The sequence below is a fragment of the Heptranchias perlo genome, chromosome 2, assembly GCF_035084215.1.
Source record: "Heptranchias perlo isolate sHepPer1 chromosome 2, sHepPer1.hap1, whole genome shotgun sequence".
In the NCBI taxonomy this organism is placed as follows: domain Eukaryota; kingdom Metazoa; phylum Chordata; class Chondrichthyes; order Hexanchiformes; family Hexanchidae; genus Heptranchias; species Heptranchias perlo.
The window spans coordinates 166,173,483-166,290,603 of record NC_090326.1 but is presented as its reverse complement, the minus strand read 5'-3'; the positions used below and the strand labels follow the sequence as shown (position 1 = coordinate 166,290,603).

The window sequence follows — 117,121 nt, the reverse complement described above, 5'->3', positions numbered from 1 at the left end:
AAGAAAGCTTATGACTGTCACAGAAAACTAAATACTGCAGAAAGCCTAGAGGAGTATAGAAAGTACAGGGATGACGTAAAAAAGGAAATAAGGAAAGCAAAGAGAGGGCATGAGAAAATATTAGCTGGTAAGATTAAAGAAAACCCAAAGATGTTTTATCAATGCATTAAGAACAAGAGGATAGCTAAGGAAAAGATGGGATCTATCAGGGATGATAAGGGTAACTTGTGTGTAGAAGCAGAGGATGTGGGTAGGGTTTTAAATGAATATTTTGTCTCCGTATTCACAAAGGAAAGGGATGATCCAGATGTAGTAGTTAAAGAGGAGAGGTGTGAAATATTGGATAAGGTAAACATAATGAGAGGAAGTACTAGAGGGACTGGAATCCTTGAAAGTTGATAAGTCACCAGGGCCAGATGGATTGTTTCCTAGGCTATTGAAGGAAGCCAGGGAGGAAATAACGGATGCTCTGAGGATCATTTTCCAATCCTCACTAGATACAGCGGAGGTACCGGAGGACTGGAAGACTGGAAACATAGTACCATTGTTTAACAAGGATATGAGGGAAAGGCCGAACAATTATAGGCCAGTCAATCTCACCTCGGTGGTGGGCAAACTATTAGAATCAATACTGAGAGATAGGATAAACTGTCACTTGGACAGGCATGGTTTAATCAGGGATAGTCAGCATGGATTTGTTCAGGGAAGGTCATACCTTACAAATCTGATTGAATTCTTTGAGGAAGTTACAAAGAGGATTGATGAGGGTAGTGCAGTGGATGTTGTCTCCATGGATTTTAGTAAGGCATTTGACAAGGTCCCACATGGCAGACTGGTCAGAAAGGTAAAAGCCCATGGGATACAGGGAAATGTGGCAAATTGGATCCAAAATTGGCTCAGTAACAGGAAACAAAGGGTAAAAGTCGATGGATGTCTTTGCGAATAGAAATCCGTTTCCAGTGGTGTGCCGCAGGGCTCAGTGCTGGGTCCCTTGCTGTTTGTGGTATATATTAATGATTTGGACTTGAATGTAGGGGGCATGATTGGCAAATTTGCAGACGACACAAAAATTGGCCATGTAGTTGATAGTGAAGAGGATAGCTGTAGACTCCAAGAAGATATCAATGGGTTGATGGAGTGGGCGGAAAAATGGCAAATGGAGTTCAACCCCGAGAAGTGTGAGGTAATGCACTTAGGGAGGGCAAACAGTAAAAGGGAATACGCAGTAAATGAGAATATATTGAGAGGGGTAGAGGAAGTGAGAGACCTTGGAGTGTATGTGCACAGGTCCCTGAAGGTGGCAGTACAGGTAGATAAGGTTGTGAAGAAGGCATATGGAATGCTCTCCGTTATTAGCCGAGGCATAGAATACAAAAGCAGGAATGTAATGATGGAAATGTATAAAACATTGGTAAGGCCACAGCTGGAGTATTGTGCGCAGTTCTGGTCACCACATTACAGGAAGGACGTAATTGCTCTGGAGAGAGTGCAGAGAAGATTTGCAAGAATGTTGCCAGGGCTTGAAAATTGCAGCTATGAGGAGAGATTAGATCGGCTGGGGTTGTTTTCCTTGAAGCAGAGGAGGCTGAGGGAAGACTTGATTGAGGTGCACAAAATTATGAGGGGCCCAGATAGAGTAGACAGGAAGTACCTGTTTCCCCTAGCGGAGAGTTCAAGAACTAGAGGAAATAGATTTAAGCTGATTGGCGGAAGGATTAGAGGGGACATGAGGAAAAACTTTTTTACCCAGAGGGCGGTGGGAGTATGGAATTCGCTGCCCGAATTGGTGGTAGAGGCAGGGACTCTCAACTCTTTTCAAAGTACCTGGACCTGCACCTAAAGTGCTGTAAGCTGCAGGGCTACGGACCAGGTGCTGGAAGGTGGGATTAGAATGGGCACCTGGTTGTTCTTCGAGCTGGCGTGGACTTGATGGGTGGAATGGACCCCTTCTGTGCTGTATCTTTTCTATGGTTCTATGAATCTTCATTGCACTGCCTGTAAGGCAAGTATATCCTCCCTTAGGTAAGGAGACCAAAACTGCACACAGTACTCCAGGTGTGGTCTCACCAAAGCCCTGTACAATTGCAGCAAGACTTCCTTACTCTTGTATTCCAACCCCCTTGCAATAAAGGCCAACATGCCATTTGCCCTCCTAATTGCTTCCTGTATCTGCATGTTAACTTTCTGTGTTTCTTGTACCAGGACACTCAAATTCCTCTGTAGTCCAACATTTAATAGTTTCTCACCATTTAAAAAATATTCTGTTTTTCTGTTCTTCCTGCCAAAGTGAATAATCTCACATTTCCCCACATTATACTCCAACTGCCACCTTCTTGCCCACTCACTTAATCTGTCTATATCCCTTTGCAGGCTCCTTGTGTCCTCCTCACAGCTTTCTTTCTTTCCCATCAGCAAACTTGAATACATTACACTCGGTCCCTTCATCTAAGTCATTAATATAGATTGTAAATAGCTGAGGCCCAAGCACTGATCCTTGCAGCACCCCACTAGTTACAGCCTACCAACCTGAAAATGACCTGTGTATTTCTACTGTCTGTTTTCTATCCATCAACCAATTCTCTACCCATGCTCATATATTGTCCCTCACCCCACGAGCCCTTATCTTGTGTAACAACCTTTTGTGTGGCACCTTAGCGAATGCCTTTTGTAAATCCAAATATACTACATCCACTGGTTCCCCTTTATCTACCTTGTTAGTTACATCCTTTGAAAACTCTAACAGATTTATCAAACATGATTTCCTTTTCATAAAACCATGTTGACTCTGCCTAATCATATTATGATTTTCTAGGTGCCCTGTTACTACTTCCTTAATAATAGATTCTAGAAATTTCCAGACCACTGATGTCAGGCTAACTGGCCTGTAGTTCCCTATTTTCTCTCCCTCCTTTTTTGAATAAGCGTGGTTACATTTGCTGCCTTCTAATCCAATGGGACCATTCTAGAATCTCGGGAATTTTAGAAGATCAAAACCAATGCATCCACTATCTCTGCAGCCACCTCTTTTAGAACCCTAGGATGTAGACCATCAGGTCCAGGGGATTTGTCGGCTTTTAGTCCCATTAATTTCTCCAGTACTTTTTCTTTACTAATATTAACTACTTTAAGTTCCTCACTCATTAGACCCTTGGTTCCCCACTACTTCTGATATGTTTTTTGTGTCTTTTACCGTGACGATAGATACAGAATATTTGTTTAACGCGCTGCCATTTGCTTATTCCCCATTATAATTTCTCCTGTCTCAGCCTCTAAAGGATCCACGTTTACTTTCGCTACTTTCTTCCTTATTACATACTTGTAGAAGCTCTTGCAATCTGTTTTTGTATTTCTTGCTAGTTTACTCTCATATTCTATTTTCTCCCTCTTCATCAATTTTTTTAGTCACCTTTTGCCGATTTCCTAAACTCTCCCAATCCTTCGGCTTATTACCCTTCTTGACAACATTATAGGCCTCTTCTTTTAATCTAATACTATCCTTAACTTCTTTAGCTAGCTATGGATGGATCACTTTTCCTTTGAGTTTTTATTTCTCAATACCTCATACCTATTACCCCTCATACCTATGTAATTGACTTTGTTTAAGTTTAAGACTCTAGTTTTGGAGTTACCTCACTCGAACTCAATATGAAATTCTATCTTATTATGATCACTCTTCCTCAGAGGATCCCTTACTATGAGACTACTAATTAACCCTGTCTCATTACACAAGGCAAGATCTAAAATGGCCTGTTCCCTGGTTGGTTCCATAATGTTTTATTCTAGGAAACTGTCTCGAATGCATTCCATGAACTCGTCCTCCAAACTACTTTTGGCAATTTGATTTGCTCAGTCTATATGAAGATTAAAGTTCCCCATGATTATTGTATTACCTTTGTTACAAGCTCCTCTTATTTCTTGATTAATACTCTGTCCAACACTATAACTACTGTTAGGGGGCCTATAATCTACTCCCACTAGTGTTTTTTGCCCCTTGTTATTTCTTATCTCCAGCCGCACTGATTCTACTTCCTGATCTTCCGAGCCAAGATCATTTCTCACTACTGTCATCCTTTATTGTCAGGGCTACCCACGCACGCGCCCCCCCACCCCCACCCCCCGCCCTCCCCCCAGCCTTTTCCATTTTGTCTGTCTTTTCGAAAAGTGCCGTGGAATATTTAGTTTCCAACCTTGGTCACCTTGCAACCATGTCTCAGTAATGGCTACCAGATCAAACCCATTTATCTCTATTTGAGCCATTAATTCACCTTTCTTGTTATAAATGCTTCGTGCATTGAGGTAAAGCACCTTTAATTTTAACTTTTTACTATTTTTTCTTGCTTTAACCTATTCACTGATGCACTATCACCGTTAAACTCTCTGTCCCTTTCTGACACACTCTGCTTATCTTTACCCAAATCGCTACACTGCTCTACAGCCTTGACTTTTCTCTTTAGATTTATAAATTGACCTTTACCTGAACTTTCCCCCCACTTTTTAGTTATTCGATTCGCCAAGACACTGGTCCCAGCCTGGTTGAAGTGAAAGGGTTTGATAGGGTAGACATAGAGAAGATGTTTCCACTTGTGGGAGAGACCAAAACTAGGGGCCATAAATATAAGATCTAATAAATCCAATTATTATACCCAGAGAGTGGCTGGAATGTGGAACTTGCTACCACAGGGAGTAGTTGAGGCGACTAGCATAGACGCATTTAAGGGGAAGCTGGATAAACACACGAGGAAGAAAGGAATAGAAGGATATGATGATGGGGTGAGATGAAGAAGGGAGGGAGAAGGCTCGTGTGGAGTATACACACCGGCATGGGCCTGTTGGGCCGAATGGCCTGTTTCTGTACTATGCATTCTATGTAATAATTCTAATAGTCATGCTCATGAATTTGTTTAGTGGACACTCTGCCTGAATGCCAAACGAACACAAAGTCACCTGTCTCTCTGTAACTTTGGCCAATTTGCTTGGTACTCTCCTCCCTGGCTGGCTAACTGTTTTGGAGGAGCTTGGGTGGGAGGGGGGAGGGGTGCGGGGGGTGCCGGCGTTAATTCTTCCAAGCCAAAAGGACAAGTTATAGATTGAGTCCGAAGGCCCAAGCCCTACAACTGGGTGCCCGGAGCTTCTAGAGAGCCCTACGCGGTGACCTCCCTGGGGTAGGAGCAAACACCTAGACTGTCCCTTGGTGCCCCCTTACAGCAATGTGGTAGAGATAGCTATGTGGAGAATCAAGGGCATGACTGTGTGTCACCCCGCCCCAAGCTCCACGGCATACCCCACTGGAGCACCAACGTACTCTCCCCAGATCCGCATTTAGTCCTTCTATTCCACAAATCTTGGTTTCTTTGTAACTCGGAGCTAGTAAGGGAGAACCTCCAGGTTGCAGAGAATGGCTAGAGTTTTAGTCCATTAAAAGCCACCAACCAGCAGATCCTGTAAATGACCTTGAATCAGACATTCAGGATTAGGAGAGAGGCAATTCTATCTTTGGCGATGAGCATGTAACACACTACAGCCATAAAATAAAATCAAATGCCGGGCCTAGCCTGCAAATTTCTGACATACACAGTAATCCTTCACGTTTACCAATGACATTAAATCCCTTTAATGACAGGAGCTACCTTTGATAAAAGCAATTGGTAAGCCCTTTCCCGATTGTTTACAAGCACGTGATTGAACCAATCACCATGGCCTCCATATTAACCACTCCTCCCCCCGACAGGCAAGAGAGGGTTGGGGTTAAAGTGTTAAATATGGCGAACATGACCGCAACACGCCGCGCACGCGCCCGCCGTCTTTTTTACGTCGGTGGATATCGGGACATCTGTGTGTCCCGCTCTGGAGAGGCGGAACACTTAATTAACATATTTAAATTGTGCTCCCACAGTGCAATTGTGAGCTCGATTTGAAATTGACTGCTGCATCGCAGGTTTCCCAGGGATCGGGAAACCCGACAGTGAAAGGGAGGCGGGAGCCACAAGGTAAGACGGGAAACGGAGCTAAAAACTGTTAATGAGGTCCTGCTCTTAACTTCGGCAGGACATCCGTGTCCCCGACATTGCCGGGTTCTTCCGCCTTTTTCGGCCTCACCCGCACCCTCCCCGTAAATATCGGGGCCCCTGTCTCTGTAGATGGCTGGTGTCACCATCCTTCACTCACTGTATCACTGGTGAACATGTGCGGCACAGCATTTATCAGTGCTGTACACAGTAGTATGCCCATGTGCTCTGCTAAGAGGGAACGGAATTGTATTTAAAAAGAAAAGCTATCTAGCTGTGGCTCAGTGGGTAACGCTCTCGTCTCTGAGTCAGAAGGTCGTAGGTTCATAGTCCCACTCCAGGGACTTGAGCACAAAATCCAGGCCGACACTCCCAGTGCAGTACTGAGGGAGTGCTGCACTGTCGGATGTGCCGTCTTTTTATGGGAGGTTAGGGAGGAAATTGCGGGTCCCCTAGCAGAGATATTTGAATCATCGACAGCTACAGGTGAGGTGCCTGAAGATTGGAGGGTAGCAAATGTTGTGCCTTTGTTTAAGAAGGGCGGCAGGGAAAAGCCTGGGAACTACAGACCGGTGAGCCTGACATCTGTAGTGGGTAAGTTGTTAGAGGGTATTCTGAGAGACAGGATCTACGGGCATTTGGAGAGGCAGGGACTGATTAGGAACAGTCAGCATGGTTTTGTGAGAGGAAAATCATGTCTCACGAATTTGATTGAGTTTTTTGAAGGGGTAACCAAGAAGATAGATGAGGGCTGTGCAGTAGACGTGGTCTACATGGACTTTAGCAAAGCCTTTGACAAGGTACCGCATGTTAGGTTGTTACATAAGGTTAAATCTCATGGGATCAAAGGTGAGGTAGCCAATTGGATACAAAATTGGCTTGAAGACAGAAGACAGAGGGTGGTTGTAGAGGGTTGTTTTTCAAACTGGAGGCCTGTGACCAGCAGTGTGCCTCAGGGATCGGTGCTGGGTCCGCTGTTATTTGTTATTTATATTAATGATTTGGATGAGAACTTAGGAGGCATGGTTAGTAAGTTTGCAGATGACAACTAGATTGGTGGCATTGTGGACAGTGAAGAAGGTTATCTCGGATTGCAACGGGACCTTGATAAATTGGGCCAGTGGGCCGATGAATGGCAGATGGAGTTTAATTTAGATAAATATGAGGTGATGCATTTTGGTAGATCGAATCGGGCCAGGACCTACTCCGTTAATGGTAGGGCGTTGGGGAGAGTTATAGAACAAAGAGATCTAGGAGAACAGGTTCATAGCTCCTTGAAAGTGGAGTCACAGGTGGATAGGGTGGTGAAGAAGGCATTCAGCATGCTTGGTTTCATTGGTCAGAACATTGAATACAGGAGTTGGGATGTCTTGTTGAAGTTGTACAAGACATTAGTAAGGCCACACTTGGAATACTGTGTACAGTTCTGGTCACCCTATTATAGAAAGGATATTATTAAACTAGAAAGAGCGCAGAAAAGATTTACTAGGATGCTACCGGGACTTGATGGTTTGACTTATAGGGAGAGGTTGGATAGACTGGGACTTTTTTCCCTGGAGAGTAGGAGGTTTTGGGGTGATCTTATAGAAGTCTATAAAATAATGAGGGGCATAGATAAGGTCGATAGTCAAAATCTTTTCCCAAAGGTAGGGGAGTCTATAACGAGGGGGCATAGATTTAAGGTGAGAGGGGAGAGATACAAAAGGGTCCAGAGGGGCAATTTTTTCACTCAAAGGGTGGTGAGTGTCTGGAACGAGCTGCCAGAGGCAGTAGTAGAGGCGGGTACAATTTTGTCTTTTAAAAAGCATTTGGACAGTTACATGGGTAAGATGGGTATAGAGGGATATGGGCCAAGTGCAGGCAATTGGGACTAGCTTAGTGGTATAAACTGGGCGACATGGACATGTTGGGCCGAAGGGCCTGTTTCCATGTTGTAACTTCTATGATTCAATGCGTTCGGACTAATTTTTAAAAACTTGTTTACTTCTCTGTTCGTAGATTCTTAATTTAAAAAAACTGAGTCTCTGTCTGTGAAGCCGGTCGTTTTAAAGTCTCCTCGGAGCCTCTCCTGTTTCCCCGCGTAACTTTGCTGGAAGATGAAGGTACGGCGGCGAAGGTACGGCGGCGAAGGTACGGCGAGGAAGGTACGGCGAGGAAGGTACGGCGAGGAAGGTACGGCGGCGAAGGTACGGCGGCGAAGGTACGGCGAGGAAGGTACGGCGGCGAAGGTACGGCGAGGAAGGTACGGCGAGGAAGGTACGGCGGCGAAGGTACGGCGAGGAAGGTACGGCGAGGAAGGTACGGCGAAGAAGGTACGGCGAGGAAGGTACGGCGGCGAAGGTACGGCGAGGAAGGTACGGCGAGGAAGGTACGGCGGCGAAGGTACGGCGAGGAAGGTACGGCGGCGAAGGTACGGCGAGGAAGGTACGGCGATGAAGGTACGGCGAGGAAGGTAAGGCGGCGAAGGTACGGCGGCGAAGGTACGGCGAGGAAGGTACGGCGGCGAAGGTACGGCGGCGAAGGTACGGCGAGGAAGGTACGGCGGCGAAGGTACGGCGAGGAAGGTACGGCGAGGAAGGTACGGCGGCGAAGGTACGGCGAGGAAGGTACGGCGAGGAAGGTACGGCGAAGAAGGTACGGCGAGGAAGGTACGGCGGCGAAGGTACGGCGAGGAAGGTACGGCGAGGAAGGTACGGCGGCGAAGGTACGGCGAGGAAGGTACGGCGGCGAAGGTACGGCGAGGAAGGTACGGCGATGAAGGTACGGCGAGGAAGGTAAGGCGGCGAAGGTACGGCGGCGAAGGTACGGCGAGGAAGGTACGGCGGCGAAGGTACGGCGGCGAAGGTACGGCGAGGAAGGTACGGCGGCGAAGGTACGGCGAGGAAGGTACGGCGAGGAAGGTACGGCGAAGAAGGTACGGCGAGGAAGGTACGGCGGCGAAGGTACGGCGAGGAAGGTACGGCGAGGAAGGTACGGCGGCGAAGGTACGGCGAGGAAGGTACGGCGGCGAAGGTACGGCGAGGAAGGTACGGCGATGAAGGTACGGCGAGGAAGGTAAGGCGGCGAAGGTACGGCGGCGAAGGTACGGCGAGGAAGGTACGGCGGCGAAGGTACGGCGGCGAAGGTACGGCGAGGAAGGTACGGCGGCGAAGGTACGGCGAGGAAGGTACGGCGAGGAAGGTACGGCGGCGAAGGTATGGCGAGGAAGGTACGGCGGCGAAGGTACGGCGATGAAGGTACGGCGATGAAGGTACGGCGGCGAAGGTACGGCGAAGGTACGGCGAGGAAGGTACGGCGGCGAAGGTACGGCGGCGAAGGTACGGCGGCGAAGGTACGGCGAGGAAGGTACGGCGATGAAGGTACGACGATGAAGGTACGGCGAGGAAGGTACGGCGGCGAAGGTACGGCGAGGAAGGTACGGCGAGGAAGGTACGGCGAGGAAGGTACGGCGAGGAAGGTACGGCGGCGAAGGTACGGCGAGGAAGGTACGGCGAGGAAGGTACGGCGGCGAAGGTACGGCGAGGAAGGTACGGCGAGGAAGGTACGGCGATGAAGGTACGGCGGCGAAGGTACGGCGGCGAAGGTACGGCGAGGAAGGTACGGCGGCGAAGGTACGGCGAGGAAGGTACGGCGAGGAAGGTACGGCGGCGAAGGTACGGCGAGGAAGGTACGGCGATGAAGGTACGACGATGAAGGTACGGCGAGGAAGGTACGGCGAGGAAGGTACGGCGAGGAAGGTACGGCGGCGAAGGTACGGCGGCGAAGGTACGGCGAGGAAGGTACGGCGGGGAAGGTACGGCGGGGAAGGTACGGCGGCGAAGGTACGGCGAGAAAGGTACGACGATGAAGGTACGGCGATGAAGGTACGGCGATGAAGGTACGGCGGCGAAGGTACGGCGAAGGTACGGCGAGGAAGGTACGGCGGCGAAGGTCCGGCGGCGAAGGTCCGGCGAGGAAGGTACGACGATGAAGGTACGACGATGAAGGTACGACGATGAAGGTACGGCGAGGAAGGTACGGCGAGGAAGGTACGGCGATGAAGGTACGGCGGCGAAGGTACGGCGGCGAAGGTACGGCGGCGAAGGTACGGCGAGGAAGGTACGGCGAGGAAGGTACGGCGGCGAAGGTACGGCGAGGAAGGTACGGCGATGAAGGTACGACGATGAAGGTACGGCGAGGAAGGTACGGCGAGGAAGGTACGGCGATGAAGGTACGGCGGCGAAGGTACGGCGAGGAAGGTACGGCGAGGAAGGTACGGCGGCGAAGGTACGGCGAGGAAGGTACGGCGATGAAGGTACGACGATGAAGGTACGGCGAGGAAGGTACGGCGATGAAGGTACGGCGGCGAAGGTACGGCGAAGGTACGGCGAGGAAGGTACGGCGGCGAAGGTACGGCGGCGAAGGTACGGCGAGGAAGGTACGGCGATGAAGGTACGGCGAGGAAGGTACGGCGATGAAGGTACGGCGGCGAAGGTACGGCGATGAAGGTACGGCGAGGAAGGTACGGCGGCGAAGGTACGGCGGCGAAGGTACGGCGAGGAAGGTACGGCGGCGAAGGTACGGCGAGGAAGGTACGGCGGCGAAGGTACGGCGGCGAAGGTACGGCGAGGAAGGTACGGCGAGGAAGGTACGGCGAGAAAGGTACGGCGTTGAAGGTACGGCGACGAAGGTACGGCGAGAAAGGTACGGCGTTGAAGGTACGGCGAGGAAGGTACGGCGAGGAAGGTACGGCGGCGAAGGTACGGCGACGAAGGTACGGCGAGGAAGGTACGGCGAAGAAGGTACGGCGAGGAAGGTACGGCGACGAAGGTACGGCGAGAAAGGTACGGCGTTGAAGGTACGGCGAGGAAGGTACGGCGAGGAAGTTACGGCGGCGAAGGTACGGCGAGGAAGGTACGGCGTTGAAGGTACGGCGAGGAAGGTACGGCGAGGAAGTTACGGCGGCGAAGGTACGGCGATGAAGGTACGGCGAGGAAGTTACGGCGGCGAAGGTACGGCGGCGAAGGTACGGCGGCGAAGGTACGGCGATGAAGGTACGGCGAGGAAGGTACGGCGGCGAAGGTACGGCGGCGAAGGTACGGCGAGGAAGGTACGACGAGGAAGGTACGGCGGCGAAGGTACGGCGAGGAAGGTACGGCGAGGAAGGTACGACGAGGAAGGTACGACGAGGAAGGTACGGCGAGGAAGGTACGACGAGGAAGGTACGACGAGGAAGGTACGGCGGCGAAGGTACGGCGAGGAAGGTACGGCGAGGAAGGTACGGCGGCGAAGGTACGGCGAGGAAGGTACGGCGGCGAAGGTACGGTGAGGAAGGTACGGCGGCGAAGGTACGGCGGCGAAGGTACGGCGAGGAAGGTACGGCGGCGAAGGTACGGCGAGGAAGGTACGGCGAGGAAGGTATGGCGGCGAAGGTACGGCGAGGAAGGTACGGCGAGGAAGGTACGGCGAGGAAGGTACGACGAGGAAGGTACGGCGAGGAAGGTACGGCGAGGAAGGTACGGCGGCGAAGGTACGGCGAGGAAGGTACGGCGAGGAAGGTACGACGAGGAAGGTACGACGAGGAAGGTACGGCGAGGAAGGTACGGCGAGGAAGGTACGACGAGGAAGGTACGGCGAGGAAGGTACGGCAAAGGTACAGTGGCAAAGGTACATTGAGGGTACGGTGGTGAAATTGTGCTGAAAGTACGGTGGTGAAGTTATGGCGAAGGTATGGGGGAGAAGCTATGGTGAGGGGACGGCACCAAGTCGACAGTGGCGAGGAGACGCTGACGAAGTTATGGCGAAGGTGTCATAAGAAGGGTGGGATGATTAGGGACCAAAAAGGAGATCTTCTTGTGGAGGCAGAGGCATGGCTGAGGCACTAAATGAATACTTTGCATCTTTCTTCGCTAGAGAAGAGGATGCTGCCGTTGTAGCAGTAAGGGAAGAGGTAGCAGCGATATTGGATAGGATAAAAATAGATGAACACTTAAAAGATTGGCAGTACTCAAAGTAGAAAAGTCATCAGGTCCGGATGGGATGTATCCTAGGTTACTGAGGGAAGTAAGAGTGGAAAATGCGGAGGCTCTGGCCACAATCTTCCAATCGTCCTTAGATTTGCGGATGGTGCCGCAGGACTGGAGAATTGCAAATGTTATACCCCTGTTCAAAAAAGGGGAGAGGGATAAACCCCGCAATTGTAGACCAGTCAGCCTAACATCGGTGGTGGGGAAACTTTTAGAGATAATAATCTGGGACAAAATTAATTGGCACTTGGAAAAGTCTCGGCTAATAAATGAAAGTCAGCACGGATTTGTTAAAGTTTGACTAACTTGATTGAGTTCTTTGATGAAGTAACGGAGTGGGTTGATGAGGGTAGTGAGGTTGATGTGTATATGGACTTTCAAAACGCATTTGATAAAGTACTACACAATAGACTTGTTAGCAAAATTAAAGCCCATGGGATTAAAGGGGCAGTGGCAGTGTGGAAATAAAATTGTCTAAGGGACAGAAAGCAGAGAGTAGTGGTGAATGGTGGTTTTTCAGACTGGAGGGAAGTATACAGTGATGTTCCCCAGGGGTCAGTATTGGGATCACTGCTCTTTTTTATATATATTAATGACCTGGACTTGGGTATAGAGGGTATAATTTCAAAGTTTGCAGATGACACAAAACTCGTAAATGTAGTAAACAATGTGGGGGATAGTAACAGATTTCAGGAGGACAGAGACAGACTGGTGAAATGGGCAAACACATGGCAGATGGAATTAAACGCAGAAAAGTGTGAAGGGATACATTTTGGTAGGAAGAATGAGTAGAGGCAATATAAACTAAATGGTACAATTTTAAAGTGGGTGCAGAAACAGAGAGACACGGAGGTATACATAAACAAATCTTTGAAGGTGGCAGGACAAGTTGAGAAGGTTGTTAAAAAAGCACACGGGATCCTGGGCTTTATTAATAGAGGCATAGAGTACAAAAGCAAGGAAGTTATGCTAAACCTTTATAAAACACTGGTTAGGCTTAAGCTGGAGTATTGTGTTCAATTCTAGGCATCACACTTTAGGAAGGATATAGAGAGGGTGCAGAAGAGATTTATTAGAATGGTACCAGGGATGAGGGACTTCAGAGAGACTGGAGAAGCTGGGGGTGTTCTCCTTAGTACAGAGAAGATTAAGAGGAGATTTGCTAGAATCATGAACGGTTTTGATAGAGTAAATAAGGAGAAACTGTTTCCAGTGGCAGAAGGGTTGGTAACCAGAGGACACAGATTTAAGGTAATTGGCAGATTCAATAGTAATTTTCAAAAGGGAATTGGATAAGTACTTGAATGGAAAAAATGTACAGGACTACGGGGAACGAGCAGGGGAATGGGACTAAGGTACGGCAAACATACGGTGGCGAAGGTATGGCGGTGAGGGTACGACAGGGAGGGTACGGCAGCGAGGTTGCAGCAACAAAGGAGCGGCGGTGAAAGTATGATGACGAAGTTACAGTGAAGGTACGGCAGCGAAGGGAAGGCAGTGAGCGTACTGCGGTGAATTTACGGTGAAGATATAGCCACGGGGGTACGGTGGCAAATGTATGGCAACGAAGGTACGGTGAAGGTACAACGGTGAAGGTACGGCGGCTAGGGTATGACAGTGGCACAGCAACGAGAACACGGTGGCAATGTTATGGCAATGAAATTACAGCAAATGCATGGCAGCAAAGGTACGGCAGAGAGGGTACAGTGTCAAAGCAGGAGCAGATGATAATTCCCAGCTGTTATTTAGGGTTATATGGGCAGCGACCACTGTTGTCAAATATGCACATGGGGATAACACACTACAGACACAATTAATATGAACTTAAATAGGATGGCTTAAAAATATAACAGCTTGGTTCAGTTGGTTGTATTCTTGCCTCTGAGTCAGAAGGTTATAGGTACAAGCTTCCCCCTCCCCACTCTTTGGGCTCATCTACCCCATTTAGACTCTTATTTTCCAAGCAGTATGTGACCTCCTTATTATTCCTACCAAAATATACCACCTCACACTTACCTATGTTGAAATTCATTTGCCAATTACACACTCATTCTGCATGTTTATTAATATCTTCCTGTATTTTGCTGCTGTCCGCAGTGTTAACTACACCCCCCAATTTGGTGTCGTCCACAAATTTTGAAATTGGGCTTCCGATTCCTGAGTCCAAATCGTTTATGTAAATGGTGAACAATAATGGTCCCAGCACCGATCCTTGTGGAAAACCACTTCCCACCTGTTGCCAGTCTGAGTAACTACCTTTAACCCCTTCTCTATATTTTCTGCTTTGTAGCCAGCTTGCCAACCATTCTGCTACCTGTCCCCTGACTGTACATGCTCTGACCTTAGTCATGAGTCTACTATGGGGTACCTTATCGAAGTCCTTTTGAAAATCCAAATATATTACATCTACTGCATTACCCTTGTCCACACTTTCTGTTACTTCTTCACAGAATTCAATAAGATTGGTCAAGCATAACCTTCCCTTTTGAAATCCGTGCTGACTATTCTTTTTAATATTTTCAGTTTCTAGATGTTTTTCTATTACATCTTTGAGTAAAGATTCCATTAACCTTCTTACCACCGACGTTAAGCTAATTGGTCTATCATTCCCTGGACTTGTTCAATCTCCCTTTTTAAATATATGAATAATATTAGCTGTCCGCCAGTCCTCTGGCACAATTCCATTTTCTAATCAATTTTTATATATATGTAATAGTGTCTCTGCTATCTCTTCCCTAACTTCTTTTAATCTATCTGGACCAGGGGTTTTATCCTCGTTAAGTTTGATTCGTTTATTAATTATCTCCCCCCTTTCTATCTTAAATGTCTTTATATCATTTTTGATCTCATCTTCTTTTGTCATGCCCATGTTAGTCTCCCTGATAAATACTGAGGCAAAGTAATTGTTTAATTTCTGTCATTTAGCTGTCATTGCCTGTAAGTTTATTGTGTGTATCCCTTAGTGGCCCTATCCCTATCCTGATTTTTCTTTTGTTATTTATGTGGATCTAGAATACTTTACTATTTCTTTTTACATTCCTTGATAATTTAATTTCATAGTTTCTCTTTGCCTTCCTAATGGTTTTTTGACTTCTTTCCTAACCTTTTTGAATTCCTTTTCGCATCCTCTCCTTTGTTCTAAGTATTTGGTGTCTGCCTTTTTCTTTAGTTTCAATGTTGCCTTTGTTTCTTTATTTATCCATGGTGTGTCATTACAGCCTAGTTTGTTCTTGCTTTTTAGTGGGATATATTTATCCTGGACTCTTGATCTATTTCCTCTGGTGGGGGGGGGGGGGGAGTCCAGAACAAGGGGGCATAACCTTAAAATTATAGCCAGGCTATTCGGGGGTGATGTCAGGAAGCATTTCTTCACACAAAGGGGAGTGGGAATCTGGAACTCTCTCACTCAAAAAAGCTGTTGAGGCTGGGGGTCAATTGAAAATGTCAATGCTGTGATTGATAGATTTTTGTTGAGAAGGATATGAAGGGATATGGAACCAAGATGGGTAGATGGAGTTAGGATGCATACGGAACACTGCACCACACGATACCCACCAGTACAGTCAACGGAGGTCTGCAAGTAACACAAAACCAAAACAAGAAAGACAGAATAAAAGCCCAATACTGCGGATGCTGGAAATCTAATATCAAAACAAAAAGTGCTGCAAATACTCAGCTGGTCAGGCAGCATCTGTGGAGAAAGAAACAGAGTTAACGTTTGAGGTTGATGACCTTTCATCAGAACTGCAAGAAGTAAAGATTTAACAATTTTTAAGCAAGTACAGAGCCAGGGAAAGGATGGTGGGGGGGGGGGGAAATCAAGGGGAGTGGAGTAAAGAATAAAAGGGAAGGTCTGTGATAGGATAGAGAGCAAGAGTGATTAAATGACAAAAAGGATGATGGTACGAGCCAAAGGGACAAGTAAAACAACAAAAGATGGGTCTAGAGGAGCTGTACATGGCAACAGCAAAACCATTACCAGCACCTGCTGTTCAAAAAAATGGGAGCAGTGGTTATGATCTGAAGTTATTGAAATTATTTCACCGCACCTTCGAAAGGACATATTGGCCTTGGAGGGAGTGCAGCGTAGGTTTACTAGAATGATACCCGGACTTCAAGGGTTAAGTTACGAGGAGAGATTACACAAATTGGGGTTGTATTTTCTAGAGTTTCGAAGGTTAAGGGGTGATCTGATCGAAGTTTATAAGATATTAAGGGGAACAGATAGGGTGGATGGAGAGAAACTATTTCCGCTGGTTGGGGATTCTAGGAGAAGGGGGTACAGTCTAAAAATTAGAGCCAGACCTTTCAGGAGTGAGATTAGAAAACATTTCTACACACAAAGGGTGGTAGAAGTTTGGAACTCTCTTCCGCAAACGGCAATTGATACTAGCTCAATTGCTAAATTTAAATGTGAGATAGATAGCTTTTTGGCAACCAAAGGTATTAAGGGATATGGGCCAAAGGCAGGTATATGGAGTTAGATCACAGGTCAGCCATGATCTTATCAAATGGCGGAGCAGGCACGAGTGGCTGAATGGCCTACTCCTGTTCCTATGTTCCTATGTTCATTGTTGAGCCCAGAAGGTTGTAAAGTGCCGAATCGAAAGATGAGGTGCTGTTCCTCGAGCTTCCATTGGACTTAATTGGAACAGTGTAGGAGGCCGAGGTCAGAGTGGGAGTGAGACGGAGAATTAACAATCAAGCAATCGGCAGGTCAGGGTCACACTTGCGGACTGAGTGGAGGTGTTCAGCAAAGCGATCACCCAATCTGTGTTTGGTCTCCTCAATGTAGAGGAGACCACATCGTGAGCAGCGAATACGGTATACTAAATTGAAAGAAGTGTAAGTAAAGAAGAGACAGAAACTGCAGGCAACCGTTACAAACATACAAACAGGAGGATAAGTGAAAATCGGCCAGGCCCATCAACACTTCCCCCTAACCATTCGGTGATGTGCAGCCTACCCCGGTCACTCACCAGGCTGACTCTTGGGGCAGGCGACAAAAAAAAATAACATGAAAAAGAACCCAGGGCTGACTTCAGGAAAGATATCTCCTTGATCACAAAGCAAGTTCCAATGGACCACGGTCACCCTGGACATATCGACACGGTAATCATATGTAACGCACACAGTCCCGAAATCAGTTTAAGATGTGTATTTTCTCAAAGTTTTCTGATGATGTAATTTTACAAACAGCAGCCTGGAAAATTACTGCGAGCAATGTACTCATAAAAAAAGACACTTAACACACCCTACAGCAGATCCCTCTCTCTGCTATTTCAACAAGCTCATTAAAAAAAAATGTAAAACCCAAACGGGTCATTTCCAATATCATAAAATCATGGAGTCACATGTGGGCCCGACCAGGTAGGGGATACATTAGTGAACCAGGTATGTTTTACAGCAATCTGGCAGCTTTTACAGTCATTCTTTTCGTGGTGCCTGCCCACAAGTTACCAGATTTTATCAATTCAGTTTGATAACTTGGCATGGTGAGATTTCAACACACGACCTCCCGGTTGCAAATCCAGTACCATAACCAACAGGCTACTGCAGGTGTTTACCACTTCACTTGAAATACTATGCAAAGGAAGTCTCCGTGAATATATTGATGATATCACTCCTTGTAGTGATCAGAGCAATCTTTTCCCCCTGGTAACCAGGCAGCCTGGCAATAACCACTTCATGTGGAACTCCCCCGCGGTGACATCATGAATGGTTCAGTATAGAGCATTCCTCACTCAGAATTCTGGAGCAGACCTTCACAGTAAGGGGGAATGCTATGTTCTACACAAAGCATTTGCGATCTGACTCCTACTAACCTGCATCTTACCTCAAAATACATAACAATGACAGTCTGACCTCAGTTAATCTCATAGGAGTTTGCTCACCTTGTTTATGTTAAGTTTTGGGTGACGATTCATTGATTTCAACGGGAAAACAAATTTTAGCGGGGACATGATCTGGGGCTGAAAGGGTTAAATTATGAGGACAGGTTGCATAGACTAGGCTTGTATTTTCTCGAGTATAGGAAATTAAGGGGTGTTTAAGATAATTAAAGAAGTTGATAGGGTAGATAGAGAGAAACTATTTCCTCTGGTGGGGGAATTCTGAACAAGTGGGTTCAACCTTAAAGTTATAGCCAGGCCGTTCAGGGGTGATGTTAGGAAGCACTTCTTCACACAAAGGGTAGTAGAAATCTGGAACTCTTACCCCAAAAAAGCTTTTGAGGCTGGGGGTTGATTGAAAATTTCAAAACTGTGATTGATAGATTTTTTTGGGTAAGGGTATTAAGGGTTACTGAACCAAGGTGGGTAGATGGAGTTAAGATGCAGGTCAGATACCATGATCTAATTGAATGGCAGAACAGGCTCAAGGGGCTGAATGGCCTTCTCCTGTTATTATGTTCTTACTATGTTTTTAAATTGGTGTAGATGTTAACAGGCTATCTGACAGCATGAATGGATAGAACTTTAGGCTGAGGTTTAAAACGAACAAGCCTCGAATGACACTAGGGATCAGAAGGAACTACTGTATCTAGAACAGACTCCCAGCAAAAGCAGCTGAGGAGGACCCACAATTCATAGACTGAATCGGGAAAGACTATTTCCTCTAGTTGGGGAGTCAGTGACGAGAGCTTTACAGACCAAGAAGGTCATACTTGGACTTTTCTGCAGGTCACTGCCTCAAACCCCCCACCCCTTACAGGCACCAGGAAGATATGTCAAGCACTGGGTGAAGACCCGGAGGCCACTTCCAGCCATAGAACAGCATTATCTGTATTAGTCATGACCACCACTACCTTGAATTTCATTGCAACTGGATCCTTCCAGGCAGCATCTGGCGACTTTTGCCACATTAGTCAAGCAGCATCTCGCCATTGTATAAAGAAGGTAACTGATGCTCTATTCAGGCAGGCCACTTTCCCAATGGGAGCAGAAAAATAAATTGAGAGCACTCTCCAATTGGACAAGGGTCCCACAGGTGCAAGAAGCAGTTGACAGAATACATGCGGCACTCAACGGCACATATGACAACTCCCTCAATCCCATGAACAAGGCTTTCACTGGATGAACGTGTAGCTAGTTACGGTGCCAATCCCTTATCATGCACGTGAATGCCCAATACCAGGAAGCTGTCATGACATTTTCATCATGTGACAATCCACCGCACCAGCACTGACAACTCAAGGCCATGTATCGGGGCAGCTGCATGGTGATCAGGGCTTCCCACCACAGCTGTGGCTTCAATTGAGAGAAGGGGACGACGGATATAATGAGGCTCATGCAACTACAAGAAGTGCGATAGAGCAGCCTGTTGGCAGTCTGACATCTTTTAGGGGTGTAGATAAATCCGGTGGAGCCCTGTAATGCAGCCCAGCATGAATTTCCAGAATCGCTGTAGCTTGCCGCTGTGTGCTACATAATATTGTGATGAGTAAAGGTGTGCTGCTTCCAGAAGCTGACGGGGATGATGGTGGGGGGGTGATGGTGGGTAGGAGGGGGGTACTCCTATCCCCACAGCATGAGGAAGGTGCACAGGAAGGAGAGGAGGTGGATGAGGAGAACCAGCAGGCAGCAATCAGAGAAAGGAGGGATACAGCATAGAGCAACATTTAGCCCAGTGCTTTCCATGAATAAATGTTGACGCAGCAAATAAAGTCACTTCACACCAATGTGTTGTCCACCACATGTTCTCACAAAGTTCCTCATGGCCTAAGATTTTTACCTATTTCCTTCATCCAACACCCAAAATGTCAAGTCATCACCAAAATGAACTCTGAAATCTATGTGATCCTGTCATGTTTAGTTGGCCGAACAACATTAACCCAAAGATGCCAAATGGTCCATTTGCCCCATCTACAACTTCTTAACACCATGTCTACCCTTTGTTCTTGTCTGCTACTTCAGGGTGCTCCCTGAGTGAGCACTAGGTGGCTGGGATGGTTCCCTTGAAGCCTTAGAGGCCTGAGATGACCCTTGTCTCAGTAAAGCAGCTGTCCCGTAGGGACCAGCTTCCGGCAACCTTTCTCTTGCAGTGTCTGAAGCTCCCTCGTGTGGGCACTGGGATCACAATCAGGCTGTACCGCACCCTGCAGCTGATTTGCACTCTCCCGATCAGCTTCCACTCCATGGTCCTGGTAAAGGACCAACAAAGACAGAAAAGCTGAGAGAGAGAGAGCTACACATGAGAGTAACAGAGAAACACAGAGGGAAAGGGGGAGAGTAAAAGTGGCAGAAAAATAACTGAGAGTGAGGATAGCACACAGGAAGATAGAGTAAAAGGTACCACTGGGAATGATTAACGCAGAGAGAAAGAGAGAGAATAACAGAAACACAGGGTAAGAGTGATATAATAAGAAACACTGACAGAAAGGGGGGAGAGTAACAGTTGCATAAGAAGAGCGAAAGAAAGAGAAGTCGAGATAAAGGGGGAGAATAACAGAGTCACAGGAAGATTTATAGAGCAAGAAAAAAAACACAGCAATGGAGGGGCTACAGTGCAGGTCCTCCAGGGGTGCACCAAACCTCTTGACATGACTCTGCATGATGGACAGTGAGCAACAATGGTGCTAAAGTCTCTCCCAATTCCAATATACTTTCCGTTCAGAAAGTCCAAGCACTCCATAAGCAGCACCAATGCAACCAGCTGGACCAGTGCCTCACAGGTGTCTACTGACTGCCCCTGCCGTGGACGCTCTCCTTGAGAGACAACTGGATAAGAAGCAAAGCTGGCAACGCCAGCTCAGTATAAATGACTCATACAGAACACCGCACCCCACGATACCCACCGGCAAAATCAACGGAGATCTGCAAGCAGAACAAATAAGAATAAAAGTACAATACCCCAGATGCTGGAAATCTGAAATAAAAACAGAAAATGCTGCAAATACTCAGCAGGTCAGTCAGCATCTGTGGAGAGAGAAAAATAGTTAATGTTTCAGGTTGATAACCTTTGGAAGAAGTTAAGATGTAACAGTTTATAAGCGAGTACAAAGCAGGGAAGGGGGGTGAGGAGGGGAGGAGAGGAAAGAAGAAAAGGGAAGGTCTGTGATAGGATAGAGAACAAGAGTGATTAAATGACAAAAAGGATGATGGTACGAGCCAAAGGGACAAGTAAAACAACAAAAGATGGGTCTAGAGGAGCTGTACATGGCAACAGCAGAACCATTACCACCACCTGCTGTCCGAAAAAATGGGAGCAGTGGTTATGATCTGAAGTTATTCGAATCAATGTTGAGTCCAGAAGGTTATAAAGTGCCTGATCGAAAGATGAGGTGCTGTTCCTCGAGCTTCCATTGAACTTAATTGGAACAGTATAGGAGGCCGAGGTCAGAGTGGGAGTGGGACGGAGAATTAACAATCAAGCAATCGGCAGGTCAGGGTCACACTTGCGGACTGAGCGGAGGTGTTCAGCAAAGCGATCACCCAATCTGTGTTTAGTCTCCCCATTGTAGAGGAGACCACATCGTGAGCAGCGAATACGGTATACTAAATTGAAAGAAGTGCAAGTAAAGAAAAGACAGAAACTGCAGGCAACCGTTACAAACATACGAACAGGAGGATAAGTAAAAATCGGCCAGGCCCATCAACACTTCCCCCTAACCATTCGGTGATGTGCAGCCTACCCCGGTCACTCACCAGGCTGACTCTTGGGACAGGCAACAAAAAAAAAACAGGAAAAAGAACCCAGAGCTGACTTCAGGAAAGATGTCTCCTTGATCACAAAGCAAGTTCCAATGGACCACGGTCACCCTGGACATATCGACACGGTAATCATATGTAACGCACACAGTCCCGAAATCAGTTTAAGATGTGTATTTTCTCAAAGTTTTCTGATGATGTAATTTTACAAACAGCAGCCTGGAAAATTACTGCGAGCAATGTACTCATAAAAAACTTTTCACATCGTTCACCTGACGAAGGAGGAAGCCTCCGAAAGCTTGTGAATTTAAAATAAAATTGCTGGACTATAACTTGGTGTTGTAAAATTGTTTACAACTCATAAAAAAAGACACTTAACACACCCTACAGCAGATCCCTCTCTCTGCTAAAAAAAAATTAAAACCCAAACGGGTCATTTCTAAGCTGATATCATAAAATCATAGAATCCCACAGCTGAGGAGAAGGCCATTCAGCTCATCATGCCTGTGACGGCTCTTTGAAAGAACTAAGCAATTAGCCTCACTCCCACTGCTCTTCCCCCATAGCCCTGCAAATTTTTCCTTTTTAAGCATTTATCCAATTCCCTTTTGAAAGTTACTATTGAATCTGCTCCCAGATTATTACAACTCGCTGTGTAAAAAAAAATTCTCATTTCCCCTCTGGCTTTTTTGCACATCCCAATAACAAGTAATATCATTATTATTATTTGTTCTTGGGATATGGGTAAACACTGGCAAGACTGCATTTATTGCCCATCTCTTATTGCCTTGAAGGCATTAAGAGTCAACCTAAGAGTGGAGGAATGCACTCACATGTAGGCCAGACCAGGTAAGGGTGACAAATGTAACCCCACCATTTAATAAAGGAGGGAGAGAAAAAAATAGGGAATTACAGACCAGTTAGCCTAACATCAGTAGTGGGGAAAATGCTAGAATCTATTATAAAAAATGTGATAACAGAACACCTGGAGGGCATTAACGGGATTGGACAAAGTCAGCATGGGTTTATGAAAGGGAAATCATGCTTAACAAATCTACTGGAGTTTTTTGAGGATGTAACTAGTAGAATAGATAGGGGAGAACCAGTGGATGTAGTATATTTGGATTTTCAAAAGGCATTCGATAAGGTGCCATACAAGAGGTTGTTATACACGAATAGGGCTCATGGGGTTGGGTGGTAATATATTAGCATGGATAGAGGATTGGTTAACGGATAGAAAACAGAGAGTAGGGATAAATGGGTCATTCTCAGATTGGCAGGCTGTAACTAGTGGGGTGCCACAAGAATCAATGCTTGGGCCTCAGCTATTTACAATCTATATCAATTACATAGATGAGGGGACCAAGTATAATGTATCCAAGTTTGCTGATGATACAAAGCTAGGTGAGAAAGTGAGCTGTGAGGAGGATGCAAAAAGGCTGCAAAGGGATATAGACAGGTTAAGTGAGTGGGAGAGAAGGTGGCAGAAGGAGTATAATGTGGGGAAATGTGAGTTTATTCACTTTGGTAGGAAAAATAGAAAAGCGAAATATTTTTTAAAAGATGAGAGACTAAGAAATGTTGGTGTTCAGAGGTTTTGGGTGTCCTTGTACACGAATCTCAGAAAGTTAACATGCAGGTACAGCAAGCAATTAGGAAGGCAAATGGTATGTTAGCCTTTCTGTCAGCTGTGGCTCAATGGTAGTACGCTCGCCTGTGAGTCAGAAGGTCCCACTCCAGACACTTGAGCTCATAAGGCTGGCTGACACTTCCAGTGCTACGCTGTTGGAGGTGCTGTCTTTCGGGTGAGATGTTAAACCGTGGCCCCGTCTGCCCCCTCAGGTGGATGTAAAAGATTCCATGGCACTATTCGAAGAAGAGCAGGGGCGTTCTCCCTGGTGTCATGGCCAATATTTATCCCTCAATCAACATCACTAAAACAAATTATCTGGTCATTAACTCATTACTGTTTGTGGGACCTTGCTGCACACAAATTGGCTGCCATGCTTCCCACATTACAACAGTGACTACACTTCAAAAAATACTTCGTTGATTATAAAGCACTTTGGGTTGTCCTGAGGTCGTGAAAGGTACTGTATAAATGCAAGCCTTTATTTTATTGCAAGGGTGTTGGAGTGTTAGAGTAAGGAAGTCTTGCTGCAGTTATATAGGGTTCTGGTGAGACCACACTGGAGTACTGAGTACAGTTTTGGTCTCCTTTCCTAATGAAGGATAGACTTTAAGGCAAGTATATCCTTCCTTAGGTAAGGAGACCAAAACTGTACACAGCACACCAGGTGTGGTTTCACCAGAACCCTATAGATTGAGGTGTTGCAGCAAAGGTTCACTGGATTGATTCCTAGGATGAGAGGATTGTCCTACGAGGATAGATTGAGTAGAATGGGCCTATATTCTCTGGAGTTTAGAGAATGAGAGGTGATCTCATAGAAACGTATAAAACCCTTAGAGGGCTTGACAGGGTAGATGCTGAGAGCTAGTTTCCCCTGGCTGGAGAGTCCAGAACTAGGGCCTATAGCCTCAAGATAAGTGGTCAGCCATTTGGTACCGAGATGAGGAAAACTTTCTTCACTCAGAGGGTTGTGAATTTTTGGAATTCTCTACCCCGGCAGGCTGTGGATGCTGAGTCATTGAGTGTATTCAAGACTGGGATCGATAGATTTTTGGACACTAAGGGAATCAAGGGATATGGGAATAGGGCGGAAAAGTGGAGTTGAGGTCGAAGATCAGTCTTGATCTGATTGGGATGATGTGGAGATGCCGGTGATGGACTGGGGTTGACAAATGTAAAGAATCTTAGAACACCATGTTATAGTCCAACAGTTTTATTAGAAAATCACAAGCTTATGATTTTCTAATAAAACTGTTGGACTATAACCTGGTGTTGTAAGATTCTTTACATTGATCTGATTGAATGGCAGAGCAGGCTCGAGGGGGCGAATGGCCTACTCCTGCTCCTATTTCTTATGTTTCTTATATTCACATTAGTGAACTAGCAAGAGCTGATGCACGGATCAGACCCCCAAAACACTGAATGTTGGCATTACGCTGTCAGAGAGCAAAGTGGAGTCAGCGTTATAATTTGTACAGCACTCAGACTGGTACTTTTATTTGATCTCAGGATGTGGTGACACTGGCAAGGCCGCATTTATTGCCCATCCCTAGTTGCCCTGAGAAAGAAAGAAAGAAAGAAACAACTTGCATTAATATAGCACCTTCCACGACCTCAGGGCGTTCCAAAGCCCTTTACAGCCAATGAAGTACTTTTGAAATGTAGTCACTGTTGTAATGTAGGGAAAGACGGCAGCCACAGTGCCCAGCAAGGTCCCACAAACAGCAATATGATAATGACCAGATAATCTGTTTTTTTAGTGATGCTGGTTGAGTGACAAGTATTGGCCAGGACACCAGAGAATCCCCCCTGCTCTTCTTCTAAATAGTGCCATGGGATCTTTTACGTCCACCTGAGAGGGCAGACAGGGCATCGGTTTAATGACTCATCCGAAAGACGGCACAGCACTCCCTCAGTACTGCACTGGACCGAGTGATGTCCCATTGTGTTGGGATGAATGTGATCCCTCATTGCCAGTGGCAAACCCACCTCAGGAGAGGGCCCTCAGGCCAAAACAGAGGCCTTGGGCTGATTTTCTATGCCTGTGTTGTACAGGAGACAGGGAAAGTCCCAGACTACCAAGGAGCTGGACTGTCAGCCTAGATTTTGTGCTCAAGTCTCTGGGGTGGGACTTGAAACCACAACCTTCTGACTCAGAGGCTAGTTCTCTTCAGAGGGGATTGTAGCATGAACTAAAGCCATCTGTAGGCCAGACCATATGAAATTGATGGGCAGGAAAAGGCTAGCTGGTCCATCAAGCTTGCCTCACTATAAGGGAAGTTATAAAATCCACCCCAGGTAAGAGGTAATGTCTTTGGAAGGCCATTAGTGGGCTTTTAGGTTTTCAACAACAATCCAACAGCTTCCATGGTCATTTCTCTCCTCGAGTCAGCCCACAATTTGCCAAATTTATTGAGTCAAAATGTTACAACTTGCCTCTGGGATTTGAACTCACATCCTTTGCATTATGAGTGGTATTAGTTGACAGCACCAATTTCTTTTTAAACTGTAGTGCCTGCAATTGTGTTAATTTAAATTCGATGACATCATAAACAATGTGATTTAGTCATTGGGTTTTCTCCTGTGTCATAAAGCTTTGAGGTTGACATCTGGTGACAGAGTTGTCCACCTTGGGACTTTCAATCAGGATTCGCAACTGAGTGGTGTGGCCAGAGGAGGAGGGGAAAATGGATTCCAAAGATGACCAAGATTTCAAAGAGAAGTTGGATGCAGAGCGAAGGAAGCTTGACAGGGAACGTGCGATGAGAAAAACATATGAGGCTATTGCTCAGCAAGAGGCTGAGCCGGCTGAGACATGTCCCAGTCTCGACACTCCTGTGGAAGGTTATTAGTACATAGCTTTTAAAAGATTGTTTTTTTTTTGGGGAGGTGGGGTATTGGCGCTTTGATTTGTCCTTCCTTTGATGCAGCCCAGTGGCGGTTCCGTGAGCCAGTGGAGGTTCAAACCCCGCCCCCCCCACCACTGTACCCTCAACGAGTCAACGTAGGCCAACTTGATTAAGTCCTAAACCTGACATCCTCCCATCAGGGGTCACTGGACACTGCCAAAGAGCATGGATTTTCTTGGTTTTATGTGTCTCAGCCTGGCACTATGCAGAAAATCCATCCCCTGACCCATTGGGGAACCTCACTGATTTGAACTTTTAATTAATTTAATGATAGTCTTTCTGAAGCTTCAAAGAAAAAAGAACTATATTAAAAAATAAGAACGGGACAATTGGCGGAAGGAACAGATACTTTTCTTCCAAGCCGTTGATTTTCAAATGCAATGTCAACATATTTGACTCATCCCAGTGATGAAGAACAAGAAAATGATGAAGCAATCGGGAGAGAGGTCCTCCAGTATCCTGGTTAACATTCCTCCCTCGGGTGACACAACTAACTGATCAATTGACTATTCACCTCAGGGCTGATTGTGGGCATTGGTGGCACAAAATGGCCACTGAGTTGACCGACACAATGACATCCTAAAGCACCTCAAAGTAACTCATTGCATGAAGTGTTTTGAGACATTGAAACATTTCAACACGATAGTGCACTATATTAATGCAACTGTTATTTATTATTATTTGTATCTACTTATTCATTTTCTTCTCTGCTGAATTTGTCACTTTCAACTGAGGTGGTTTGTGGGCCACACAAAAACACGGGGGGTGGGGGGTTGTTGGGTGGAGGGTGGGAATCAGACTCCTGATGGAAGTGTGGACAGGATAGGGTCACAATGCCCCACATGGTACAATAGACTAGAGGTATCAGGTAGCTGCTAGGGCCCATAGAATTGGTCTAAGGAGAGAAGGGGAAAAAAAAACAAAAAATTGATGACTAAACAAAGTTATATTGATTCCCTTTTTTAAATAATGTGTCAGAAAACTTTGATTGTACTCAAGGGTTATCCACCCGAGACTTTCAGACTTGAGTTGAAATTCCTAAGTTTTGTCCTGATTCCAGGCTTGGACGATGGGTCAATCCGATTGGTTCCTTAATTGTTGAACTTGGTAATGATTGTTTTACCACTGGCAGATCCCACGGGGCCTCTCTCCACTCTGACCCTCAACACAGGAAGAACTTGCATTTATATAGTGCCTTTCACGACCTCAGGACGTTCCAAAGTGCTTTACAGCCAATGAAGTAATTTTCAAATGTAATCACTGTTGTAATGTAGGAAATGCGGCACCAATGCGCACACAGCAAGATCCCACAAACAGCAATGCGATAGTGACCAGATAATCCGTTTTAATGATGTTGAATGAGGGGCAAAGATTGGCCAAGACACCAGGGATAACTCCCCTGCTCTTCTTCAAATAGTGTCCTGGAATCTTTTGCGTCCACCTGAGGGGGCAGACGGGGCCTCAGATTAACATCTCATCCGAAAGACGGCAACTCTGACAGTGCAGCACTCCCTCAGTACTGCACTGGTAGTGTCAGCCTGGATTGTGTGCTCAAATTTCTGGAGTGAGACCAATAAATCTGCTTCTACAGAAATCCCAATTAAAAAGGATGACTTCTACCCAGATGTTTTACTGGTGCAGAACGAATGGTGCTTCCTGCACTTGTTATCAACTGATTAAAGTTCTCTAGAATATATGAGTCAGTATACACTGGCATGTTTTTTAATTAGATTTACTGAAGTGACTAAACTGTCCATTGCTTTAAGTAATTTTACAACACCAAGTTATAGTCCAGCAATTTTATTTTAAATTCACAAGCTTTCGGAGGCTACCTCCTTCCTCAGGTGAACATCGTTCACCTGAGGAAGGAGGTAGCCTCCGAAAGCTTGTGAATTTAAAATAAAATTGCTGGACTACAACTTGGTGTTGTAAAATTGTTTACAATTGTCAACCCCAGTCCATCACCGGCATCTCCACATCATTGCTTTAAGGTCAGCCCTGGGTCAACAGCCCAATGCTACTTTAAATTGACTTAAAGTTCCCTGCTTAACAGGCAAAGAGAGATAGAATTGAAAAAGCAGGGAAGTTATGTTAAACTTGTACTGAACCTTGATTAGACCACACTTGGAGTACTGTGCACAGTTCTGGTCTCCATATTATAAAAAGAATATAGAGGCACTGGAGAAGGTGCAAAAAAGTATTACTAGGAGGATACCAGAACTGAGAGGTTATACCTATCCGGAAAGATTGAGCAGGCTGGGGCTCTTTTCTCGAGAAAAGAGAAGACTGAGGGGTGACCTGATAGAGGTCTTTAAGATTATGGAAGGGTTTGATAGGGTAGACGTGGAGAAGATGTTTCCACTTGTGGGGGAGTCCAGAACTAGGGGCCACAAATATAAGATAGTCACTAATAAATCCAATAGAGAATTCAGGAGAAACTTCTTTGACCAGAGAGTGGTAAGAATGTGGAACTTGCTACCACAAGGAGTAGTTGAGGCGACGAGCATAGATACATTTAAGGGGAAGCTGGATAAACACATGGGGGAGAAAGTAATCGAAGGATATGATAATAGGGTGAGATGAAGTTGGGAGGGAGGAGGCTCGTGTGGAGCATAAACACCGGCATAAGCCTGTTGGGCCGAACGGCCTGTTTCTGTGCTGTACATTCTATATAACTCTATGTTAACATTACTACAGTATGAAGAGAAATCAATAGCAGTAACATTCATAGACTTTAGGACAGTCTGATTAATTATTTCCATAACAACACTTCAAAAGTACATCATTAGCTGTAAAGCACTTTGAAAGACACCATATAAATGCAAGTCTTTGCTTTCTTTCACCGGAAAGATATGAAAACTGGCTATCTAAGGGTTAAGGGGAGGTTTGATAGAGGTGTTCAAAATCATGAACGGTTTTAATACAGTAAATAAGGAGAAACTGGTACCAGTGGCAGAAGGGTCGGTAACCAGAGGACACAGATTCAAGGTGATCGACAAAAGAGCCAGAGGCGACATGAGGAAACATTTTTTTATGCAGCGAGTTGTAATGATCTGGAATGCACTGCCTGAAAGGGCGGTGGAAGCAGATTCAATAGTAACTTGTAAAAGGGGAATTGGATAAATACTTGAAGGGAAAATTTTTTTTACAGGGCTATGGGGAAAGAGCAAGGGAATGGGACTAATTGGATAGCACTTTTGAAGAGCTGGCACAGGTACGATGGGCCGAATGGCCTCCTCTTGTGCTGTACTACTATGATACCATCTTAAAAGTAATGCTAATTTTGAGATTATAATGTATGATGGTCCTAGTTGAGAACCTTGGACTGGTGTCTCAAGATATTCATCACCCTGCAGTCCGTGTGGTGAAGGTTCTCCCATTGTGCTGGTAGGGAGTTCCTGGATTTTGACCCAGCGACGATGAAGGAACGGCGATATAGTTCCAAGTCAGGATGGTTTGTGACTTGGAGGGTAACTTGGTGGTGATGGTGTTCTGAGGCGTCTGCAGCCGTTGTCCTTCTAAATGAAGGAATTCATAGGTTTGGGAGAGGATGGGACTGCTCCTGCCTGAACATCCCTCTCTCTAGAGTCCCAGCGATGAGCCTTCTCTCACCTGTGGATCCCTCTCTCTAGAGTCCCAGCGATGAGTCTTCTCTCACCTGTGGATCCCTCTCCACAGAGTCCCAGCGATGAGTCTTCTCTCACCTGTGGATCCCTCTCCACAGAGTCCCAGCGATGAGCCTTCCCTCACTTGTGGATCCCTCTCTCTAGAGTCCCAGCGATGAGCCTTCCCTCACTTGTGGATCCCTCTCCCTAGAGTCCCAGCGATGAGCCTTCTCTCACCTGTGGATCCCTCTCCATGGAGTCCCAGCGATGAGCATTCTCTCACCTGTGGATCCCTCTCCATGGAGTCCCAGCGATGAGCCTTCCCTCACTTGTGGATCCCTCTCCCTAGAGTCCCAGCGATGAGCCTTCCCTCACTTGTGGATTCCTCTCTCTAGAGTCCCAGCGATGAGCCTTCTCTCACCTGTGGATCCCTCTCTCTAGAGTCCCAGCGATGAGCCTTCCCTCACTTGTGGATCCCTCTCCCTAGAGTCCCAGCGATGAGCCTTCTCTCACCTGTGGATCCCTCTCCCTAGAGTCCCAGCGATGAGCCTTCCCTCACTTGTGGATCCCTCTCCCTAGAGTCCCAGCGATGAGCCTTCTCTCACCTGTGGATCCCTCTCTCTAGAGTCCCAGCGATGAGCCTTCTCTCACCTGTGGATCCCTCTCCACGGAGCCCCAGCGATGAGTCTTCCCTCACTTGTGGATCCCTCTCCCTAGAGTCCCAGCGATGGGCCTTCTCTCACCTGTGGATCCCTCTCCATGGAGTCCCAGCGATGAGCCTTCTCACACCAGTGGATCCCTCTCCCTAGAGTCCCAGTGAGGAGCCTTCTCTCACCTGTGGATCCCTCTCCATGGAGTCCCAGCGATGAGCATTCTCTCACCTGTGGATCCCTCTCCATGAAGTCCCAGTGATGATCCTTCTCTCACCTGTGGATCCCTCTCCCTAGAGTCCCAGCGATGAGCCTTCTCTCACCTGTGGATCCCTCTCCACGGAGCCCCAGCGATGAGTCTTCCCTCACTTGTGGATCCCTCTCCCTAGAGTCCCAGCGATGAGCCTTCTCTCACCTGTGGATCCCTCTCCCTAGAGTCCCAGCGATGAGCCTTCCCTCACTTGTGGATCCCTCTCCCTAGAGTCCCAGCGATGATCCTTCTCACACCAGTGGATCCCTCTCCCTAGAGTCCCAGTGAGGAGCCTTCTCTCACCTGTGGATCCCTCTCCATGGAGTCCCAGCGATGAGCCTTCTCTCACCTGTGGATCCCTCTCCACGGAGCCCCAGCGATGAGCCTTCCCTCACTTGTGGATCCCTCTCCCTAGAGTCCCAGCGATGAGCCTTCTCTCACCTGTGGATCCCTCTCCACGGAGCCCCAGCGATGAGCCTTCCCTCACTTGTGGATCCCTCTCCCTAGAGTCCCAGCGATGAGCCTTCTCTCACCTGTGGATCCCTCTCCATGGAGTCCCAGCGATGAGCATTCTCTCACCTGTGGATCCCTCTCCATGAAGTCCCAGTGATGATCCTTCTCTCACCTGTGGATCCCTCTCCCTAGAGTCCCAGCGATGAGCCTTCTCTCACCTGTGGATCCCTCTCCATGGAGTCCCAGCGATGAGCCTTCTCACACCAGTGGATCCCTCTCCCCAGAGTCCCAGCGATGAGCCTTCCCTCACTTGTGGATCCCTCTCCCTAGAGTCCCAGCGATGAGCCTTCTCTCACCTGTGGATCCCTCTCCATGGAGTCCCAGCGATGAGCCTTCTCACACCAGTGGATCCCTCTCCCCAGAGTCCCAGTGAGGAGCCTTCTCTCACCTGTGGATCCCTCTCCATGGAGTCTCAGCGATGAGCATTCTCTCACCTGTGGATCCCTCTCCATGAAGTCCCAGTGATGATCCTTCTCTCACCTGTGGATCCCTTGCCATGGATTCCCAGATGAAGAATCCCTCTCCCAGTCATCATTATCAACCTGGGGCACTGTACAAAGCAGCGAGTTTTAAGAATTCAGTTCACAATCTGCAATAATAAACTTGTAAAATGTCATTGCCTGATGTGTTTGGATTTGTTTTTGTTTGCGAGGTTTAAACTAAATATTTCTGTCTTCTGTTTTATTTCCACAGAGGAGGTGCAAGTTCCAGCCTACAATCTACGTGGTAAGTACTTGAACAAGGAACAAGCTGAAGTCAATGACGGGAAATGTTATGGAAAAAAAAGGTTGGGGCTGAATTCTGGATCAGAAATGAGCTTACCGCTCCCCCTGTTAACATTGTCCTGGCACCATTTGAAAGGTGAGCTGTCACCATTAAACAAAAAAATGTCTGATAACCCAGATGTCTGCAGAGAGGAATCAAGCCTCCTTATTCGAACATACGGAAATGTCGGGCAGGAAAAGACCAGCTGGTCTACCCAGCCTGTCCACACAGCCATCCATGATGCCTTGTGTGTCACGATTAAGACACTCCCCACCCACACGGAGGCAAGTAATCTGAGAGAGGCGAAAAACGCCAGGTCCATTATTTTTTTTTATTCGTTCATGGGATGTGGGTGTCGCTGGTGAGGCCAGCATTTATTGCCCATCCCTAATTGCCCTCGAGAAGGTGGTGGTGAGCCGCCTCCTTGAACTGCTGCAGTCCGTGTGCTGTAGGTTCTCCCACAGTGCTGTTAGGAAGGGAGTTCCAGAATTTTGACCCTGCGACAATGAAGGAACAGCGATATATTTCCAAGTCGGGATGGTGTGTGACTTGGAGGGGAACATGCAGGCAGTGTTGTTCCCATGTGCCTGCTGCTCTTGTCCTTCTAGGTGGTAGAGGTCGCGAGTTTGAGAGGTGCTGTCGAAGAAGCCTTGGCGAGTTGCTGCAATACGTCTTGTGGGTGGTACACATTGCAGCCACAGTGCATCAGTGGTGAAGGGAGTGAATGTTTAAGGTGCTGGATGGGGTGCCAATCAAGCGGGCTGCTTTGTCCTGGATGGTGTCAAGCTTTTTGAGTGTTGTCGGAGCTGCACTCATCCAGGCAAGTGGAGAGTATTCCATCACACTCCTGACTTGTGCCTTGTAAATGGTGGAAAGGCTTTGGGGAGTCAGGAGGTGAGTCACTCGCCACAGAATACCCAGCCTCTGACCTGCTCTTGGAGCCACATTATTTATGTGGCTGGTCCAGTTAAGTTTCTGGTCAATGGTGACCCCCAGGATGTTGATGGTGGGGGATTCAGTGATGGTAATGCCGTTGAATGTCAAGGGGAGGTGGTTAGATCCTCTCTTGTTGGAGATGGTCATTGCCTGGCACTTGTCTGATGCGAATGTTACTTGCTTATTAGCCCAAGCCTGAATGTTGTCCAGGTCTTGCTGCATGCGGGCACGGACTGCTTCATTATCTGAGGGGTTGCGAATGGAACTGAACACTGTGCAATCATCAGCGAACATCCCCATTTCTGACCTTATGATGGAGGGAAGGTCATTGATGAAACAGCTGAAGATGGTTTGGCCTAGGACACTGCCCTGAGGAACTCCTGCAGCAATGCCCTGGGGCTGAAATGATTGACCTCCAACAACCACTACCATCTTCCTTTGTGCTAGGTATGATTCCAGCCACTGGAGAGTTTTCCCCCTAATTCCCATTGACTTCAATTTTACTAGATCTCCTTGGTGCCACACTCGGTCAAATGCTGCCTTGTTGACAAGGGCTGTCACTCTCACCTCACCTCTAGAAGTCAGCTCTTTTGTTCATGTTTGGACCAAGGCTGTAATGAGGTCTGGAGCCGAGTGGTCCTGGTGGAACCCAAACTGAGCATCGGTGAGCAGGTTATTGGTGAGTATGTGCTACTTGATTGCACTGTCGATGACACCTTCCATCACTTTGCTGATGATTGAGAGTAGACTGATGGGGCGGTAATTGGCCGGATTGGATTTGTCCTGCTTTTTGTGGACAGGACATACCTGGGCAATTTTCCACATTGTCGGGTAGATGTCAGTGTTGTGTCTGTACTGGAACAGCTTGGCTGGAGGTGCGACTAGTTCTCGAGCACAAGACTTCAGCACTACAGCTGGGATGTTGTCGGCACCCATAGCCTTTGCTGTATCCAGTACACTCAGCCGTTTCTTGATATCACGTGGAGTGAATCGAATTGGCTGAAGACTGGCTTCTGTGATGGTGGGGATATCGGGAGGAGGCCGAGATGAATCATCCACTCGGCACTTCTGGCTGAAGATGGTTGCAAAAGCTTCAGCCTTGTCTTTTGCACTCACGTGCTGGACTCATTGTGGGGGAAAATTATGTGGACAATTTCTCTGCGACCCCATTAGGCGATCCAAACCAGTCCAGGAGGTCACCACACTTACGTTAGGGTCACGAGATTTCCAGGGCTTTCCTCTGGCAAAGTGCTTGTGCCTTCCGTGGTAACTGCAAGCGAAGGGCACCCATGCCAACTGATTTTCCTTTGGTTTGGCTGGGCATGTGGGCAGGCAGAGGAAGCTGGTAGTCGGCCTTTGCTCTGGGTCTCCACTCAGAGCAGTGGGCGGGTGGGTGGGCGACATTTTATGTTTTTTTTTTCGAACTGCAGCCCAATGGCTGGATTTCTGGGTGCTCTGATATTCGCGGGCAGTACCAGTGCCCCACACCCGGACATAGACCCAGGTATACCTCCCCTATCAATAGTACTGCTTGACTTGGTTTCAGGGACGAATTCACTGGCGTCAATTTTCCACTGCCTTGGCCTGGCATTAACGGGGGACTGGTTATCGGCCTTAAAATGGCGTCGGTCGCCTTTATCGTGCCAGGCAACACAACCGGCGCCATTTTGAAAAGGGCCTCCCACGGGTGTCCAAAGCATCCCCCTGTTTCAGTCGGTGTTCCCTTTTCAAATCGAGGTCCTATAACATAAATAGGACCCCAAATGCTGCTTTTATGCCGGGCCCACTCCGATCAGTCCCATGGGCAGTGGAGCCCAAGGCCCGGCAAAAGTAAGGTGTGGAATTAAATTTGTGGGCCCTCCCCCCACACCCTCCGTGATCGCGAGTCCTGCCACCTCCCCCCCCGCCCCCCCCACCCCGTTACTTACTTCGCCATTGGCCGCCTCCCACGACCGGTTTTGGAGGCCTCAATCTGTGCGGGATTGCTTCGGGCCACCCGTTTAATGCCCTGCAGCTCGCCGGGCCAATGCTAATGAGGCTGGGGCCTGAAAATAGCGTTTGCCCTTTCGACGCGGTTGCGGGCGACCAGCTGCTGCGCTCGGCTAGTCGGTCGCAGAAAACCGAGCCCTTTAATGTGGAAGGTCATTGGGTGGTGGGGGTCGGGATCAATGGTAGAATCATGAGACTTGAGCTGGGATTGCCCTCCCAATGTGACTGCGACCTCAAGACACTCGTGCGACTCCACTGGAAGCCATTTCTCTGGGTTGGTGCACATCAGATATGCATAGCCAGCTCCCAGCAGGATTCCCACAGAGAAGAAGGATCTGCCCTTGTCACAGCACTGCTCCAACACCAGGAGAGCCAGGAAGTGCCGTTCAAAGGGACAAAAATTGAAACCGGATGATCAGAAGAGATAACCTACTGAATGCTTCAGCTTGGACCAGGGCCTTAGCAGGTACCTTCAGAGGGAGTGGTGGTGGTGGAGCGGAGGGGACGGGGCGAGAATTAAGTGAGAAAAACCTGCTACAGACACTGGGATCGATTCTGCAATGGTGACGGGTTGGCAGCGGGCGGGGGCGGTGAAGGGGCAGGTGGCAAACCCACGTGAACAAAACGTACCGTTTCCGACACAATCACGTGTTGATTGCTGATGATTAACGTCCTCTCCGGGTTTCGGGAGCTGCAACGCGAGGGGAGGGGAGAGAAAGAGAGAGAGCAAGAGGCCACCCGGCACTGGAACGGAAGATCGGCGGGGGAGGGGGGAGATTGGAAGATCGGGGGGGGAAGAATGGATGATCGGGGGGGAGAGAGGGGAAGATCGGGGGGAAGAATGGATGATCGGGGGGGGGAGAGGGGAAGATCGGGGGAGAGGGGAAAATCAGGGGAGAGGAGAAAATCAGGGGAGAGGGGAAGATCGGGGGAGAGGGGAAAATCAGGGGAGAGGGGAAAATCAGGGGGGGAGAGGGGAAGATTGGGGGGGAGAGGGGAAGATTGGGGGGGAGAGGGGAAGATTGGGGGGGAGAGGGGAAGATCGGGGGGGAGAGGGGAAAATCGGGGGGGAGAGGGGAAGATCGGGGGAGAGGGGAAGATTGGGGGGGGAGAGGGGAAGATCGGGGGAGAGGGGAAGCCCGGGGTGGGGGGGGAGAGGGAAAGATCGGGAGGACATCGGGGGGGGTTGAGGAGTGGGACATCGGAGAGGGAGAGATTGGACATCGGAGCAGGGTGCAAAGGTAGGTTCATTTTGTGTTTTAACTTCCTTCTATGGTGTTTAATTTATTTTGTTTCTTTCTCCCTGATCCGGCCCTTCACGCGGTGGGCAAGCCACCCAGATAAGTTAAAAATCGTTCTCATCACTTACTCTGTCACATTGCTGTCCTCACTACCCAATCTTTCCCTCATTTTCCATCGCAGTCCCACCCAATTTCAGGAGGGAACACAGAGGGGAATCCAGCCCATGGACTCTGTGGGGAGCTGGACTCAATAAGCCAAATGGCCACTTCTCGTTCCGGACTCTTTAGATTTTTCTGTCGTCGTCTCCTGGTTTGCAGAATTGTCATTAACATCTCCTATTTTTTTTCCATCAGCACCACGTCCCGTAATTGGAACAAGAGCAAAACCAACCAAAGAAGCTATGTACGAGTATAGCTTAATGTACAAGACGCGTAAGAAATCTTTTCTAATCCTAAGAACGAGTTAAGGCCTTTAAGGGCAGGATGTTGAATGGAAAGGCATTTCAGCTTTGTGTTCTAAAAATCTTTCATGCCCCCTTGATTGATCAGCAAGTTTATCCGTTCACAACACAGTCATATTAGCCTTGATTTGCCCCATTTTTGATTGCAAACCTCCTGTTGACTGCACACTTCAGGGTAGCCCTAGGTTAGTGAGAGGGAAAGTGTATCTTGTTCCAATATGTGCTGATGCAGTGTGTGTTCATGGAGTATGTGTGATGGAGTGTGATTTGATGGAGTGCGTGTCGATGGAGTGTGTGTCGATGGAGTGCGTGTCGATGGAGTGTTTGTCGATGGAGTGCGTGTCGATGGAGTGTGTGTCGATGGATTGTGTGTCGATGGAGTGTGTGTCCATGGAGTGTGTGTCGATGGAGTGTTTGTCGATGGAGTGTGTGTCGATGGAGTGCGTGTCGATGGAGTGCGTGTCGATGGAGTGCGTGTCGATGGATTGTGTGTCGATGGAGTGCGTGTCGATGGAGTGAGTGTCGATGGAGTGCGTGTCGATGGAGTGTGATTTGATGGAGTGTGTGTCGATGGAGTGTGTGTCGATGGATTGTGTGTCGATGGAGTGCGTGTCGATGGAGTGTGTGTCGATGGAGTGTGTGTCGATGGAGTGTGTGTCGATGGAGTGCGTGTCGATGGAGTGTGTGTCGATGGAGTGTGTGTCGATGGAGTGCGTGTCGATGGAGTGTGTGTCGATGGAGTGTGTGTCGATGGAGTGTGTGTCGATGGAGTGTGTGTCGATGGAGTGTGTGTCGATGGAGTGTGTGTCGATGGAGTGTGATTTGATGGAGTGTGTGTCGATGGAGTGTGTGTCGATGGATTGTGTGTCGATGGAGTGCGTGTCGATGGAGTGTGTGTCGATGGAGTGTGTGTCGATGGAGTGTGTGTCGATGGAGTGCGTGTCGATGGAGTGTGTGTCGATGGAGTGTGTGTCGATGGATTGTGTGTCGATGGAGTGCGTGTCGATGGAGTGTGTGTCGATGGAGTGTGTGTCGATGGAGTGTGTGTCGATGGAGTGTGTGTCGATGGAGTGTGTATCGATGGAGTGTGTGTCGATGGAGTGTGTGTCGATGGAGTGTGTGTCGATGGAGTGTGTGTCGATGGAGTGTGTGTCGATGGAGTGTGTGTCGATGGAGTGCGTGTCGATGGATTGTGTGTCGATGGAGTGTGTGTCGATGGAGTGTGTGTCGATGGAGTGTTTGTCGATGGAGTGTGTGTCGATGGAGTGTGTGTCGATGGATTGTGTGTCGATGGAGTGTTTGTCGATGGAGTGTGTGTCGATGGAGTGTGTGTCGATGGAGTGTGTGTCGATGGAGTGTGTGTCGATGGAGTGTGTGTCGATGGAGTGTGTGTCGATGGAGTGCGTGTCGATGGAGTGTGTGTCGATGGAGTGTGTGTCGATGGAGTGTGTGTCGATGGAGTGTTTGTCGATGGAGTGTGTGTCGATGGAGTGTGTGTCGATGGAGTGTTTGTCGATGGAGTGTGTGTTGATGGAGTGTGTGTCGATGGAGTGTGTCGATGGAGTGCGTGTCGATGGAGTGTGTGTGGATGGAGTGTGTGTCGATGGAGTGTGTGTCGATGGAGTGTGTGTCGATGGAGTGTGTGTCGATGGAGTGTGTGTCGATGGAGTGTGTGTCGATGGAGTGCGTGTCGATGGAGTGTGTGTCGATGGAGTGTGTGTCGATGGAGTGTGTGTCGATGGAGTGTGTGTCGATGGAGTGTGTGTCGATGGAATGTTTGTCGATGGAGTGTGTGTCGATGGAGTGTTTGTCGATGGAGTGTGTGTCGATGGAGTGTTTGTCGATGGAGTGTGTGTCGATGGAGTGTGTGTCGATGGAGTGTGTGTCGATGGAGTGTTTGTCGATGGAGTGTGTGTCGATGGAGTGTGTGTCGATGGAGTGTTTGTCGATGGAGTGTGTGTCGATGGAGTGTGTGTCGATGGAGTGTGTGTCGATGGAGTGTGTGTCGATGGAGTGTGTGTCGATGGAGTGCGTGTCGATGGAGTGTTTGTCGATGGAGTGTGTGTCGATGGAGTGTGTGTCGATGGAGTGTGTGTCGATGGAGTGTGTGTCGATGGAGTGCGTGTCGATGGATTGTGATTTGATGGAGTGTGTGTCGATGGAGTGTGTGTCGATGGAGTGTGTGTCGATGGAGTGCGTGTCGATGGAGTGTTTGTCGATGGAGTGTGTGTCGATGGATTGTGATTTGATGGAGTGTGTGTCGATGGAGTGTGTGTCGATGGAGTGTGTGTCGATGGAGTGCGTGTCGATGGAGTGTTTGTCGATGGAGTGTGTGTCGATGGAGTGTGTGTCGATGGAGTGTGTGTCGATGGAGTGTGTGTCGATGGAGTGCGTGTCGATGGAGTGTGTGTGGATGGAGTGTGTGTCGATGGAGTGTGTGTCGATGGAGTGCGTGTCGATGGAGTGTTTGTCGATGGAGTGAGTGTCGATGGAGTGTGTGGATGGAGTGTGTGGATGGAGTGTTTGTCGATGGAGTGTGTGTCGATGGAGTGAGTGTCGATGGAGTGCGTGTCGATGGAGTGTGTGTCGATGGAGTGTGTGTCGATGGAGTGCGTGTCGATGGAGTGTGTGTCGATGGAGTGAGTGTCGATGGAGTGTGTGTCGATGGAGTGTGTGTCGATGGAGTGCGTGTCGATGGAGTGTGTGTCGATGGAGTGAGTGTCGATGGAGTGTGTGTCGATGGAGTGAGTGTCGATGGAGTGTGTGTGGATGGAGTGTGTGTGGATGGAGTGTGTGTGGATGGAGTGTGTGTCGATGGAGTGTGTGTCGATGGAGTGTGTGTCGATGGAGTGTGTGTCGATGGAGTGTGTGTCGATGGAGTGTGTGTCGATGGAGTGCGTGTTGATGGAGTGCGTGTCGATGGAGTGCGTGTCGATGGAGTGCGTGTCGATGGAGTGTGTGTCGATGGAGTGTGTGTCGATGGAGTGTGTGTCGATGGAGTGTGTGTCGATGGAGTGTGTGTCGATGGAGTGTGTGTCGATGGAGTGCGTGTCGATGGAGTGTGTGTCGATGGAGTGAGTGTCGATGGAGTGTGTGTCGATGGAGTGAGTGTCGATGGAGTGTGTGTGGATGGAGTGTGTGTCGATGGAGTGTGTGTCGATGGAGTGTGTGTCGATGGAGTGTGTGTCGATGGAGTGTGTGTCGATGGAGTGTGTGTCGATGGAGTGTGTGTCGATGGAGTGTGTGTCGATGGAGTGCGTGTCGATGGAGTGCGTGTCGATGGAGTGTGTGTCGATGGAGTGTGTGTCGATGGAGTGTGTGTCGATGGAGTGTGTGTCGATGGAGTGTGTGTCGATGGAGTGCGTGTCGATGGAGTGTGTGTCGATGGAGTGTGTGTCGATGGAGTGTGTGTCGATGGAGTGTGTGTCGATGGAGTGTGTGTCGATGGAGTGTGATTTGGTGGAGTGTGTGTCGATGGAGTGTGTGTCGATGGAGTGTGATTTGGTGGAGTGTGTGTCGATGGAGTGTGTGTCGATGGAGTGCGTGTCGATGGAGTGTGTGTCGATGGAGTGTGTGTCGATGGAGTGTGTGTCGATGGAGTGTGTGTCGATGGAGTGTGTGTCGATGGAGTGTGTGTCGATGGAGTGTGATTTGATGGAGTGTGTGTTGATGGAGTGTGTGTCGATGGATTGTGATTTGATGGAGTGTGTGTCGATGGAGTGTTTGTCGATGGAGTGTGTGTCGATGGAGTGTGTGTCGATGGAGTGTGTGTCGATGGATTGTGTGTCGATGGAGTGTGTGTCGATGGAGTGTGTGTCGATGGAGTGCGTGTCGATGGAGTGCGTGTCGATGGAGTGTGTGTCGATGGAGTGCGTGTCGATGGAGTGTTTGTCGATGGAGTGTGTGTCGATGGAGTGTGTGTCGATGGAGTGTGTGTCGATGGAGTGCGTGTCGATGGAGTGCGTGTCGATGGAGTGTGTGTCGATGGAGTGTGTGTCGATGGAGTGTGTGTCGATGGAGTGTGTGTCGATGGAGTGTGTGTCGATGGAGTGTGTGTCGATGGAGTGTGTGTCGATGGAGTGTGTGTCGATGGAGTGTGTGTCGATGGAGTGTGTGTCGATGGAGTGTGTGTCGATGGAGTGTGTGTCGATGGAGTGTGTGTCGATGGAGTGTGTGTCGATGGATTGTGATTTGATGGAGTGTGTGTTGATGGAGTGTGTGTCGATGGAGTGTGTGTCGATGGAGTGTGTGTCGATGGAGTGTGTGTCGATGGAGTGTGTGTCGATGGAGTGTGTGTCGATGGAGTGTGTGTCGATGGAGTGTGTGTCGATGGAGTGTGTGTCGATGGAGTGTGTGTCGATGGAGTGTGTGTCGATGGAGTGTGTGTCGATGGAGTGTGTGTCGATGGAGTGTGTGTCGATGGAGTGTGTGTCGATGGATTGTGATTTGATGGATTGTGTGTTGATGGAGTGTGTGTCGATGGAGTGTGTGTCGATGGAGTGTGTGTCGATGGAGTGTGTGTCGATGGAGTGTGTGTCGATGGAGTGTGTGTCGATGGAGTGTGTGTCGATGGAGTGTGTGTCGATGGAGTGTGTGTCGATGGAGTGTGTGTCGATGGAGTGTGTGTCGATGGAGTGTGTGTCGATGGATTGTGATTTGATGGATTGTGTGTTGATGGAGTGTGTGTCGATGGAGTGAGTGTCGATGGAGTGTGTGTCGATGGAGTGTGTGTCGATGGAGTGTGTGTCGATGGATTGTGATTTGATGGATTGTTTGTCGATGGAGTGTGTGTCGATGGAGTGTGTGTCGATGGAGTGTGTGTCGATGGAGTGTGTGTCGATGGAGTGTGTGTCGATGGAGTGTGTGTCGATGGAGTGTGTGTCGATGGAGTGTGTGTCGATGGACTGTGTGTCGATGGAGTGTGTGTCGATGGAGTGTGTGTCGATGGAGTGTGTGTCGATGGAGTGAGTGTCGATGGATTGTGTGTCGATGGAGTGTGTGTCGATGGAGTGTGTGTCGATGGAGTGCGTGTCGATGGAGTGCGTGTCGATGGAGTGCGTGTCGATGGAGTGCGTGTCGATGGAGTGCGTGTCGATGGAGTGTGTGTCGATGGAGTGTGTGTCGATGGAGTGTGTGTCGATGGAGTGTGTGTCGATGGAGTGTGTGTCGATGGAGTGTGTATCGATGGAGTGTGTGTCGATGGAGTGAGTGTCGATGGAGTGAGTGTCGATGGAGTGTGTGTCGATGGAGTGTGTGTCGATGGAGTGTGTATCGATGGAGTGTGTGTCGATGGAGTGAGTGTCGATGGAGTGTGTGTCGATGGAGTGAGTGTCGATGGAGTGTGTGTCGATGGAGTGTGTGTTGATGGAGTGTGTGTCGATGGAGTGTGTGTCGATGGAGTGTGTGTCGATGGAGTGTGTGTTAATCGGCGTGTGTGTCGATGGAGTGTGTGTCGATGGAGTGTGTGTCGATGGAGTGTGTGTTAATCGGCGTGTGTGTCGATGGAGTGTGTATGGATGGAGTGTGTGTCGATGGAGTGTGTGATTTGATGGAGTGTGAGTTGACGAACTTTGTCGATGGAGAGTGTGTCGCTCGAGTGCGTGCTTTCATGGAGTGTAAGTCGATGGAGTGCGTGTCGATGGAGTGTGTGTCGATGGAGTGTGTGTCGATGGAGTGTGTGTCGATGGATTGTGTGTCGATGGAGTGTGTGTCGATGGAGTGTGTGTCGATGGAGTGTGTGTCGATGGAGTGTGTGTCGATGGAGTGTGTGTCGATGGAGTGTGTGTCGATGGAGTGTGTGTCGATGGAGTGTGTGTTGATGGAGTGTGTGTCGATGGAGTGTGTGTTAATCGGCGTGTGTGTCGATGGAGTGTGTATCGATGGAGTGTGTGTCGATGGAGTGTGTGATTTGATGGAGTGTGAGTTGACGAACTTTGTCGATGGAGAGTGTGTCGCTCGAGTGCGTGCTTTCATGGAGTGTAAGTCGATGGAGTGCGTGTCGATGGAGTGCGTGTCGATGGAGTGCGTGTCGATGGAGTGCGTGTCGATGGAGTGTGTGTCGATGGAGTGCGTGTCGATGGAGTGCGTGTCGATGGAGTGCGTGTCGATGGAGTGCGTGTCGATGGAGTGTGTGTCGATGGAGTGTGTGTCGATGGAGTGTGTGTCGATGGAGTGCGTGTCGATGGAGTGCGTGTCGATGGAGTGAGTGTCGATGGAGTGTGTGTCGATGGAGTGTGTGTCGATGGAGTGTGTGTCGATGGAGTGTTTGTCGATGGAGTGCGTGTCGATGGAGTGCGTGTCGATGGAGTGCGTGTCGATGGAGTGCGTGTCGATGGAGTGCGTGTCGATGGAGTGCGTGTCGATGGAGTGAGTGTCGATGGAGTGTGTGTCGATGGAGTGCGTGTCGATGGAGTGCGTGTCGATGGAGTGCGTGTCGATGGAGTGAGTGTCGATGGAGTGTGTGTCGATGGAGTGTGTGTCGATGGAGTGTGTGTCGATGGAGTGTGTGTCGATGGAGTGTGTGTCGATGGATTGTGTATCGATGGAGTGTGTGTCGATGGAGTGCGTGTCGATGGAGTGCGTGTCGATGGAGTGAGTGTCGATGGAGTGTGTGTCGATGGAGTGTGTGTCGATGGAGTGTGTGTCGATGGAGTGTGTGTTAATCGGCGTGTGTGTCGATGGAGTGTGTGTCGATGGAGTGTGTGTCGATGGAGTGTGTGATTTGATGGAGTGTGAGTTGACGAACTTTGTCGATGGAGAGTGTGTCGCTCGAGTGCGTGCTTTCATGGAGTGTAAGTCGATGGAGTGCGTGTCGATGGAGTGCGTGTCGATGGAGTGCGTGTCGATGGAGTGCGTGTCGATGGAGTGCGTGTCGATGGAGTGCGTGTCGATGGAGTGCGTGTCGATGGAGTGCGTGTCGATGGAGTGTGTGTCGATGGAGTGTGTGTCGATGGAGTGTGTGTCGATGGAGTGTGTGTCGATGGAGTGTGATTTGTTGGTTTGTGTGTGGATGGAGTGTGTGTCGATGGAGTGTGTGTCGATGGAGTGTGTGTCGATGGAGTGTTTGTCGATGGAGTGTTTGTCGATGGAGTTTTTGTCGATGGAGTGTTTGTCGATGGAGTGTGTGTCGATGGAGTGTGTGTCGATGGAGTGTGTCGATGGAGTGCGTGTCGATGGAGTGCGTGTCGATGGAGTGCGTGTCGATGGAGTGCGTGTCGATGGAGTGTGTCGATGGAGTGTGTCGATGGAGTGCGTGTCGATGGAGTGCGTGTCGATGGAGTGCGTGTCGATGGAGTGCGTGTCGATGGAGTGCGTGTCGATGGAGTGCGTGTCGATGGAGTGTGTGTCGATGGAGTGTTTGTCGATGGAGTGTGATTCGATGGAGTGCGTGTCGATGGAGTGCGTGTCGATGGAGTGCGTGTCGATGGAGTGCGTGTCGATGGAGTGTGTGTCGATGGAGTGTGTGTCGATGGAGTGCGTGTCGATGGAGTGCGTGTCGATGGAGTGTGTGTCGATGGAGTGTGTGTCGATGGAGTGTGTGTCGATGGAGTGTGTGTCGATGGAGTGTGTGTCGATGGAGTGTGTGTCGATGGAGTGTGTGTCGATGGAGTGTGTGTCGATGGAGTGTGTGTCGATGGAGTGTGTGTCGATGGAGTGTGTGTCGATGGAGTGTGTGTCGATGGAGTGTTTGTCGATGGAGTGTTTGTCGATGGAGTGTGTGTCGATGGAGTGTTTGTCGATGGAGTGTGTGTCGATGGAGTGTGTGTCGATGGAGTGTGTGTCGATGGAGTGTGTGTCGATGGAGTGTGTGTCGATGGAGTGTGTGTCGATGGAGTGTGTGTCGATGGAGTGTTTGTCGATGGAGTGTGTGTCGATGGAGTGTGTGTCGATGGAGTGTGTGTCGATGGAGTGTGTGTCGATGGAGTGTGTGTCGATGGAGTGTGTGTCGATGGAGTGTGTGTCGATGGAGTGTGTGTCGATGGAGTGTGTGTCGATGGAGTGTGTGTCCATGGAGTGTGTGGTGATGGTGTGTGTTTTGATGGAGAGTGATTTGATGGTGTGTGTTTTGATGGAATGTGATTTGATGGAGTGTGTGTCGATGGAGTGTGTTTTGATGGAGTGTGATTTGATGGAGAGTGATTTGATGGAGTGTGTGTCGATGGAGTGTGTGTCGATGGATGGAGTGTGTGTCGATGGAGTGTGATTTGATGGAGAGTGATTTGATGGAGTGTGTGTCGATGGAGTGTGTGTCGATGGAGTGTGTGTCGATGGAGTGTGTGTCGATGGAGTGTGATTTGATGGAGTGTGTGTTGATGGAGTGTGAGTTGATGGAGTTTGTGTGGATGGAGTGTGATTTGATGGAGAGTGATTTGATGGAGTGTGTGTCGATGGAGTGTGTGTTGATGGAGTGTGATTTGATGGAGTGTGTGTCGATGGAGTGTGTGTCGATGGAGTGTGTGTCGATGGAGTGTGTGTCGATGGAGTGTGATTTGATGGAGTGTGTGTTGATGGAGTGTGAGTTGATGGAGTTTGTGTGGATGGAGTGTGATTTGATGGAGTGTATTTTGATGGAGTGTGATTTGATGGATTGTATGTCGATGGAGTGTGATTTGATGGAATGTGATTTTATGGAGTGTGATTTGATGGCGTGTGTGTTGATGGAGTGTGATTTGATGGAGTGTGATTTGATGGAGTGTGTGTTGATGGAATGTGTGTTGATGGAGTGTGATTTGATGGAATGTGATTTGATAGAGTGCGTGTCGATGGATTGCGTGTCGTTGGAATGCGTGTCATTGGAGTGTGTGTTGATGGAGTGCGTGTCGATGGAGTGTGTGTCGATGGAGTGTGATTTGATGGAGTGTGATTTGATGAAGTGTGAGTTGATGGAGTGTGTGTCGATGGAGTGTGTGTCGATGGAGTGTGTGTCGATGGAGTGTGTGTCGATGGAGTGTGATTTGATGGAGTGTGATTTGATGGAGTGTGTGTTGATGGAGTGTGTGTCGATGGAGTGTGAGTTGATGGAGTGTGTGTTGATGGAGTGTGATTTGATGGAGTGTGTGTCGATGGAGTTTGTGTCGATGGAGTGTGATTTGATGGATTGTATGTCAATGGAGTGTGATTTGATGGAATGTGATTTGATAGAGTGTGTGTCGATGGAGTGTGTGTCGATGGAGTGTGATTTGATGGAGTGTGATTTGATGAAGTGTGATTTGGTGGATTGTATGTCAATGGAGTGTGATTTGATGGAATGTGATTTGATGGATTGTATGTCAATGGAGTGTGATTTGATGGAATGCGATTTGATCGAGTGTGTGTCGATGGAGTGTGTGTCGATGGAGTGTGTGTCGATGGAGTGTGATTTGATGGAGTGTGTGTCGATGGAGTGTGTGTCGATGGAGTGTGATTTGATGGAGTGTGATTTGATGAAGTGTGATTTGGTGGATTGTATGTCAATGGAGTGTGATTTGATGGAATGTGATTTGATGGATTGTATGTCAATGGAGTGTGATTTGATGGAATGCGATTTGATCGAGTGTGTGTCGATGGAGTGTGTGTCGATGGAGTGTGTGTCGATGGAGTGTGATTCGTTGGAGCGTGAGTTGATGGAGTGTGAGTTGATGGAGTTTGTGTCGATGGAGTGTGTGTCGATGGAGTGTGTGTCGATGGAGTGTGATTTGATGGAGTGTGATTTGATGAAGTGTGATTTGGTGGATTGTGTGTTGATGGAATGTGTGTTGATGGAATGTGATTTGATGGAATGTGATTTGATGGAGTGTGAGTTGATGGAGTGTGAGTTGATGGAGTTTGTGTCGATGGAGTGTGTGTCGATGGAGTGTGTGTCGATGGAGTGTGTGTCGATGGAGTGTTATTTGATGGAGTGTGATTTGATGAAGTGTGATTTGGTGGATTGTGTGTTGATGGAGTGTGAGTTGAGGGAGTTTTTGTTGATGGAGTGTGTGTCGAGGGAGTGTGTGTCGAGGGAGTGTGTGTCGATGGAGTGTGTGTCGATCGGAGTGTGTGTCGATGGAGTTTGTGTCGATGGAGTGTGATTTGATGGAGTGTGATTTGTTGGAGTGTGTCTTGATGGAGTGTGATTCGATGGAGTGTGTGTTTTTGGAGTGTGATTTGATGGAGTGTGTGTTTTTGGAGTGTGATTTGATGGAGTGTATGTTTTTGGAGTGTGATTTGTTGGAGTGTATGTTTTTGGAGTGTGATTTGTTGGAGTGTGTCTTGATGGAGTGTATTTCGATGGAGTGTGTGCTGATGGGATGTGTGTCGATGGAGTGTGTGTCGATGGAGTGTGTGTCGATGGAGTGTGTGTCGATGGAGTGTTTGTCGATGGAGTGTTTGTCGATGGAGTGTGTGTCGATGGAGTGCGTGTCGATGGAGTGCGTGTCGATGGAGTGTGTGTCGATGGAGTGTGTGTCGATGGAGTGTGTGTCGATGGAGTGTGATTTGATGGAGTGTTTGACAATGGAGTGTGATTCGATGGATTTTGTGTTCATGGAGTGTGAGTTGATGGAATGTGATTTGATGGAGTTTGTGTCGATGGAGTGTGTGTCCATGGAGTGTGTGGTGATGGTGTGTGTTTTGATGGAGAGTGATTTGATGGAGTGTGTGTCGATGGAGTGTGTGGATGGAGTGTGTGTTGATGGAGTGTGTGTCGATGGAGTGTGTGTCGATGGAGTGTGTTTTGATGGAGTGTGATTTGATGGAGTGTTTGACAATGGAGTGTGATTTGATGGAGAGTGATTTGATGGAGTGTGTGTCGATGGAGTGTGTGTCGATGGAGTGTGTGTCGATGGAGTGTGTGTCGATGGAATGTGATTTGATGGAGTGTGTGTCGATGGAGTGTGTGTCGATGGAGTGTGTGTCGATGGAGTGTGTGTCGATGGAGTGTGATTTGATGGAGTGTGTGTTGATGGAGTGTGAGTTGATGGAGTTTGTGTGGATGGAGTGTGATTTGATGGAGTGTATTTTGATGGAGTGTGATTTGATGGATTGTATGTCGATGGAGTGTGATTTGATGGAGTGTGATTTGATGGAGTGTGATTTGATGGAGTGTGTGTTGATGGAATGTGTGTTGATGGAATGTGATTTGATGGAATGTGATTTGATAGAGTGTGTGTCGATGGACTGCGTGTCGATGGATTGCGTGTCGTTGGAGTGTGTGTTGATGGAGTGCGTGTCGATGGAGTGTGTGTCGATGGAGTGTGATTTGATGGAGTGTGATTTGATGAAGTGTGAGTTGATGGAGTGTGTGTCGATGGAGTGTGTGTCGATGGAGTGTGTGTCGATGGAGTGTGATTTGATGGAGTGTGATTTGATGGAGTGTGATTTGATGGAGTGTGTGTTGATGGAGTGTGTGTTGATGGAGTGTGATTTGATGGAGTGTGTGTTGATGGAGTTTGTGTCGATGGAGTGTGTGTCGATGGAGTGTGATTTGATGGAGTGTGATTTGATGGAGTGTGATTTGGTGGATTGTATGTCAATGGAGTGTGATTTGATGGAATGTGATTTGATGGATTGTATGTCAATGGAGTGTGATTTGATGGAATGCGATTTGATCGAGTGTGTGTCGATGGAGTGTGTGTCGATGGAGTGTGTGTCGATGGAGTGTGTGTCGATGGAGTGTGTGTCGATGGAGTGTGATTCGTTGGAGCGTGAGTTGATGGAGTGTGAGTTGATGGAGTTTGTGTCGATGGAGTGTGTGTCGATGGAGTGTGTATCGATGGAGTGTTATTTGATGGAGTGTGATTTGATGAAGTGTGATTTGGTGGATTGTGTGTTGATGGAGTGTGAGTTGAGGGAGTTTTTGTTGATGGAGTGTGTGTCGAGGGAGTGTGTGTCGAGGGAGTGTGTGTCGATGGAGTGTGTGTCGATCGGAGTGTGTGTCGATGGAGTTTGTGTCGATGGAGTGTGATTTGATGGAGTGTGATTTGTTGGAGTGTGTCTTGATGGAGTGTGATTCGATGGAGTGTGTGTTTTTGGAGTGTGATTTGATGGAGTGTGTGTTTTTGGAGTGTGATTTGATGGAGTGTATGTTTTTGGAGTGTGATTTGTTGGAGTGTGTCTTGATGGAGTGTATTTCGATGGAGTGTGTGCTGATGGGATGTGTGGCGATGGAGTGTGATTTGATGGAGTGCGTGTTTTTGGAGTGTGATTTGATGGAATGTGTGTTTTTGGAGTGTGATTTGATGGATTGTGTCTTGATGGAGTGTGTTTCGATGGAGTGTGTGTCGATGGAGTGTGATTTGATGGAGTGCGTGTTTTTGGAGTGTGATTTGATGGAATGTGTGTTTTTGGAGTGTGATTTGTTGGAGTGTGTCTTGATGGAGTGTGTTTCGATGGAGTGTGTGTCGATGGAGTGTGATTTGATGGAGTGCGTGTTTTTGGAGTGTGATTTGATGGAATGTGTGTTTTTGGAGTGTGATTTGATGGATTGTGTGTTTTTGGAGTGTGATTTGATGGAGTGTGTGTTTTTGGAGTGTGATTTGATGGAGTGTGTGTTTTTGGAGTGTGATTTGATGGAATGTGTGTTTTTGGAGTGTGATTTGATGGATTGTGTGTTTTTGGAGTGTGATTTGATGGAGTGTGTGTTTTTGGAGTGTGATTTGATGGAGTGTGTGTTTTTGGAGTGTGATTTGATGGAATGTGTGTTTTTGGAGTGTGATTTGATGGAGTGTGTGTTTTTGGAGTGTGATTTGATGGAGTGTGTGTTTTTGGAGTGTGATTTGATGGAATGTGTGTTTTTGGAGTGTGATTTGATGGATTGTGTGTTTTTGGAGTGTGATTTGATGGAGTGTGTGTTTTTGGAGTGTGATTTGATGGAGTGTGTGTTTTTGGAGTGTGATTTGATGGAATGTGTGTTTTTGGAGTGTGATTTGATGGATTGTGTGTTTTTGGAGTGTGATTTGATGGAGTGTGTGTTTTTGGAGTGTGATTTGATGGAGTGTGTGTTTTTGGAGTGTGATTTGATGGAATGTGTGTTTTTGGAGTGTGATTTGATGGAGTGTGTGTTTTTGGAGTGTGATTTGATGGAGTGTGTGTTTTTGGAGTGTGATTTGATGGAATGTGTGTTTTTGGAGTGTGATTTGATGGAGTGTGTGTGTTTATGGAGTGTCTGTCGACAGTGTGTGGGAGTGTCGGCCTGGATTTTGTGCCTCAGTCTCTGCAGTGGAACTTGAACCCATGACTTTCAGACACAGAGTCATGAGTGCTGCCCACTGAGCCTCAGCGAATTACATGACTCTGTGATGCTGATGCACACATGTAAATCCTGTTCGGGTGGAGATTTAAATCACTACACTCCTGCCCTTGACAGTTCTCTGAACGTTGCTGTGAAATATTAGTTTATGTGATATGTACTTCTCAGTGCAAGTTGCCCCTATTTTACCTGAATAACTGATAATAGAATAAAATGTTTAAAAGAATAAAATCTCCATGCACCAATCCTTTTTCTATTGTTTCCAATGATAGCTGTCCTTATTAAATGAATAACTGTTAAATTCATAAAATGTTTTTGGCCAGTTGTGAAAATGATCCAGGAACCAACTCAATGATGTTTCAGAGTTTTGTTCACCACATCAGGTGCGAGAACTCGAGCACTTTTGGGAATCAATGTGACAAGCATTTCAGGTGTGAAAACGGCCTCGTTGGCTGCATTTGTGATGATTACGCGGCTGAAAGCTAGGAACAAAGTTTACCCAGCGGCGTTTTGCTGATCATGATGTTTGGCTGAGGGAAGAATTGTTCGGCCAACCAGGAGGTGTCCTTGGATAGCACTCACCCAGCATTCTGCTTGCAATGTGTCATTTGATCCAATCAGTGGCAGTCAGGCTGTCAATTCGCAGTGCGAGATTGTGTGTCTATCGGAGGGGCCGGAAACCGGAAATTAGGACACGGTGTCAGTATTCATCTTGATAAAAAAACTGGCAGAAACTTTAGGTATCGATGGATACCACCAGCAGCCACCCCCCCCCCCACCACCTGCCCTCCCCCTTGGTCTCTGCCACCATGGTGATAGTTCATAGAATCATACAATTATAGAAAGATTACAGCACGGAAGGAGGCCATTCGGCTCATCGAGTCCACGCCAGCTCTATGAAAGAGCAACCCAGCTAGTCCCACTCCCCCACCGTAGCCCTACAGATGTTTTCCTTTCAAGTACTTATCCAATTCCCTTTTGAAGGCCATGATTGAATCTGCCTCCACCACCCCCTCGGGCAGTGCATTCCAGATCACAACCACTCGCTGTGTAAAAAAATTTTTCCTCATGTCACCTTTGGTTCTTTTGCAAATCACCTTAAATCTATATCCTCTGGTTCTTGACCCTTCTGCCAATGGGAACAGTTTCTCTCTATCTACTCTGTCTAGACCCTTCATGATTTTGAATACCTCGATCAAATCTCCTCTCAATCTTCTCTATTCCAAGGAGAACAACCCCAGCTTCTCCATTCTATCCACGTAACTAAAGTCCCTCATCCCTGGAATCATTCTAGTAAATCTCTTCTGTACCCTCTCTAAGGCCTTCACATCTTTCCTGAAGGGCAGTGCCCAGAACTGGACACAATACTCCAGTTGTGGCCGAACCAGTGTTTTACAAAGGTCCACCATAACTACCTTGTTTTTGTACTCTATGCCTCTATTTATAAAGCCCAGGATCCCATATGCTTTTTTAACTGCTTTCTTAACCTGCCTTACCACCTTCAACGATATATGTACGTATACCCCCAGACCTCTTTGTTCCTTTACCCCTTTTAGAGTCATGCCCTCTAGTTTATATTGCCTCTCCTCATTTTCCTACTGAAATGTATCACTTCGCATTTTTCTGCGTTAAATTTCATCTGCCGCCTGTCTGCCCATGCCACTAGCCTGTCTATATCCACCTGAAGTTTATCACTATCCCCCTCACTGTTCACTACACGTCCAAGTTTTGTGTCTTCTATAGATTTGGAAATTGTGCACTGCATACCCAAGTCCAAGTCATTAATTTATATCAAGAAAAGCAGTGGTCCCAGCACTGACCCCTGGGGAACACCACTGTATACCTCCCTCCAGTCCAATAAACAACCGTTCACCACTACTCTCTGTTTTCTGTCACTTAGCCGATTCTGTATCTATGCTGCTACTGCCCCTTTATTCCATGGGCCGCAATCTTGATGATAAGCCATTCTTGATGCGGCACTTTATCAAATGCCTTTTGAAAGTCCATATACACCACATCATCTGCATTGCCCTCATCAACCCTCTCTCTGTTACCTCATCAAAAAACTCTATCAGGTTAGTTAAACACAATTTGCCTTTAACAAGTCCGTGCTGGCTTTCCCTAATCAATCCACACTCGTCCAAGTAACTTCTAATTCTGTCCCGGATTATCATTTCTAAAAGTTTCCCCACCACCGAGGTGATACTGACTGGCCTGTAGATGCTGGGTTTATCCTAAGTTAGGGAGGGAGAGGAGGAGAAAGCATATCAAGATCGGCACGGGCTCGATGGGCTGAATGGCCTCCTTTTGTGCTGTAATCATTCTATGATAAGAGAAACACAAGAAGCCTTAGCTGGGGCAGGGATTCCTTCCAAGGCAAGTTCATTACTCGCCCAGGCCACATTTTTGAAATTGTTGCTGGTTGAGAGTTTTAACTGGCCATGCATAGGACCAGTTCATTAATATTCCACATTGAAGGTGAATATTATAAAAAATATTTATAATTTAAAAAAAAAACAGGAATGATTTCAAAAAGCTGGCCAGGTAGCAACCCCTGGTGGAGAGCAGAATGGATTGGCCTGTGCGGGGTCACCTATTTGAAGAATACCCGTTTAGGAGAGTGATGGAGGCTATAGAAATATTCATATCGATTTTGTGTTCTGTTGTCATGTATTGATTTGCAAGATGAGAATTAACAATGTCTATTTCTTTTTCAACAGTACCATTTGCGATGCAGGGTGCGGCTCAAGCCTTTCCCAAGCCTGCTAATTATGTCGATCCAGAATCATGTACTGTAATCTTTTATATCTCTTCAAATGAATTAAGACTTGAATGTGACGAGAGTGAATGGGAAGGAATTTGCGGTGTTGTGTTCTGAAAAAGAGTCTTGCTCCCGTGATTGATCAGCAAGTTTCTCTGTGCATGAATGAGCCATCCTAACACCTGGTCCCATATTTGGCCCCCAGTCTGCACGGAGTTAAACTCAGCAGAGGAAGAGTTGCTGCAATTGGCATTACTTAGCCGTAGATTGGTGAGAGGAAAACAGGATTTTGTTTCAATTCATTCATGGGATGTGGGTGTCACTGGCAAGGTCGGCATTTATTGCCCATCCCTAGTTGCCCTTGAGAAGGTGATGGTGGGCCTTCTTCTTGAACCACTGCAGTCCGTGTGGTGAAGGTTCCCCCACAGTGCTGTTAGGTTGGGGAGTTCCAGAATTTTGACCCAGCGACGATGAAGGAACGGCTCGTAAATGTCCAAGTCAGAATGAAGTGAGACTTGGAGGTGATGGTGTTCTCATGGCTCACATTTAGCAAATCTGTGCTGATTTCCCTTGGTTAGCCCATGCATTTCTAAATGCTCACTACTTTACTTTGAACATTTGTCACTGCTGTTCTGATAGATTATTCCAGTTTTTGATAGATTATTTCACTTTGACAGATTGGGGGGGACCAGGGGACATGAATTTAAACTATGTAAGGGTAGGAATAGACTGGGTGTTAGGCAGTTCACCTTTTCCCAGAGAGTCGGGGAATACATTGCCGGCTGGTGTGGTGGGTGCTGACTCTCTGCCTTCAAGAGGGAGCTGGACCGGTTCCTGACTGGGGCAGAGATCGCATCATAGAGAAGGTAAGTGGCTTTATAGACAACACTTGGCCCATGTGATCTACTACACTGGTATTGATAGATTTTGTTGGGTAAGGGTGTCGAGGGATATGGAGCTAAGGTGGGTAAATGGAATTGAGGTACAGATCAGTCGTGATCTAATTCAGGCCCAAAGGGCAGAATGGCCTTCTCCTATTCCTTGTGTTCCTATCACCCTGAGGCCTGATTTCTTCTGCTTGGGGACTCTGCCCCAACCCTTTATTAATCTCAGCTGATCCTCTTTGTTCCTGATCCTGTGACTGTATCCTGCCCCTCTTAAAAGTACCATACATCCCTGGCCTGGCCCAGACCCACGGACTCCAATTTGAAGATCCTCTTTTTAAAAAATATCTCTCCATGGAAATTCTCAATGGGAAAGCTTCACGAACCCAAGTCCCAGCCTGGATTCATCTGATGCTCAATTCACACTCCCTTCACTCCATCAGAACTCTATCATTCAGCTCCTACAGCCTTGCCCTCTAGAGTCCACTGCTGCTTTCATGTGAAAAATACTATCTAAGTGCTAGTTGTTGCAGTAAGAAGTGACGTAGGATACTTGTAGCTGACGGTGCAAAAATTTGGGATAAAGAGGTTATTAAATTCTATTTATTGATTATTACAGTACTACAATACTTATCATCACTACAATTAGTAGACCAGTGAGTCTCCTGCACATCTTGGTCACATTTTGTTGGATGAAATGGTAAGACCAAAATTCCTGATTTGATGGAGGGTGGATTAGGAGATTTCCGCCCAGAGGGGATTGGCAATTTTTTGGCAGAACCTGGTTGCGTTAGAATTCTGCCCATTCAAAATGCCACCTTAAACTCCAGTGAAGGTGCATGAGTGAGTCTGCTGCCTATCCCAGACTAGCTGGGGAATTCCGCTCAGCATGAATGTTCCAGTTTATGAACATTCCCTTTTCAAGGTGGATTAACAACCAATCATTTGTGGGTTCAAACTCTCAACCAAGCGACCATTGTGGAAAGCTGGTCAGATAGGAGCCCTCGGAAGAGCCAAGGGATTTTACCTGCCCAGGATTATCTGATGGCAGCATTATTCAAAGAGCATTACCAGCTGAGAATGGTTGGGGGCCGGGGGGTTGGGGGGGTGTAGTAACGATTTATAGAGACACTGCTTAATTTTCCTTAAAGTGGTACGGGCTCCATAGCTTCTGAAGGGGGGAGTCTGAAATAGGGCAATGAGACATGGGGTAGATTTTTAACTTCCCAGTTGGGCATAAAACTGGTGTTGCCCATGATAGAAACCGCCTGATGTTCATTTCCATAATGGCCGTCCGATCTGCCACGTCAGTTGTATGTCCAGGCACCAAGTGGAAAATCTACTCCATGGACTCTAGATTGAGTTGAGCAATATTTTCTTGCTCTCAGTTTTATTATGTTCTGTTGTCATCTAGTGACTGGCAGAATTGGAATGAATGATTTCTCTATTTCTCTGCCAACAGTGGAAGGCCTCCACCACCATCCCCATGGGGGCTACTCAATCGAAGGCACATATTGTCCTCCTCTCTCTGCTGAAGGATCTCATTTATCGGAAGAAGCCATCGCAGCGAGCAGGCAGAGTACTGACATTCCTTACAATTTTTTCCTTAAAACTTGAATAGAACGAGAGTGAATGGGATGATGCATGCGTGTGGTTCTTAAACAAAATAAACTTGTCAACAAGATTGCCTGTGGACAACTGAGCCAGAGTGGTGACTGCTTGATTTCTAAGCTCCGTCTGGGGTTGGTACAATTGGCTCAGATGCCCCCAGGTTAGAGCGAGAGAGAGAGAATGGGATCGATTTTGGTCTTAGCGGGCAGGGTGGGGATGGGTGATTGAGGTGACAGCAATGGCTGCCTGATGGAGTCAACGAGGTAGCATTCTGCCTCACCCCTTATTTCCATGCAACAGATGAGCTGCCAGCATGAAACGCACTTCGCGGTGAGCTGGGCCGCACATGGTGAGCTTACCATAATTTGCTCAATGAAAGCCCTTGCCCAAGGCATGGATTTACCCGCTTCCACTCTTGTTGCGTGAGATGTTTTCACACAAGAGATGGGGAGGAGGTCCCATCACTGTGGGAGGGCACATAGCAGTCAGGATCAGAGATGGCTAACCATTGGGCCTGTCACAGCGAGCTTTTCTGGCATCTTCCCTATCTCGTCACTTTCAGTCACATATTCATTAACCTTCCAATCACGACACCCTGGTGTGGTGCAGTGCTACCAGTGATCTAGCAAGTGCTTGCTATTGAAACTATATCCTAACCCTCGCCCCTTGATATATTGGCCTCAGAAGGGTACAGCGCGGATTCACCAGAATAATACCAGGGCAGTTTGTATACAATTGGCTTGTATCCCCTTGAGTTTAGGAGGATGAGAGGGTGACTTAATCGAGGTGTTTAAAATGATAAAGGAATTCGATAGGTGGGGGAATCCGGAACAAGGGGGCACAATCTTACAATCAGAGCTAGGCGGTTCGGGAGTGAAATCAGGAAGCACTTCTTCACACAAAAGGAAATCTGGAACTCTCTCCCCAAAAGGCTGTGGATGCTGGGGGTCAATTGAAATTTTAAAGACGGCGATAGATAGGTTTTTGTTGGGTGAAGGTATCAAGGATATGGATAAATGGAGTTGAAATATAGATCTGCCTAGTCTGATTGAACGGCAGAACAGGCTCGAGGGGCTGAATGGCCTCCTCCTGTTATTATGTTCCTATTCCTCAGAACACTCAGATGTTAGTTCCAGAAAGTCTTACGATAAAAGTCTTATTTTTTTTATTCGTTCAAGGGATGTGGGCGTCGCTGGCGAGGCCGGCATTTATTGCCCATCCCTAATTGCCCTTGAGAAGGTGGTGGTGAGCCGCCTTCTTGAACTGCTGCAGTCCGTGTGGTGAAGGTTCTCCCACAGTGCTGTTAGGAAGGGAGTTCCAGGATTTTGACCCAGCGACGATGAAGGAACGGCGATATATTTCCAAGTCGGGATGGTGTGTGACTTGGAGGGGAACGTGCAGGTGGTGTTGTTCCCATGTATCTGCTGCCCTTGTCCTTCTAGGTGATAGAGGTCACAGGCTTGGGAGGTACTGTCGAAGAAGCCTTGGTGAGTTGCTGCAGTGCGTCCTGTAGATGGTACACACTGCAGCCACTGTGTGCCGGTGGTGAAGGGAGTGAATGTTTAGGGTGGTGGATGGTGGGCATCATTGACTACAGCCACAGTGCCCTCTAGGCTCCTTCACACAACCGCCATCATGAATCGCAAAGGCTACCACTCTATTAATGTTCGCCTGGTGTGTTATTACTGGCAGTGCATCTTGCCGATCTCAGCAATCGCCCTCCTTCCATAGAACTGACTCTCCAGTTTCCACTTACTAATAGCTCATTTTCGAGCGTAAAAGGAGGCAGTAAGGAGACCAAAATCATCCCCATTATGTGTGTTGTTGCAGTGTATGAGTTGAGGCAGCCTATGTCGATGGAGTGTGTGTAATATAGACAGTCTGTATTGATGAGATGCAGTGCGTGTCGATGGAGTGTGTGTATTAAGACAGTCTGTGTCCATGGAGTGTTTGACATTTACCCATCAAGGGAACCATCCTTCGGGTGATTTGAAATGGCAAATGGTTAAATGTTACAATGTGTAATGTGTAGAAAGGGACATGAGAGGGGAAGTTTTGGATGTTGCAAAGGAACCTTGGTATTCTGATGAAGGAGCTGGGTTGCACCCAGTTCTGCCTTAATCAGTTTGCATTTCTTGCAGTGGATTTGTTACTAGGCATTGACTCAACAAAATCGACCAGTGAAACTGACTATTGAAATGGACAGATGACCAGTGAAAGTGACCAATGAAATTGACTGTTGAAACTGACTAGCAGTGACTGACCTCCTGAACGACGTTGAAAAAATGCTTTCAGTGGGAGGGAAAATGCCTTTGGTGAGACCACCAGATGTCGTGATTTGGGAGAGCCAGAAAGGTCTTTATGAAAATAAAACTGATTTTGCTTATCAACATTTTTGTCACCAGTAAACGATGAATTGGAGCCCACATGGATATTAGTGACTAATGGACTCATACATCACGTTTTTATATTAGTGCATGGTATTTTCACTTCTCTGAATGTACAAGGTCCAAAATGAATGCTTCTATTTTCAGTGGCCATCCCGCTGCCAGGGAGAATGAGTGACAGATTTGACGTCCAGTGGGCACCAGCAAAGAGGAAATTCAAATGTAAGTTGCACAGGTACAATGGTCTCCTTCTGTGCAGTATGATTCTAAGTTCTGCTGTGATGGGGCAGCTTGGATTTTGTTTTTGGGACGGTGTTTGGGGGAGGGGGTGGGTGGGTGGGTGAAGCCCTTTCGACTGTTAGTTCATGTCCAACCAGCGCTGTTGAGATGTGTGAAATGACTTTGGGCAGTCTCAGTCTGGTCTCTGAAGGCAACCTGACCTCAGGATGGCTGGTTTGTGAAATGGGGATGTCTACCTGCTGCAGTGTAAGATGGAGGCTTTTGTGTGGCTGTGGCTATAGCTGAGGCACATTGTTGGGGCAGGGTAAAGAGAACTTTACTTTGCATTCAGCTATGCTGCATCTGATTTGGGGTTGCTTGGTGCTTACAATCGGTGTCGGGAACAAGTTAAATTTTGAAAGCAAACAAAGCCTTGTTGAGGGAAATGAATAATAAGGAGATGTAAGAGAGGGAAAGGGGGAAGGAGCAGGTTGAGTGTTAGGGTGTCTCTGGCATCTCACTACCCGCCATTGTGGAAAGGGAGTGGATCTGGGAGGGTGTAGTGGATGAAGTCTTAAGGGTTTTGTGAATGACAGTGGAGCAAGGGAGAAAGTAAGGATGCAGGGTTTGAGCAGATAGTTTAAAGAGGAAGAGATGGGGTAGTGAAGGGAGTAAGAGATTGGTAAGCGGGGAAGAAGTGGGAAGGTGATGGAGTAGGGGACATGATGATAGCAAGGTGGTGGAGGGAAGCATAAGTGATTGGGGGAGGGGGTGGAAGGGAGCCACCAAGGACCATATTTTCCCCATAACTCCCACCCTAAATGCAACTTGCAGTCATTGAATTATACTATTTAAACATCAGAAAGCATATTAACTAAGAAATAGACAGAGACACATAAGAGGAAGTGTCTTTCCTCATCCTAATTTGAATTCTTAAAAAAAAATCAGCTGAATTTTGAAAGCAAACAGAAAGGCTCTGTGTTTTGATGATAGAAAAGATAATAATTCTACTTGGTGACAACTGTAAGACAGTGACACAGAAAGAGAGACAGAAACAGAGTGAGATGTAGAGCTAGAGAAATAGAAAGAAATAAACAGATCGAAAGAAACAAAGCAAGAAACCAATTGTAAAATACCAAATTCAATGTTTGCAGAGATCTCTTAGTAACTTATAAATCCAGGGATGCCCCCAGTGTTGCCTTTCCTCTCCCCCTCAATGCCAACAAACACCAAAACTCCACTTACCAAAGCCCAGGACCATCCGGCACTGCCTCAAAAGCCAAGTGCTCCCAAAGCTCAGAACTACCCCCACTGCAGATAAAGCCCCCTCCTCCTCCCTGTACTGCCAAATACCAGAGCCCAGAAATTGTGCTTATAGTGTTGCACTGTCAGAAGTGCAGTGGAGCAGGACTCCCACCCACCTCATATGCCCTCGCCTTGACGGCACCCAAATCTTGACAGGACAGTAATGAACCTGTTGGGTTTTCACTATAATCCGATAATGATAAAGGGATTCAATAACATAGATACTCAGACGCTGTCTCCTCTGGTGGGGGAGTCCAGAGCATAACCTTAATATTAGAGCTAGGCTGTTAGGAGTGAAATCAGGAAGCACTTTTTCACACAAGGGGTAGTGGAAATCTGGAAGTGTCTCCCACAAAAGTCTGTGGATGCTTGGGGTCAGTTGGAGCTTTCAAGACTGAGTTCAGTAGATTTTTGTTAAGTAAGGGTATCGAGGGAAATGGAGAAAAGGCGGGTAGAGTTGAGGCCATTATCTAATAGAATGGCATAATAGGCTTGAGAGGCTGATTAGCCTACTCCTGTTCCTTTGTTGCTGTGTTCCTATGTTCCTGCTCAAACTCAATCTTTCCCAGAACCTGGAACCTCTCACCTCCTTTGGTCTTCCCTTCCTCCCACAATCCTATAATCTACTGGCCATATTTAGGTGTTACCTCATCAATTCTTTGTGAATTACTTTGTTCTCTTGTCTACCCTTTCCAATCTTGTTGTTCATCCTGCATTATGGATGTTTCAACTGCTTTCTCCTCTTTTAAAAAGTAAATGGTATTTAGATTGATTGATATGTGAGACCTGGACTGATCACTTGCATTCTCTGTCTACAGCACCCTATGTCGCAGGAGGCATTAAAAGGAGTAAGTACAAAAATTGTGGAAATAATCTGACTTGAAAAAAATATGTGACTTGTCGGTTCAAAATCTAGTGATGCTCTCTGATTGACTCCACCAGTTGGAAGAACTCCCCAAGGCTCAAAGTATGTGAGCTACAGACAGCCGATACGCAATGACGACTTATACAAAATGGACTACAAACAGAAACTCAAGGGATGCACCTCACTCGATGAGCTGGATGAAATGGAAGGTAAGTTGTTGTATCGGAAGAGCTGCTTCTCCTGGATTAGGCCCAGTTATACCACACAGCGCCACCCTGGATGGTTCCATCGGCTTCCTGTCGTGACTTCAGCAGAACCTCCGAGGAAATGGAGGAGTGCCATTTCTGACAGATTCCATATTGACTTGTAAGGGGTGGAACTTCCATCTGCCCTTTATAGGAGAAAAGTTGGTGGGGGAGGTATTCCCTAAAACGGGAGTTTCCAGTGCCGGCCATGGATGGGCATCCAGTGTATGAGTGGAGGTTGGTATGCTGAGTGAGGTGAGACACACTGACCTCCACAAGAGTGCATTTTTAAAAAATAAAAATCATTCTTGGGATATGGGCATCGCTGTCAAAGCTGGCATTTATTGCCCACCACTAGTTGCCCTTGAGAAGGAGATGGTGAGCCGCCTTCTTGAGCCGCTGCAGTCCGCGTGGTGAAGCGACTCTCACAAGTCTCTATTAGGTAGAAAGTTCCAGGATTTTGACGCAGCGACGATGAAGGAATGGCGATATATTTCCAAATTGGGATGGTGTGTGACTTGGAGGCAGTGGTGTTCCCATGCGCCTGCTGCCCTTGTCCTTCCAGGTGGTGGAGGTTGCGGGTTTGGGAGGCCCCACCAGTGGGATTCAGACCTAACCTGGTTCCACCCCATCCCTCCGCCCTTGCCAAGAGAACATACTAAATGACTGGATTGGCCCACCTCACTCAGGGGCCAGTCGGAGCAGTGAAAGGGCAGGTAGCTCCAGAGAGGCTGAGCCATTCACACGGGCAGGCAGCCATGCCAGTATCCAGGTGGGTGGGGCAGGTGGGTGGTGAACAAGTGTCCTAAGTGGCACTTGTGCCTGTTGGCCCCATGCAAATGAAGTACCCTCTCATTGACCCTGCCACTCCAGCAGGGGTCAGTGTCGAAGGGCACCAGCTGGATCGCAGCCAGTGGAATTTGGGGCCTCTGCATCAATGTGAACAGTTTCATCGACTCACCTTAGCAAGAGGAGCAGGGGAGCCAATCCATTGATCCATCTAGAATCTTTTGAAGCTCCATTTTGAGCCTTTTTAATGTAACCTCTGCTTCCATCAAGTCCTTTAGAAAGAAAGTTGGAAAGGATTTACATTTATATAGCGCCTTTCACAACTTCGGGATGCCCCAAAGTGCTTTACAGCCAATGAAGTACTTTTGTTTTGAAGTGCAGTCACTGTTGTAGGAAATGCATCAGCCAATATGCGCACAGCAAGATCTCACAAACATCAATGAGATAAATGACCAGACAATCTGTTTTATGTTGTGGCTAAGGGATAAATGTTGGCCAGGACATTGAGAGAACTCCCCTGCTCTTCTTTGAATAGTGCTGTAACATATTTGTGTTCTTGCCGTGCTATCCATGAAAAGTTGATAACAGTGAATAAGGACTCATTCAATATTATTGTCCTTTGGTATTGGCTACTTTCAGTACTTAGATGTCCAAAGTTGAGACTGAGATCTTCAATTCTTTCCACAGGAGTGCTTCTTGAAGAAGCAGAGCGTCATAAAGGTAAGCGCTTTAACAGAATGTTGTAAATGGACTTAACATGAGTTTTAGTCGTTCTCCTCCAGTGAGCACCTGAGCTCAACTGACTACAAAGGTCGTTGGGTTTGATTTCCAGTCTCTGTTAAATTAGATGATCCCAAGCAGGACAATGGTGGAGATGATACAGGCAGACTCAGTGCTCCCGCATTAGGGAGAGGAAAATCTGCCAAGGTCTTCACTCCTCCGTCATTGAGATGTGTGCCCACAAGTGAACAGCTTGCCAACACTCAGTGTTATGAATAATGGACACTTGGGTGAGATGCAAGGTGGCACCGATGTGTTAGAGGATTGGTGTTTGTATTTATAATTTACTCCTCAAATCAGTAAGGTTCTAAACATTGAATATCAGGTGACACAAATTTATTAGGCATACAGTACATGTAATCGTGCGTAAACATTTACTTCAAAGGTCACACTTACAACAAGATCAGGTGGTTGGTTGGGGATTCAAATGTGTTACAGTTCTGAGCTCAGTATCTTAGGCCTTTATGAGTCCTAACACTCATTACAAACACCCAATTTTTATATATTTCTCTTACTCCTTCTACGTGACAATCCACACAATTCTACATTATGTAGTACAATTCCATATATGGAAAATTTTAATGAGCTTGTCCCTTATCAATAACTTTTTCCGTAGACTGGTATAACTCCCCAACGTTGTTAGCTTATCGATAGTATCACTCTTGTCCCATAGAATTGCTATTCCACCAATTGAAACTTTTAATTATAAGTCCGTCTTTGATTCAGTATTGTTTCGTACCAATCTCTTGCTTCTAAAAAGAATGGTGTATACATTAGAACATAAGAAATAGGAGCAGGAGTAGGCCAGTCGGCCCCTCGAGCCTGCTCCGCCATTCAATAAGATCATGGCTGATCTGATCCTAACCTCAAATCTAAATTCATGTCCAATTTCCTGCCCGCTCCCCGTAACCCCTAATTCCCTTTACTTCTAGGAAACTGTCTATTTCTGTTTTAAATTTATTTAATGATGCAGCTTCCACAGCTTCCTGGGGCAGCAAATTCCACAGACCTACTACCCTCTAAGTGAAGAAGTTTCTCCTCATCTCAGTTTTGAGAGAGCAGCCCCTTATTCTAAGATTATGCCCCCTAGTTCTAGTTTCACCCATCCTTGGGAACATCCTTACCGCATCCACCCGATCAAGCCCCTTCACAATCTTATACGTTTCAATAAGATCGCCTCTCATTCTTCTGAACTCCAATGAGTAGAGTCCCAATCTACTCAACCTTTCCTCATATGTCCACCCCCTCATCCCCAGGATGAGGGGGTGGACATATGAGTGAACCTTCTTTGTACTGCCTCGAGAGCAAGTATGAGTGAACCTTCTTTGTACTGCCTCGAGAGCAAGTATGTCTTTTCTTAAGTATGGACACCAAAACTGTATGCAGTATTCCAGGTGCGGTCTCACCAATACCTTATATAACTGCAGCAATACCTCCCTGTTTTTATATTCTATCCCCCTAGCAATAAAAGCCAACATTCCGTTGGCCTTCTTGATCACCTGCTGCACCTGCATACTAACTTTTTGATTTTCTTGCACTAGGACCCCCAGATCCCTTTGTACTGCAGTACTTTCCAGTTTCTCACCATTAAGATAATAACTTGCTCTCTGATTTTTCCTGCCAAAGTGCATAACCTCACATTTTCCAATATTGTATTGCATCTGCCAAATCTCCGCCCACTCATCCAGCCTGTCTATATCCCCCTCGTAGGTTTTTTATGTCCTCCTCACTCTCTACTTTCCCTCCCATCTTTGTATCATCAAAGATTATACGCAGATGTATACGCAGATGTTTTTCTTTTGCAGAACTAACTTTTTCCTGCACTTGTTAGCAACTGATTAAATGTCAGTGTGCACTGGCATCTCTTTTAAGTAGGTTTACTGAAGTGTCTAAACTGACCATTGCTTTAAGGCTAATCTTAGTTCTACAGTTCAGTGGTCACTGCATTTAAATTGACTTATACTTCCCCGCCTAACAGGCAAAAGCTAAATGGTATGGTTACTACAATGTAAAGAGAAATCAAAACCAGTATAACGTCAGGACAATCTGATTAACCCTTGCCTTCTATATGGAACTGAACCCTGGCAAGGAATCAACACCTGCATAGAAATACATATATCTGTCAATACATAGAAATACATATACCTGTGTGTATACATATTAATACATATATCTATATATACACATTGAAATACATATATCTATATATACTTAGAAATATATATACATAGAAATACACAAAACTATATATATACATAGAAATACATATCTGTATATATATACATAGAAATACATATATCTATCTATATATATATATATCTGTATGTATATATGCACATAAAAATATATATATCTGTATATAGACATCGAAATACAAGTTAGAACACGGTAACATTTGGCCCAACCAGTCATTGTCGGTATTTACCCTCCACGCAAGCAAATAGTTCTAATCACATTTACCTGTCCTGTTCCCATATCCCTTCAAGCCCTTTTCCTTCATCCACCTTTCCAATCTAGTCTTGAATGTTGACATAATTTCTGCCTCAACCATTAACCCTGGAAGTGAATCCCACAGCCTCACAACTCTCTGTGTGAAGGAAATTCTCCTGCCTTCTGTTCTAAATCTTTTGCATTTAATCTTGTGTCCATTCCCTCATTCTTGACCCCTCAACTACTGGAAACAGTCTTTGGCAGAGGAGAGGAGGGAATTCATAGTATCATAGTAGGTACAGCACAGGAGGAGGCTATGCAGCCCATTGTGTCTGTGCCAGCTCTTTGAAAGAGCTTTCCAATTAGTCCCATTCCCTTGCTCTTTCCCCATAGCCCTGTAAATTTTTTCCCTTCAAATATTTATCCAATTCCCTTTTGAAAGTTACTATTGAATCTGCTTCCACCGCCCTTTCAGGCAGTACATTCCAGATCATTACAACTCACTGTGCAAAAAAATGTTTCCTCATGTTACCTCTGGCTCTTTTGCTTATTACCTTAAATCTGAGTCCTTCTGTTACTGGAAACAGTTTCTCCTTATTTACTCTGTCAAAACTGTTCATAATTTTGAACACCTCTATCAAATCTCCTCTTAACCTTCCCTGCTCTAAGGAGAACAACCCCAGCTTCTCCAGTCTCTCCACATAACTGAAGTTCCTCATCTCTGGCACCATTCTAGTAAATCTCTTCTGCACCCTCTCTAAGGCCTTGACATCCTTCCCAAAGTGTGGTGCCCAGAATTGGACACAGTACTCCAGTTGAAGCCTAACCAGTGTTTTATAAAGGTTTAGCATAGCTTCCTTGCTTTTGTACTCTAGGCCTCTATTAATAAAGCCCAGGATCCCATATGCTTATTTAACAGACTTCCCAACTTGTCCTGCCACCTTCAAAGATTTGTGTACATACACCCCCAGGTCTCTCTGTTCCTGAACCCCCTTTAAAATTGTACCGTTTAGTTTATATCGCCTCTCCTCATTCTTCCTGCCAAAATGCATCACTTCACACTTTTCTGCATTAAATTTCATCTGCCATGTGTCTGCCCATTCATCAGTCTGTCTCTGTCTTCCTGAAGTCTGTCACTATCCTCCACCTTATTTACTAAATTTCTGAGTTTTGTGTCATCTGCAGACTTTGAAATTATACCCTCTATACCTTAGCCCAGGTCATTAATATATATCAAAAAGAGCAGTGGTCCTAATACTGACCCCGGGGGAACACCACTGTATACTTCCCTCCAGTCTGAAAAATAACCGTTCACCACTACTCTCTACTTTCTGTCCCTTTAATCCCATGGGCTTTAATTTTGCTAACAAGTCTGTTATGTGGTACTTTATCAAATGCGTTTTGAAAGTCCACATACATATCACCAAGGAAAGAAAGGAAAAAAGAAGGACAAGGAAAGAAAGAAATACAAAAAATTGTATCTGCAGTTTTGAAAATGGGTTTTGAACCAATGTTACAAACCATGATCCTCAAGCTTAAATACTTTGTTAATCTCATAACGACCACTGAACATGCAAACATAGGAATAATACAAAGGACAGGAAAAGACCAGCTGGTCCAACAAGCCTGTCCCCTACTGTCACAGTGCAACTTATGAAAACCCCAATCTTCATCCTTCCCACCATACTCCACCCACCAACAAGCCACGCTGAAAACTGAGAACAAACCCGAGACAAATTTAGGGGAAAAAACACTTCGACAAATTCGTCTCTGACTCCTGAAGGTGATCAAACAATTTCCAGGAGGCTACAGTGACTGCGGAGAAAACATCCTCAAATACCCCACCTACCTTGTGTGCACAGCGACGTCAGCCACAGTTGGGAAGTCGTCCAGCTCCCTTTTGAATGTTTGCAGCAAATCTGCATCTCCCGCAGAAGCTGGCAACTTTTTTTACATAGAATTTACAGCACAGAAATAGACCAGTCGGCCCAACTGGTCTATGATGGTGTTTATGCTCCACACAAGCCTCCTCCCACCTTACTTCATCTAACCTTATCCGCATATCCTTCTATTCCTTTCCCCCTCATGTACCCATTTAGCTTTCCCTTAAATACATCTATGCTACTCGCCTTAACCACTCCATATGGTCGTGAGTTCCACATTCTAACCACTCTCTGAGTAAAGAAGTTTCTCCTAAATTCCTTATTGGATTTATTAGTGACTATCTTATATTTATGGCCTCTAGTTCTGTTCTACCCCACAAGTGGAAACATCTTCCCCACGTCTACCCTATCAAACCTCTTCATAATTTTAAAGACCTCTATTAAGTCACCCCTCAGCCTTCTCTTTTCTAGAGAAAAGAGCTCCAGCCTGTTAAATCCTTCCTGGATTTTTTGCACCTTGTCCACTGCCTCTATATCATTTTTATAATATGGAGACCAGAATTGTTCAGAATGCTCCAAGTGTGATCTGACCAAGGTTCTATACAAGTTTAACATAACTTCTCTGCTTTTTATTCTATTCCTCTAGAAATGAACCCCAGTGGTTTGTTTGCATTTTTAATGGCCATCGTAACCTGCGTTGATACTTTTAATGATTTGTGAATCTGTACCCCTTTGCTCCTCTACCTCATTTAGACTCTTATTTTCCAAGGAGTATGTGGCCTCCATATTCTTTCAACCAAAATGCACCACCTCACACTTACATTAAAATTAATTTGCCATTTGCATGCCTATTCTGCAAGTTTATTAATGTCTGCTTGTAATTTGTCGCCGTCTTCCTCAGTATTAACTACACCTCACAATTTGGTGTCATTGTTCCAAAGATCTACGACTCTGTGTGAAAAGAAATATCTCCTGACATCCAACCTAGTTCTGTGCTTGCATAACGTACATGCATGTCCCCAGGTCCCCCCCAACCTATCTGACCACATGGTCCAAATCTAATTATTTCATTATTTTAAAAGAACTCAATCAAATCTCCTCAAAGTCTGCAAGTTTCTAGAGTAAAAAGCCTCAGCTCTCCAAGCCTATCATGATAACTAGGTATCAATCTAGTGACCCTGCTCTGAACCTTTGTCCAGCATGTAATGGGACCAAAACTGGACATAGTATTCCACATGAGGCCTAACTAAGGTCTTGTACAAGGACAGTATAATGTTTTTTGTTTGGTATTTAATCATCTTGGCAATATGTTCTAGCAGTCTTATTGCTTTTGCAATAGCTTTGTGGCACGGGTCGTGATTCTTCAGAGATTCACGTACCACAACTAGAGCTTTCCCAATTCAACCCCCTTGAGCTTGCAACCCTGCATGGTGTACACACGCTTGGTGTTGGCTCCACCTACATGCCTAACACTGCATTTATCGGCATTAAATAACATCTGCCAGATATGGGCCCATTTCTCCATTGCATCTGGATCTCTTCATAATTTTTTTTTCTCATCTCAGGTCCTTATACCTGAACAAATCACAGTTTACAAGTTGCCAATATGCTGCATAATGTATATCGACTTAGGATACTGGTTGGAGCAATGGGTAGGACACCAGCCCCAGCCAGGCGATCAGAGTAGAAGATATAATTGTTTCCTTGTCTGTATAGCAGCAAAAAGGCAGCTAGGGTACGGTAGCATAGTGGTTTTTTACTGGACTAATAATCCAGAAGTTCAAATCCCACCATGGCAGCTGGGGAATTCAAATTCAGTTATAGAATCATAGAATCATAGAAGTTACAACATGGAAACAGGCCCTTCGGCCCAACATGTCCATGTCGCCCAGTTTATACCACTAAGCTAGTCCCAATTGCCTGCACTTGGCCCATATCCCTCGATACCCATCTTCCCCATGTAACTGTCCAAATGCTTTTTAAAAGACAAAATTGTACCCGCCTCTACTACTGCCTCTGGCAGCTCGTTCCAGACACTCACCACCCTTTGAGTGAAAAAATTGCCCCTCTGGATCCTTTTGTATCTCTCCCCTCTCACCTTAAATCTGTGCCCCCTCGTTATAGACTCCCCTACCTTTGGGAAAAGATTTTGACTATCGACCTTATCTATGCCCCTCATTATTTTATAGACTTCTATAAGATCACCCCTTAACCTCCTACTCTCCAGGGAATAAAGTCCCAGTCTGTCCAACCTCTCCCTGTAAGTCAAACCATCAAGTCCCGGTAGCATCCTAGTAAATCTTTTCTGCACTCTTTCTAGTTTAATAATATCCTTTCTATAATAGGGTGACCAGAACTGTACACAGTACTCCAAGTGTGGCCTCACCAATGCCCTGTACAACTTCAACAAGACATCCCAACTCCTGCATTCAATGTTCTGACCAATGAAACCAAGCATGCTGAATGCCTTCTTCACCACCCTATCCACCTGTGACTCCACTTTCAAGGAGCTATGAATCTGTACTCCTAGATCTCTTTGTTCTATAACTCTCCCCAACGCCCTACCATTAACGGAGTAGGTCCTGGCCCGATTCGATCTACCAAAATGCATCACCTCACATTTATCTAAATTAAACTCCATCTGCCATTCATCGGCCCACTGGCCCAATTTATCAAGATCCCGTTGCAATCCGAGATAACCTTCTTCACTGTCCACAATGCCACCAATCTTGGTGTCATCTGCAAACTTACTAACCATGCCTCCTAAATTCTCATCCAAATCATTAATATAAATAACAAATAACAGCGGACCCAGCACCGATCCCTGAGGCACACCGCTGGACACAGGCATCCAGTTTGAAAAACAACCCTCGACAACCACCCTCTGTCTTCTGTCGTCAAGCCAATTTTGTATCCAATTGGCTACCTCACCTTGGATCCCATGAGATTTAACCTTATGTAACAACCTACCATGCGGTACCTTGTCAAATGCTTTGCTGAAGTCCATGTAGACCACGTCTACTGCACAGCCCTCATCTATCTTCTTGGTTACCCCTTCAAAAAACTCAATCAAATTCGTGAGACATGATTTTCCTCTCACAAAACCATGCTGACTGTTCCTAATTAGTCCCTGCCTCTCCAAATGCCTGTAGATTCTGTCCCTCAGAATACCCTCTAACAACTTACCCACTACAGATGTCAGGCTCACTGGTCTGTAGTTCCCAGGCTTTTCCCTGCCGCCCTTCTTAAACAAAGGCACAACATTTGCTACCCTCCAATCTTCAGGCACCTCACCTGTAGCGGTGGATGATTCAAATATCTCTGCTAGGGGACCCGCAATTTCCTCCCTAACCTCCCATAACGTCCTGGGATACATTTCATCAGGTCCCGGAGATTTATCTACCTTGATGCGCGTTAAGACTTCCAGCACCTCCCTCTCTGTAATATGTACACTCCTCAAGACATCACTATTTATTTCCCCAAGTTCCCTAACATCCATGCCTTTCTCAACCGTAAATACCGATGTGAAATATTCATTCAGGATCTCACCCATCTCTTGTGGTTCCGCACATAGATGACCTTGTTGATCCTTAAGAGGCCCTACTCTCTCCCTAGTTACCCTTTTGCCCTTTATGTATTTGTAGAAGCTCTTTGGATTCACCTTTGCCTGATCTGCCAAAGCAATCTCATATCCCCTTTTTGCCCTCCTGATTTCTCTCTTAACTCTACTCCGGCAATCTCTATACTCTTCAATGGATCCACTTGATCCCAGCTGCCTATGCATGTCATATGCCTCCTTCTTATTTTTGACTCGTGCCTCAATCTCCCGAGTCATCCAAGGTTCCCTACTTCTACCAGCCTTGCCCTTCACTTTATAAGGAATGTGCTTACCCTGAACCCTGGTTAACACACTTTTGAAAGCCTCCCACTTACCAGACGTCCCTTTGCCTGCCAACAGACTCTCCCAATCAACTTCTGAAAGTTCCTGTCTAATACCATCAAAATTGGCCTTTCCCCAATTTAGAATTTTAACTTTTGGGCCAGACCTATCCTTCTCCATAGCTATCTTAAAACTAATGGAATTATGATCACTGGTCCCAAAGTGATCCCTCACTAACACTTCTGTCACCTGCCCTTCCTTATTTCCCAAGAGGAGGTCAAGTTTTGCCCCCTCTCTAGTCGGGCCATCCACATACTGAATGAGAAATTCCTCCTGAATACACTCAACAAATTTCTCTCCATCCAAGCCCCTAATGCTATGGCTGTCCCAGTCAATGTTGGGAAAGTTAAAGTCCCCTACTATTACCACCCTATTTTTCTTGCAGCTGTCTGTAATCTCCTTACATATTTGCTCCTCAATTTCCCGTTGACTATTTGGGGGTCTGTAGTACAATCCTATCAAAGTGATCTCTCCCTTCTTATTTTTCAGTTCTACCCATATGGACTCAGTGGGCGAACCCTCGGATATATCCCCTCTCACTACTGCCGTGATGTTCTCCCTAATCAATAAAGTATCAGTAATGGTGACCATGAAACTACTGGATTGTTGTTAAAAACCCATCCGGTTCACTAATGTCCTTTAGGGAATGCAATCTGCTGTCCTTACCCATTCTGGCCTATATGTGACTCCAGACCCACAGCAATATGATTGATTCTTAAATGGCCTAGCAAGCCACTCAGTTCAAGAAGGCGGCTCACCACCACCTTCTCAAGGGCAATTAGGGATGGGCAATAAATGCCGGCCTCGCCAGCGACGCCCACATCCCATGAATGAATAAAAAAAATTCAATCAATGTATTTTAAAATGTGGGGAGGGGGGGAAATTTGCAATGAATTGGATCAGAAACATTCCCAATACATGAAATTGACAGGTAACCGCGACAGGTAAAACTGATAGGTAACATCAATGGATGAAACTGACAAGTGACATTGACAGGCTACATTGAAAGGTGACATCGACAGATGATCAGCAGGTGCTGCCAACTGATGCTAATAACAGGTGAAATTGACAGGTAAACTGACAGGTGACTTCAACAGATGATACAGAGAGATGATACTGCCAGGTGATAACAGGTAATACCAACTGGTGACATTAACAGTTGATATTTATAGGTGAAACTAACACAAGACATTGAAAGATGATACTGACAGGGTTTCTGAAATGCAATAAAGACGGCTGATAGTAACAGATTGTGATATAGACAGTTGAAACTGACACTAAGGTTGAAAGAATAAAAGTGAAGGTGAGATAAATCAGATGACATAAAAACTTGTACACCGTTGCTGTACTTTATACTTCAAAGAACACTGTCTTGATCACTCAGGAAGGAGAAGAGGAGGAACAGTCACATTTCATTCTGGTGTGTTTCAGAACAAATTATTGAATTTGATGTGAAATACCTCATTATGTTGAGTGTTGGTAACAAAAACTTCCTTGCTAAATGCTTTCTTGAGAAGATTTTGATGCTGCAATGCTATCATTCAGCACTATCAGTCCTTAGAGGAGTCTTGATATGTGAAGTTTGTACTAAAGAACTCTATTTTCTGTTAACAGCGAATCTTGGAGCAGAAAGAGCAACACAAAGAGGTAAGTTTTCATAATGAACACAGTATAGACTTAGATGAAATAGTAATTGTTTGGAAAAAATGCTGCAACTCACTTGATCTGGTAGAACTGGTGAGACACTGTAGACTGAGCTTTAATCTGCACCTAATCCGTGCTGTATCTGCCCTGGGAGTGTTTGATGGGACAGTGTAGAGGGAGCTTTACTCTGTATCTAACCCGTGCTGTACCTGCCCTCGGAGTGTTTGATGGGACAGTGTAGAGGGAGCTTTACTCTGTATCTAACCCGTGCTGTACCTGCCCTGGGAGTGTTTGATGGGACAGTGTGGAGGGAGCTTTACTCTGTATCTAACCCGTGCTGTACCTGCCCTGGGAGTGTTTGATGGGACAGTGTAGAGGGAGCTTTACTCTGTATCTAACCCGTGCTGTACCTGCCCTGGGAGTGTTTGATGGGACAGTGTGGAGGGAGCTTTACTCTGTATCTAACCCGTGCTGTACCTGCCCTGGGTGTGTTTGATGGGACAGTGTGGAGGGAGCTTTACTCTGTATCTAACCCGTGCTGTACCTGCCCTGGGAATGTTTGATGGGACAGTGTGGAGGGAGCTTTACTCTGTATCTAACCCGTGCTGTACCTGCCCTGGGAGTGTTTGATGGGACAGTGTGGAGGGAGCTTTACTCTGTATCTAACCCGTGCTGTACCTGCCCTGGGTGTGTTTGATGGGACAGTGTGGAGGGAGCTTTACTCTGTATCTAACCCGTGCTGTACCTGCCCTGGGAGTGTTTGATGGGACAGTGTGGAGGGAGCTTTACTCTGGGGGTTAAATTGGCTAACCCCCAAAAACTGGATTGCGGTGCACGATAAACCCGCACCCGGTTGTTGAGGTGCAGGCTGCACGTAACATTCCTGCTGCCTGGTGATATCAATAATTATTGTGTGCAGCCAGCGGTACCTGCACTGTTGATTGGCTGCACGCATCAGGTTTGGCTGGCATTACTTAAAGCAGCCTGCACCTCTTAAAGGGGAGGTGCACTGTGGTTGTAGGCATTGGTGTGGCAACTAACTCTATGCTGGAATATACTGAGGAATGACTGGGCCTGCGAGAGTGTGTGCACCAAGATTCTCGGACGAGGCACTAGAGGCTTTGGTACAAGAGGTGGACACACAGACAGGCATCCCTTATCCGCAGCGGGGCAGGAGGCCCTCTGTCTCTTCCTCCTCCTCCTTCACTTCCTCCTCTGCCTCTTCCTCCTCCTCCTCCTCCACTTCCTCCTCCATCTCTTCCTCCTTTTCTTCCTCCTCTTGTCTCTTCCTCCTCCTCCTCCTCCTCCACCTCCTCCTCCATCTCTTCCTCCTCCTCCACTTCCTCCTCCATCTCTTCCTCCTCCTCCTCCTCCGTCTGTTCCGCCACTTCCTCTGCCTTTGGCCCAGGCTCCCGCTGGACAGGCGATGGCAAAAAATGTTCCCTCATGATGGCGAGATTGTGCAGCATGCAGCATACAATGACAAATCTTGATACCCGTTCAGCTGAGTAGTGCAGGGCTCCTCCAGTGTGGTCCAGGCAGTGGAAGCCTTGCTTGAGGATGCCTAGGGTGTGCTCGATGATATTCCTTATGGCAGCAAGGCTCTCGTTGTATGCCTGTTGTGCATGCGCTCCAGACCGGAGTCATGAGCCACTTCATGGGGGGATAACCCTTGTCATCCAGTAGCCAGCCTTTCACTTGCCAAGCTGGTTGAAACATAGGTGGCACGTTAGACTACAGCAGAATGAAGGAGTCATGACTGCTGCCGGGGTAGTGGGCATTGACCTGCATGATGCGCTGCATGTGGTCACACAGCAGCTGCACATTGAGGGAGTGGAATCCCTTTCTGTTCATGAATATGGCTGAGTTGAGATGTGGAGCACGCATGGCAGTGTGCATGCAGTCAATGGCACCCTGCAGCATAGGGAAGCCTGCAATCGGAGAAAACCCTCGCACTCGCTCTTCCTGCTTGTCTCTGGCAAGAGGGAATGAGATGAATCTGAAGATTAAATGAAACAGATGAACGTGTTTCGGAGTGCGTACAGAGCCACCATGACCTCCCTTATACAGCAGTGCACTGCAAGCTACGAGATGTTGCTTATATCACTAGCAACAGCCTGAAAGGAGTCAGAGCCGTAGAAATTAAGCGCCACAGTTACCTTGACAGCCACAGGCATTGCTGTCCTTGCCCTGCTCTGATGCTGCAGTTGTGGCTGCAGCAGTTGACAAATCTCAGTCCCGACCTCATTCGTGAGCCGCAGACGTTGGATGCACTGGTCGTCGTTAAAGTTGCGGTCAGAGATTTGGCCCCTGAAGGCCCTCATTGGATATTGTTTCCTGTTGAGTGCCCTACTCCTCCTCCTCCTCCTCCCTCATCTAGCAGCTTGTCCTGCTCTGCGTGGCCTCTCTGCATGCTCCCAGTCATGTTCAATTCCCAGAGCAAGCTCTAGCAGGCCACCCATGTCTGGCAGCAATCTTGTTCAACGCACTATTTTAAATGCCACTAACAGAACTGCAGACCAGCCAGACCACTCTCTATATAATATTGCAGCTTTCTCCAAGTATAAAAAGCTTCCACAAACACCAGCAGACAAAATAACTAATCCAGCAACTAACCTGTAATTCCTACATGTTCCCACTCAAGGGGGAGATTCAAAGGGTTCAGAGTAAATATATTCCCGTAAAGAGAAAGGATGGGCCTGCCAAATCTAGAGCCCCCTGGATGACATGGAGTACACAGGGTAAGATAAGGCAAAAAAGGGAAGCTTATGTCAGACACAGAGAGCTCAATACTGCAGAAAGCCTAGAGCAGTACAGAAAGTGCAGGGGTTAAATTAAACAGGAAATTAGGAAAGCAAAGAGAGGGCATGAAAAAATATACTGACGAGCAAAATTAAGGAAAACCCAAAAATGTTTTATAAATATATAAAGAGCAAAAGGATAACTAAGGAAAGAGTAGGGCACATTAGAGACCAAAAAGGTAGTCTGTGTGTGGAGGTGGTAGATGTGGGTATGGTTCTTAATGAATACTTGTGTCTGTCTTCACAAAAGAGAGGGACAATGCAGAGATTGTAGTTCAGGAGGAGGAGTGTGAAATATTGGATGGGATAAACATAGTGAGAGAGGAAGTATTAAAGGGTTTAGCATCTTTGAAAGTAGATAAATCACCAGGCCCGGATGAAATGTATCCCAGGCTGCCAAGAGAAGCAAGGGAGGAAATAGCAGAGGCTCTGACCATCATTTTCCAATCCTCACTGGCTATAAGCGTGGTGCCGGAGGATTGGAGGACTGCTAACGTTGTACCTTTGTTTAAAGAGGGAGAAAGAGATAGACCGAGTAATTACAGGCCAGTCAGTCTAACCTCGGTGGTGGACAAATTATTGGAATCAATTCTGAAGGACAGCATGAATCATCATTTAGAAAGGCACGGATTAATCAAGGACAGTCAGCATGGATTTGTTAAGGGAAGGTCGTATCTGACTAACTTGAATTTTTTGAGCAGGTAACAAGGAGGGTCGATGAGGGTAACGCGTTTGATGAAGTCTACATGGATTTTAGCAAGGCTTTTGACAAGGTTTCACATGGCAGACTGGTCAAAAAAGTAAAAGCCTATGGGATCCAAGGGAAAGTGGCTAGTTGGATCCAAAATTGGCTCAGTGGCAGGAAGCAAAGGGTAATGGTTGATTGGTATTTTTGCGACTGGAAGGCTGTTTCCAGTTGGGTCCCTTGCTTTTTGTGGTATATATTAATGATTTGGACTTGAATGTAGGGGGACTTGATTAAGAAGTTTGCAGATGATACAAAAATTGGCCGTGTAATAGATAGTGAGGAGGAAAGCTGTAGACTGCAGGAAGATATCAATGGACTGGTCAGGTGGGTGGAGAAGTGGCAAATGGAATTCAATCCAGAGAAGTGTGAGGTAATGTATTTGGGGAGAGTAAACAAGGCAATAGAGTACACAATAAATGGGAGGGTACTGAGAGGCGTAGAGGAACAAAGGGACTTTGGAGTGCATGTCCACAGATCACTGAAGGTAGCAGGACAGGTGGTTAAAAAGATATATGGGATACTTTCCTTTATTAGCCAAGGCATAGAATGTAGAACTGTATAAAACATTGGTTAGGCCACAGCTGAGTACTGCATACAGTTCTGGTCACCACATTACAGGAAAGATGTGATTGCACTAGAGAGGGTACAGAGGAGATTTACGAGGATGTTGCCAGGGCTGGAGAATTTCAGCTATGAGAAAAGATTGGATAGGATGGGGTTGTTTTCTTTGGAACAAAGGAGGCTGAGGGGCGATTTAATTATATGGGGCCTAGATAGAGTGGATAGGGAGGACCTATTTCCCTTAGCAGAGAGGTCAGTGACCAGGGGGCATAGAGTTGAAGTAATTGGTAGAAGGATTAGAGGGGAGCTGAGGAGAATTTTTTTCACCCAGAAGGAGGTGGGGGTCTGGAACTCACTGCCTGAGAGGGTGGTAGAAGCAGAAACCCTCAACTCATTTAAAAAGTACTTGGATGTGCACCTGAAGTGCCGTGACCTGCAGGGCTACAGACCAAGTGCTGGAAAGTGGGATTAAGCTGGATAGCTCTTTTTTGGCCAGCATGGACACAATGGACCGAATGGCCTCCTTCTGTGCCGTAACTTTCTATGATTCTATGATTCTATGAAATAGCACTGGTGGGGGGGGGGGGGTCCTTCATGCCCTTTAACTCCTGTTCAGCTATGCGAGGTTAGCACAGTGTGTTGGCTGGAGTGGGGAATTCGAAAATGCTACCGGCAGCTTCAAATCAGCGTTGCATGTTAATTTACATCATAATCTCCCTACTCTGCATGCTTCTGGTGTTTGTTAGGTGCACGTGTGCAAACGCCTTTACCAAGGTGGCGTCCTGCACACTTCATGCGCGCGCGACTCGGGAGCCATTTTCGAGGCTTAGTAGTCCGCATAACACCTGTGCCGTCCAATTTAGCCTCCTTTGTACCTAACCTGTGCTGCACTGACCCTGAGACTGTTTGATGGAACAGTGTAGAGGGAGTTTACTCTGTATCTAAACCAAGCTGTACCAACGCTGGGAGTGTTTGATAGGGCAGTGTAGAATCATAGAATCATAGGATCATAGAAAGGTTACAGCATGGAAGGAGGCCATTCGGCCCATCGAGTCCACGCCGGCTCTCTATGCAAGAGCAATCCAGCTAGTCCCACTCCCCCGCCCTATCCCCATAGCCCTGCAAATTTTTTCCTTTCAAGTACTTATCCAGTTCCCTTTTGAAGGCCATGATTGAATTTGCCTCCACCACCCCCTCGGGCAGTGCATTCCAGATCCTAACCACTCGCTGTGTAAAAATGTTTTTCCTCATGTCACCTTTGGTTCTTTTGCCAATCACCTTAAATCTATCCCTCTGGTTTTTGACCCTTCTGCCAATGGGAACAGTTTCTCTCTATCTACTCTGTCTAGACCCTTCATGATTTTGAATAGTTCTATCAAATCTCCTCGCAACTGTCTCTGTTCCAAGGAGAACAACCCCAGCTTCTCCATTCTATCCACGTAACTAAAGTCCCTCATCCCTGGAATCATTCTAGTAAATCTCTTCTGCATCCTCTCTAAGGCCTTCACATATTTCCTAAAGTGCGGTGCCCAGAACTGGACACAGTTTTATAAAGGTTCATCATGACTTCCTTACTTTTGTACTCTATGCCTCTATTTATAAAGCCAAGGATCCCGTATGCTTTTTTAACCTCTTTCTCAACCTGCCCTGCCACCTTCAATGATTTGTGTACATATACCCCCAGATCTCTCTGTTCCTGTACCCCTTTTAGAATTGTGCCCTCTAGTTTATATTGCCTCTCCTCATTTTTCCTACCGAAATGCATCACTTCGCATTTTTCTGCATTAAATTTCATCTGCCACTTGTCTGCCCATTCCACCAGCCTGTCTATATCCTCTTGAAGTCTATCACTATCCTCCTCACTGTTTACTACCCTTCCAAGTTTTGTGTCATCTGCACATTTTGTAATTGTGCCTTACACACCCAAGTCCAAGTCATTAATATATATCATGAAAAGCAGTGCTCCCAGCACTGACCCCTGGGGAACACCACTGCACACCTCTCTCCAGTCTGAAAAACAACCATTCACCACTACTTTCTGTTTCCTGTCACTTAGCCGATTCTGTTGCTACTGCCCCGTTAATTCCATGGGCTGCAATCTTGATGATAAGCCTACCATGCGGCACTTTATCAAATGCCTTTTGAAAATCCATATACACTACATCATCTGCATTGCCCTCATCTACCCTCTCTGTTACCTCATCAAAAAGTTAAATACAATTTGCCTTCAACAAATCTGTGCTGGCTTTCCCTAATCAATCCACATACGTGTAGAGGGAGCTTTACTCTGTATCTAACCCATGATGTACCTGCTCCGAGAGTGTTTGGTTGGACAGTGTAGAGGGATCTTTACTCTGTATCTAACCTGTGCTGTACCTGTCTTGGGAGTGTTTGGTAGGGCAGTGTAGAGGGAGCTATACTCAGCATCTAACCTGTGCTGTACCTGCTCTGGGAGTGTTTGATGGGGCAGGTTAGATGGACCTTTACTCTGCATCTAACTTGAGCTGTACTTTACATACTTGATGGGGCAGTTTAAAGGAAGCTATACTCAGCATCTAACCCTTTCTATAACTACTCTTAATGCTCCTTGATGGGACAGTGTATAATGAACCTTACTCTGTATTTAAGCTTTGTCGTAACTGACCTGGGAATGCCCGATAGAGCAATGTAGAGGGAGCTTTGCCCTCACACCAAAACTCACACACTTAAACATGTGTATGTGGGGGTTGAATATTAGGCCGGGCAGTTAAAATTGAGCAGGAGACTTACCCACTCCCTTCCCGAACCTATCTGGCCCAACAGCTAATTTTTCCTGAAGCCTGAGTGGGGGAGCAGTGGTGGCTTCCCCGCCAGGCCAAAGCTGTCGAGGACAAGAAGAGGCCTAGTAAGGTAGGTTTTTAAAAATGTATTTGATTGCCTTGTGGGCCGAGAGAAACAGGAGACCTTTGGCCTCTCCTTGCCCCTAGCTTCCATCACACTCCTCTGAGACTGTAATTTGTCTGCCGAACCTCACCGATCCACTTGCCTTGTTCCTGGAGTCTCCAAGCTGCCTGACTCTAACGGCTGAGCAGCCGCTTTCCACCGACTTCAAGGCCGCTGCGATGGGGGAAGTGAGAAAGCGGCCTGCTAATGAGATCCGGCCCGTAATATCGGCCAGGCCTTCCCGCTACCTCTCCCGGATGGGCCTCCCCTCGCCAGGCTGCATTCTTCCCCCGCCCCCCCCACTGTCGGAGTAAAAATCGACCCTTCGCTGTCTAGCCTAACCCATGAAGAACCGTCACTGTGTGTGAGGTCACCCAGGTGATTCAGGCGCCAGTGGCAACATGAGTCAGCACTTTCAGACAAAAGAACCAGAGGGGAGATGAGGAGGATATTTTTTACACAGACAGTTGTAATGATCTGGAATGCACTGCCTGAAAGGCCGGTGGAAGCAGATTCAATGGTAACTTTCAAAAGGGAATTGGATAAATAGTTGAAGGGAGAAATTTGAAGGGCTATGGGGAAAGAGCAGGGGAGTGGGACTCATTGGATAGTTCTTTCAGACAGCTGGCACAGGCATGAGAGGCCAAATGGCCTCCTTCTGTGCTGTATGATTCTGTATAAAGCGGAATTCATTTGGGCTGGAAAATAATATGAGTCCTTTAAGAGCTAATGTCGATGAATGACAATTCAGCCAGCGTTACTATACTTGTATTGCGACAGTGACATTAAGTACTTAACAATCTTTGATGTGCAGCATTAGTGCTAACTGCTTCATTTCCTATTAACAGCTCAATCGGTGAAGGCCTACGCTTCCAAACAGCGCGGTAAGTTCTAAGAGATAAGATTTGACGTCAATCAAACCCTTCTTTGTCGATAGCCGCAGTGGTAGTGGGCACTGCAGCTCCACACACTGCCTTCCAGACCTGGCTCAAGGCAATGAATCTCAGGACCAAAAGCCCAGCCACTTTAGGAATGCTGTCCCCAACCTGGAGGTTGAATTCAGCGGGAAGGTCAAAGTGGGCGGCGGGGGGTGAGGGGAAGATTTCCTCTGAGTGCTATAGGTGTTATCCTTCAATTTGGGGCCTCCAGCAGCTCTTGTGGGGCATGCATGTAAATGAGTGGATGGAAAGTGAGGGGCCAGGTGCTTACAATTTCCCAAGATGGCCTCCCTGAGGAAAGCGCTCTGCACTGGGTGCACTCCTAAGGTGGAATTATATCATAAACCCGTCCTTAATAAATGGGATGCAACTTCATTACTCACAATGCACATAGGAAATTCCCCCCGCTGTTAATATTGAATATCCATGAAAAATGCATGTAAACTGAACAATCACCAAAGCAATGAATGGGGTAATTTGAATAGAAATAAGAAAAGAACGATCTATACAAGAGTTGGGAACACGCAGAAAAAGGCTAAACAGGATATTAAGTGCAAAGAGGACCCTATGATCAGTGAATGATGTGAAGCACAACACAAACATTTTCCCATCTTTTTCAGGATAATACTAATAATTTATTCAGGATAACAAGGATGTCAAGGCCTTGGAGAGGGTGCAGAGGAGATTTACTAGAATGGTACCAGATATGAGGGACTTCAGTTATGTGGAGAGGCTAGAGAAACTGGGGTTGTTCTCCTTGGAGCAGAGAAGGTTAAAGGGACATTTAACAGAGGAGTTCAAAATTACAAGAGGTTTTGATAAAGTAGATAGGTAACAACTGTTTCCACTTGTGGGAGGGTCGGTAACCAGAGGACACAGATTTAAGATAATTGACAAAAGGACCACAGGGTTGATGAGAGGTTTTTTGACAAAGCGGGTTGTTATGATTTGGATGAAAGGCGGTGGAAGCAGATTCAGTAGTAAATTTCAAAAGAGAATTGAATAAATATTTGAAAAGGAAACATTTGCAGGGGTTTGGGGAAAGAGCGGGGGTGTGGGACTAATTGAATAGCTCTTTCAAAGGGCCAGCACAGGCACGATGGGTTGAATGGCCTCCTTCTGTGCTGTATGATTCTATGAATACTAACTTGCTCCACTTAATATTCTGTGCATAGTTCTGGTCTCCATATCACAAACTGGATATAGAGGCACTGGAGAATATGCAAAAGAGATTCATAAGGATGGTACCAGAACTGAGAGGATATACTTATCAGGAAAGGCTGAGCAGGCTGAGGCTCGTTTCTGTAGAAAAGAGAAGTCTGAGGGGTGACCTGATAGAGGTCTTTAAGATTATGAAAGGGTTTGATAGGGTAGACGTACTGAAGATGTATCCGCTTGTGCTGGAGACCAAAACTAGGAGCCATAAATATAAGATAGTCACTAATAAATCCAATAAGGAATTCAGGAGTAACTTTTTTACCCAGAGAGTGGTGCGAATGTGGAACTTGCTACCACAAGGAGTAGTTGAGGTGACTAGCATAGATGCATTTAAGGGAAAGCTAGATTAGCATTTGAGGGAGAAAGGAATAGAAGGATATGTTGATAGATTTAGATGAAATAGGGTGGGAGGAGGCTCATGTGGAGCATAAACAATGGCATGGACCAGTTGGGCCAAATGGCCTGTTTCTGAGCTGTACGTTCTATGTAATTAACATAGTATAGGCAGCGGTACACACTGACTATTCTGAGCCAAATGGTGCTGAAGGAGAACCAGGGAGGATATTTGTGGAGCCCCATTAAGCAGAAGTGGTGTTCCAAGGGCCGAAAGCAGAGATTTGTGTGCTGGGAGCGTCATTGAAAAATTGGGTGTTCACTGTCCACAATTTTCCATCTGTGAAAATGAATGGACGGAAAATCATTTGCATACGAAATTTCCAATATGTGCTTCCAAAGTCAAAGCCCTGTGCTGGGATTGTAAGAGACGAACATTAACCCCATTTGTAACAATATTCGAAGAGCAGCAACAAAACTGACCAAGAGATGTAATAGGCCCATTGGATTAATATCGATCACTGGTAAAATAATATAAAAAGGTAAAAACTGTAAATCTAAAATCTAAAAGCAGAAAAGGCTGGGAATGCACAGGTCTGTTGGTTATGTGTAAAGGGAGAAGACACATTTCGGGCAGGAGCCCCTCATCAGCTCAGACAAGAGTCCTTTATATAATGGATCAAAACAAAGAGGAGAGGGAACGGGAGGGGAAGAGGAGAACATCCAGGCAAAGGAGTACAGAAATACTGGCCGTTATTATATGGGATCAATAACCTGCGAGCAGGTTTTAAAATGCCGGGAAGTGGGGGAAAAGTCCTGGATGTTGTTACAAAAATTGTAGCAGCCACACTGTGGAAAAGCATTAGGAAGACCAAAGCTCCCAGATGGAAGGATCGCAGTGAACTGTAAGTAGGAGAATCAGGCAAAAAAAAAATTGATAATAATGGTGATTCTTATCTCTTTGCAATTTTTAAAATTCAGTATTGAAAAGCATGTTTAGATTTAAGCTTATATTACAAATGCTGGCTGTCATTGGATGAGAAAAACTTGGGGAGCCTAATGCAAGTTGAAGTAGCCACACCCAGTGAGCGCTACAGCGAGCAACGTTTGTAAAGGGAACCCTTAGATATCTAGAAAAATATCTTTACTAAATGTTAGCATAATCCAGCAAATAAAATGAGGCCAAAAACACTGAGCTGTTTAAAAGACGATTAGATCCCAAGAGCTTCGATGGGCCGAATGGCCTTTTCTTATCTCGGGCTGCACATGTAATGAAGTTCTTATTCAAAAACCTGTGGGATTATGATGAATGGGATTGAGACATGTCCAGTGCCAACATTTTCAGCTCTCTCCCTGCCAAACCGGCAGTGTACTTGACCAGGGAATGCTGAATTGGACATTATAAAGAGAGCATCATTGTACATGTAAACTGTTCAGTCCCTGACCTGGAAGTGCTAGAAATGAGACACAGTAAAGGGAGTTTTACTTGTGCAGGGTGGCCTGGAAATTCCTCCAGTGCATTAGGGTTAGGGTTAGGTTTAGGTTTAGTGGGGGGGGGGAGGTGGTGGGGTGGTGGTGTTGGGGGGCAGGGGGGGTTCCCCCAAACTACTGCTATGAGCAGCAGCGAGAGACTAGCAGAAGCCCCAGAGAAATGGGAGAAATGGCTGACTTAGCCATTCCTTGAAGGGTTCTCCCAGTTCTCTGCCAAAGAAACCACCCCCGCCCCCCACCCCTGCCAACAGGATATTCTAGGACAGCATCCTTTACTGTGGAGTTGACTTGGACTTCATGCAGTGATCGCTATCCTTATAGGTGTCCAAACAAGGTTCTTTTCAGGGAGGGAGTCGCCAGCCTGTCCAATTACCCACAAAACTCCTCTTCTTCCGTAGTATCACCAAATAATGGTTTATTCAACGGTGTTGTACTTGTGCCAGACAATGGTAGACACACTTTCAGTATGTTTAGATGTGCAAGACCTGAACTGAATTATATATTTTGCCAACAGCGACACTTACAGAACAGACCACCTGGAACGAAATTGGTAAGCGTGAGAATGAGTTCTCTTTTCAAAGAGAAAACTGGTGAAAGTGGTGGGCGGGTGAGATTGGTGGGTGAATGAGGTGGGCAGGTGAAAGAGGTGGGGTGGGTGAATGAGGTGGGCAGGTAAAAGAGGTGGAGTGGGTGAATGAGGTGGGCAGGTAAAAGAGGTGGAGTGGGTGAATGAGGTGGGCAGGTAAAAGAGGTGGAGTGGGTGAATGAGGTGGGCAGGTAAAAGAGGTGGAGTGGGTGAATGAGGTGGGCGGGTGAAAGAGGTGGGGTGGGTGAATGAGGTGGGCAGGTAAAAGAGGTGGAGTGGGTGAATGAGGTGGGCAGGTAAAAGAGGTGGAGTGGGTGAATGAGGTGGGCGGGTGAAAGAGGTGGGGTGGGTGAATGAGGTGGGCAGGTAAAAGAGGTGGAGTGGGTGAATGAGGTGGGCAGGTAAAAGAGGTGGAGTGGGTGAATGAGGTGGGCAGGTAAAAGAGGTGGAGTGGGTGAATGAGGTGGGCGGGTGAAAGAGGTGGAGTGGGTGAATGAGGTGGGCGGGTAAAAGAGGTGGGGTGGGTGAATGAGGTGGGCAGGTAAAAGAGGTGGGGTGGGTAAATGAGGTGGGCAGGTAAAAGAGGTGGAGTGGGTGAATGAGGTGGGCAGGTAAAAGAGGTGGAGTGGGTGAATGAGGTGGGCGGGTGAAAGAGGTGGGGTGGGTGAATGAGGTGGGCAGGTAAAAGAGGTGGAGTGGGTGAATGAGGTGGGCAGGTAAAAGAGGTGGAGTGGGTGAATGAGGTGGGCGGGTGAAAGAGGTGGGCAGGTAAAAGAGGTGGAGTGGGTGAATGAGGTGGGCGGGTGAAAGAGGTGGAGTGGGTGAATGAGGTGGGCGGGTAAAAGAGGTGGGGTGGGTGAATGAGGTGGGCAGGTAAAAGAGGTGGGCAGGTAAAAGAGGTGGAGTGGGTGAATGAGGTGGGCAGGTAAAAGAGGTGGAGTGGGTGAATGAGGTGGGCAGGTAAAAGAGGTGGAGTGGGTGAATGAGGTGGGCGGGTGAAAGAGGTGGGCGGGTGAAAGAGGTGGGTGGGTGAATGAGGTGGGTTGGGTGAATGAGGTGGGCAGGTAAAAGTGGTGGAGTGGGTGAATGAGGTGGGCAGGTAAAAGAGGTGGAGTGGGTGAATGAGGTGGGCAGGTAAAAGAGGTGGAGTGGGTGAATGAGGTGGGCGGGTGAAAGAGGTGGGGTGGGTGAATGAGGTGGGAAGGTAAAAGAGGTGGAGTGGGTGAATGAGGTGGGCAGGTAAAAGAGGTGGAGTGGGTGAATGAGGTGGGCAGGTAAAAGAGGTGGAGTGGGTGAATGAGGTGGGCGGGTGAAAGAGGTGGAGTGGGTGAATGAGGTGGGCGGGTGAAAGAGGTGGAGTGGGTGAATGAGGTGGGCGGGTAAAAGAGGTGGGGTGGGTGAATGAGGTGGGCAGGTAAAAGAGGTGGGGTGGGTAAATGAGGTGGGCAGGTAAAAGAGGTGGAGTGGGTGAATGAGGTGGGCGGGTGAAAGAGGTGGGGTGGGTGAATGAGGTGGGCTGGTAAAAGAGGTGGAGTGGGTGAATGAGGTGGGCAGGTAAAAGAGGTGGAGTGGGTGAATGAGGTGGGCGGGTGAAAGAGGTGGGGTGGGTGAATGAGGTGGGCAGGTAAAAGAGGTGGAGTGGGTGAATGAGGTGGGCGGGTGAAAGAGGTGGGGTGGGTGAATGAGGTGGGCAGGTAAAAGAGGTGGGTGGGTGAATGAGGTGGGCAGGTAAAAGAGGTGGAGTGGGTGAATGAGGTGGGCAGGTAAAAGAGGTGGAGTGGGTGAATGAGGTGGGCGGGTGAAAGAGGTGGGGTGGGTGAATGAGGTGGGCAGGTAAAAGAGGTGGGTGGGTGAATGAGGTGGGCAGGTAAAAGAGGTGGAGTGGGTGAATGAGGTGGGCGGGTGAAAGAGGTGGGGTGGGTGAATGAGGTGGGCAGGTAAAAGAGGTGGAGTGGGTGAATGAGGTGGGCAGGTAAAAGAGGTGGAGTGGGTGAATGAGGTGGGCGGGTGAAAGAGGTGGGCAGGTAAAAGAGGTGGAGTGGGTGAATGAGGTGGGCAGGTGAAAGAGGTGGAGTGGGTGAATGAGGTGGGCGGGTAAAAGAGGTGGGGTGGGTGAATGAGGTGGGCAGGTAAAAGAGGTGGGTAGGTAAAAGAGGTGGAGTGGGTGAATGAGGTGGGCAGGTAAAAGAGGTGGAGTGGGTGAATGAGGTGGGCAGGTAAAAGAGGTGGAGTGGGTGAATGAGGTGGGCGGGTAAAAGAGGTGGAGTGGGTGAATGAGGTGGGCGGGTGAATGAGGTGGGCAGGTAAAAGGGGTGGGTGGGTGAATGAGGTGGGCAGGTAAAAGGGGTGGGTGGGTGAATGAGGTGGGCGGGTGAAAGAGGTGGGTGGGTGAATGAGGTGGGTTGGGTGAATGAGGTGGGCAGGTAAAAGTGGTGGGTGGGTGAAAGTGGAGAGTGCGTGAAAGAGGTGGGTGAAAGTGGAGAGTGGGTGAAAGAGGTGGGGTGGGTGAAAGGTGGGGTGGGTGAAAGAGGTGGGTGGGTGAAAGTGGAGAGTGGGTGAAAGAGGTGGGTGGGTGAAAGAGGTGGGTGGGTGAAAGAGGTGGGTGGGTGAAAGTGGAGAGTGGGTGAAAGAGGTGGGCGGGTGAAAGTGGAGAGTGGGCGAAAGAGGTGGGCGGGTTAAAGTGGAGAGTGGGCGAAAGAGGTGGGCGGGTGAAAGTGGAGAGTGGGCGAAAGAGGTGGGCGGGTTAAAGTGGAGAGTGGGCGAAAGAGGTGGGCGGGTGAAAGTGGAGAGTGGGCGAAAGAGGTGGGCGGGTGAAAGTGGAGAGTGGGCGAAAGAGGTGGGCGGGTTAAAGTGGAGAGTGGGCGAAAGAGGTGGGCGGGTTAAAGTGGAGAGTGGGTGAAAGAGGTGGGCGGGTGAAAGTGGGGAGTGGGTGAAAGAGGTGGGCAGATTAAAGAGGTGGGCGGGTGAAAGTGGAGAGTGCGTGAAAGAGGTGGGTGCGTGAAAGAGGTGGGTGGGTGAAAGAGGAGAGTGGGTGAACGAGGTGGGCGGGTGAAAGTGGGGAGTGGGTGAAAGAGGTGGGCGGGTGAAAGTGGGGAGTGGGTGAAAGAGGTGGGCGGGTGAAAGTGGGGAGTGGGTGAAAGAGGTGGGCAGATTAAAGAGGTGGGCGGGTGAAAGTGGAGAGTGGGTGAAAGAGGTGGGCGGGTGAAAGTGGGGAGTGGGTGAAAGAGGTGGGCGGGTGAAAGAGGAGAGTGGGTGAAAGAGGTGGGCGGGTGAAAGTGGGGAGTGGGTGAAAGAGGTGGGCGGGTGAAAGTGGGGAGTGGGTGAAAGAGGTGGGCGGGTGAAAGAGGAGAGTGGGTGAAAGAGGTGGGTGGGTGAAAGTGGGGAGTGGGTGAAAGAGGTGGGCGGGTGAAAGAGGAGAGTGGGTGAAAGAGGTGGGTGGGTGAAAGTGGGGAGTGGGTGAAAGAGGTGGGGGGGTGAAAGAGGTGGGCAGGTTAAAGTGGTGGGGGGGTGGATCCCTTGATAGTTCATTGAGAAAATGCCAACGTTTGACATGGCACTGAGCTCAGCAGACGATGAAAGCAGCCCTTGGATTGGGCTGAATCAGTTGGCTCCATTATCTGTCAGTTGACAGTTATCTTCCATTGGCTGCAAGAAAAGGGATCAAATCTGTCGGGGTCCCTGCATCCAATTGCTATCAAGTGACCCTTACTAGAAAGTACACGTTTGTGTGGTCACGGGCGAGGGCAAGGATCGGGCTCATCTGCCATCCTATCGATGATGGAATAGCCTGTTGGCACTTGGGCATAGTAATGTACAGTTCCTGGCATCTGTGGCACCACATGAGAGTCAGTGGAGTGAAATTGATCTTTGGCCATAGCGCAAGGCTGGCGATAGCGAATCGGCAGGCCGTGACTTCGATGGAAAGGAAAATTGTGCACAATGTAAAAGGGCCTACTGATTCACTGGCACCTGCTTTCACTGAAGAACAATTTCACCCCCAGTGCCTTCAGGAGCGAAAACTGGAAGCAAAACAATTTTAAGTATGGTGTAGTATTACAGTGCATTAATATCAGAGGGGAAGGCAAATGGAAGTCCTCCATTTCCCCAGTGTACTTTTGCTTTTATCATAACCAACCCCCAAGTGTGTGTGCAGTGTAGGGAACACATTTGTAGTTGATTTATATACATGGCAAGTAGGCCATTCACATGAATGGTGCGTTACTCCACATCTTCCACCACCGATAGTTCATTGATACACAATTAACATTGACAATTCATATTTATTTATATTACCATGTCGAGCTTGAGCTTATTGCAATGCACCCTCTCAGACCTAAAGGCCTAGGATTGAAGTCTTCCGGCCCATTTCTTACCCAGAGAGGTTTGAGTAGACAGAAAGAATGTAAAATGACCAATCCATGGATATTTAGGGGTGAATGACATGTAAACTGCATTCGTGGCACAAAGCCCTACTCTATCGGAGGACGTTAGAGAATTGGGCATAGAGGGTCCCAGTGCTCCATTCATGGCACACCCAAGTTCCCTTAATTATAATTCAGGTTGGAGAATCATGTGCAGTGCATTATTACATTTCCAATATGCAACAGGGCAAGACTCCTGGCGAAAGCACGCAATCGGAAAATGACCCCTTGCAGCATTACAAGGCGACTGAATAAGTCTTTGAGAATCATAGAAAGTTACAGCACATGAAGGAGGCCATTTGGCCCATCGTGTCTGTGCCGGCCAAAAAAGAGCTATCCAGCTTAATCTCACTTTCCAGCACTTGGTCCATAGCCCTGTAGGTCACGGCACTTCAAGTACTCATCCAAGTACTTTTTAAATGAGTTGAGGGTTTCTGCCTCTACCACCCTTTCAGGCAGTGAGTTCCAGACCCCCACCACCCTTTGGGTGAAGAAGTTTCTCCTCAGCTCCCCTCTAATCCATCTACCAATTACTTTAAATCTATACTTACTGGTCACTGACCCCTCTGCTAAGGGAAATAGGTCCTCCCTATCCACTCTATCTAGGCCCCATATAATTTTATATACCTCAATTAAATCTCCCCTCAGCCTCCTTTGTTCCAAAGAAAACAACCCTAGCCTATCCAATCTTTTCTCATAGCTAAAATTCTCCAGCCCTGGCAACATCCTTGTAAATCTTCTCTGTACCCTCTCTAGTGCAATCACATCTTTCCTGTAATGTGGAGACCAGAACTGTAGCTGTACTCAAGCTGTGGCCTAACTAATGTTTTATACAGTTCTAACATAACCTCCCTGTTTTTATATTCTATGCCTTGGCTAATAAAGGAAAGTATCCTGTATGCCTTCTTAACCACCTTATCTACCTGTCCTGCTATCTTCAGGGATCTGTGGACATGCACTCTACACCTCTCAGTACCCTCCCATTTATTGTGCATTCCCTTGCCTTGTTTGCCCTTCTCAAATGCATTACCTCACACTTCTCTGGATTGAATTCCATTTGTCACTTTTCTGCCCACCTGACCATTTCCATGATTCTGCCTGGTTAGATATTTGATGAGAGTAAACTTTCTTCTCAATAAGTAAGAATAGGATTTGTTTACTGTAGCAACGAGATCCGGGCCTCTCTTTCCACTTGGGCATGACTTCTCAATGTTGGACAGTGCCCATGAGTTGGCCACCTTTGGTGACGTGTACTACGTGAGAAGGAAATGTCACAGGGGGAAGGGAGAAATCTGCTGAGATAATTAAATGCCTCGCAAGCTTTGTATCTGATGATTTTTATGCTTTCTGTCAACAGAGCAGATAAAGCAGAAGTATTTGGATGATATCGGTAAGTTCCAGAATAAGGTCAGAGTCAAAAGGAAGGGTGCTTCTATTTTCTAAACACATAAGCTTTGAAATGACTGCTGGGGATATCAGCGGCAAATACTTCATGGGGCCTGATTACACAGTCAGTCACTGCCGACCCAGAGCTGCGCTCAGTGAGAGTGTCGGGCGGGAAATGGCGTACCTTCCGTGCCTGATCTTTCCACCTATTTAAATTAACGGATGGACAAATCATTGTGAGTCCATGATTTCCTCAATCACTGCTCCCTAAAACCCTTAGCCTGTGCCCAGATTGCCCATGGAACCCACCCTAACCAAGACTTCATTCCTCTGCTATTTTAACGGGGGTGTTAGATAACTTGGTCCTTTAAATGGGTGAACTCTTCCATTAAAACAATAGGCAAAGGGATGTCATAGGAACGAGTGAAACGTTAATTGATAATGTAGAGAAATTGTAAATTCTAAGCTGTGGAACTTTGCTTTGGTAGAAACATATAAACTGACCACGATTAGACTAATTTAAATATCTATGTCGCATTCCTGGTGAAGTGCCACAGGGTTGGGGGTTAGATTATTGGGCACCAGCAGCTATTAAAGAGCTGCTGGCTGCCCTTCATGTTTTGACATTTCTTGGGGCCAATCTTCAAGCTCAAATCGCACTACCTCTAGGGAAGCTGGGAACACCTGGCTGAACTCACAAAGTACTGCAAGTGTGGCACATGCATTGTAACCATGAGCATAGGCCTCCCTTGAAACAGATTGTGAGGCATCCCAGATGCATTGTGATGGCTTATTAAATTCTGGGGCCTTAATGAGCGTCGAAGCCTGTCGGAGCCCAGGGCATTCATGCTTAAAGTGCTTGTGTGCCGCATTGCTCTGCCCCACAGAGCTTTCCAGCACCTAGCGATCATGATATCCGCTCCATAGGGTTGATATCTGTTAGATTTTAACCATCGGCAAGACTTAAACTTACTACTGTTTTCTGTCAACAGAAAAGAAGGACGCTGAAGAATTGATTAGAAGAGGTAAAGAGCTATCATGAAGATCTGGGTCATGAAGCAGTGGTGGGAATTGGTGGGGCGAGGAAGTTGCTTGTTCATCTTCTCAGCTGGTGATACAATGGTGGAAGAACCAATAATCTGGGACAATCACGCCTTAGAAAACTGGTAATACTTAAAGACACCCTGGTGGTACTGGCCATTGCTGGACCAAGGTACTTTGGGTGGATTTTCCACTGTTCAGGTAGTAGAACAATGGGTGGGAGTGGAAAATATGGCGGGGGACTATTTCACCAGCTCACCATGGCCAGCCACTACTACCAGGATTTTCCTAAATATATTAATGACTAAAGTACGTCATGGGGCATCATACCTGTCAATAATGCCATAGCAATATTGGGCACAGAGAACACCAGAGCCTTTCTGACATCCAGCATTGCCATGGTGGACAGGGTAGGACATAAATTTGAAATTCCCCCAAGGACATTTGAGATCGCAAGGTCATCAATTAGACTCTGAAGATGACAACATTTTACCCCTTCTCTTCAGCTGCCCCCACAGGCCACCAGCCTCACTGTGCTGTGGCAGGTGCCCAAGGCCCCAGGGAGCATTGGAACATCCCCCAATGGCCCCAGAATACCATGGCAACCCCACCTTACATTAGGAGAAATGGGAGACGTACCAGGGCCAGCATACCAGCCAAAGGGTGTGGGGCACAAAGCCCAACTACCATCAGTTAGAATGGATTCCCACTGATGGGAAAATCCAGCCCGATGTGTCGCGGAGTGAATGGAAGCTGGGTTAAGGCATGAAAACCGAAGGTTGAGTACTTTATGGATATCTCTGTAATCTCCTGCCAAGGAGCTCCTCAGGTCTTGCACGGGGCTGACTTTTCTGTCATTATGTTTGTGTGTATTAGTTCGCCTGAGGAAAATCAGGCAGGGAATTTGGCCGTGTCCCCATAACGGAACTCACCTGATTTTCCTCTGCACTCAACTGATCCAATATTCCAGGAGAAGCTATCCTCTAATGTCCATAAGCCAGGGCCATTCCATGTTTGGGCTTGGAGCATTAGATGGACTGTAGCTGCATCTCAGTGTCCTGGACCACATCAATCCAAAATGTCTCCCCCAAACACCAGCGACAAAACTGTTGCGCTGTGCACTGCTACTCTAGACAGAGCACATGCAGCAATGCCTTCTCTCCCCACCCACACCATAAATAATTTATATTAAAAGATAATCTCTTTCTGAGATATGTACGGAGAGAGACAACCCCATTTTATTAAAGTTAGATCCTACAATGTACTTGTCAATGACTATTTCTTCAGCATTATTAATTTGTATTGTCACAGCAAAATCAAATGTTTTCACTGAGTATATTTTATGTCGAGCGAGTGCTTAACTTTTATTCTCTGTCTAGGCCATGGAGCAGCGTACTTGCCACCCACACAACTAGTGACATGTAAGCTCTTGATCAACAAACTCTTGAAGTAATGGGTTAGATGGGCCAGGATTTTCTGCTGGTGTGGAAACCTTTGGGAATTCATGGGTGCGCCCCCTGACGCCAGCTGAATTTTGACAGGGTGAAGGTCATTTGCATTTTTTGGGGGTTCTGGCCTCATCTAGGGGTCCCACCTGAGTAAAGGTCAAAAACTCAGGCCTCAGATGCCTGCCACAGCTTAACGTAGCCCTGGCCACTGTGATGGCCAAAGAAGGTCCATTTTCTTTGAATTTATAGTGAAAGAAATACACTGTAGCCTGTGCAGTCGATGCCCCATGATCAGTGGCAATACTGAGGGGCTGCTGCACTGTCAGAGGTGCCACCTTTCCAATGAGACATTAAACCGACGCTTGCCCTCTCAGGTGCACATAAATAAACCCATGACACTATTTCAAAGAAGAGCAGGGGAGTTCTCCATGGTGTCCTGGTCAAACTTTATCCCTCAACCAACACTTAAAACAGTCAGTTATTTCATTGCTGCTGCATTTCCTGGGTTACAACAGTGACTACACTTCAAAAGCACTTCATTGGCTGTAAATGCTTTGAGAAGACCTGTGGTCGTGAAAGGTAAGTTCTTTCTTTCACTTTGGAAAACGTGGATTTCTAAAGGGTAGGTTATGCTTGACCAATCTTTAAGACTACAAGGAGTTCAGATAATGTAAAGAGAGATAAATTTTTTTCCACTGGTCAGCAAAATGGTGATGAGACGGCATAGATTTACAGAAACCCCTCGAGTCTATTCTGCTATTATATTAGATCATGGCTGATCTGTACCTCAACTCCTTTCTTCCATATCTCTTGATACCCAACAAGAATCTATTAATCTGAGTCTTGAAAATTTGAATTGACCCCTAGCACCCACAACTTTTCGGGGGAGTGAGTTCCAGATTTCCACCACCCTTTATGTGAAAATGTGCTTTCTGATTTCACTCGTAAACGGCCTAGCTCTAATTTTAAGATTATGCCCTCTTGTTCTGGATTCCCCCACTAGAGGAAATAGTTTCTCTCTGTTGTGCCCAAAACTGAACGCAGTACTCCAGATGGGGTCTGACCAAGGCTCTGTACAACTAAAGCATCACTTTCTCACTATTGAATTCCAATTCCCTTGAGATAAAAGCCAACATTGCTTTAGCCTTTTTGATTATTATTTGTATCCGTGCTCCAGCTTTTAGTGATCTGTGCACATGGACAGCTAAATCTCTTTGCTCCTCCATAACTCCTAGTCCCTCTTCATTAAGAAAATATTCTGATTTGTCTTTTTCAGATCCAAAGTAGACCTCACACTCTCCCACATTGAACTCCATCTGCCATAGTTTTGCCCACTAACCACTCTGTCTATGTTCCTTTATAACTTCCTCCTCCCATCTACATAACTTACTGTGCCTCTGAACTTAGTGCCATTTGCAAACTTGGATATACAGCTCTCTATTCCATCATCCAAGATAATATATATGGTAATCACAAAAAGAATGAAAGGGGAGGTTTGATAAAAAATAAAATCTTTACACTGAGGGTGGTTAGAATGTGGAATTCTCTGTCACATAAGAACATAAGAAACAGGAGCAGGAGTAGGCCATCAGGCCCCTCAAGCCTGCTCCGCTATTTAATAAGATCATGGCTGATCTTCTACCTCAACACCATTTTCCTGCACAATCTCCCCATCCCTTGATGCCTTTAATATCTAGAAATCTATCGATCTCTGTTTTGAATGTACTCAATGACTGAGCCTTCACAGCCCTCTGGGGTAGAGAATTCCAAAGATTCACCACCCTCTGAGTGAATAAACTCCTCTTCATCTCAGTCCTATTAGAGATTACTTGAAAAAGAGGAATATTAAAGGGTACATAGGCTGAGCAGGAGAGTGAGATTAGACTGGGTGACTCATGTGGAGAAAACACTGGCATAGGTTTGGTGGGCCAAAGAGCTATTTTTTTTGCCCTGTAACATTCTGTTATAGAAGAAAACAGACATGATTTGACACTTATTGGCAGTCTTGCTCAGGCCATAGGTTAGTTGGTGCGAGGGAGATTGAAAAACTTCATACTGATGCAATAGGTAGCACTTCTAACTTTTAAAGCCCCTCCCCCTCACGACGGGCGGGAGAGGGTCGGGGGTTAAAAATGTAAAATCACGTAAAGTGATCCCAACTCGCGGCGTACGCACCTGCTGCCACTTTTATGGCGCCAGGTTGCGAGGTGTGTCTGTCCAACTTACGAGAGGCGGGACACTTCATTATAATACTTATATCTGGCTCTCACAGTGCAATTGGGAGCCTGATTTAAATTTATCTCTGGCTGGCCGGATCACCTAGGGCTCAGATCCAACAGGCAAGTGCTTTTTATAGCACTGCTTGTGGGCCAGGAGGAGCCCGAGTGCTCCCCCCAGCCCCTCAAGCTAGCCTTCTGCCACAATCCACCAATCCCCTCCTCTAAACCCGCGATCCCAAGCCTTATGCCCTGCCATTTTTCCCTGCCTTCCGATTGATGTTTCGACACCCCCTTTATGCACTATGATCTTTGCCGACTGCCCCCTTCAACCTGCAGTCTTTTCCGATTGCTGGGGACCTATCAATTTGGCCGGCTGCCAGGCGGGAAACAGAATTAAAAAATGACGATGAGGTCCTGCTGTTAAATTCGGCAGCACTCTCGCCTTCCCAGGATTTCCGGGTCCCACCCCACCTCCCCACAAAGATTGGGGCCATGGTGTTGGAGCAGAGTAGCGGATTTGGCCTACATCAAACAGTACTCTGCATCCTTAATACCGATGCTCATGTGATGTCATTGTACTTTGATGAATTCAAATTTCACAAAAGAAAGAATGACTCATTCTGCTGAGGAAACTTTAAACAGTTCCAATCATTAAATGATGTCTTGTCCAACATTACTGCACTTGTGCATTGATAGTATGTTTCAACACTTCCAGTAGTTAGATTCTTTCTGAAATAAATGTTTCTATTTTCTGTTTACTATTAACAGCGAGAATAAGGAGAGATGCATTAGCCCATGCTCTGGAAATGTGCGATAGAGATGAGCCCGGAGGTAAGTGTTCAAATCAAGAATGATCCAAAAGGCTTTTGAACTGCGCTTTCAACAGTGAGAGGCCAAAGCATTCCATTGGTTTTCCAAAAAACAAGCAAAGGCATTGTACATCCCTACTGCAAATGTGCCAGATCGCTGCCATAACACCCAATAGGCAGTCTGCACAGTCCTCATAGGAATTGATATGGGAACATAGGAACAGGTGGAGGCCATTCAGCCCCTCGAGCCTGTTCCATCATTCAATTAGATCGGTACCTCAGCTCCATTTACTCACCTTTGCTCCATATCCCTTGATGCTCTTACTTAACAAAAAGCTACTGATCCTAGTCTTGAAAATTTGAACTGACCCCCAACATCCACAGCCTTTTGGGGGAGACAGTTCCAGATTTCTACTACCCTTTGTGTAAAAAATTGCTTCCTGATTTCACTCCTAAATGGTTTAGATCTAATTTTAAGATCATGACCGCATAGTCCAGATTCCTTCACCAGAGTAAATAATTTCTCTGTATCCACCCTATCAAATGCCTTTATAATTTTAAACACCTCGATTACCCTTCAACCATCTAAACTCAAAAGGGAATTACAAGCCAAGTTTATTCAACCTATCCTCATAATTTAACCTTTTAAGCCCTGGTATCATTTTGGTGAGGTCAATACCCTTGAATATCGCTACCCTAGTGACATCTTTTGGGATGGATTGGCTAAACTGATATGGACAAAATTGAGAGGTGACACTGATAAGTGAAGATGTCTTCTTTTGTTAGCTCTTTCAAAGAGCTGGCACAGGCATAATGGGCCAGATGGCCTCCTTTTGTGCTGTATCATTCTATGATTCTATATTACAAAAAACAAGAAGCATGAGACATGAGTCAGAAGGTTGTGGGTTCAAGCCCCACTCCAGAGACTTGAGCACATAGTCCATCCAGGCTGACACTCCCAGTGCAGTATGGAGGGAGTGCTGCATTGTCAGAGGAGCAGTCTTTCGCATATGTTAAACCGAGGTCCTGCCTGCCCTCTTTGGTGGACATAAACAATCTCATGGCACTATTTCAAAGAAGAGCAGGGGAGCTCTCCCAGTTGTCCCGGCCAATATTTATCCCTCAACAACTTCACTAAAACAGATTGTCTGGTCATTATTACATTACTGTTTGTGGGACCTTGCTGTGTGCAAATTGGCTGCTGCGTTTTCTATACTACAACAGTGATTACATTTCAAAAAGTACTTAATTGACTGTAAAGCACTTTAAGATGTCTTGAGTTCGTGGAAGGCGCTATATAAATGCAAGTCTTTCTTTCCTTTCTTATAAGACACGCTGGAAGTTCAGTGGATTACTATGAGAAACTATTTCACTGTGACAATGATTGACTTACTCTGGTCTCCATATGGTCCAATCAATTTAATGAATGACCAGTATTCTCCTATTGTTGCCTCAATGTACTGGCTTATGTTGGGGTAAGGCTCCCTTGCTGCCAGCTTCTCTCTGATACATACCTCAAAGGGGATTCTTCACATACAATCATGGGCAATGAATGTCAATAGGGCGATGTGATATTCTACCTTATCCTATGGGGCTAATTTTACAAAATATCACAGTCAGCAGGAAACCCCGCCTGCATGGTGGGGTGGGAGCATATCGGCCTATTCAGGTGTGTATGTGTGTGTGGGTGCTCCTCATGATTTTCCATCTACAGTGGATGGCAAATCTACAGAAGCATGTAACCGAATTCCCAATATGTGGTCCTGGTGAGTAGGGCTGGGAGCCTTTATGTCCTTGCACTTTCCAGCAGGGTCTCACTGGATATCAAATCAGAGTGTGAACTTGGACTGATTTTTCCCATTCGTAGTCCAAGGGGCACTGAGGCCAATCAGAGAACCTATTCTGCTGCCCTATACAGTTTACAAGTAGAAGTGCCGATCAGGATTAGAAACTGCAGTAAGAGTATGGTGACCTGGATCTCCTACTCAATGCAAATGACTGGAAATAATTCGGATGATCTATTTCCATCATTTGCATACTATTACATTACACCCTCCACTCCCTCCTTCCCCATGCCCCCATTTTTGGACAGATATACTGCATTACCTGGTCACTTCTGCCAGATATCAGATAGCTGTCAACATGGGCAGAAGGATTCCGCAACCTATTTCCCACATGTGCCTGTCCCAGTTTCTCTGAAAGGTCAATGGAGGAGGGGAGAGTAAGATCCAAGCTGTTACTTTGTCAAGATTGTTACAGGCTTTGGAAACTTATCCGAGAGCAGCAAAATGACGGGATAGATTTGTTCAAGAATGTACGATCTGGATTACCAGAAAGTTTGGTTGTCCACCATATTTGACGCATAAATTGACATCACCAGCTGTCAACAGACCGTGTAAACCTTTAGTTGCGCCCATAGTTCATAACACTGAACAAATAATTGTTCAACATTGTATTAGATGTTGATAGCAACATGCATTACTTACTATTTTTTTAGATGATGGGCATAATTTTGACTGATTTCTTCCATTCTCTGTTAACAGAATTGCTATCACCATCGTTCTTTCATTATGCACCTGACATAGACACGAAAGTTTTCTCTCCACAGAAATACCTCAAACCACGTCCTCGAAATGCGGGTGAGTTCTAGGATAAGGTTTGAGTGACATTCAGACTAAATTTTGGACTCCTTCCTAAGGAAGGGAAGAATTACTCACCACGGATTTCTAATGTAAAAGAAATCCATTTATAAAGAACAGGTTGAGAATTTCATTGCACTGAAAGCACAAATGAAATCTTACCCCTTGTGAGTCAGTGGTCAGGCACAGTGTTTGCAAGACTGTTACTGTAACTTCAACTTGAAAATAACTGGTGCATATGCTTGAATTGAAAACCAAAAAAGCTGGAAATACTCAGCAGGTCAGGAAGTATCTGGGAGAAACAGAAATTGAAGTTTGAGGTCTTAGACCTTGCATCCCGAGGAACAGTCTAAAACCTGAAGCATCGACTTCTGTTTCTCCACAGATGCTGCCTTACCTGCTGGGTATTTCCAGCTTCTTCGGTTTTTGTTTTCAGATCTCCAGCGACTGCAGTATTTTGCTTTTTGTTTATGCTTGAATCAATGTATTTTTGTGTGTGTGTGTGTGCTCGTGTGTGTGTATCTGTGGTTACCAAAAAATTTGGTGAGCTAGTAAGTTCGTTAAGTGGATAGCCACACTGGTTAACAACCGACATGAATTTCCACCCTACAGAAGGGTGCACCTCTTTAGCTGTTCCCATCCACTGAACAGTGCTCTGTTCAATATTATCGTGTTCATGTTTGGTAGCCACTTTCAGAGATGGGGTTTGATGCGTAGACCGTGTAATGACTACTTTCATTCTCTTCTCTACAGCTGAAGTGAGAGAGAGGATGGCATCCCATGTAGCGAGAGGTAAGTCCTTGAAAAATGTCAGATCCGAATTGACAGTATATGCTGTTTTGAACATAGGAACGTAGGAACAGGAGTAGGCCATTCAGCCCCTCGTGCCTGCTCCACCATTTGATAAGATCATGGCTGATCTGTGATCTAACTCCATATACCCGCCTTTGGCCCATATCCCTTAATACCTTTGATTGCCAAAAAGCTATCTATCTCAGATTTAAATTTAGCAATTGAGCTAGTATCAATTGCTGTTTGCGGAAGAGAGTTCCAAACTTCTACCACCCTTTGTGTGTAGAAAAGTTTTCTAATCTCACTCCTGAAAGGTCTGGCTCTAATTTTTAGACTGTGCCCCCTACTCCTAAAATCCCCAATCAGCGGAAATAGTTTCTCTCTATCCACCCTATCCGTTCCCCTTAATATCTTATAAACTTCGATCAGATCACCCCTTAACCTTCGAAACTCCAGAGAATACAACCCCAATTTGTGTAATCTCTCCTTGGAACTTAACCCTTGAAGTCTGGGTATCATTCTAGTAAACCTACGCTGCACTCCCTCCAAGGCCAATATGTCCTTCCGAAGGTGCGGTGCCCAGAACTGCTCACAGTACTCCAGGTGCGGTCTAACCAGGGTTTTGTATAGCTGCAGCATAACTTCTGCCCCCTTGTACTCTAGTCCTCTAGATATAAAGGCCAGCATTCCATTAGCCTTCTTGATTATTTTCTGCACCTGTTCATGACGCTTCAATGATCTATGTACCTGAACCCCTAGGTCCCTTTGGACATCCACTGTTTTTAACTTTTTACCATTTAGAAAGTACCCTGTTCTATCCTTTTTTGATCCAAAGTGGATGACCTCACATTTGTCTACATTGAATTCCATTTGCCACAGTTTTGCCCATTCACCTAATCTATCAATATCCCTTTGTAATTTTATGTTTTCATCTACACCGCTTACAATGCCACCAATCTTTGTGTCATCGGCAAACTTAGATATGAGACTTTCTATGCCTTCATCTAAGCCGTTAATAAATATTGTGACTGATTGAGGCCCCAAGACAGATCCCTGCGGGACTCCACTAGTCACATCCTGCCAGTGTGAGTACCTACCCATTATCCCTACTCTGTCGCCTTTCGCTCCGCTAACTTCCTAACCAAGTCCGTACTTTTCCCTCGATTCCATGGGCTTCGATCTTAGCTAACAGTCTCTTATGTGGGACCTTATCAAATGCCTTCTGGAAGTCCATATAAATAACATCCATCGACATTCCCCTGTCCACTACTTTAGTCACCTCTTCAAAAAATTCAATCAGGTTTGTCAGGCACAACCTACCTTTCACAAATCCATGCTGGCTCTCTCTGATTAACTGAAAATTCTCGAGGTGTTCAGTCACCCTATCCTTAATTATAGACTCTAGCATTTTCCCCACAACAGATGTTAGGCTAACTGGTCTATAATTCCCTGGTTTCCCTCTCCTTTCTTAAAAAGCGGAGTGACATGTGCAATTTTCCAATCCAGAGGGACAGTTCCTGAATCCAGAGAACTTTGAAAGATTATAGTTAGGGCATCTGCAATGTGCTCACCTACTTCCTTTAAAACCCTGGGATGGAAACCATCTGGTCCTGGGGATTTGTCACTCTTTAGTGCTATTATATTCTTCATTACTGTTGCTTTACTTATGTTAATTTTATCGAGTCCCTGTCCCCGATTCAATATTAGTTTTCTTGGGATTTCTGGCATGCTATCCTCTTTTTCTGCTGTAAATACTGACGCAAAGTAATTCTTCAACATGTCTGCCATTTCCCCATTGTCAATGACAATATCCCCACTTTCAGTTTTTAAGGGGCCAACATTGCTCCTGACCACCCTCTTTTTCCTAATGTAACTATAAAAGTTCTTCGTATTGGTTTTGATATCCCTTGCAAGTTTCTTTTCATACTCTCTTTTTGTAGCTCTTACTATCTGTTTTGTGACCCTTTGTTGATCTTTGTATCTTTCCCATTCGCCAGGACCTGTGCCATTTTTTTGCCTTTTTGTATGCCCTTTCCTTCTGTCTTATACTGTCCTTTACCTCTTTAGTTGTCCATGGCTGTTTTTTTTGGCAAGTAGAGTTCTTGCCCCTCAGGGGTATAAACCGATTCTGTATCATGTTAAATGTTTCTTTAAACATTTCCCACTGATCATCAGTCGTTTTACCCATTAACAGATTTGCCCACTTTACTGTGGACAGTCTCTGTCTCATCCCATTGAAGTCGGCCTTACCCAAGTCTAGAATCTTAGCAGCTGACTCACTTTTTTCCCTTTCAAACACTACATTGAACTCGATCATGTTATGATCGCTATTGGATAGATGTTCACGCACAGTTAAGCTGTTAACTAAATCTGGTTCATTACTCATTACTAAATCTAATATGGCTTGCCCCCTCGTTGCCTCTAGGACATACTGCTGCAGAAAACTATCCCGAACACACTCAAGAAATTCACTACTTTTCTGACAGTTGCTAGTCTGCTTTTCCCAATCTATGTGAAGGTTAAAGTCCCCCATTAAGACCACTATGCCTTTGATAAACGCTTGTCTAATCTCTGCATTTACACAATCTAGCACTTCAGAGCTGCTGCCAGGGGTCCTATACACAATTCCCACTATAGTCTTAGATCCTTTCCTATTTCTCAATTCAACCCATAAGGTCTCTGTTGTCTGCTTACCTCTCGTTATATCCTCCTTTATCATTGAAGTGATTTCATCTCCAATCATTAAAGCTACTCCTCCCCCTCTTCCATTTTCCCTATCTCTCCTGTAGACCTTATAACCCGGTATATTTAGTTCCCAATCCTGACCATCCTGCAGCCATGTCTCAGTGATAGCTATCATGTCATACCCTCCAATTTGAATTTGAACCTGTAGTTCATTTAATTTATTCCTTATACTCCGTGCATTTGTATATAGAACTCTTAGTTGGGCCACACACCCGAGCCTGACCTTCAGCTTTGATGCTGGGTTAATCACCTTACACCTTTTAGTTTTCACTTTATCTGTAGTGTCTAAAGTACACTTTCTTTCTGCTGCTCTACGCTTTTCCCTTTCACTTGTTCTTGAACAATTGTTTGTATTATTTGTATTGTAAATTCCCCCTGGGTCTTCCCCTCTCTTGCTGCTCTCAACTTTACTCCCTTCTGACTCCCCGCTCAGGTTCCCATCCCCCTGCCACTCTAGTTTAAACCTTCCCCAACAGCACTAGCACACACCCCCACGAGGACATTGGTCCCGGTCCTGCTCAGGTGTAACCCGTCCCGCTTGTACAGGTCCACCTTCCCCAGAACCGGTCCCAATGTCCCAGGAATCTAAATCCCTCCCTCCTACACCATCCCTGCAGCCACGCATTCATCCTGTCTATTCTCCTGTTCCTATACTCACTAGCACGTGGCACTGGTAGTAATCCTGAGATCATTACCTTTGAAGTCCTGCTTTTGAATTTATCTCCTAAATCCTTAAATTCACCTTGCAGGACCTCATCCCTTTTTTTACCTATGTCATTTGTACCGATATGGACCACGACTACTGGCTGTTCACCCTCCCCCTCCAGAATGCCCTGCAGCCTTTCCGTGACATCCTTGACCCGAGCACCAAGGAGGCAACATACCATCCTGGAGTCACATTTTCAGCCACAGAAACGCCTATCTGTTCCCCTTACAATTGAATCCCCTATCATTATAGCCCTGCCACTCTTCTTCCTCCCCTCCTGTGCAGCAGAGCCACCCATGGTGCCATGAACTTGGCTCTTGCTGCTTTCCCCTGATAAACCATCTCCCCCAATAGTATCCAAAGCGGTATATCTGTTTGAGAGGGAGATGGCCCCAGGGGACTCCTGCTCTACCTGCCTAGTCCTTTTACTCTGTCTGGCGGTCACCCATTTCCTTTCTTCCTGCGTAATCTTTACCTGCGGTGTGACCACCTCACTGAACGTGCTATCCACGATAGTCTCAGCATCGCGGATGCTCCACAGTGAATCCATCCACAGCTCCAGCTCCGAAATGCAGTTAGCCAGTAGTTGCAGCTGGACACACTTCCTGCACACATGGTCGCCAGGGACACTGGTCGTGTCCATGACTTCCCACATAGTGCAGGAGGAGCATATCACGGGTGCAAGCTGTGCTGCCATGACTTGCCCTAGATTTACCCTGCGTTCACCTCTCAGACTCTCCTCCCGCTCTCGGGACTCTCCTTTTATACTGTGCTCACCTCTCGGACTCTCCTGCCTCACCTGTGACGTCGCACAGTAGTTTTCTCTTGTTGCAGGTCTGCTGCTGCTTTTATTCCCCGCTCTCAGTCTTCTGCTGCTCAGGTCCACCGCCGCTCTGTGGAAAAAGTTAGGAAAAGCAAGGCAAAGCAGCACCTCCTTGCCCCACTTCACCGAGCTCCCACACTCACCAAACTCACTCTGTGCTCCGTTGCACTCCGTGCTGTTGCACTAACAGGCCCCTGTTTTTCTACTGTTTGTGACTCAGATGAGTCAGGCCTGCTCCACCTTCAGGAACCAGTTTAATCTAGCTAACCAATTAACTAATGACAGCAGCTCTCTCTGCTGAATCCTGACAGAAACTTAAAATTTTAAACTTTAAAATTGAACTTAAACAGTTGATAGCAATTTATACTAGATTTTAAAGAGATTAACCCTTAAACTCCCACACTAACCAAACTCACAGCTGTTCACTCTGTGCTCCGTTGTTTGGTGTTCTTAACTTTCTAAATTTAACTTAAGCTCGATGTCTGTATCAGGGATATGGGAATTTCCTCGGTGGGGGGGGGTTTTCTGATCAGTCATTATAACTTCAGCGTAAGATCAATGTAAACCCAGTTCTCACGTGTATCTGGGTTTTCTGCCAATCTTCTGTTGAAGTTCCAGCAGCTAATCAGGAGAACGCTGTGGAAATTCTCGGCCAGTGAGGGTGATTTCAACCTCGCCTGCCCATCGGGAAACTGACGCTGGTTCTTTCCATTGACATCAATGGAGACTAATGTTGAGCGAGGCGTAAAACTAGTGTTCCACGCGATCCCATAGGTTTCCCGCCCAGCCAATTAAATTAAAATTGCCCCTTTATGTCTGTATCATCTTATGCCTTTAGCCACCAAAAAATTTGCTGATCTAACAAACTTGTTAAGAACGTGTGTGTGTGTGTGTGTGTGTGTGTATACGTGCGCCTATTTCTTTGTGATTGAGCATGTGCGTTGTATAAGAGTGTGTATTTTTCTGTGAATACGTCGCTTTGTGTGTATGTGTGTGGGAGATTGTGTACATGTACAGAAAACATAGAAAATAGGAGCAAGAGCAGGCCATTCAGCCCTTCGGGCCTGCTCCACCATTTAAAATGATCATGGCTGATCGTCTAATTCAGTACCCTGTTCCCGCTATTTCCCCATATCCCTTGATTCCTTTAGTATTAAGATAAATATCTATCTCCTTCTTGAATACATCTAATGACTTGGCCTCCACTGCCTTCTGTGGTAGAGAATTCCACAGGTTCACCACCCTCTGAGTGAAGAAATTTCTTCTCATCTTGGTTCTAAATGACATACCCCGTATCCTGAGACTGTGACCCCTGGTTCTGGTCTCCCCAGCCATTGGGAACATCCTCCCTGCATCTAGTCTGTCTGGTCCTGTTAGAATTTTATATGTTTCGATGAGATCACCTCTCATTCTTCTAAACTCGAGTGAATATAGGCCTAGTCGACACAATCTCTCCTCATACGTCAGTCCTGCCATCCCAGGAATCAGTCTGGTAAACCTTCATTGCACTCCCTCCATGGCAAGGACATCCTTCCTCAGATAAGGAGAACAAAACTCCACACAATACTCCAGATGTGGTCTCACCAAGGCCCTGTATAACTGCAGTAAGACATCTCTGCTCCTGTACTCAAATCCTCTTGCAATGAAGGCCAACATACCATTCGCCTTCCTAACTGCATGCTGCACCTGAATGCTCGCTTTCAGCGACTGGTGTACAAGGACACCCAGGTCTTGTTGCACCTCCCCTTTTCCCAATCTATCACCATTCAGATAACAATCTGCCTTTCTGTTTTTACAACCAAAGTGGATAACCTCACATTTATCCACGTTATACTGCATCTGCCGTGTTCTTGCCCACTCACTCAACTTGTCTAAATAACATTGGAGCCTCTTTGCATCCTCCTCACAGCTCATATTCCACCCCAGCTTTGTGTCATCTGCAAACTTGGAAATGTTACATTTGGTTCCCTCATCCAAATCATTGATATATATTGTGAATAACTGGGGCCCAAGCACTGATCCCTGCGGTACCCCACTGGTTACTGCCTGCCGCCCGGAAAAAGACCCGTTTATTCCCACTCTCTGTTTCCTGTCTGTCAACCAATTCTCAATCCATGCCAGTATATTCCCCCCAATCCGATGTGCTTTAATTTTGCACACTAACCTCTTGTGTGGGACCTTATCAAAAGCCTTCTGAAAATCCAAGTACACCACATCCACTGGTTCTCCCTTATCTATTCTATTAGTTACATCCTCAAAAAACTCCAGTAGATTTGTTAAGCATGATTTCCCTTTCATAAACCCATGCTGACTTTGTCCAATCCCGTTAATGCCTTCCAAGTGTTCTGTTATCACATCTTTTAGAATAGACTCTAGCATTTTCCCCACTACTGATGTTAGGCTAACTGGTCTGCAATTCACTGTTTTTTCTCTCCCTCCTTTTTTAAATGGTGGGGTTACATTTGCCACCCTCCAATCTGTAGGAACTGTTCCAGAGTCTATCGAATTTTGGACAATTAATCAATGTTGACTGCCTGTGTGCAGGAGCAATGTATGCTCAGACAGAAAGGCCTGGGGCCTACTTCATGCTTGATGAACCAAGCGTTTCATAACGTATCTATGTCGCTTTTACATAGAAAGTACAGCACAGAAACAGGCCATTCGGCCCAATAGGTCCATGCCAGCGTTTATGCTCCACACGAGCCTCCTCTCACCCTTCTTCATCAAACCCCATCAACATATTCCTTTCTCCCTCATGTGTTTATCTAGTTTCCCCTTAAATGCACCTATGCTATTCACCTATTCCTTGTGTTAGCGAGTTCCACTCTCTGGGTAAAGAAGTTTCTCCTAAATTCTCTATTGGATTTATTAGTGACTATCTTACATTTATGGTCCCTAATTCTGGTCTCCCCTGCAAGTGGAAACATCTTCTCTACGTCTACCCTCTCAAACCCTTTCATAATCTTAAAGACCTCTATCAGTCACCCCTCAGCCTTCTCTTTTCTAGCCCCAACTGGTTCAATCTTTCCTTTTTTTTCATTTGTTCATGGGATGTGGGCATCACTGGCGAGGCTGGCATTTATTGCCCATCCCTAATTGCCCTTGAGAAGGTGGTGGTGAGCCCCCTTCTTGAACCGCTGCAGTCAGTGTGGTGACGGTTCTCCCACAGTGCTGTTAGGAATGGAGTTCCAGGATTTTGACCCAGCGACGATGAAGGAACGGCGATATATTGCCAAGTCGGTATGGTGTGTGACTTGGAAGGGAACGTGCAGGTGGTGTTGTTCCCATGTGCCTGCTGCTCTTGTCCTTCTAGGTGGTAGAGGTCGCGGGTTTGGGAGGTGCTGTCGAAGCATCCTTGGCGAGTTGCTGCAGTGCATCCTGTGGATGGCACACACTGCAGCCACTGTGCGCCGGTGGTGAAGGGAGTGAATGTTTAGTGTGGTGGATGGGGTGCGAATCAAGCGGGCTGCTTTGTCCTGGATGGTGTCGAGCTTCTTGAGTGTTGTTGGAGCTGCACTCATCCAAGCAAGTGGAGAGTATTCCATCACACTCCTGACTTGTGCCTTGTAGATGGTGGAAAGGCTTTGGGGAGACAGGAGGTGAGTCACTCGCCGCAGAATACCCAGCATCTGACCTGCTCTTGTAGCCACGGTATTTATATGGCTGGTCCAGTTCAGTTTCTGGTCAATGGTGACCCCCAGGATGTTGATGGTGGGGGATTCGGTGATGGTAATGCCGTGGAATGTCAAAGGGAGGTGGTTAGACTCTCTCTTGTTGGAGATGGTCATTGCCTGGCACTTGTCTGACGCGAATGTTACTTGCCACTTATGAGCCCAAGCCTGGATGTTGTCCAGGTCTTGCTGCATGCGGGCTCGGACTGCTTCATTATTTGAGGGGTTGCGAATGGAACTGAACACTGTGCAATCAGCAGCGAACATCCCCATTTCTGACCTTATAATGGAGGGAAGGTCATTGACGAAGCAGCTGAAGATGGTTGGGCCTAGGACACTGCCCTGAGGAACTCCTGCAGCAATGCCCTGGGGCTGAGATGATTGGCCTCCAACAACCACTACCATCTTCCTTTGTGCTAGGTATGACCCCAGCCACTGAAGAATTTTTCCCCTGATTCCCATTGGCTTCAATTTTACTCGGGCTCCTTGGTGCCACACTCGGTCAAATGTTGCCTTGATGTCAAGGGCAGTCACTCTCACCTCACCTCTGGAATTCAGCTCTTTTGTCCATGTTTGGACCAAGGCTGTAATGAGGTCTGGAGCCGAGCGGTCCTGGCGGAACCCAAACAGCATCGGTGAGCAGGTTATTGGTGAGTAAGTGCTGCTTGATAGCACTGTCGACGACACCTTCCATCACTTTGCTGATGATTGAGAGTAGACTGATGGAGCGGTAATTGGCCGGATTGGATTTGTCCTGCTTTTTGTGGACAGGACATACCTGGGCAATTTTCCACATTGTCGGGTCGATGCCGGTGTTGTAGCTGTACTGGAACAGCTTGGCTCGAGGCGCAGCTAGTTCTGGAGCACAAGTCTTCAGCACTACAGCCGGGATGTTGTCGGGGCCCATAGCCTTTGCTGTATCCAGTGCACTCAGACGTTTCTTGATATCACATGGAGTGAATCGAATTGGCTGAAGACTGGCTTCTGTGATGGCGGGGATATCGGGAGGAGGCCGAGATGGATCATCCACTCGATACTTCTGGCTGAAGATGGTTGCAAATGCTTCAGCCTTGTTTTTTGCACTCACGTGCTGGACTCCGCCATCATTGAGGATGGGGATGTTTGCAGAGCCTCCTCCTCCTGTTAGTTGTTTAATTGTCCACCACCATTCATGACTGGATGTGGCAGGACTGCAGAGCTTTGATCTGATCCATTGGTTGTGGAATTGCTTCGCTCTGTCTATAGCATGTTGCTTCCGCTGTTTAGCATGCATGTAGTCCTGAGTTGTAGCTTCACCAGGTTGGCACCTCATTTTTAGGTACGCCTGGTGCTGCTCCTGGCATGCTCTTCTACACTCCTCATTGAACCAGGGTTGATCCCCTAGTTGTTGGTAATTGTAGAGTGAGGAATATGCCTGGCCATGAGGTTACAGATTGCGCTGGAATACAATTCTGCTGCTGCTGATGGCCCACAGCGCCTCATGGATGCCCAGTTTTGAGCTGCTGTGGGTCTGGAGTCACATATTGACCAGACCGGGTAAGGACGGCACGTTTCCTCCCCTAAAGGACATTAGTGAACCAGATGAGTTTTTACGACAATCCTGTCGTTTCGTGGCCACCATTATTGATACTAATATTTCCTGATAGGTATAATCTCTCAGTTCTGGTATCATCCTCGTAAATCTTTTTTGCACCCTCTCCTGTGCCTCTATATCCTTTTTATAATATGGAGACCAGAACTGTTCACAGTACTGCAGGTGTGGTCTAACCAAGGTTCTGTACAAGTTTAACATAACTTCTCTGCTTTTCAATTCTATCCCTCTGGAAATGAACCCGAGTGCTTGGTTTTCTTTTTTTTCTTTTTTGTGGCTTTATTTCCCTGCTTCACTACTTTTAGTGATTTGTGTACCTGTACCCCAAGATCCTTCTGCTCCTCTCCCCCTTTTAGGCTCTTATTATCCAAGCAGTGTGTGGCCCCTTTATTCTTCCTACCAAAATGCAATATCTCACACTTAACTGTATTGAAATTCATTTGCCAATTACATGCCCGTTCTGCAAGTTTATTAATGTCTTCCTGTATTTTGTCGCAGTCCTCCTCGGTATTAACCATATCCCCCAATTTGTTATCATCCGCAAATTTTGAAATTGTATTTCCGATTCCTGAGTCCAAAATCGATTATGTAAATGGTGAACAACATTGGTCCCAGCACCATACCTCAGTATCTCTTATGCACCAATCATTTGCGTTAATGAGAGTATCGCCACCTTGGGAGGGTCAGCGCCCATAGACTGAACGCAGCTATAAAAAGGTTGCTGCTAGTTGGGTTCCTTTCAGCAACATTGCAAGTTTTACTGGATCACTTAGCAACAGTTTGGGCCCGATATTAGGAGCGAGGCGGGTTGCCAGCGGGGGGGTCGACTGGGCGCGTGGGTAACCCGCCCAGTAAAATCGGTGGGTTCCGCACTTGATCGTAAGTAAATTGAAGCCACTTACTTTGGCTTGGGTTTCGCGCTCAAAAGCTGCGCAGCAGGCGGACTGCGCACCCGCGTCATAGGCTGTCAGCTGGAGCAGCCCTATTTAAAGGGGCAGTCCTCCACTGACTGATGCTGCAGAAAGGAGCCAAAATTACAGCATGGAGCAGCCCAGGGAGAAGGCTGCTTCCAGGTTTAATGATGCCTCACTCCAGGTCCTACTGGATGGGGTGAGAAGGAGGGGGAGGACAGAGATCTTCTCCCTGGCGGGCGGGAGGAAGTGGTCTGCCTCTGCTACCACGAAGGCCTGGCTCGAGGTGGCAGAGGAGGTCACCAGCACCACCAACATATCACGCACCTGCATACAGTGCAGGAGGCGCTTCAATCACCTAAGTAGGTCAGCCGAAGTGAGTACACTTACTCATTCCCCAACACTCCGTCTGCCTCATCACCGCCCCCACCCCACATCTCCTTCTGCACTGCCAACACTACTCTATCACATCACTCCTCACACCCACTCAAAGCTCATCCTCATCTTACCTGCATTTACTCACCTCGCCAGTATTCATCCCACCACTACCACTCAACCCAATCCTCATACAATTTCATGGCTCTGTCTCATACTCACCCTCTGATGCATCTCTTTCACGGTCAGCCTCACCCCACCTGCCACTACCCGTGCTGCAGCCACAGGGCATGCATCACATATGTGCAGTAGGAAGCGTAAGGCAAACGTGTCGTGAGCATGAAGGGGGTGCACAAGGGTGTTTGAGGGTTTGTCATGGTTTTTACTTATATTTGATTTCTGATCAACTCACACTACATATTATATTGTCACCACTACTGCCACGTCTTGGCCATTCTTGACTGGCTTGTGCAATAAGGCCCTTTCATGAGGTTCTCCATGAACACCCTTGATGCCACCCATTGGGTCACCCTACAGTGGGTGTATGTGTAGTTGCACGACTACTTTGTGCAGGTGCCTGTTGTGCAGCACTGTGTTGTGTGGCTCCACGTGGTGGAGGTGGACGGTGTGCCTGGCGAGGCTGGTGATGTTGCTTGTCCTCCAATGGAGTGATGAATGCAGCTGACGATCCGGATTCTTTCCCCTCAGTCTGGTTCAGTAATAACTGAAGTCGAATACATTTTAAAGTTCAACACATCTTTAATAGCAGGGTTCTTAGTCTGCAGCATTGATTTGGACTCCTGATAGAGTCCCTCTATGCTGGCAGAGCAAGAACAAGAAACATACAGAAATCCACACGTTTTTATACAGATGAATAGGGGTTGGAACATACTTAACGAGGGTCAACACCAATCATAAGCCGGGCATAGGTTGCCATGTGAGGTTACATTATTTCCGGCCAATCATAGATCGTCCATGTGCTGATCATGCTGCTGTTAGACATCAAAGGGGATAACTTCCTCACTTTCCAACTTAGAATGTTCTTCCCTGTTCCTTCTGTTCCTTATCTCCCAACCTGGAATGTCTTTCAACTTTGGCTAAGCTCGTTACCTATATTGATCTGCCATAAACATGGAGACATTCAGACCAGTCCTTGACTCACATCAAAGACCTATCATTGATAAGACAATGCAGGCCTGCTGACTACGCAAACATATGGCCCAGCAGGAGGGCCAGGCCACTTGTATCAATCTCAGTTACTAACTAATTAACCCTTTCTAACCATTTTGCATTCTGCTTCTTTGCCACGTAGACATTTTAATATTTTACCAAAAACTGACCACGTAGGGATTCTCATAGCAATGGAACCCCCCCACCCCCCCACCCCCCAATCCTGACGGTGTGAGTGTGAGGGGGTCCACAAAGTAGGTAAATGTGTTTGGACAGCAGAGTTTCGAGTATGATTTAATAATTTTGAGTGTGGAGACAACAGTGTGGCAGGCAAAACGTTGTCTGAAGTGACAGAGTGCCCTGCTGCAATGGGCTCGATTTTAGGGTCGGGTTACCTGCGGGTTTCCAGCGGGGGGGGCCCCGAAAATCCCGATCTCCGATCACGTGACCGGATTCGGACGAAATCCCGGCCACTTCCGGGTACCGCGCTGACGTGCGGGGCTGCGCGCGCAAGCCCCGCTGGTGGGAATCCCGCAGGCAATTAAAGCCAGCGGGGTTCCACTTGAGAGCACTTAACTTGCTCGTTGTGGTCAGTTAATGAGCTGAAGCAGCTGTCAAAAGAGGAAGTGTGGGATTTTAGGTTCAAAGCAGTCAGTTTCCCACACTGGGGGAAACAGGACCCTTCAAACCAGGCGTGTTGCAGCCAGCAGCCTGTGGCAGGTGCCAAGGTGCGCTCCACGGGGGAGCGCCCTCACCCACGCAGGAGGCCACCGCGTCACATAGGGCAACCCCTGCCCCCCACCACCCCCCGGCCAAGCCAGAGGACAGACCGACACGAAACCGCAGCCCCAGTCCGAGGACCCACACACCTACCCTGCACAACCCCTCAGATCAACACCTGCCAGTTGGGTGGTGTGTGGACACCCTCGGAGGACGAAGAGCATGACCACCACCAGCAGCCTCGCAGTCCACGCCGTCCGCCGCAGAGACGTGGATCCCCCCAACACGGTGTGGTTGCACGCCCACCTGCACAGCAGGAGGGAGGGCTACCGCAGAGAGAGACGCGTCGCAGAGGGCACTACCCTCGCCACAGGGTCCACAGACCAAGGCGCAGCTCCCCGGACCTCTCCGAGCAGCAGTGCACAGGGAGGCGCAGATTCGCTCGACATGTAGTCGTGGAGATCTGCAGCCTCTTTCATGCCGAGCTGCTCCTGGCTGGCCCCAGCACCAACTGCTTACCTGTCGCTGGCAAAGTCACCACTGTCCTCCACACCTTCTCCTCCGCATCCTTCCAGGGTGCAGCCGGCAACACCGCCGATGTCTCTCAGTTGTCTGCGCGGACGAGCCCTGCAAATACACCTGCACCTACTCTGCAGTAACACGATGGGTGGCATCAGTGGTGGGTCCTCATAGTGATACCCAGGAGCGGGCATTATTGGACACAATGGACAGGATTCGCGGAGACATGGCAGTGGTGGTGTCAATATAATGTGTGCTGTTTGTGGCTCTGAAATTCAATATGGGTAACACCCATGACAAACCCTCAGACACCCTTGTGCACCCCCTTCATGCTGACGAGACGTTTGCCTTACCCTGCCTACTGCACATATGTGATGCATGCCCTGTGGCTGCAGCACAGGTGGTGGCAGGTTGAGTGAGGCTGGCCGTGAGGGAGATGCACGAGAGGGTGAGTATGGGATGGAGCCATGAGATTGTATGAGGATTGGGTCGCGTGTTAGTGGCAGGATGAGTACTGGCGAGGTGAGTAGGTGGAGGTAAGATGAGGATGGGGTGTGAGTGGGCATGAAGGGTGATGTGACAGAATAGTGTTGGCGGTGCCGAAGGAGATTTGGGGTGGGGGCAGTGTTGTGGCAGACGGAGTGTAGGGGAAAGACTTCGTGTTCTCACTGTGGCTGACCTACTGCGGTCATTGCAGCGCCTCCTGCACTGTATGCAGGTGGGCGATATGTTGGTGGCGCAGGTGACCCCGTCTGCCACCTCGAGCCAGGCCTTCTTGGTGGCAGAGGCAGGCCGCTTCCTCCCGCCCGCCGGGGGGAAGATCTGTGTCCTCCCCCTCCTCCTCACCCCATCTGATGATACCTGGGGTGAGGCATCATTAAACTGGGAGCAGCCTTCCCCCTGGGCTGCTCCATGCTGCAATTTGTCCCATTGGTTGCAGCATCTGTCAGTGGAGGACTGCCCCTTTAACTAGAGAGCCTCCAGCTGACAGATCGTACTGCGCATTCGCAGCCCGCCCGACGCGCAGGCCAGCGCCGTGGACCCCGGAGGAGCAGGTAATTGGATCCTATTAGTGGATTGCCTGCTACGATCGCGTGGGCAACCCACTAATTTCGCCGTTCGCGTTTTCGACGCTCCCGGAGGACCACCCGCTGGGAACCCGCAGGCCTGCTAAATTCGAGCCCAATGAATGAGGGTTTACCTCGCACCTGTTAAATGGACCTTTGCAGCTGCCACTGGCTGCTGACTGCAACACGTCCGTTTAAACAAGGAGTGTTTCCTCCAGCATGGGAAACACGCTCTGGGTAGTCCAAAATCCGAAACCTCCTAAATTCTCCAACTAATGAGGTCTGTAAATGATCTCAAGTACCCAGATAATGATCTTAAGTGGGATCCCGCCGGCTTTCATTGCCGGTGGGAGTCCTGCATGCGGGGGCTGCGCGCACCGATTCGCATTATTGGGGAACCTGGAAATGGGCGGGTTGGAGCCGGGCTCCAGACTCGCTCCGGGAATCCCCAATTTTAGGAGCCCCCCCACCACGAACGCACCCGCTCGGCCATCCGAAAATTGACCCCTTTGTTTCTGCATGATTTAGGTACTTCTTGGAGCCTCCCTGATAACTAATAAAGTAAATAAATATAACAAGGTTAGATAGAGATGGCAGGGCAGGTAGTGTGTCACAACTGCAGCATGTGGGAGTTGGTGGAGACCAACGGGAGGCAGTGGGGTCCTTCTTTAAATATGCAGATCAGATTCCCACGACATCATTGTGGCCCGACTGCAATTTTAACCTGAGGCCTGGGGTGAGGGAGGCTGTTGTGGCTTCCTTGCCCCAGGCCAGCCTTGGAGGCAAAGAGGAGGCCCAGAAAGTAATTTTACTTTTTCTTTGGTTTCCCTTGTTGGCCAGGAGGAGTGGGAGTGTGTCTCTGGGCCCCACAAGGACACCTTGGGCCTCCCTTGCCTTGGGCTTCCCTCCCCCACCCCTCTCCTGACCTCCTCCCTTTCCCGAGTGCCGGGGTCCATTGGTGGTGGGCCTCCTACTCCCTGAAATTCCACTCCAGCCTGCTGGCCAGCGAGTGTTTCCGGCGGTAGACTGAATTATAATCTCCTGGGCCTCATGGTGCGGAGGGGCCGGACAGCTTACCGCTCGCCTCAGCACCGCCAGGGAGTTAAAACCATGAGGGGGTTGGGGGGGAGGGTTACGTTTCCATCTCTTACTGTCACTTCCATCCAGGCTGCTGTGGTCATACTCCTGACTCCGGACCGTGGCAATACAGCTTGTAAAAAAGATCCACCCTACTCTGTCGCTCCACCTGCGGGAGTCCCTTGAAAGCAGCATCTATTCTGCCTCTGTTGTCTGGCCTCTGGCATTTTTGCTTTAAACATTTGGATGGAAAATCAGGGCCTGCGAACCCACAATTTCACAACTGGCAACTCCCTATGTGCATCACTCCCTGTAAGAAGTGGCCAATCGCAAAGACAGTCGTGATACTTTTCACATAGAGGTCTGCTAAAGCACATGGAATAGTCTAACCAGGGATGCAGTGGAAGCAGAGGCTGTTTGAAATTTCAAGAGGGTGTGTACATTTTGGCTGATTGGGCTGAAGGGACCAGAGGTAAAATGTGGTCAGGAGCTGGTGACATTTTAGCACTGACCAGACAGATATAAATGATTTGTTCTGTTTCTGTACAGTCTGATGTTCCTATAGATATTGGGTGGGGATGGAGGGTAGGGTGGGGGTGGCTAGTTAAGTATATCTAGTGATGCATCTCAGATGACCCTGGTCTGTTGGATGCCAGGGATGCTCCTCATTCTCAATCACCTCAGGGAGGAATTTCCCAGAGTTTTTCCTGAAATTGACCACACATTTTTTTTCCTCTGCCTTGCCCAGGGGTTGGCATTACTGACGTTTGGGGAGGCTGTACCCTCTAACGGATAGACTGAGCGTGGTTTCTTCACATCGCTTCCCCCCCGCCCCCCATATGTTAGTGTGACTTTCAATGCTTTCAGCCCCAAATGTAAAAGATTTAGACTGAACATTTCTTCATTTTTCTCTCTCAACAGGAGAACACTTGCAAGCCATTGCAGATGTAGAGCGAAAGGGTAAGTTGCAAAATGAGGAGAGGCTCACAAATGGATTGACGTGCTTTGACCACAGTGGACAGTTCCACTAACTAGTCACATTTCCTGATGTGAAGCCATGCAACTAAAATATTTATTTTCTCTGCCACAGTTGCGGAGCAAAAAAGACGGGCTCAGGAAAGGGAACAAGAGAGATTGGCACGTAAGTTATAAAACAAAGCTAAAGTTAAGATGGAGCTTCAATGTACTGTACCAGGGTGTGATAGGATATTTATTTGCCAAATGTGCTCCTGTGGGGGTTTGCTGGGAATGCCAAATCAGAAACTCTCCACTTTAGTGTTTTAGAGGGAGTGAACAGTGCTGTGGGACCTTGATTCAAAATAAGTCCAAATTGGTGGGGTATTCATTTCTTCACTGTTTTGATTGCGAGTCAAAGACCAGCCCTCCCATTATCCCTGTCCCTGTCAAGCTTTAGTCACTCCCGATTAACCTCATCCTCAATTTCAAATGCATATATGATCTCATCCCACCTGACCTCAATAATTTCTCCCAGCTGTAGACCCCCTGGACGCACTCTCATTAGAACATAAGAACATAAGAAATAGGAGCAGGAGTAGGCCATACGCTCCCTCGAGCCTGCTCCATCATTCAATAAGATCATGGCTGATCTTCTACCTCAACTGTACTTTCCCGCCCTAAACCCATAATCCCTTGATTCCCCTAGTATCCATAAATCTATCGATAAATCTATCGATCTCAGTCTTGAATATACTCAACGACATCCACAGCCCTCTGGGGTAGAGAATTCCAAAGATTCACAAGCTTCTGAGTGAAGAAATTTTTCCGCATCTCAGTCCTAAATGGCCGTCCTCTTATCCTGAGACTATGCTCCCTAGTTCTGGACTCTCCAACCAGGGGAGACAGCCTCTCAGCTTCTACCCTGTCAAGCACTCTAAGAATCTTATATGTTTCAATGAGATCACCTCTCATTCTTCTAAACTCCAGAGAGTATAGGCCCATTCTGCTCAATCTCTCCTTATAAGACAACCCTCTCACATCCCAGGAATCAATTTCGTGAACCTTCGTTGCACCGCCTCTAAGGCAAATATATCCTTCCCCAGGTAAGGAGACCAAAACTGTACACAGTACTCCAAAAGCATAAGAACATAAGAACTAGGAGCAGGAGTAGGGCCGTACAGCCCCTCGAGCCTGCTCAGCCATTCAATCAGATCATGACTGATCTTCGACCTCAACTCCACTTTCCTGCCCAATCTCCATGTCCCTTGATTGTCCTTTCTCACCCTTTCACTTACCCCACCAATCAAAGCTGCTCCTCCAATAATTATTCCACTATAACTCTGGAATTACCTTTGCTTTCAATGCTAATGTCCTTTATGGTGTTTTTTGTTTGATATCAGCTTACAGTAGTTGTTGTGCAGTGTTTCCAAATGTGAACTTATTTTGTTTTCCATTGTGTGTTAACAGTACAAATGGAGCTAAGGAGGAAGGAAAGTAAGTACAGAGGCAGTTTGGAGACATTTTGATTCTGTGTTTACCTTTGAGAATAACATTTGCATTTTTAAATCAGTAAGATTTTGAAGGAATCTTTTTCTTCTTTATCAACAGTGATGGCGAGACAACAAAAATCACCAGTGAAGAAAAAGCGAACACGTAGGAAATACTGCAATCAGCAACAATGGGAAATTTATGCTAATCAAACATTTTTTGTTCAATAATATTGTGTACAGGTCAAAGGTGACACTGGGCATTGCTGGCCTCGAACACTCTCCACGTGTCTCCCCTCTCCAGCCACAGAATGAAGAGGCAATTGCAGCACCTCTGACTAGGGTTGCCAACCCTCCCGGATTGCCCTGGTGTCTACAGATAATTAAAGATTATTCTCCTGGACACTACTGCGAGCAACCCGGGAGAGAAAAATCAGAGGAGGCATTAAAAGCAATAGTGTGCATCTTTCATTTTTGTTTATTAGATACAAAAGTATTGGAGGAGGATAAAAAGGCTGTTTAACTGGGCTGGAGATGGGAGGTCATGTGATGAAACCTCCAGGAATATGTCCAACCAGAGTTGGCGACACTAACTCTGGCTAAGATTTGACAATTTTTCTTTGGCTTTGTTCTTGTTTATACCCTGACCCACGGAGTGTATTTATACCCTGACCCACGGAGTGTATTTATACCCTGACCCACGGAGTGTATTTATACCCTGACCCAGGGAGTGTATTTATACCCTGACCCACGAAATGTATTTATATCCTGACCCACGGAGTGTATTTATACACTGAACCACAGAGTGTATTTATAACCTGACCCACGAAATGTATTTATATCCTGACCCACGGAGTGTATTTATACACTGAACCACAGAGTTTATTTATACCCTGACCCACGAAATGTATTTATATCCTGACCCACGGAGTGTATTTATACCCTGACCCACGGAGTGTATTTATACACTGAACCACGGAGTGTATTTATACACTGACCCACGGAGTGTATTTATACCGTGACCCACGGAGTGTATTTATACCCTGACCCACGGAATGTATTTATACCCTGACCCACGGAGTGTATTTATACCCTGACCCACGGAGTGTATTTATACCCTGACCCACGGAGTGTATTTATACCCTGACCCACGGAGTGTATTTATACCCTGACCCACTGAGTGTATTTACACCCTGACCCACGGAGTGTATTTATATCCTGACCCACGGAGTGTATTTATACACTGAACCACGGAGTGTATTTATACCCTGACCCACGGAGTGTATTTATACCCTGACCCACGGAGTGTATTTATACCCTGACCCACGGAGTGTATTTATACCCTGACCCACTGAGTGTATTTACACCCTGACCCACGGAGTGTATTTACATC

The 117,121-nt window shown here is 46.9% G+C and overlaps 1 protein-coding gene across 1 annotated transcript; it reads left to right on the top strand.

Moving 5' to 3' along the window:
* The first annotated feature begins 55,005 nt into the window (after positions 1–55,005).
* LOC137332549 (uncharacterized) lies at positions 55,006–114,315 on the top strand. The gene is made up of 15 exons (XM_067996465.1): positions 55,006–55,037; positions 57,604–57,678; positions 59,799–59,828; positions 59,923–60,054; positions 61,567–61,599; positions 71,527–71,559; positions 79,437–79,472; positions 83,083–83,118; positions 88,933–88,965; positions 89,954–89,986; positions 91,382–91,423; positions 94,438–94,500; positions 97,022–97,117; positions 97,871–97,909; positions 114,206–114,315. Coding segments are annotated over exons 1-15 (792 nt in total). The 5' UTR covers positions 55,006–55,036.
* The last annotated feature ends 2,806 nt before the right edge of the window (positions 114,316–117,121 follow it).

What these genes read in the sequence shown, in the direction of transcription:
- LOC137332549 (XM_067996465.1), top strand. An exon ending in CGCAGGAGGCATTAAAAGGA is followed by an intron (nt 59,829 to 59,922) that starts GTAAGTACAAAA and finishes TGACTCCACCAG; the next exon opens with TTGGAAGAACTCCCCAAGGC. An exon ending in GGCATCCCATGTAGCGAGAG is followed by an intron (nt 97,910 to 114,205) that starts GTAAGTCCTTGA and finishes CTCTCTCAACAG; the next exon opens with GAGAACACTTGCAAGCCATT.